Source organism: Apodemus sylvaticus, chromosome 22, assembly GCF_947179515.1.
Source record: "Apodemus sylvaticus chromosome 22, mApoSyl1.1, whole genome shotgun sequence".
NCBI classification, from domain to species: Eukaryota; Metazoa; Chordata; class Mammalia; order Rodentia; family Muridae; genus Apodemus; species Apodemus sylvaticus.
Window position 1 is genome coordinate 3,566,646 of NC_067493.1, and position 144,179 is coordinate 3,710,824.

General features: G+C 38.1%; 1 protein-coding gene and 2 pseudogenes across 1 annotated transcript; all 3 read left to right on the forward strand.

The window, feature by feature from the left end:
- The first annotated feature begins 25,891 nt into the window (after positions 1-25,891).
- On the forward strand, positions 25,892-36,447 carry LOC127672648 (vomeronasal type-2 receptor 116-like; annotated as a pseudogene).
- A 3,573-nt stretch (positions 36,448-40,020) lies between these two features.
- LOC127673214 (zinc finger protein 431-like) lies at positions 40,021-91,978 on the forward strand (annotated as a pseudogene).
- A 46,128-nt stretch (positions 91,979-138,106) lies between these two features.
- LOC127672671 (zinc finger protein 431-like) lies at positions 138,107-140,241 on the forward strand (the record flags this gene model as incomplete). Its single annotated transcript, XM_052167970.1, has 3 exons — positions 138,107-138,221; positions 138,430-138,490; positions 139,878-140,241. Coding segments are annotated over 3 exons (540 nt in total), but the record flags the coding sequence as incomplete, so codon positions are not given.
- Between the last annotated feature and the right edge of the window lie 3,938 nt (positions 140,242-144,179).

The following is a 144,179-nucleotide window of genomic DNA, read 5'->3' on the forward strand; positions in this document are numbered from 1 at the left end:
TAAACATTCTAGTAAGCAAATAGTCCATAGTAAAATTGGTTATACTCATATTCTTGTAGTAATATGATTAAGTTTTGTGAGAGGGCATTTTATGAGAACCAAGAATGTTGTTGTGGAGAAACATTAATCTATATTGCACATGTTATGAGGAATACAAAATCAAACAGTGTAAATGCAATGTGTAAACTTTTCATTTGTCATTTTTTTTTCAATTAGGTATATTATGTGTCCTGATGGATAGAAATCTTGTGAGCATAGGGATATTATAAGAAGCAAAATATTTTTTCTAAAATAAGGAGAAGATATGTAGTATTCTGTTTTTGATAGATATCAGGAATATGATAGATATTTGCAATTAATTGTTTTTCTAGCTTTTTTGGGAACATCCCCAAACTCATAGTGTAGAAAAAGTCAATGGGTACTAGGAATTTGGAAATTCTGTGTGTCCTGGTTCACAGCCAAATGTGTTGTATTTCAGAGTACAGTTAAAATTATGAATACAGTCAGCGTTTTAAAGATCAGAGTTGTTCAAAGTTTATTCAGATAGCTGAAATACATCATATAAAAATCCCTTATATAAAGATGATGTTATAAATATGAGCCATGTAATAATGATCACAAGTGTCTTGAGCAACTCATGATGAGGGAGAACACCATAAACATGCAAAGGGCTAAAACCTTAAGATCTGATGCTTTCTTACCATTAGACCAAATTGTAAACATAATTTATATGGATTATATGATTTATCAGAGTAATGAATGTACTAAAGATTTCACATTTGCTAATTATTGTTGCAGTGTTGTAAGAAGTCATAGTGGAGAGAAACCCTATGAGTGTAATCAATATGGGAAAGCCTTTGCACAGTGCAATACTTTGCAATATCAGAAAAGAACACGTACTGGAGAGAAACCTTATAAATGTAATCAATGTGGTAAAGTCTTTTCATATCACAGTAATCTCCAAAGACATAAAAGAACACATACTGGAGAGAAACCTTCTGAATGTATTCAGTGTGGTAAAGCCTTTGCAAGATCGAGTGATCTCCAAAGACATAAACTGACACATACTGGAGAGAAACCTTATGAATGTAACCAATGTGGTAAAGCCTTTTCATGTCACAGTAATCTGCAAAGACATAAAAGAAAACATACTGGAGAGAAACCTTCTGAATGTTTTCAATGTGGTAAAGCCTTTGCAAGATCGAGTGATCTCCAAAGACATAAACTGACACATACTGGAGAGAAACCTTATGAATGTAACCAATGTGGTAAAGCCTTTTCATGTCACAGTAATCTGCAAAGACATAAAAGAACACATACTGGAGAGAAACCTTCTGAATGTTTTCAATGTGGTAAAGCCTTTGCAAGATTGAGTGATCTCCAAAGACATAAACTGACACATACTGGAGAGAAACCTTATGAATGTAATCAGTGTGGTAAAGCCTTTGCAAGACCCTGTCATCTCCAATATCATAAAAGAATACATACTGGAGAGAAACCTTATGAATGTAATCAATGTGGTAAAGCCTTTGCAGGTCACAGTGATCTCCAAAATCATAAAAGAACACATACTGGAGAGAAACCTTATGAATGTAACCAATGTGAAAAAGCCTTTGCAAAACACAGTAATCTCCAAAATCACAAAAGAACACATACTGGAGAGAAACCTTATAAATGTAATCAATGTGATAAAGCCTTTTCACATCACAGTAATCTCCAAAGACATAAGAAAACACACACTCGAGAGAAACCTTACCAATATAATCAATGCAGTAAAACCATTGCAACACCCATTCATCTCCACTATGACCAAAGAACACATACCAGACAGAAATCTTATTAATTTAATCAATGTGGTAAAATATATTCAGAAGAGAGATATCTGCAAATTCTCTGTGCGGGAAAGAAACCTACTGAATATAATAATGAATTAAGTGGGAGTTGGGGGGGTATATATTAGGAATATGATAGACATTGGTGCTTGGGATTATTTCCACTCTGGAGATGTTCCTTTTGATGCCTTGGCAAAGAAGATTGCTGCCTTTTACCCTTGTCTGAAGAGTTTCCTTAAGGTTATGTGAAAATATTGCTTTGACAAAGTAAGTCTTGAAAATCACCACATAGAATTTGGCTTTACAGTTTTTAACGAGTATAGAAAACTAAGAAATGAAAAATACAAAATGTAAGGTTCAAAATGCAAGGCATCATGAGGACAGTGAAGGAAGCCAAATCCTGTGATTAATGATATTCAGTGCTGTTAAAGGAATGGTTCCATTAGGGCAAGATTCCATCCAGCTAAACATATGGATTTGCAGTTGTATGAAAGTGAACTGAATCATGTTAGGAATTATTATTACCTGGTTATTGTTTTCATGTGTAGATATGACAATACAAGTATGTGTCAACCTTAGACGGGAACTTGATTGCTATTCTGGGTTTTCATTTTAATATCTGAAAGGAAAAGCTTAGGTCCAGGCATGGTGTTGCATGATTTTTATACCAGAGTTTAGGAGACAGAGCCCTGTAGATCTCAGATTTCAAGGTTATTCTACTGAGCAAGTTCCAGGACAACCAAGCTTAGGCAATGAAGTCTTTTGAAAAATAGAAAGTGGGTGATAATGTAATGGAAGTGTCCATGTTTCAGCCACATCAAGTGGCAGAAATCAGCAGCTTTGTCTATGTGGCTCTGGATTTAGTGGCAAGAATAGAAGGGACTAATGAGACAATTAATGCTGGATAGCTGTAATTCAAGAATTAGAGATGATGGGGAAGAAAACAGCATCACTGTGTGAAAATCTTCTGGGTAGTGTTTTCAGAGTGAAAAAGAGAATGTGTTCTAGCGATAGTCAATGTTGGACTTGTTCATGTATAAGAATCACCCAAGAGGTACTGGTTTTGAATGCATCAAGTTGTCATGCAGAGCAACTGAGGCTTGGCATCATTGAGCAATCATAGGGAGGCTATAGGTTAAGCATTTTTGCAGCAGGAGAACACAGCATCTTGAAGATGTAAGTACCGTGGGATGAGCAACAAGAGCAGCAGGAGCAGGAGAGTGTAGTCATCCAGACCTTAGAGTGATAGAGAGGGCAGAGCTGGAAAAGTGACCCAGTCTCTTTAGAGGACTAGAGATGATCATGTTGGATCCCAAAAATTGAAACAAGAAGATGTGATGTTGAAATTATATTGGAGAAACCAAAATTTTGAGACGTTAGAACTGTGTGTTACCTGCTCAGGAAAACTGCTTTAAGGAAATAAAACCACTTGAAGTGAAACAACTGTGCTTCAGTAAACAATGAAGAAAGGAGTTATAATTCAGAAGAATGCTTTGAAATCAGACCTGGACTTGCAGAGTTTAGAGATTGCTCAGCTGGCTTTTGGTCTTTTTTATGTACACGATTTCCTCACAATGACCTTTAGGAAAGGTGAAGTGTATCCTGTTTATAAGAAGACATATGATATGGTTTTTGTTTTTGAAAATATATGTGAATACTATGACATGATAGGATTAATCTCAGAGATTCTTTGAACTTTGGACTCTTACCATTTTTGAGACTGCTATAGAGGATGGGGACCTTCGAAGTAGGAGCTCATGTATTCTGCATGTTTAAGTATGATCCCTATATATTCATGTGTTTGGACAATCATATGAGGGCCAGGCAGTGGATTGTGGTAATTTAAATATGATAAGCTATGTGAGTGGCATTATGAGGGGGTGTGGCCTTGTTTCAGGAAGTGCATCAATGTGGAGGTGGGCTTTGAAATTCCTACCAGTGCTGCAGAGACCCTCCTATTAGGTCCCTGGAAGACAGTCTCTTCCTAGCTGCCACTGGATAAAGATGCAGAACTCTTAGCTTCGTCTTCAGCATCATGACTGTCATTCTTCCTACTATGAAGAAAATGGAATAAACCTCTGAAACTATAAGCCTGCCCCAATTACATGGTTGCTTATATAGGAGTTGCCTTGTTCATTATGACTTTTCATAGGAATGGACATGACTAGACAGAAACACTGTGAGTTCTTTTAATGTGGCCAAGACTTTGCACAATTCTGTAGTCTTCATTTTCATGAAAGAATATGTGTTAGAGAGAAACGTCATGAATGTGTTTAGTATAATGAAGCCCTTGCACACCTCTATAGTGTTCATCATTATGAAATTATTCATACTGGAGAGAAATTCTGTGAATGCTAGCAATGTGGTAAATCCTTCATGTTATGAGATTCACTGAGTTCCAACACAATTCAAACACCAGGACAACGCAAATGATTAGAATATTTTGTGGTCAAATCTTTAGTGATTAATGCATCCTTGAAAAATATATTAAGTGGCTTATCTGAATCACCCCATTCTGTCACCACCCTGAGTCAGAGATTTCAAATCTGAAAACCACAAATGTCCATGCTAAGATATAGCTACATTTCCCACCAATGAGGATTTTCTTCTGCTGTTACTTTACGTGAAATGACACAGAATGTAGGTTTTATTGTTTAGTCTATCACACTCACTGGTTCTTTTGTAGTTAGGAACAGGAATTTTATTTTGAGGAATAAACCATGAATAACAGAAATCAGGATTAGGAACAGTCATTATGTTTCAGGGAACAAAACAAATCATGAAGCTTGCCAGATATTGTTAGGCATGCAGTTCCCCTATGTCCTGGGAGTTGACCTTAGTTTCAACTTGTGATTAAATGTACATTATCAACAAAAAGGTAGTCCTTAGAACAAGATTCTTTTGCTTGTTCACAAATTTTGTATATAATAGTCATCTTTAAATATATAACAGGACATATACTGAAGAGAAATCTTATAATTATAATCATGTGATACAATATTTTCACAAAAGTTATCTATGAATGCATAAAAAAAATACATCCCGGACAGAATGCTATGAATATTCCATTTGGTAAAGATGGTCTTTGCATGCTGCAGTAGTCTTAGAAACCATGAGAAAATGTCGTAAAGCAGGGAAACCTCATAAACATAGTCAATGTGGTGAAGTTTTGTTCTTTCTAGTATCTTTATACAAGAGTAAACTCTTTAGAATGTAATTAATCTATTAAAGCCTTTGAATATCATAGTATTTTTTGAGAACCTTCAAGAATACCCAAAGTAAACTGTGCCTAAAAGGATTTTGGTAAGTTATTAGCCAACACACCTTTATTTAGTTACTCTGGGTTATTTATTATGTAGAAAAAATGAAATGTGACAAGTGTCAACAATCAATTCAAATTTTATGTTATCTCTCTATTTTATTTGCTCTTGCAAACTCATTTTTACATACAAAGGCCACTAATTTTATTTTCATTTTTAGTTAATCATGAATCCAACAACTTCGTTGAGAGTACTCATCTGCTCTAGGAACTGCCTTTGTAAAGTTTTCCTCACTTATATAAACTATCATATCTTCTTCAAAGAAAAAGAATTTTAGTTCCGCTTTTGTAATTTGTATTACCTTCTACCTTCCTTATTGCTCTAGCTAAACTTTTACATAATATATTGGATAGATAGATATAGAGAGAATGGACCACCTTGTCTAGTTTTGGAATTAGTGGAATTAATTTGAATTTCTCTCCAGTTAATTTAATGTTGGCTATAGGCTTGGTGTAAAGAGACATTTTTGTGTTTAGGCATGTCCCTTGTATCTTTCATCACACTAAGAATTTTATCATAAGGTATTTATGTAAGAATATAATAATCTTTTGATGTGTTTTATATTTTATTGTATTTATTTTGTCTACTAAGTAATTTTGCATCTGTGGTTTTAGGGATAATTGGTCTGTAATTCGCTTTTATTGCTTAGTCTTACCTGACTGGATATATGAGTAATCATGGGTTCAGAAAATAAATTGGCTAATATTTCTTTTGTTTCTATATTGGTGAATACACTGAATTCTTGTTAAATCCTCGCTGAATGTCTGGTAGGATTCTACCCTAAAACTCGTGGACATGGACTCATATTGGTGGCATATTTGTAATGAATTCAGTTTTCCTAGGATTTTATGTCTGTTTAAGTTGGTTTCCTTAGTTTATTTTAATTTTGGTAAGTGGAATCTATTGAGGAAATTATCCATTTCTTTTATAATTTCCCATTTGGTGGAGTTCACCCTTTTTAAAATTGTGTCGTTACCACTCTCTATATTTGTTCATTGCATGTTATTTCCTCCCCATTTCATTTTAGGTTTCATTAATTTGGATATCTTTTTATTTTAATAAAGGTTCATGAAACTTGTGTAATAAAAGGCTCAAAAGACCAACTCCATGTTTCATTGATTCTTCTTCTTCTATTTCTATTTTATTGGTTTCAGCTCCAAAGTGATAATTTCTTGATTTCTCTTCCCTGTTTTCATTGCTTCCTCACTTCTTTCTGTTGTAACCTTTAAATCATTCTGTTAATTTACCAGCATGAAAGCTTGTTTTGCTTTTCATGTAGGAATTTTGTGCTGTGAACTTTCTTCTTAGCTCCACTTTCATGTTCTTTATTTTCCATGAGATTGTGCATGTTGCGTATTCATTTGCATTGAACTCTAGAAAGTCTCTAATTTCTTCCTTCATTTCTGTGTATAATCATTTTATCTCATACAATTAGTTAGTAGTCAGTTAGCTGTCCTCCCTCATCTCTTACAACACTGAGACAGCAACAGGTTTTTGTCCCAGATCACGTTTTGTCTGATCAGAGTGTGGGGTCTCCTGGGCCTGTTGCAATCAAGGACATGAAAAGCCCAGTTTATTGGGGCCACCCACTGAGCTTTCTTGTTGCTCTGGGATGGAGTTTAGTCCTTTCTCATCAGAAGGGTCCTCTCCTTATAAATGGACCCATTGATATGAGAGGTAGCAATGGCACACCAGCCCTCTGTGTCTTGTTTTTTCTCAGTTCTAGTGATGTTTTCATAGCTTCTTGTTCAACTTTCTGGGCTGACAATCCTGACAGGTGTGATTCTGCCCATGTGTTCTCGGTATTTGACACCACCACTGCCCCAGCGGGTGCAAACCACTTGTACAGGTGCTAACATTGACTCTGTTGTCTTATTGTGAGTCCTATTCTAACCGGACTGACTTGTCTAAACTCAGTGGAAAAGGGTGTGCATAGTCATGTAGTTGATTGAAGTCCCAGGGTGAGTGGGTACACTGGAGGGTTCCTCCATCTTCTCAAAGGTGAAGGGGAGTCATTCAGCTTAGAGACCATGTGAGGGGGAGGAGACGAGGGGACTGTTGTCAGGATGAAAAAGTCAACACATGAATTTAAAAAATGGGAAAATTATGATAAACGTGTCTTGTTTTAGAACATTATTCTGGTTTGGACCAACATCACTTTTGATTAATCGGGGTCTAGTATTATTTCTCCTTGTAAAATAAAAGTCTGTGACCTGTGAATGTCATTTCTCTGGCTTGAAAAAACACACACAGAGTAGGAACAGAAAAAAAAAAAGACACATCAGAGAACATTCTACTTAACCAAGCTTCAGTTCTAAAGAAGAACTCAAGTTTACCATCCCATGATACTGGAATTCATCAAGCCAGGGAGTAGAATATCCAACCCTCAAAATGACAACAGCAAGTGTGGTGAGAGGACAGACAGACTGTTAAGGAAAGTAGCAATATCCACCCTGATCTCCATGCCCAGAGTGCTGCTGTGTCGGTGTGATATATGAACAGAGAGACTGGCAATGACAACTGTAAGGAACTCCGCCTACATAGCAAAGACTCATTCCATGTTGACTCCCCACGGGTTAACCCATGGATCTCAGTAGGAAAAGTCTCTCAGAGATATTATTTTTTTTTTCAGGTGTAATTGTGAAAAAAGAGACTGCGGTATTAGCAGGTCACTGTCTCCAGTCATGCCAGGATTTCATTGTTCAGTGTGTAGAGCAGCGCTGTGTTTTCTTTTGCAGTGGTCAGATTATTTAGAATGTGGTTGAATAAAAGAAAGTATGAGCCCCTACTGTGCTCTGTGTGTTTGTGTGTGTGAGTGTGTGTGTGTGTGTGTGTGTGTATGTGTCTGTGTTAATGTGTGTTTTCAAGTACATGTGCATGTGTGTGTTTGTGTGTACTTGAGTGTGTGTGTGTGTGTGTGTGTGTGTGTGTGTGTGTGCGCTATGCTAGGACCTGAGGTCCTAGGGAATATTGTACAGGGACTCCTCCTTCGGTTTACTTGCAGATCCTCTCAGTGTGTTTTACAGTGGTTAGATTAAACAGAATGTGGATGAAGAAAAGAAATTATGTGCTTCTACTGTGCTCCCTGTGTGTGTATGTGTATGTATGTGTGTGTGTGTGTTTTTAAGCTCATGTGCATGTGTGTGTTTGTGTGCATTTGTGTTTGTGTGTTTTGTGTGTATGTATGTGCATGTGTGACTGTGTCTTTGTGTGTGTGTGTACTTGTGTGTGTGTGTGTGTGTGTGTGTGTGTGTGTGTGTGTGCTATGCTAGGACCTGAGGTCCTAGGGAGTATTGTACAGGGACTCCTCCTTTGGTTTACTTGCAGATCCTCTCCCAAAGCCCATCATCTGAACCGCACCAGGTTCTGTGTAGGCCTCCCCCTCTCCTGGATGCTGTGAGGCTCGGGAATATTGGCCACATGGAAAGGGAAATTTAGACCCTTGGGCCGGAGAGTGGCCTCTTGAAATCGGCCACACGACCACATTCTATATCCAACACATGAGGGCTACTTGTGCAGTGATATATATATATATATATATATATATATATATATATATATATATATATGTGGCTTTTCAGATCAGATTTAAACGCGGGTGATGGTGACTACATGTGAGAGGATGCAAAAGGATTCCCTCAGGAACGACGTTCTAGGGTCTGCACCAGGAAGCGTGTCTATTCCCCCAGTTGCACTTCTCTCACAACACACCCCTGGATGATAATGTGAGCAGCTAAAGTTCATTCAGACACCTCCCCTGTATTCATGGAGACTATGATAACCCCAGCCTATCATTCTGTGTCTGTCATGATGAAACCTCAGCAGAGTGAGGTTGTGTAACCAAGCAGTGTAACTTAGGATGGGATTGTGCAGCTCCCTTCCAATCCAGGAAGGAAAGCACAAACTCACATGGACCCTGTACTCCCATAAATATGCAGATCTTTGAGATCAAGGTAGATCTCTAAGCAAGTTCCAGGAAAGCCAAGATTAGGCAGTGATATATTTGAAATATTGAAAGCTGCTGATAATGGAATAGAAGAAGCCATGTTCCAGCTCCAGTAAGCAGCAGAACTCCGAGAATTTTATCATGAAGTGGTGTTGAATATTGTCAGAGAATTTTACATTACCTCATGAGATGATCAATTCTTGGTTTTTCTTACACTTTAATCCCATTTTGTTGAACCATCACTGTTTCTAGAATGAAGCCTTCCTCACTGTTAATGGTGGACGATCTTTTGATGTGTTTCATAATTTATTTTATTTGTTTTATATTTTAAGTATTTTTGAATCTGTGGTTTTGAGGATAATTGGTCTGTAATTCTCTTTAATTGCTCAATCATTCCTGATTGGATATATGTGTAATCAGGGGTTCAGAAAATAAATTGACTAATATTTCCTCTGTTTCAATATTGTTGAATACACTGAATTCTTATTAAATCCTCTTTGAAAGTCTGGTAGTTCTCTACCCTAAAACTCATAGACGTGGGCTCATATTGGGGACATATTTTTAATGAATTCTGTTTTCTTTCATGTTTATGTCAGTTTAAGTTGTTTTTCCCTAGTTTAATTTTGGGATGTGGAATATATTGAGGAAGTTAACTATTTCTTTCAGAATTTCCAATTTGGTGGAATGCACCCTTTTTAAACTATGTCTTTACTACTCTCTGGATTTCATTTCCTGTTATGCAATCCCCCATTTCATTTTTGATTTCATTATTTTGTAAATTCTTTATCTTTTAATAGGGGTTTGTTTATCTTGTCTAATAAAATGCTCAAAAGGCCAACTCCATGTTTCATTAATTCTTTGAATTGTTCTCTTCCTATTTTATCAATTTCATCCCCCACTTGAAAATTTCTTGATGTTTCTTCCTCATTTTCTTTGATCCCTCACTTCTTTTTGTTGGAGCTTTTAAAACGTGTTGTTAAATTGCCAGCATGGGAGTTCTCCAATTTTTTCACGTAGGCATTTTGTGCTGTGAACTTTCTTTTAGCTCCACTTTCATTTTCTTTGTGTTCCATGAGATTGTGCATGTTGCATATTCATTTCCAATGAACTCTAGAAAGTCTCTGATTTCTTCCTTTATTTCTGTGTAGACCCATTTTCTATCAAACATTAGTCTGTAGTCAGTTAGCTGTCCTCCCTCATCTCTTACAACACTGAGACATCAACAGGTTTTTGGCCCAGATCAAATATTTTGTCTCATCAGAGAGTGTGTGGTCTCCTGGGTCTGGTGCAATCAAGGACATGAGGAACCCAATTTCTGGGGGCCACCCACTGGGCTTTCTTGTTGTTCTCTGGGATGGAGTTTAATCATTTCCCATCAGAAGGCTCCTCTCCTTACAAATGGCCCCATGGATATGAGAGGTAACAATAGCACAACAGCCATGTGTGTCTTGTCTTTTCTCAGCTATAATGACATTTCAGAGCTGCCAATTCAGCTTCCTGGGCTGACATTCCTGCCAGGTGTGGTCCTCCACATGTGTTCTCGGTATTTGACACCACCGCTGCCCCAGAATACCTCTGTCCATCCTGAATGAGGCAGTTGCCATTGGTGAACCCCGTTACCACTACATTTATCTGAGCAGTCATACAGAGGCCCATCCACTGAGGTCAGGGTCCAGCAGCAGGGCAGCTGAGTAGATACTATGGGGGGATTCAAGAAGGGTGGCTGGCAATGAGTCCTTCTGGTATCATTTTTACCCAGAAGCCATTGTGACTGAGGATTAAATAGAGTGGTTGTTAGCTTGTGTCAATTGGTTACACATTGGACATTGGCTAATGCCAGGACCCCTGGTCTGAGTATGCAGTCCACAGGTCTACAAAGGTCACCTGAAGTTGGCAGAGTAAGGATTTTTTTAGCTTTGTCTTAGTCTAAATTTTTTAAAGCATCTATGAAGTCTTCCATGCTTGTTTTGTTTCTGTAGCCACTGCGAAGTCATTTGAAAATATGATGAAGAGAGTCTGTCTGTAGGTTTTAGCAAAACAGAATGTTGAATGTTATCAACAAAAGCTGGTGGATTTCCATTTTCCTTTTAGGGTAACCCTGGTCTTGTGGTGGGGGCACTTTTGATTCTCAGGGCCCCCTTATCTCCTTTTTAGGCATCACTCATATTCTTCTGATTTGGCCTTGGCTGACAACAGGATCTTTCCCAAGTCTCCAGTCTGTTGCTTCTGTCCTCCCATCTGCGTCTCCTCTGCAGTCTGTCCTCCATTAAATACTCTCTTTGCCACTGTCCTTAAATCTCTTAGACAACTCTGTCCTAACTACTCCACCCTCTGGGGCTTTGTCTTCATAGCTGGTGTTCCCTGATTGACAAAAGCTCAAGATACTGCTGCCTTTGCTTCTGGTGAATCAGGATCCATGAGGGTGTATTGTCAAAAATGTCTCCATGACACAATCTAAAAAAGCTGTAGGGCTTTTCTTTTCTCTCTTTTATTTTTTTCATACACTCTGGCCCAATTTGTGAGCCATCTTGTGGCTACCTCGAGCCCTGCCAGCATAGCCGGACTGTGGACAAAGGGCCTCCTCTTACCTTCAGTGTTGTTGCAATAACAGTTTGGGTGAGTTAAGGTAATGCAAGCATATTGGGGCCAGTAACCAGCACATATACCAAACCCAGACATTATTGTGGATGCCAAAAAGTGTTTGCTGACAGGAGCCTGATATAGTTGTCACCTGAGGGTCACTGCCAGTGCCTGACAAACATGGAGGTTTGGCATTCAGTCAACAATTGAACTGAGCACAGGGTCATAAATTGAGGAGCTAGAGAAAGGACCCAAGGACCTGAAGGGGTTTGCAGCGCCACAGGAGGAGCAATAATATGAACCAAGCAGTACCCCCAGAGCTCCCAGGGACTAAACCACCAACCAAAGAGTGCACATGGAGGGACCCATGGCTCCAGCCACATGGGTAGCAGAGGATGGCCTGGTCGGACATCCATGAGAGGAGAGGCCCTTGGACCCATGAAGGCTCATTGGCCCAGGGTAGGGGAATACCAGATCAGGGAAGCAGGAGTGGGTGTGTTAGTGAGCATGGGGAGGGGGGAGGAGATAGAGGGTTTTCAGAGGGAAAATGGGGAAAGGGGACAACATTTGAAATGTAAATAAAATATAAATATAAACATATGAATATATAATATAAAATATATAAAAATATATAAATAAATATAAAAATAAAAAATGTTAAAAAAAAAAGCACTTGGGAGGCAGAGGCAGGTGGATTTCTGAGTTTGAGGCCAGCCTGATCTACAGAGTGAGTTCCAGTACAGCCAGGACTATACAGAGAAACCCTGTCTCAAAAAACAAAAGCATAAAAATAAATGTAAATAAGAAAATATCTAATTAAAAAATTCTTTAAACAAAACACATTACTTCTCATTGTGACCACCTTGAATGGATAAAGGTCAATTCACAAGTATCTTAATCACTGCTGCTGCTTTGATAAAATACTCTGTCAGGAGAACAGGTTTATTCCAGCTCACGGTTCACAGTAAAGTCCCTGATGGTGGGGATGCCACTCTGAAGTGTGAAGCAGCTGCTCACTCACATCAGGTATGAAAATAATCAGGACACCAAGAGCAATGAACGCCTGCTGCTGCTCAGCCCCTTTCCACACACTGCCCAGGATCCTAGCCAGGGAATGGTGCCGCCCACACAGGGTGGGTCTTCCCATACCAGTTAAGATAACCAAGGCCATCCCTTACAGCCACGCCCTGAGGCACCTCCCCCTTGTTAGGATTCTGTCTAAGCTCTACCTGGCATCATCCATCTGGCAACAGCCAGATATGACCCTCCCCACTGTTACCTGGCAACAGCCAGGTAGGTCTGGCGCACTATAAAAGGGGCTGCTTGCTCCTCCCACTCTCTTATTCTCTCACTCTCAGCTTCTCTCTTGCCCCTTCTTGGGGTCCCCTCCCTTCCTCTCCCCTCCCCCCTCTCTCCACATGGTCATAGCCACCTCTGCTTCTTTACTCTCTCCCCCTCTCTACCTTTCTCTGCCTCTACTTCCCTCTTAACTCCCCTCTCCATGCCCTGAATAAACTCTATTCTGTACTATACCGTCTTGTGTCTGGTAACCTCAGGAGGAAGGGATGCCTCCCCCTAGCTGCCTGGAAGTCATTCCTTCATTACCAGCCTTCAGGTGAAGATGGAGAACTCTCAGGTCCTCCTACTCCATGCCTGCCTGGAGGCTGCCATGCTCCCACCTTGATGATAATCTACTGACCAGTGAGCTGCCCTGATTAAATGTTGTCCTTATAAGGGTTGCCTAGTTCACAATGTCTGTGCACAGCAGTAAAACCCCAACTAAGAAAAATAGCATTCTTTTTCTTTTGAGAAAATAAATTTATTAAGAACAAAAATGCTTTTAATAAAAAAAATGGGCACGATGGACACTCAGATTGTGAATCAACTTTTCTTTTAAATTTAATTTTATTTTATGTGCATTGGTGTTTTGCCTTCATGTATATGTGAGGGTGTTAGAAGTGTCAGAAGTAACTAGTAATGTCATACACACACACACACACACACACACACACACACATATATATATATATATATATATATATATATATATGTATTTTTATATACATGAAATTACTACTCATATAGTGATATGAATAAATATACATAATTGTATATATATATATATATGTGTGTGTATATATAAATACTATATATAATTTATATATAATATATATGCATATGTATCATATATATACAACAGTACATATATAATATAATTATAAATAATATATAGTATAATATATGATAATATATATTATATGAAACTATATATACATACATCATATATATGAAATGTGTGTGTGTGTATATATATATATATATATATATATATATATGATTTGTTTTCATTTTTCAGTACATAGTATAGCCTTGGAACTTATTCAGCAGTCCAGGCTGACATCACACTTAGGAGACACACTTGCTTCTGCTCCCTAAATGCGTGGGTCAAAGGCATGTACCTCCACCACCTCGCATATTTACATTTTATTCTTAAAATAAAATACATTAAGATAGAAACCATCCCATGCAAGTTAGGCAGTGTGACCCCATAGAAGGAAAAGAACCCGAGAGCACAAGAATGAGAGGCCTTTTTTTCCACATAATTATACCCACAATAACTGCCAGGCCCCCTGAACCCTACTCACATCCTGTGTCAGTGATGCCCACAAAGATTCCCAGTCATGCTGAGCCCCACCCACCTCCCCTGTCAGTGATGCCCACAATGATCACCCATTACAAAGCTCACATGTGCTTTTCCCCGCTAGGATACAGGTCCGGCCATTGTTTCAGACACTGCAGATGATTTGTGGTTTTTAAATGAGACCCTGTCAGAGCCATGAGGGGGTTGGAATAAAAGTTGAAGCTGTGGTTGCCGAGCAGGCGAGTGACATAGGGAACACAGTGATGGGAATGTGTGTCCCACCATTCTCCCTCCATATCCGTGTTCTAGAATCACCTTCAGGGGTTGAGGTTTAAATTGTTAGATAAGGCTGCCTCAGAAATGAGCTGGGGTTTTTAAATTAGGTATATATTTTCACTTACATTTCAAATGTTGTCCACTTTCCTGGTTCACCCCTACCCCAAAAATCCCATGAGCCATCTCTCCTTCCCCAATCAACTCTCCCCCGCTTCCCTGTCCTTTCATTTCTCTACACTAAGGCATCAAGTCTTTCCAGGACCAGGGGCCTCTCCCCCATTTGGTGTCTAACAAGTTCGTCCTCTGTTGCTGATGTGTCTGGGGCCATGGGTAACTAACTCCCTGTGTACTCTTTGGTTGATGGTTTTGTCCCTGGGAGCTCTGGGGGTACTGGGTGAGTCATATTGTTGTTCCTCCTGTGGCACTGCAAACCCCTTCAGCTCCTTGGGTCCTTTCTCTAGCTCCCCATTGGGGACCCTGTGCTCAGTGCAATGGCCGGCTGAGAGTGTCCCCCTCTGTGTTTGTCATGCACTAGCAGAGCCTCCCAGGTGACATCTGTATCCGGCTCCTGTCACCCACCACTTGTGGGCATCCACAATAGTGTCTGGGTTGTGTAACTGTATAGGAGGCATCCCTGGGCGGGGCAGTCTCTGGATGGTCTTTCCCTGAGACACTGCTCAGACTTTTGTCCCTGTATCTCATTCTGTGGGTATTTTTTTCCCTTTCAACAAAGGACCCAAGGATCGGTACTTTGTTCTTCCTATGTCTTGGGCATCATTTGTTATGTGAATTGTGTCTTGGGTATTCCACGCGTCTAGGCTTTTCTATCAAAATCTTCAATTTGATCAATTTTTTTCTATGTCCTTAGACAAATTGTATAGGGTTATTTTCTATGTTTACCCTTTTACCATTATGATTTTCCAAATAATTCTTCAATTTTAACTCTTATAATTTTATGTACACAATTTCATCTGAATTGTTTTCCATGAAAATTTTCAACTTAGCAATTCTTCTCTATATATCTTCAAAATTTATCAGAAATATTTTCCATGAGAATCATCACTTTTATCAGAAATCTTTTGTATGTGCTTGATCATTTAGTAAAACACATTTTCTGTTTATCTTTTTACCATTATTATTTTCCAATAAATTCTTCAATTTTAACACTTTATTTTTCAATTTATTCCTAAAATTTGCCTGTGCACTAATTTTAGATATATTTTCTTTGTCATTCTTTTAATGTGTTTTAATTTCAATGCCAAATCTCAATTTGAAATATTTTTTCTATATATTTCTTCGATTTTATCAGAAATATTTTCCATGAAAGCTATCAGTTTGATTAGAAATTTTTTAATATGATTTGTCAGTTTTGATATGTTATCTATGTGTACAATTTCATGTGTATTACTTTTCATCAAATTCTTCAATTTTAGCACATATATTTATATATTTCTCCAATTTAATTGAAAAGGCTTTCTATGAAAGGTTTTTTTCAGAAAATTTTCTACTTACTCTTTCAATTTGTAAAGGTTTTCAATGCTTACTATTTGACAAGTGTCAATTTCGATCAAAATATTTAATTTTAACTTTTCTTTCTAAATATTTCTTCAATTTTATCACATATTTTCAATGATATCTCCCATTTTATCTCAAAATTGTTCTAAAAGCTTTGTCAGTTTGCATTAATACAGACTATTATGGGAAATTATTTCCCATTCAATATTTTAATTTCAAAATTTTTTCTATATATTTCTTCCATTTTTTCAAAAATGTTTTTCCATGTAAATTTTCTATGTATTCAAAATTTTCAGTGTGAGTATTCATTTAGTTTAGGAATGTTTTCTACTTCCATGTCTTTTAATTTGGATTCCAAGTTTCCATATTAACCCATTTTTCTATATATTTGTTCAATTTTATCAAAACAATTTTCCATGAAAATCTTCAATTTCATCTGAATATTTTACTACATGTAGTGTCAATTAGTTTTGATATACTAACTATGTATACACCTTAATTTACATTATTTTTATCGAATTCTTCACTGTAAAACTTTTTCTTATATATTTCTTAAATTGTATCAGATATTTTTCCATGAAATCTTTGATTCAATCAGAAAAGTTGTCTACATTGCTTGTCAGTTAGTATAGATACATTTTCTCTTAGCACTATTTTATCTATATTATTTTCTATCCTATTCTTCAGTTTGACATGTCTTTCTTTATATTTCTTCCATTCTTTTGAAATGACTCCCACAAACATCTGGAATTCTATCAGAAAATTTCTCTACATCTTTTGTCAGTTAGTATTCATATATTTACTACTACTAGCATTTTGACTATATCATTTCCCTTTCAATTCTTTTATTTTAACCCTTTTTCTATATATTTCTTCAATTTTAACCGAAAGTATTATATTTATAATTCCTTTTAATTATTTTAAAAATGTTTTTCATGTCAACTATTTAACTGTAATATTTTCCATCCACAGCTGCTGCTGACCATGGTTGGGTAATTAGACAAAAAACTGTCAGTTTTCTATAGTAAAAATGGAGTGGGTGAGTGGGTAGGTGGAGGAGTACCCATGGGAAGGTAGGAGGGAGTGAAATGGGTGCTTCCTGATGGGTACCCTAGAAGGGGAATAATATGTGAAATGTAAACAAACAGAATAATCAATAAAAAAGAAAGAATAAATGAAACAGACCTTTGTAAATTTAATGATAGTGTTACTGCTACTTATTGAAACTACTCAAGAGTTCTATGTCCCTCCTGTCAGATGAGGATGTAGCTGAGTACATATTATTTCTAAATAATATACGGGCGCACCATTTCCTGTTACCAACTACTGAGAAGCCATGTTCAAGTGTGCCTACTCCAGGAAATTTCACTTCACTGTTCCATGACACACAGTGCCTTTCCCAGGACCACATCTTTCTTGCTGGTTTACAGTGAGATGGAAAAAACAGCTTCCTTTGGCCTATCTCTCATTTCTCTAAGCTCCCCATTCTCACTCTCAAGTAGACTCCTCCTCCATCTTGCACACATAAATATGGGTGAACTCTCTAGGGACTAATTGAAATCCCTGAGAGCAGTGGGTGTTGTGACATCACTGGTGACATCACATGGGATGCCCAGAGCTCTCCAGGATTCACTAGAATGTTCAGACAAGGGATTGTTTATGTCATGGGGAACAGGCTTTTTCTTCCTGTTAATGCTCTTCCTCTACTGAACAGAAGCTGAGGAGCCCATCCCAGGAGACTCTCCTGGGACACAAATGTTGATCACCTCCCTTTCAAAAGCCAGAGGTCTCAGCCACTGAGATTTGTCAGTGTCAGAACAATGGGAAAGTGCTGTGCTTTATTTCCAAATGTGTTAACTGTGGAGACCTGGGTCACGATGGAGAGAAGAGCCAGCCCATCACGTTGGCAGCAGAAGACTTGAGATGTCAACTTTCTTCCTAGGCTTTGACTGCATGAACTTGTTAGAAGGCAGTTCCAGGGTCACCTTCAGCATGTGGAGATTCAGGACGGGAGGGACGTTCTCAGGACGGTCTTGCTTGGAGATGATGGCTGCGGACAGCGATCAGGAAAACAAGATGACTCAGATCTGACAGTGTGACTGAGAGATGAAAACAAAGGGTATAGTGCATTCTCTGTATTCCCTGCTCTGTCAGTCATGCTGTGAGATAGACACCCCCCACAGTATGTTCGTCCACATCTGTCTACGAATATCAAATTCTACATGTCCCAAACAGCTCTTGTCTGTCTCTTAGCCTTAGAAATATGTATAAATATCTTTTAAAATTGAATATTTTCATGGAAAATAATAAAGAGAAAATGGTAGATATATTAAACATTTCTAAACAAATTGAAGTGTTAAGTAGAAATATTTTCTGATAAGATTGTAGATTTTCATCAAAAATATTTCTGATAAAATTGAAGAAAATATAGAAAAAAAGCTCCAGCAAAGAAGGAGAACTACACGCCAATATCCCTTATGATGCCAAAATACTCAATAAAATTGCCAATCGAATCCAAGAACACATCAAGATTATCATTCACTATGCTCAAGTAGGCTTCATCCCAGGGATGCAGGAATGGTTCAATATATGGAAGTCTATCTATTCAATCCACTATAAAATACCTCAAAGAAATAAATTCTCATGGTCATTTCATTGGATGCTGAAAAATCATTTAACAAAACTCAGCATCCTTTCATGCTAACAGTCTTGGAAAAAAACAGGAATTTAAGGCCCATACCTTAACATAATAAAAGCAATATTCAGCAAACCGATAGCCAACATCAAACTAAATGGAGAGAAACTTGAAGTAATCCCACTATAATCAGGGACTAGGAAAGGCTGCCCCCTCTTTCTATATCTTTTCAATATAGTTCTTGGGGTACTAGCTAGAGTAATTAGACAATATAAGGAGGTCAAGGAGATCAAAGGGATACAAATTTGAAAGGAAGAAGTTACACTATCACTATTTGCAGATGGTATGATAGTATACTTAAATACCCCCCCCCCCAAAAAAAAAAAAAACTCCACCAGGGAACTCCGACAGCTGATAACTTCAGCAAAGTGGCTGGTTATAAAATCAACTCAAGCAAATCAGTAGCCTTCCTATAACCAAAGTATAAGCAGGCTGAGAAAGAAGTTAGGGAAATGACACCCTTCACAATAGCCAAAAAACAATATAAATATCTTGGTGTGACTCTAAGCAAAGAAGTGAAAAATTTGTGTAACAAGAACTTCAGGTCTCTGAGGAAGGCTGTTGAAGAAGACCTCAGAAAATGGAAAACTTGTTCATGCCTGTGGATGGGCAGGGTTAATATAGTTAATATAGCCATCTTGCCAAAAGCAATATACAGATTCAACACAATCCCCATCAAAATCCCAACTCAGTTCTTCAAAGAGATAGAAAGATTAATTCTCAAATTCATCCGGAATAATAAAAAATCCAGAATAGCTAAAACTATTCTCCACAGTAAAAGTACTTCTGGGTTAATCAGTATCCTGGATTTCAATCAATACTACAGAGCAATAGTGTTAATAATTGCATGGTATTGGTACAGTGACAGGCAGGTGGATCAATGGAATAGGATTGCAGACCCAGAAATGAACCCACACACCTATGGTCACTTGATCTTCGACAAAGGGGCTGAAAACATCCAGTGGAAAAAAGATAGCCTTTTCTAGAAATGGTGCTGGTTCAACTGGAGGTCAGCATGCAGAAGAATGCGAATTGATCCATTCTTATCTCCATGTACCAATCTTCACTCCAAGTAGATCAAGGACCTCCACATAAAACCAGACACACTGAAACTAATAGAAAAGAAACTGGGGAAGACCCTAGAGGACATGGACACAGGGGAAAAGTTCCTTAACAAATCACCAATAGCATATGCTCTAAGATCAAGAATTGACAAATGGGACCTCATAAAATTACAAAGTTTCTGTAAGGCAAAGGACACTATCAGAAGGACAAATCGGCAACCAACAAATTGGGAAAAGATCTTCACCAACCCTACATCAGATAGAGGGCTAATATCCAATATATACAAAGAACTCAAGAAGTTAGACCCCAGAGAACCAAATAACCCCATTTAAAAGTAGAGTAAAGAGCAAAACAAAGAATTTTCACCTGAAGAACTTCGGATGGCTGAGAAGCACCTTAAGAAATGTTCAACTTCATTAGTCATTAGGGAAATGCAAATCAAAACAACCCTGAGATTTCACCTCGCACTAGTCAGAATGTCTAAGATTAAAAAGTCAGGATATCAGTCTGGCAGTTCCTCAGAAAACTGGGCACTACATTTCCGGAGTACCTTGCTATACCTCTCCTAGGCATATACCCAGAGGGTTCCCTCACATGCAATAAGGACACATGCTCCACTATGTTCATAGCAGCCTTATTTATAAAAGCCAGAAGCTGGAAAGAACCCAGTTGTCCCTCAATGGAGGAATGGATACAGAAAATGTGGTATATTTACACAATGAATTACTCAGCAACAAAAGACAATGAATTCATTAAATTCTTAGGGAAATCGATGGAACTGGAAAATATCATACTAAGTGAGGTAACTCATTCACAAAAAAAACACATGCGGAATGCAGTCACTTATAAGAGCCCAGATGCTCAGAATACCCAAAACACAACCCACATATCAAATTATTCCCAAGAAGAAGGAAGGAGAGGACCCGGGTCCTGGAAAGGCTTGATGAAGCATTGTAGGGGAACACCAGGACAGAGGAGTGGGAGGGGATTGATTGGAGAACTGGTATAGGGAAGAGGACTTATGCGACTTAGGCGGGGGGGGGGGAGGACTGGGAAAAGGAAAATCATTTAGAATGTAAACAAATAATATAGAAAATAAATAAGTAAGTAAGTAAATAAATAAATAAATAAATAAATAAAAGAAAAAAGAAAAGAATACTCCCAAAGAATGAGGTGCACTATATTCCAAGTCTGGAATCAGAATAGACCTAATCTCAGAAGTTCACATAAAAACACACTCAAAATACACACATACAGATACTGAAATTACATAAATTTTATTTCACTTTACAAAGAGACATTTGGGAAAATTGGTTTCATTTTGTCCCAATCTTTTCTTCTTACATTGTAAGAATGTTTGTTTATTTATTTATTTATTTATTTATTTATTTATTTATCTATTTATCTATTTGTTTGTTTGTTTGTTTAAGTTGACCTTCAATTAATTTAGAAATATTTTATGCCTGCTATTTTATATGTAAAATTATCTGTGACAATCTACAATTTTAACTTGTTTATCTATATAATTCTTCAATTTTTTCATAAATATTTCCATGCAACTTTTTCATTTTTTCATAAAAAATACATTCACCTTCTTTGTCAGTTAATTTAGCCATGTATATATGTCTTCTATTTTATCTGAATAATATACCATGAAAATCGCCAATTTTAACATGTTTTCCTGTATATTTCTTCAATTTTATCAGTTTGATTTTCTACTTAAATCATCAATTTTATCAGAAAATGTGTATAAATCCTCCTTCAATTAATTTAGAAATGTTCTTCAAGTCAAACAATTTATACATATTATTTTCCATTATAATATTCAATTTATCAGTAAATGTTTATAATTCCACTTTGAATTAATTTTGAAATGTTTTTATGTCAAATTATTTATGTTATTATAGATGAAAATCATGAAATGTAATATTTTTTATATATTTCTTCAATTATACCAAACTTTCCATGTAAACCTTCTTTTTAATCCACGAAATATTTCTACTTCATTTCTGAATTAATTTAAAAATGTTTTTATGCCTACCATTTTATCTGTATGATTTTCATAGAAAATTTTCAATTTAATGTGAATTTCCATATATTTCTTCAGTACTTTAGAAATATTATCCATGTATCTTCAATTTTATCAGAAAATATTTTACTTCCTTTTTCAATTACTTTAGCAATATTTTATGTCTACCATTTTGTTTGTATAATTTTCCATGAAAATTGTTAATTTTAATGTATCTTTCTATTTATGTCTTAAATTTTGTGAGAAATATTTTCTGTGTCAGTAAATATATGTCATTTAACTTTAAATCAATTTTAAAATATTTGTAATATTTTTATCTGTGTACTTTCCTTTATAATCTTCAATTTTAACATGTGTTTCTCTTACATGTGTAGATGTATTTCATCAATTTTATCAGAAATATTTTTTAATGTACCTTCAATTTTATCAGAAAATGTTTATACTTTCTTCTTCAATTAATTTAGATATATTTTAAGTCAACAAATTTATCCATATTATTTTCTATTATAATCTTCAATTTTGATATTTTTATATATTTCTTCAGTTTATATGAAATATTTCCCTTTAAATCTTTGATTTTATCAGAACGTGTTTACCATCTACTATCACTTAAATTAGAATAGTTTTTTTTTTTCCCGAGATAGGGTTTCACTGTGTAGCCCTTGTTGTCCTGGAACTCACTCTGTAGACCAGGCTGGCCCTCGAACTCAGAAATCCACCTGCCTCTGCCTCCCATAGTGCTGGGATTACAGGCGTGCGCCACCACCGCCTGGCAGAATAGTTTTTATTTCAAATAATTGATATATTATTATCCATGAAACTTGTCAATATTTTTTAAAGTTGTCAATTTTATTACTATTTTCTACATAATTCTTCAATTTCATCAAAAATACTTGCCATGTAAATCTTCAATATTTCATAAAATAGTTCTACTTCATTTTTCAGATTATTTAACTATTTTGATGTGTTTTCTGTATATTTCTACAAATTTATCTGAAATAATTTCCATGTAATATTTTCCATTTCAATTTTACCAGAAAATGTTTATACTTCCTTCTTCAATTAAATTAGAAATGTTTTTCAAGTCAGTCAATTTATCTGTATGATTCCATGAAAATCGTCAATTTTTACATTTTTGTATATATTTCTTCAATTTTTTCAGAAATGCTTATAATTCACTTTTAATTATTTTGTGATTTCTTTATTGCTTCTGATTTTAAGACTTAGTCTCTTTTGTTCCATTCCACAACCTTTTAAATTGTATTTTCTTCCATTTCTTCAAGTGATTTATTTTTCCCTCTCTAAGGGCTTCTACCTGTTTGTCTGTGGGTTGCTGTATTTCATTAAAGGGTTCATTTTTATCCTCATTAAATACATTTGTCATCCTCATGAGGTGACATTTTAGGTTAGACTATTGTTCTCATTGTGTGTTTGGGTAGCCAGGGTAGAAGAACTGGGTTCTGATACTGACAAATTACATTGGCTTCTGATGGTTATGTTCTGGCCTTTTTCTTTCACCTCCTGCACATTTCTCTTGTTAACTTCCCTGGGCCCCTCTGACCAGAGCAGGTGACTTTGGAGACAGGCAGTGCTGTCTCTGGTTAGGTCAGACCTTCCGTGTCCATGCTTAGTGCAGCCTTCGTGTGTCCCCATGTCTCTGATTAAGGAAGACATCCTGAAAGCCAGGGTGGCTTTGCTGTCTGGGGCAGACATATTGATCTGCCCTAGTTTCAGGTGGAAATGCAGACTGAAAGGACAATGTGGCTCAGGAAGAGCCTGCTAGATACCACATCTGCTAGTCTCTGTCGGGGTTCAAAATGGGTGTGGGGGTAAAAAAAGGTCTGACCTCTATTTCTAGATATGGAAGGCCACCTGTTTGACAGGTAGACTGTTAGGAGTTAGAGGCACACCCTGTTTTTCATAAGTTCAGACAGTGTAAATTCTTCAGGTATAAACGCTTTATACAATACTGTGTATGAACTGAAAACAGATAGAAGCTATCTCATGTTCCACACAGCACAACATGGAATCAGATATATGGTTTCAACAAGAAATAAAACGACAACAAACTGAAAAGAAGCTATGAAATATTATTTGTGAGACGTAGAAGAACATTTTCTTTTATATAGTCATAAAGTACTGTAGGGAATATCTTAAGACTGCAATGCAAATGTATAACTTAAAGGAAAATGAAAACAAAACAGCAACAACAATAAAAGACTCCCTGGATAATCAGGAAGGATACAGTGGTGTGTGGTGTGCCTTCTTTCCACCATGTCAAGTCAATAACATGAGCTTAAAGCAGAAAGAAAAGCAATTACAAGAAATATTATTTGTGTTCCAAGGACATGGAGAATTTCTCTGTAGAAAGCCACATGGAGTCTCACCTCTCAATCTTGGCAAAATCAAATTCAAATTTATTGGAAGACCTTTATGTTTGACCTCTAGTCTGACTATGAGTATAGCATGGATCCAAGTCCAATGCTCATGTGCATCAATGACTTCCAAAAGAATGCCACAGCCCAGGATGGCATTTCCATAGTAGACACATTAGAGTGAGAGTCAGCTTCCATGCAAATTTCCAATTCATTTGTCATGGTATTAGTACCCAATATACAAGAAGTATGGAATAAAACAATATCAAGGCACACAATTTTCCCAATCTACAGGTCTGCAAAAGTACAAAAAATATTCAAATTGACAAAGTTATAATGTAACTGAAGTATGAAACACATTTTTATTCGTAGTAGATAAGCTGGTACAATAAACTACATAGCAAGATTTTCTTAGAAGCCAATGACATAGCAACCATTCCACTAATTGAGTTAAAGATTCCATTTTATTCAGTGTGTACATTATGGGTTAAATATAATGTAGTTGAAACTATCATTAATCAAATTCAATGCTCCATCTGTGACCCTCTTTGTAACCAAGTGACATGAACTGGCATAACAGACATACATCTGTGTTGTTGCAATGTAATCCAAACAGGACTGTTTCTAAACACCAACTAGACATGGATGAAAAATATAAGGTATATACTAACGTTAGCAATACAATTCTCTCTCAGAAATGGCATGTGGATTCTTGCATTTCTTTGAGAAAATCTGTGAAATTGTTCTCAAACTTCTTAATGAGGTGCAAACAAACATCAACAAAGAAATGTTTCATGAAATGGCACTGACTGCCAGGGACTGATTATCAGCCAAGAGATCAGCATAACAACTCAGTGAATGTGTGCACAGCACTGATATTGGACAGGACGGGGGTTGGATTTTTATAATACAGGCATTTTGGATTTTGCATACTGACAGGCTCTCCAGATGACACGAGTCACAGGAAGTTTCGAGATATTTTGTAAACATGACTAGTGTACAATAGCATATGAACAACAGAGAGAATGTTCAACTCCTGGCTCAGTGTTTCATGTGAGACTGTGCTTCCCTACACTAGACAATGGAAGACATAATGTCCCATGATTCTTCTCTCAGTGTGAATGATAAGAAACTTTTATGCTCTTTTAAACTTTTGTCTATGGAATTTCTGTTGAAATCCATTGTGTTTTCCATATGGCTGTTGAAACATATTCTGGGCCAAGCTGCCCAGGAGAAGATTGTCCTTGGGAATTATGCCATGCATACAAATGAAATCATGGCACCTGAGGATGGAGAACATGATTTTCAAAACATGTTTTCAGAAATATGAATGACATCATGGCACCTGAGGATGGAGAACGTGATCTCCAAACCATGTTTTCACAAATGTTTTGATCAAAAGTTTTCAGACCTCAGATGTAAAGCTTGAGGCCAGATTTTTCTCAAAGTATCCAGGGAGCATGACATAGTTTGAATGGAAAGGAATTGCAAATATTATTATGTGAATCTCCGGATAGCAATAGTCTTAAAACAGACACTTAGTTGTAAATGTCTGTGTTATGTTTGTCTGCATAAGAAACGGATTTCACAACTGCTACATCGGAGGGCCTAGAAGACATGAAGAAGCTGTGTGCTTTCTCTATTTCATTTTTGCTCCTGAAGTTTTTTCCATTCTTGTGCTGTTTGACAGAACCCATTTGCTTTTGGAGGATGAAAAATAATGAAGACAATGATGGAGATTTGAGAAGTGACTGTGGTTTTTTACTTTGGCCAGAGGAGGGACCTATTGAAGACTATTTAAATAATAAAATGATTGATTTTAGGTAAGTCATTAACTTTATTTTCTGCATCAGTGTCATGAATTAGAAATATGTTACCCCCTGTAACTTTAGAAACCACTGAAAATTAATTATTACACCAATCACTATTTTAATAGCTATAAATGTATCACAGTTTAGTATAGCTTTAATACATTGGGCTCCATCTCACAATGATGGAAAATGACTCTTGATTCTCCCTCTTGAGTATTTGTTGATATTATGTATTATTGAAAGATGTCTTTGTATCTGCCTTGAATGCACAATTCCCAGCTTTATTAACAATTCAATATGAAAAAACAGCATCACTGACTATATTCAATTGCCTGCCAATGATTCCTGTATGAGCATACATCTAAATGCCTTCATAAAATGGTTATCTAATTTTGGTCTACAACAGTTGGGCATACATTCATTCATTAAAATATTTCGGTATGTTTTGGTTTACTCTACCTGATTACAAGTATAACATTACATATATACTTGTGAATATACATATACTTTGCTTTATAAAATAGTCATTAAATGAGAACCTCTTGAAATTCTAGATTTAACTCTGAATGTGGGAAAAGGCTGCCAGGCTTCATATTCTGTTATGAGAATTAACTTTTGGTTCAATTACACAAATACACAGACACAGATTATACTTATTGTCAGGATCAGAATAATGGTCAATATTTCTACTAACTATTGAATAAATCTAGGGGAATAAATATACTCCTTTTTGAGAAGAAGATGTCCTCAATATCTAAGATCCTAAGCATGAGATGTTGCCATATGTGCATGGAGATAATGGGGTAAGGTGTGTTGAAATAACTCACCTTTTAGCTAATCAATGCACTTTGGATTTCTTACTTTCATGAAGCAAGATTTTTGGTGCTTTTCTGTCTCTGATGCTCATCACATCTCTTATTCAATTTTCATGTCTTTGGGATTTAAATAACATGTTTTTCCATTTGTAGCCACAATACACTGTACACTTTGATAATGATGGTTGCTTCACATGATCATTTTTCTCTGTTGGGTTAGTATGAATTTCTCTTCTGGTGTTTTCTGTATTTTTCCACACTTCATTGGAAAATAGTGGAAATTATCCTTGGTGACACTTTGATAAGCCATTATATGATTTATATCCAAACATATATGAACTGTGTCAATGCACTTATCAGGTTTTAGAAAGAAAAACTTATCTCCAAGCATTCAATTGAAAGTCCAAATTTCATTAAAAGAGCGTGTTTGGTATGTTTTCTCCAGATGAGAAGTAATAGGTAATAATAACAGATGAACTGCTAACTGTGTTGGTGTAGATCAACAAATTTCTTAGGCAGGGAAGATCTCTGTGCGAAGACACCATTTAAAAGATTGCAAAGATTGAGGAAGAGTGAAGTGATAAGAGAAATCCGATAGGTTTTTAATAAATTGACATACTAACAACATACTAAAAGTTAATATTAAATTAGTGCATAAAACAGCTCAAATGATAAAAATCTGGATATGTGGGATATTATATCATTGTGTGTAATTTGAAATGGATGAAAAATTTAAATGAAATATATTTTTAAATAATAATTCTGTTTGATGAATATTAACATTTGAAAATAACAAAAACATGTTCTACAAACATCATGGATATATTATTGATAGCTTTTCTCATTGTGCAAGAACTTAGCATTTTCATATTTAACTTCACAATGTTTATTCTGTTTGGAAATTTGTAACATATTCTTATTGATAAAATAATGTCTTTCTTTGTAAAGCAGATAACCATTTTCAAGTATAATGATTGTTAGACAATATACACACATACAAAACACATTTTAAAAACACTCACACAATGCCAGGTATTATCACATAAGAGCTTTTGAATATATATTTTTTTGTTTTCCTTTATTGGATATTTCCTTTATTTGCATTTCAAAGGTTTTCCCTTTTCCTCTTTCCCCTCCAGAAACTCCTTACCTATCTCATCCCTCCTCCCCTTGTCTTATGTGGGTGTTCCTGCCCACAACCACCCACAGTAACCTCACCACCCTGACACTACACTGGGGTACCAAGCCTTCACAGGACCAAGGACATAGCCTCCCATCGAAGCCCTGAAAGGCCGTCCTGTGCTTCATATTCAATGGCAGCCATAGTTCTCTACATGTGTACTCTTTTGTTTGGTTGTTTAGTCCGTGGGAGTTCTGGGGTTTCCAGTTGGTCAATGTTGTTGTTCTTCCTATGGGTTGCAAACCCCTTCAGCTCCTTCTGTCCTTTCTCTAACTCCTCCATTAGGGAAATGATGCTCAATACAGTGGTTGTCTAGAGCATTCATGCCTGTGTTTTTCAGGCTCTGGCAGAGTTTGTCGGGAGGCTGTTCTATCAGGCTACTCTCAAAAAGCATTTTTCGGCATCCACAATCGCGACTGGGTTTGATGACTGTATATGCGATGGTTTCTTGACAGTCTCTGCATGGCTCAATGTCTGTTCCACACTTTATCTCTTATGAGTATTTTGTTACCCCTTCTAGAAACGACTGCAGAATCCACAATTTGGTCTTCTCTTGGAGTATCATTTGGTCTGTGAGTTGTGTCTTTGGTGTTCCAAATGTCTAGGCTAATATCCACTCAGCAGTGACTGCATACAACGTGGGTGCTTTTGTGACTGGCTTACCTGACCAGTTTGGTTGAGTATAGATATTTGTAGTAAGATCAATTTTTTTAATTTCCTCAGTTTCTGTTGTTATGTCCCCCTTTACATTTCTGATTGTGTTAATTTGGATACTGTCTGCGTACCCTGTGGTTAGTCTGTCTTAAGGTTTATCTATCTTGTTGATTTTCTCAAATAACCAGATCCTAGTTGTGTTGAATATTTCTATAGTTCTTTTGTTACTACTTGGTTGATTTCATCCCTGAGCTTGATTATTTCCTGCTGTCTACTCCTCTTCGATAAATTTACTTCATTTTGATTTAGAGCATTCAGATGAGCTGCTAAGCTGATAGCATATGATCTCTCTACTTTCTTTATGGAGGCACTCAGAGCTATGAGATTTTATTTTAGCACTGCTTTCATTGTGTTCCATAATTTGGATAGGCCCGACTTTATTTTCATTAAATTCTAAAAAATCTTTAATTCCTTTCTTTATTTTCTCTCTGACCAATGTGTTATTGAGTAAATTATATATTGAGTAGTAGTTATATATTGAGTAGTTGTTCAGCTTCCACGTGTATGTGGGATTTCTGTTTTTATTGTTATTGAATATCAGTCTTAGTCTGCGGTAATCCCATAGAATACCATGGATTAGTTCAATATCCTTGTACCTACTGAAGTTTGTCCTACTGAAGTTTGTCCAAGTATATGGTCAATTTTTGAGAAGGTAGCAATATATTTCTTAATGGTTCAGTTATAACATTTTATGTTCTTTTCCTATGTCTAATCCCCAAATAATACCATGTAGATTTTGAAAAAAATTAATTCTCAATATTAGATAAAGGACCCTCAGCTGCAGATATGGTTAAGTATGCATTAATGATAATTTCAGGCTATGAAAATATACAAATATAAGAGTTGAACAAAAATTTTGATGTATTATTTGCTTCTCAAAAGACACAATATTATTAAGATGTTTGATGTATAAAATCGTTTTAAATAATTAAAAAGTAAGGAGAATATGTTGTATGTTTTGTATGAGTATCTTTTACAAATATATCAGTTGAATTACATCTCTAAGATTATTTTATAGTGTCTTATTCAATAGGACTGTATTCTACTTCAAGGATGGCATTGAGACATAGAACAAACTCCTTAACATTTTACACAAATACAAAATGTATCATATCATACCATAGTGCCTTATACCTATGCATTCTTAATTTTGTATTCAACACTAAAGATGACTCATTCATGAAACTTATTTCAAGATATTTATTTAGAAATTTACAATGTATCATAGTACAAACTATTGCAATTGAAATTTTATGTTTCACACATCTCCCTAATCATCACTATGCCTTGTTTTAGAATACCAGCAAGAAGATACAAGTTTTTTCTGGTTATGTTTTTTGCTACTGAGGAGATTAATGAAAATCCTTATCTTTTACCCAATATGTCTTTGAAGATTGCCACCATGCTTGGTCTGTGCCGAGATACATTGGGAGTTCTGGATATAATACATTCACAACAAAAGTAGAGTGAGAATTTTATTAATTATATCTGTGGAATACATGAAATTTGTTATGTAGACCTTACAGGCCCATCATGGAAAACATCCTTAAAACTGTCAATTCATTTCCGGACACCAAAGGTAAGAATGCATGACATTGGATGAGTCAACAACATTAAATTCCATTTAAATGTGCCAACAAGAAAACTTTGGCAGCATGCATTTATGAGTGTTCTGCTACACATTCAGACAGACACAGACACACATAGGCTACGAGTGTGTGTGTGTGTATGTGTGTGTGTATGTAAATCTATATATATCTATACACACACACACACACACACACATATATATATATACAAATCTATCTATCTATATATATATATCACTGTATATGCATATCACAATATAAATATACATATATATAGAGAGAGAGAAAGAGAGAGACAGACAGACATACAGACAGAGAGACAGAGATAAAGTGTGAGAGAGATAAATATGTAAATTAAGGAATTAAATAATCAGATCACAAATGTACCGGAAAAACAGGCACACTGTGTTCTAGAAATTCCAACTTGTAAGAAATAGTCTAGAATCTAAAAGGAATAATACATGATATTTAGAATATATTCGTACTATCCTTGATAGGAGTTCAGAAAGGTGAGATATATTATTTGAATATAATTCCAAATATTCTAATAATCATATTCCTGGTGTGGATGTTTCATCCTCTCTTCTACATTCTTTAGGTTTTCTTTGGACCATTTAATCCTAACCTAAATGACCATGACCAGTTTCGCTATGTGCATCAGGTAGCCACCGAGGACACACATTTGTCCCATGGAATGGTCTCCTTGATGCTTCATTTTAGATGGACTTGGATAGGCGTGGTCATCTCAGATAATGACCAGGGAATTCAGTTTCTCTCAGATTTAAGAGAAGAAATGCAAAGTCATGGGATCTGTTTAGCTTTTGTGAATGTAATACCAGAAACCATGCAGATATACACAACAGAGGCTATGATGTATGATAAACAAATTATGACATCTTCAGCAAAGGTTGCTATCATTTATGGTGAAATGAACTCCACTTTAGAAGTCAGCTTTAGAAGATGGGAATATTTAGGTGCTCAGAGAATCTGGATTACAACTTTGCAATGGGATGTTATCACAAATAAAAAGGACTTTAGCCTTAATTTTTTCCATGAGACTGTCACTTTTGCACACCACAGCAGAGAGATGCCTAAATTTAGGAATTTTATGCAAACTATAGACACTGACAAATACCCAGTAAACATTTCTGAGTCTATCCTGGGGTGGAATTATTTTAATTGTTCAATCTCAAAGAACAGAAATAAAATGGAACATTTTAAATTTAACAACACATTTGAATGGATAGCACTGCAAAAATATGACATGGCCCTGAGTGAAGAAGGTTACAATTTGTATAATGCTGTGTATGCGGTGGCCCACACCTACCATGAACTCATTCTTCAACAACTAGAGTCTCAGATACCAGCAGACTACAAAGGAATGTTTACTGACTGTCAGCAGGTTAATCAATGTGACCTTTTATATGGACCCAGAGAAAAACATGCATATTGGTTAGAGATTATTCTCTCAGTTGAAAGATTTCTGACCTGCAAAATTCACTAATTTATTTTTCACTTGGATGAATATCATGCACAAGGAAAACATTTCATAGGAAACAGTAATTTTTTTTTATGATATCAGTGAGTTTTGTGAAAACATGTCTCAACATTTCATCAAATGAGTTCAAAAATTAAAATAGAAGCCAAGGGTTTTATAATAAAAGCCCTAAGTGATGACTAAATTAGAATATTTTTCTAAAGAGTGATTTTTCAAGAATCAGTACTTATGGTGTAACTAATGCTTACTCATTTAAATTAACAATGATTTACAAAACCACAAATACTTAACGCTGTACATTTTATTAAGTTTCTGTTTACCTCACATATGTTCACTGTCTTTACATGAGAGACCAGCAGCCATTCTTTATTTTCACACACATTTAGAATTCCCCTTCATTTGTGCATACATGGCTACATTTGTAAAAATGTATTTTGGAAAACATGAGCACACATATACTCATACACATTCACATAGAAAATGCTACTTGTTATATGCTAATCAGTTTTTGCACAATTTACCATCGAACATTGATATAATGTATATAAATTTTCAGTTATCAATGAGGTATATATATTTCTTATTACATGGGATTATTTCAATGCTGCTGTCTTTTGTGAAAATCATTAGGAAATTAGGGGAAATTCTCAATTTTGCTTTCCCGTTATTGATATGCACATGTAAGCATCTAATGATGGATCTCATTTAGGTGTTTTCCTTGCTGAAGCCCAGGGTATTTATGAACCCTGTTGGAGAACTGGTGAACATGAGACATAGGGAAAATCAGTGTGCAGATGATGATATTTTCATCATTTGGAATTTTCCAAAAGGATTTGGAATAAAAGTGAAAATCGGAAGCTATTTTCCTTACTTTCCACAGATGCAACAACTTCACATAATTGAAGACGTGGACTGGGCCACAGGAGGAACTTCTGTAAGTATACCACAGATTTTAGTTGTTTTCAAGATATCTACATTTTAAAACATGAGGTACTGAAATAATATCTCTGCAGTTAATTCCAATTGATACTTTTGCAAAAGACCATGCTCAGTTACAAGCACCAATATCTGTTACCTCTCAACTCCCTGTAAATCTTATCATAGAGATAAATAGCCTCTGTATTCCAAATACCTATTCTCCACACACTACAGAAATTTATATTTATAAATTAATATATATAAAATGAAAAATTTGAAACTATATGTATACCATGGATTTTTTTAATTCTGTAACAACATATATATATATATATATATATATATATATATATATATATATATATATATATAGCCTAATTAAATATAGAATGTATTCTTTAACAGAAACCTTTTTCCAGATTCAAGGTTTACTTTTTTATTTATGTATATGTTATTGGTTATTTTATTTACTTACATTTCACATGTTTTTCTACTTCCCGGTCTCCCCTCTTCTGTAGGGGATTGCCTTATCTGGCATCAGTGGGAAGGGAGCTCCTTGCTCCTGTGTAGGCTCAATGCCCCAGGATAGGGGTATGCTAGAGTGATGAGACAGGTGTCTCGTAAAGGCAGGGAAAGGGGGAGGGGAAAGAAATTCAAGGTATTGTTTTAAACTTCATTAATTTTAGGGCAGTCTTATAAAACATATTTTGTTCATATCAATCAAATAAACTTTTTTGATTTACCCTACATTGTCTCTCCACAAACCTCAGTATTCTGATTCTTTTATTTATAAATCACGAGGAAAAAAAAAAACCTGATGTCACATAAGCATTCTTTTTGGATATATCAGTTTAGGAAGTAAAGTGTGAAATTGCCACAACCTGAAAGTTACATATATAATATTGCATGCTGTAGAAAATATTGTATGGCATTTGGTGTACTGTAGGGAAATACAAAATAATAATGTGTCTGAAATTGTGAAGAAATACTGGTTCACAGAGGAATATTTGCAGCCATATCTGTTAATGTCCCATATACATACATATATATATATATATATATATATATATATATATATATATATATATATGTGTGTGTGTGTGTGTGTGTGTGTGTGTGTATATATATATTATATATATATATATATATAGTTCTTTATATATATGATGTATACATGAACTACACACACACACACACGTACACACACACGTACATATATACACATTCACTCTTATGCAAATACTATATAATATTTATATTTTGTCTCAGGTTCCATCCTCCTTTTGTAGTGTACCATGTACTCCTGGATTTAGGAAAATTCATCAGAAAGAAACAGCAGACTTCTGCTTTGATTGTGTTCAGTGCCCAGAAAATGAGGTTTCCAATGAAACAGGTACATGCTTGCATGGAGAAAAGAAATGCTGAATTTGAGTCCTTCTCCTTCCAAACTAGAAAAGTTATATGGCCTAAATGGAAACTGAAATCCTAAAATCTTCCCATTTCAGAACTTACTCAGTTAAATAATTTCAGCTTCTTTTGAACCCAGCAACTAACCTGCAGACTCATCTACAAACAATACATTTCTCGCACAGTATGCTTGTTTATGATTTTATATTATGCAGACAACATTTAGGAGTACAAGCATATGTACCAATTGTTAAGTACGGATTTTTCAGCATAATCTAGGAACATATTTATTTTTCTTTGATTTTTTTTGTACAAAAAAACTTGATTAGTTGATCACTCGATAATCTTTCCCTCAATCACCCATCTTACTTCCTGACAAAGACTAGATGCTCAGGGTAAGAGTTGTTGTTTTATGAAATATATTTTAAGATGTAAGATGAATGCCAGGCAGTGGTGCCACATGCCTTTAATCCCAGGACATTGAACGCAGAGACAGGTGGATTTTCTGGATTACAAGGCCAGCCTGGTCTACAGAGTGAGATCCAGGAAAGCCAGGACAGTACTGAGAAACCCTGTCTCAAAAAAGCAAAACAATTCATAACAATAAAAGGTAGATGGCTTAAGGGATTGAGCATTTCCTGTCAAACACTAAGAACAAGAGTGAAGATTTCAAGAGTGAAGATTTCAAGAAAGAAGAGATGGCATAGTGCTTATCATCAGTCACCACCTACCTAAGTCAAGAGAGATGAATATGAACATCGATTACCTTCACGCCACCTTGGAATGAATAGTGGGGAAAAAAGAAATTGTACCAAAATGAGAGGAATATGCAAATGTTTATGAGACAGAGAGCATCAAGAATGAAAATATTCGTTTAGGCAAACACTGTTTGCATGAGGAATTGTATGTTCTGATTTCTATAGGAGATACTGTCAATTGGCACCACCCAAAAAGCAAACAAAGTACATAATGCATTTCATCAACAGACATCAGTAACTACCCATGCACACTAACCTTGTCTATGAATAGTGATATTATGGTTTGACAAATTTAAAAATATCTGAGATCATCCATATTACTATTTATCATATTTTCTTTCTTTTTTGTTTAATACATAAATTTTTTCCCTTCCATGTCTTATCATGGTGCTTTGTTTCACTACAAAACGTAGGTAAATAGAGAGCAATCTTAAGTCAGTTGTCCCTACAACAACAAGGAATGGATTAGATGCTCAATGCCTAAATATTTAGCTATATATTCTCTGAATAATACAAATACATAATTATTAACTACATAATAATAATATCTTATATGGTTTTATTGTTTTTGCCAGCAGATATGGAACAGTGTGTGAGGTGTCCAGATGGTAAGTATGCCAACTTCGAGCAAACCCACTGCCTTCAAAGAGCTTTGTCATTTCTGGGTTATGAAGATCCACTGGGGATGGCTCTAGGATTCATGTCTCTCTCCTTCTCAGTCATCAAAATTCTAGTATTCATCACTTTTGTGAAATACAAGGATACTCCTATTGTTAAGGCCAATAACCACATTCTCAGCTACATCCTGCTCATCTCTCTAGTCTTCTGTTTTCTCTGCTCATTGCTCTTCATTGGACTTCCCAACCAGGCCACCTGCATCCTGCAGCAGACCACATTTGGAGTATTTTTCACTGTGGCTGTTTCTACAGTGCTGGCCAAAACATTAACTGTGGCCATGGCTTTCAAGCTCACTACTCCAGGGAGAAGGATGAGAGGGATGCTGACATCGGGGGCACCTATCTTGGTCATTCCCATTTGTACCCTGATCCAACTTGTTCTCTGTGTCATCTGGTTGGTAACATCTCCTCCCTTTATTGACAGAGATATACAATCTGAACATGGGAAGATTGTCATAATTTGCAACAAAGGCTCAGTTATTGCCTTCCATGTTGTCCTGGGATATTTGGGTTCCTTGGCTCTGGGGAGCTTCACTGTGGCTTTCCTGGCTAGGAACCTTCCTGATAGATTCAATGAAGCCAAGTTCTTAACTTTCAGCATGCTGGTGTTCTGCAGTGTCTGGATCACCTTCCTCCCTGTCTACCATAGCACCAGGGGGAAGATTATGGTGGTTGTGGAGGTCTTCTCCATCTTGGCGTCTAGTGCAGTGTTGCTAGGGTGTATCTTTGTCCCAAAATGTTATGTTATTTTAGTTAGACCAGATTCAAATTTTGTACCGAAGTGCAAAGACAAATTGCTACATTGAAACTTTAATAGTAGGGAAATGTTAGATGATAGTCAACATATTTTTCTTTGTCTTGATAAATGTAATACTTGATCACACACACACACAGAGAGACTATTGTATGGAGGGCTAGCCTTATCCAGCATGTCTTTCCATAAGGTCCTCATGTATGTAGACTGAGATAGCTCTTCTTCATGTTTTTTCAAGTCCTACTGATTATTTATTTCTGTAAACAGAAATGTTGCCTGTAGCCAAGGCTTCCTCTTTTTATATAATTGAGAATTGCTTTAAGCAGCCCATCATTTCTCTGTTGCTCAGTGCTGGAAAGTGTGTCCTGCAACTCTTCCAGATGTTTTATTGACTGTGAAAAAGCAATAATAAAACACCAAGTGGGTTTCTTCCAACCTCTCTGGCTTTTCTTGGGGCTTAAAATGAAGAGGTGACTGTGCAAGAATTAATTTCTAATACCAGCTGTGAAGCAGGGTTAGTCACAGTACAAAAAGGGTTGCAAAAATGGGAAAAGCTTCCCTGCTTTGACTGAAATTGGTATTAGCAAGGAGTTGAGAGGAAATCAATTTTAGCTGATCAATAAATGTCCTGACTGGACATTTCTTTGATCCACACATTAGGAAATCAAGAATCTGGATAAAAATAAAAGCAACACCAAAAAAATGAACTTAATGTTAAACCAAATTACTATAGTTACACTAGTACAAACAAAATAGGAAATCCGGTTATCATGATGGGGCCCTATCTAAAAGAAGTATTATTTTCTAGATTTAAATTTTGCAGTCTGAGAGAAAAATTACAAGCAAAATTTATGTGCCCTAATACAAGATCGTAGACTCTGGACAAATTGTCATGAAGCCTAGTATACTTTACAGTGATACTGGGAATATAGTTACATCATTTCTTTCCTGCCTTCCATGATTACTTAATAAAGATGCCTAAAGCCTAATGCTGGGGAGAAGAAAGGTAGGTGGTGCTTCAGTTCCCATGCTTGGAGTCTGTGGTTGAGAATATGAAGGAAAGAGAAGAGGAAGAAGTATGGACCATGGGGTAGGTGGATTGGCCAGGAGGACTGGCCTGGGTGTATGAGCAGCCTAGGTAGAACATGGCAAGTCATATCTCACTGTTATTAACAGGAACTATACAACATAGTCTGTCCAACTGTAGAGCTTTAAGTCTTATTATAAATACCGAGTCTTTTGTGTCTTTTCTTTTCACCGTTATGACTCAAGTGTAGTAAAAATAAAGAAGGTGCGGCTTTGCCGGACTAGCTGTGTCAGTGTGGGTGTGGGTTAAGACCCTCCCCCTAGCTGCCTGGAAGTCAGTCCTCCATCATGAGCATTCAGATGAAGATGTAGAACTCTCACCTCCTCTTGCTCCATGCCTGCGTGGAGGCCGCCAAGCTCCAGCATTGAATATAATGGACTGATCTCTGACCTGTGAGCCGCCCTGATTAAATGCTGTCCTGATAGGAGTTGCCTCGGTCACGGCGTCTGTGAACAACAGTGAAACACAACTAAGACACCTGTCATTCTTTTTCTTTGAGAAAATGCTTTTATTAATAAGAAAAATGTTTTTACTAATAAAATAAACAAGATGGCCCTCTGAATGTGAATAAACATTTTTTAAAAATTATTTTTATTTTATGTGCATTGATGTTCTGCCTGCATGTGTATGTGAGGGAATCAAAATTGTCAGAAATGACTAGTAATTTCAAATATGTACATATATGAATTACTATATGTATATATAAATATATATATATATACACATATATGTACACATATCATATATACATATGTCACACATATATCATTACATATATAATATTATTACACATATATACATATATGATATATATTGCCTATAATTCATTATATATAATATATTCTATATTATATTTATGTAAGCATTTATATTATTATATACATGATATATAATATATAATATATAAGTATTTATAATATGATATACATTATATATAATAATATATAATTATGTATGCATATATAATAATTATATGTAGCTTATATATATATATATATATATATATATATATATATATATATATAGAGAGAGAGAGAGAGAGAGAGAGAGAGAGAGAGAGAGAGTTTGTTTATTTTGTTTTCGTTTTTTAATACATAGTATAGCCCTGGAACTTATTCTATACACCAGGCTGACATAATACTTAGGAGACACAATCGCTTCCGATCTCCAAGTGTGCGTGTCAATAACATGCGCCTCCCCTCCCTTGCTTATTTATAAGTTTTTAGCAAAAACAAACACAATGAGATGGAAACCACCCCACGGAAGTCAGGCAGGGCGACCCCACAGAAGGAAAGGAGCCAGGGAACATGAGCGTGAGCAGCCTTTCTGTGCACACACTCTGGATTCCCATGAACACTACACTACACAACTGTCACATGTGCATAGCAGACCTGCTGTGGAAGTGTGCGAGGCCCACGCTCACATGCACTGCGCGTATGTCTCTGAGACACAAGAACATCACTCAGTGGGTGTGGAGGGCGCGCATGTCACTCTCAGCGGCCCTTGGTCCCCACCCTGTCTCGTGTCTCCCACTAGTCGCCCCCCTCCCCTCACTCAGCCGTCTGCCATATTTGCTCTCATGTCACGTGTGCTCCGTGACCAACTCTATGTTCCCGTGGTGGTGTCACGAGAGTCCCGCCCTGCCCCGCCCCATTCATGATGTGTCTTTATTAGCCTGGCTTATGTCATGTAACATAATGCCACACAATGTCCTCCGTGTCTTATGGCTGAGTGAGGCTCTGTTGTCTCTGTGCTACTCCCTCTTTACCCATCCATCTGCTGGTGAACTTCTAGCATGGGACCATTTTTTTTTTAGCTTTTGGGAGAAGTTTTTCAGAGGTCACAGCCTGATGCAGGTAGTGAGGAGCAGCACAAGGGACCTCACAGGTGGCCATATCTGGCTACATCTGACTGATGCTTCCCATCCAGCACCAGGAATGAACCGTCACTCCAGCTCCACTGCTCATCCACGTTCTCCTCATCATGGGCAGAGACCCTGTGCTCAACATGTCTCAAAAACATAACTTACTGAGGTCGTCACACAGCACCCAAGAGCAGCACAGAAAGCAGGACACAGAGAACCATTCAAGCCTGTTAAGCCAAAACAAACTTCAACAAGGCAGCAGGAAGAACCCTCCTCTTAGTCTGACTGGCATGTTTGCCTGGGGTCCTTGATTGGGCAGTGAGTCTTACCCCTCCTCAAGGTTAGAGTGTGCTTCCAGTCCTGGGCCAGATCTTTCACATCTCAGGTCAGGTTTGCACTCACATAGCATTTGTGCCTGTCCTCTAAAAACCTCATCCATCTGCACTCCCACCCAGCACTGGAGGAGGACACACCATTGCAACTGAGGCTGTGAGGGGTGGTTCAGATGCTTTCTCCTCCCTTTGGGGGCAGTGATCCTGCACTCATCATGACCTGACTACAAAGCTTGCTTGGGAATTCTTCACAGCACTTCCCCTTCTTCTTCCTGAAATCAAGGAGGATAATCTGTTACTTGACTTGCATGGGTGATATAAAGCTGGCCCATCAGTGGAACGATGGTCAAGCTTTTAACATTAAAGAGGGATTTTAGGAAACATGATTTTTGCTTTGCAGCTTCATACAATTCCCTTCCACCAGATGATATGTATGAAACAACCCTGGGAGAAAACAAGGAAACAGATGACAAACACTATGGAGCACTGTTGTTAGTCAGCAAACCTTTTTCAATGGTAAGGTGGGGAAACACCTACAGTTGTGTTAGCACATGCTTTCTATATCAATATATTTCAAATAGAGAGTGAATTTTTCTGTGTATGTAGAAAGAAGATTTATTATAATGTCTCAGAGACAGTTGTACTCTTCACCCAATAATGGCTGTCTGCCAAGGGAATCTTCAAATTCAAGGACTTATCTTCTGTTGAAAAGGAGCTGTAATTTCTCTGAACCTAGCATGAAGTCTGAAAACAAAACTCCTGTTTCCAAAATTCTCTCATTATCTCGTTACAAAAAGTTCTCCGCCCCTCAAAAACACCTTCCTACTCTGTCCTTTTTAGTTTCAAGTTGTAAACATGTAATCCCCACTTCTGATCATCACCAGATGTAAAGTGGCATGAAGTGAAACAGTAGTCCCTAAATCATGTGTCTATATCTGAGATGTTTGCAGAAGTAAAGTTGCAGCAGATTCAAACCGATTTTGGTGTGTGGTGTCTGTCTGTCACTCACCAACTCCTTACCTACCTGAGTACCTGGACCCTGCTTCTCCCACAGGAGTCCCAAGTCTGTCTGTCTGTGGCAAGAGAATGGTCTGTCCAATCCTGGAAAATTAAAGGGACAGTTAAAGAGAATCGTTTGCCATGGAAGTTCTGAGAGTATATCGCTGAAAACTTACTACTTACAAGGAGGGCTATAGGGGTTTGACTGGCAGCTCTTGTTACAGAAAAAAATGACATGGTTTCTGCCGATGGGATAGAACCAGCAGACATGGGACTCCAGGAGTGTTGATAGCTGTGTGATTATAAATCTTCTTTATATAATAATGCACGTATTGTATATTCTTCCTTTGAGAAATATCCTTCTTGTTAATGTTAAGGACTCCCTGATAATTAGAGCTAGCAGGAATCCAGAAGCAAGAGGTGGCAGATTGCTCAGCAAATGGTATAGCCGGGGACTTTCTAGACAGCCATTTAGGGTATGGAAAATTCTTTAAAATATGACTTGGAATACTGCTAGTTTCTCAACTACCTGAACGATGCAATATGAATTGTTTAAGGGGCTTCACAAAACTAAAGTAGCAAATGCAGTTGAACTGCGTGCCAACATCTCTGAATCATAGTAATAAAAGAAATAAAGAGATCTCGTTTTTCTTATTTTTATCTTAAGGCAGTCAGACTACTGAGTTCAATGTCAGCCAGGCATAGAGCAAGGTTAGTCCCAGGTGCTGTAGAAGTTGTAATTTCTAGAAAAGGTACCCACAGCATGCTTATCATTTGTGCTTTACAGTGGCAAGCAGATCTCTAAATTATTTTGCTAAGTTTAAGGGAAATATGTGATTGTTGTCTCCTAAGTAGCAAGGGGCTACTTTCACAGGATTCTGATTTGTAGGATAATCAAAGAGAGCAGAAGATATTTCCTGCATTTGTATGTAAAATAGGTCACTGGGCCTATGAGCTGCAATAAAAAATAAAAAACCCTATCAAGGTAAAGTTGTCAGAATAGCAAGAGAGAACTGTTGGAGAACTGTCACAGGCAGCACATAGAGAGGAAGAGAGCTGCTTAGAGATCTTCAGGGAAAGCTGATCAGAAATAAACGTAATTGAACAAAGAGAAAGCAGGTTGCAAAGCTTCCTTGAGCAGAACATAGGCCACCATCTTGCACCACAATTCTAGTCATTTGTTTTTCTATTGTCAGACAACTCTTCCTAAGAATCTCTTTCCAAGCTAAGTCTGTTCCTTGACAATTACTTTATGATATATGGACTCTCACCGACTTATTGAGACTGGATGTAAGCCAGAGAGTAAAATGTGGAGGAAGTGATCTAATGGACCCCCAGACAATTCCTAACACACCAAGTCTTTTCAAAGATCAATATCCAGAGAATCTTTGAGGCAGATTTTGTAAATCTCTGTGTTAAGTCACCTTGTATTTTGAATTGACCCTGACAAAGAAAGGACACACTAGAAACTTTGTGAGACTAAGTTTAAACCACACTACTAAGGAACTAGTATACTGAGTAGGTTTCGATGCCTATAATGACACCTGGAAGGAGCTTGGGCCTGACTATAACTTTTGCATAAATCCTCAGCATAATGTGTGGCTGCTTTGGATAATGCTCCTAGATGAATAGATTAACCTGGCCGCTTCTACTGGTGCACGTGCAGATATAGAATAGTTCGGTATTAGACTTTCCCAGACTGAAATGTCTGTATTGCACACTGTGGAGTCTATCAGGTACCTAAATATTGCCAATCTTGAGAGCATTCTTTCAACCATTCTCTATGTTAGCCAGTATATGGATGGACAAATTCCAAGGTAAGTGCAGCTATTCAATCTACCCTGTAATTTTGTAGATGATGATTGGGATTCTAGACCTGAAATTCACTGGTAGGGTATTTGGATAGCATGTACAATGCCTTAGAATCAATCCTACACACACATACACATACAAATACACATATATGCAAACCTTGCCTGAAACCAGAATTGCCATACTATATATGTATATGTGTGTGTGTGTGTGTGTGTGTGTGTGTGTGTGTGCGCACGTAGGTATATGTATATAATTTTACAAAAAAAATGTAAATATAGATGAAGAGCTTGGATGAACTGATCTTTCTGTTGTAACAACACATCCAGGCCACAGGAATGCATGAAGACCTAAAAAAGGGCAAAGTAAGCCATGAGAACTCTTATTCCAAGACCATAAACAATAGGCATACACATCCCTACAAATTAAAGAGGACTGTGCAGCTGGTCCTGATTGTCAAAGGTAATGGCAAAACAACAAATATTGTTTAGGGCATAAATATTCCCAAGATAGACCAGGAGACTCCTCGGGAGGATATTCTAAATACCTGTTCCTTAACAATCAGCTCTGTATAACCTGTCTGTATCCAGAGCTGACATACATTTTGTTTTTATTCTCAAGGTTCATGAGGGTGACAAGACCATGCTGGGAGGGATAACAGTCTCTTTCACTACACTTGATACAAATGCCACAAGGTTATCTGATGGGCAAGAGGCAGAAGGGATAAAATAAGGGCTAGAGAATCTGTAGTCCAAAAACATTAAAGGCAGAAATGACCATTCCACAACTGCTGGAATCCCTGAGAGGTACTTAGCAGTAGAAGCTTTTCTTCTTCTTCTTGAGCTTCCTGTGGTTCTCATTGTTCACATTCTATAATCTCTGAAGGTGAGAAATTCCCTGCTCATGGACTAACTTCAGCTTTACATAGAAAGAATATGCTCTGTGGTAGGACATGTCCCTAGTAGTGTAGACTTCCATGGACACTGGCCTAAAACATCAGATCAACAAAGGGTGGTCCTCAAAGAACACAAACCATGGATGGTGATACCCTGGATCCTGGGTACTGTCAAATAATGGAGATGAAAAAACATTTTATATTGACACTAGGCAGAGAAAGTCTATGTATCCAACTAGAGGATTCCCCGGTTGCATGAGGTCACTCAGTAGGATTGGGGATGCAGTCTATCCCACTATATTCTCAGGAGCAAAGTAAGTCAGAAATTGTAAGTTGATGTGGGGAATAGAACCAAGAACAATACAACTTTATAAACTCCTAAGGGTTTCCAAGCTGTACCAAGGTACACTCTTCCTTGGAGAACCACTTATGGATATATGATTGGGCATAGTTACATCCTGGAGGTGCAGCCACTTGAAGCTTGGAAAATATAAGATGAGCAGGGCACTGCAGACCCAAAAAAGACACCATGAGTTTGAAACAATGAATAGCTATAGTCCAATAATCCATAAGTGATAAATGCAAGGCAATCTTACAGGTCTTTTCCTTTACTAGGCATCTGGTTTATGATCAGATTCTCCATTTACTTTTCCTGCTTCTTGAGAACAATAGTTGGAGGGAGGAGGTTTGGTGACTACCCAAGCCTCTGTAGCTAGAGGAACACAAGTGCACTTGCACTATTTGTGACATATGCTTCACAAACTGCAGAGAGTTGATGTGCCCGGGTCAGGGGTCTTCCATTTTATCAATGGAGAAGGAGGTGAGTAAGGGGAAGGATTGTGTGAGCGAGTTCAGGGAAGGGGATACCATTCACCCCGGAGTTGGACTCCCATGCCATCCTGAAACAAATGGCACTAGCATCCTACTTCATTGGATAGAGCAAGGAGTGTATGTCTGGCTTCAGGTTAAAGAGTATTAAATGTCACCCTCCCATCTTAAATGGAGGCTAATTGCATTCCTCCAGGGAGCACGAGTGCCTGGGGCACTGAGGTAGAATCTGCAGTGTCAGGTATGAAACTTTGTCCAGAAGAGAACTGTTGAAAAAGCAGAAGTGGTGAGTTTTAGATGCAGAGTTTTAAGGGGGTGGGGCTGACTCATCTAGAAATGAGGAAGTCAGAAAACAAAATAACAAGCAGTGAATGATCCATGCTGGGAGAGGCCCAACTTTCTTCATGGGGTCAACTAGGATTTTTGGACAATTCCCCACCCCACCTCCTTATCCTGGGACCTTCTGTCTTGTAATGATCCTGTTCAATTTCTAGTCAATCCAGGAAAATTATGGCTCTCTGTATATCTTATTTCCCGACTCTTACTTACGACATTAACTTTTAAAACTATAGTCCTAAGGGGTTCTCATTGCTGTCCCATGGCAGCCGTGCTACATGGAAAATAGGTTTTTCAAACTCTTAACTACATACCGGTTTCTCAGTGTGCCCCAGATTTCCAGTGTTTGTGAGCTGTCACGTATTCTGAGATTGAATATGGTCAGTCAATTCTCATTAGTAGATTTTTGTTACAGTAAGCAATGGCTATTCCCCATTTCTCTAAATGATGCCACAAAACTCCATGCTTCACCTATTTGATCATTGTCACCTATTTGATCTTCCTCTGTCATCAGCTCCATATGTAGAATTAATAGATTATAGTCCACAGCTACCCAGTGCTAAAATCTGAATTTCTTGCATGACTGTGAAGTAAGGGAGGGGAATTTAAAGTCACCCCAAAAGCAAGGATATTATATGTATATGAGTATCACCTTAAGTTACTAATGCAGCTGCCCGAGATGCTGATGCATTCTGACTGGAGTATGTTGATACCAAAATCATTGATCATCATGAAGTGAAGCTTTCCCTTTCTGTACATTTCAGCTACTCTAACATTCTGTGACAATTCACCAGTGCATGAGCATGTTGCTTGTGGCTAGACTTATCTATTCCAAAATAGCTAAATTAATCAAACTAATGTACTAGAATCCTCACCTTTCAGGAATTATAATCAGGAAAGTTCATTAAATTCACTGTGTCAGCATTTCCTGTTACCAACTACTGGGAAGCCAGGCTCAACTGTGCCTACTCCAGGAGTTTTCACATCACTGTTCCATGACTCACTGAGCCTTTCCTAGGACCACATCTTCCTCACTGGTTTACAGTGAGATGGGAATCCAGCTTCCTTTGGCCTCTCTCTCATTTCTCTAAGCTCCCCATTCTCACTCTCAAGTAGACTCCTCCTCCATCTTGAAGACATAAATATGAGTGAACACTCTAGTGACTAATTGAAAGCCCCGAGAGCAGTGGGTGTTGTGACATCACTGGTGACATCACAGGGGATGCCCAGAGCTCTCCAGGATACACTAGAATGTTCAGACAATGGATTGTTTATGTCATGGGGAACAGGCTTTGCCTTCCTGTTAATGCTCTTCCTCTACTGAACAGAAGCTGAGGTGCCCATACCGGGAGATTCTCCTGGGACACAAATGTTGATTACCTCCATTTCAAAAGCCAGAGGTCGCAGCCACTGAGATTTGTCAGCGTCAGAACAATGGGAAAGTGCTGTGCTTTATTTCCAAATGTGTTAGCTGTGGAGACCTGGGTCAGGATGGAGAGAAGAGCCAGCCCATCACGTTGGCAGCAGAAGACTTGAGATGTCCACTTTCTTCCTAGGCTTTGGCCACATGAACTTGTTAGAAGGCAGTTCCAGGGTCACCTTCAGCATGTGGAGATTCAGGATGGGAGGGACGTTCTCAGGACGGTCTTGCTTGGAGATGATGGCTGCGCACAGCAATCAGGAAAACAAGATGACTCAGATCTCACACTGTGACTGGGAGATGAAATCAAAGGGTATAGTGCATTCTCTGTATTCCCTGCTCTGTCACTCAGGCTGTGAGAGACTCATCTCACCAGACACTCCCCAACAGTTGTGTGTCCAAATTTGTCAACAAATGTCAAATTACACATGTTCTGAACAGCTCTTATCTGTCCCTTAGCCTTAGAAATATGTATAAATATGTTTTAAAATTGAAGATTTTCATGGAATACAATACAGATAAAATGGTAGACATATTAATCATTTCTAAACTAATTGAAGTTTTAAGTAGAAATATTTTCTGATAAGGTTGTAGATTTTCATAGAAATTATTTCGGATAAAATTGAATAAATATATAGAAAAATGTGTTAAAATTGAAGATTTTCCTGGAAAATTATACAGTAATATGGAGAACATAGGAAACAATTCTAAACTAAATAAAGAGGTAAGTAGAAACATTTTCTGATAAAATTGAATATTTATATGGAATATATTTTAGCAAATATTGAAGAAATATATATAAAAAATGTGTTAAAATAGAATTTGTTGGTAAATAATAATGGAAAAAATAGAAAACATAGAAAATATATCTTCATTAATTGACCAAGGACATAGAAGCACATTGAATCATATTTTAATGAAATTGAAGATTTTGAAGGAAAATATATCTCATAAAATTGAAGAAATATACAAAAAATGTTAAAATTAAAGATTTCATGGAATATAATATGGAAAATAATGGTAGACAAAATTATATATTTCTAAAATTACTGAAGTGGCAAGAAGAAACAATTTCTGATAAAATTTAAGGCTTACATGGATACTATTTTTGATAAAATTGAGGAAATATATAGAAAAAATACTAAAATTAAAGAATTTGTTGGAAAATAATAAAAGTAAAATAGTATACATAGCAAATATATCTTTACTAATTTACCAGGCAGATAAAAAAACTTCCTGATAAAATTGTAGATATTGAAGGAATATATTTCTGTTAAAATTGAAGAAATATAAAGTATAATATTTAGAATATTTTCATTGAAAATATTATTGGTAAAATGGTTGACTAAAAACATTTGTAAAATAATTAAAAAGGAAGTAGAAACATTTTCTGATAAAATTAAAAATTTACAAAGAATTTTTTTTTGACAAAATTGAAGAAATATACTGAAATTTTACGAGAAATATATTGAAAATTTAGAAGGAAAATTTTATTTTTGACAAAATTGAAGAAGTATAATGAAAGTGTTGAAATAGAAGAATTTGTTAGAAAATAATACAGTTAAAAAGCAAACACTGGAGAATTACTTTTAATAAATGACCAAGCATAGAAAAGTTTCTATTAACTCTGAAGGTTTTGATGGAAAATATGTCTGATAAAATTAAAGAACTCTAGAAAAAAGGTGTTAAAATAGATTTTCATAGGAAATAATATAGCTAAAATGGTAGAAATAGAAAAATACATTCGGGCTGGAGATATGGCTCAGCAGGTAAGAGCACCGACTTCTCTTCCAAAGGTCGTGAGTTCAAATCCCAACAACCACTTGATGGCTCACAACCATCTGTAACAAGACCTGATGCCCTCTTCAGTAGTATCTGAAGACAGCTACAGTGTAGTTACATAAAATAATAAATAAATCTTTTAGAAAAAGAAAAAAATCTAAATTAATTAAAGAGTTAAGTAGAATAATTTAGATGGGAAATATTTCCAATGTATTTGAAGAAAATATATACAAAAATGATAGGATTGAATATTTTGAAGGAAAATTTTGCAGATAGTATGTATTATATGTAGTACCACACCATATAGATATGTTAGACATATTAACCATTTCTAAGCTAATTAAAGTGGTAAATAAAATCATTTTCTGATAAAATTGAAGATTTTCATGGAAAATATTGATAAAATTAGAGAAATGTATGGCAACAAGCATTAAAATTGTAGAATTTGTTGGAAATCAATGATTGTAAAATAGTAAAAATAAAAAATATCGTTGCTAATTAGCCAGGCATATAGAAAAAATCTAAAAATTAGATTTTGATGGAAAGTATTACTTTTTTAAAATTATTTTAGCAGGTATGTTCCTTATTTCCGTTTTAAATGATTTGACAAAGCAAGTAGAAAAAAAAATCTAAAAATATTGAAGGTTGTAATGGAAAATATTTCTGTTACAATTGAAGAACTACAAAAAATGTATTAAAATTGAAGATTTTCATGGAAAATAATATAGATAAAATGGTAGACAGAAAATGTTTCTAAACTATTTAAATAAATAGAAACTTTTTTCATAAAATGGAAGATTTACATAGAATATATTTCTGATACAATTAAAAATACATACAAAAATATCTTAAAGAGAAGATTTTCAAGGATAATAATACAGATAAAATGGTAGATATATTATGCTTTTCTAAAATAAGTGAAGTGGTCAGTAGAAACTTTGTTTGATAAAATTGAAGACATACATAGGAGAAAGTGCTAAAATTGAAGAATTTCTTGAAAAATAATAACGATGAAATAATGAACGTACAAAATATGTCCTTACTAATTGGCCAAGTGCAAAGAAATATTTTCTAATAAAATAGAGGATATTGATGAAAAAATTTAAGAAGTAAAGAAAAAAGTGTTAAAATGAAAGATTGTCATGTAAAATAATATAGATAAAATGGTAGACATATTACACATTTCTAAACTTAATGATGTGGTATGTAGAAACATTTTCTGATAAGATTGAAGATTTTCAAATAAAATATTTCTGATGAATTTGAAGTGATATGTAGTCAAATGTAATAAAGTTGAATAATTTAGTAGAAAATAACCATGGCACAATGGTAAACATAGAAAATATGTCTTTACTAATTGACCAAATGCATAGAAAAAATTTTTGGTAAAATTGAAGATTTTGATGGAATATACTAATAAAATCGAAGAAATATATAGAAAAATGTGTTAAAATAATAGCATTTGTTGAACAATATTAATGGAAAAACTAAATATATCAAATTTATCTCTGCTAAATGACCAAGCACATAGAATAATTTTCTGATTAAATTGAATGTTTTGAAGGAAAATATTTCTGATAAAATTGAAAAATTATAGAAAATTTGTTGAAATGAAGATTTTCATGAAAAATACAGGTAAAATGATAAATATAGAAAATATTTCTGACCTAATGAAAGAGTTAAGTAGAATTTCCTGATAAAATTGAATATGCCCTTCAAATATATTGCTGAAAAATTGTAAAGTATACAAAAATGTTTTAATATCGAATGTTTTAGTGGAAATATTACTTAAAAAATAGAAGAAACTTATAGGAAATACAGTTAAAATTGAACTTAGTAGAAAATAATAATGGTAAAATAGTAAACATATAAAATACATATTTACTAATTGACCAAGCACATAAAATATATTCTAATAAAATGAAAGGTTTTGATGGAAACTATTTCTGATAAAATTGAAGAATATAGAAAAAAGTGTTAAAATTGAAGACTTACAGAGGTAAAATTATAGACATATTAATATGTCTAAATTAATTGAATTGGTAAATAGAAATAGCTTATGATAAATTTGAAGATTTACATGGTATTTCTGAACTGGAGAAATATATAGAAATATATATTAAATTTGAAGAATTTGATGGAAGATAATATTTGCAAAACTGTAAACAAAGAAAATATTTCTGTAGTAATTGACCAATTACATAGAAAATGTTTCTGTTATAATTGGAGATTTTGATGGAAAATATTTCTGATAAAATAGAACACATACATAGAAAGTGTTCAAATTGAAGATTTCCATGAAAAATGATACAGATAACATGATAGACATTGAAAGGAATTCTACTCTACTTAAAGAGTGAATTAGAAATATATTCTGAAAAAATTGAAAATTTTCAAGGAAAATATTTTTCGTAAGATTGAGGAAATATATAGAAATATTGTTAAAATTGAATACGATTTCTGAAAACAATAATGGCAAAATATGAGACATGTAAAATATATCTTTACTAATTGAGGTAGTACATAGAAATAACTTGGAAGGATTTGATGAAAAATATTTATTACAAAATTGAACAAATATAAAAAATTGTTAAAATTTTTCATGTAAAACATTTCTAAACAAATTGAAGTAGGAAATAGAAATATTTTCTGACAAAGTTGAAGCTTTACATAGAATATATTTCTGAAAAACTGAAGAAAGATACAGAAAAATAATGTAAATCTGAACAATTTGATGGAAAATAATAATGATAAAATGGTTACATTGAAAATATTTGTATAATAATTGACCAAGCACATGGAAAATTTTATGAAAAAATTGGAGATTTTGATGGAAAATATTTGTGATAAAACTGAATACATTGTTAAAATTGAAGCTTTTCATCTAAAATAATACAAATAAAATTGTAGACATAAAAATTATTTCTAAAATAATGAAAGAGGAAATAGGAACTATTTCTGAGAAAACTGAATTTTTACATGCAAAATATTTTTCAGAATCTTGAACAAATATATAGAAAAATGTTAAAATTGAAGAATTTGTTGGAAAATAATAATGGTATAATAGTAAAAATACAAAATAAATTTATTTATTTATTTTATAAATATGTCCTGTCTACCATTTTATCTTTATTATTTTTCCAAGATAATCTTCAACTTTGACACTTTTTCTATTTAAAGAACACTATCATCTTTACAAGGTTGAATTGTAGTCATTTTCCTATATTTCTTGCTATCCCGGGCTTGCTCTATAGGTGTAGGCCTTCTTTGGAGGTATTATGTATTATGTATCCATGTCTTTTGCTGACTGTGTTGTTTCAAGGGTTTCCTGAAAATGTTGGTCCATAAAAATTCTTACTGTAGTGGGTATTGGGAGGGCATGCACCTTGTTGATCCTGGTGTGGCCGTCATCTGATGGGAATCCTTAGTATGTCTTTTTCCAGACCTCCAGTTCTTTATGTTTCAGATGAAGGTATGCGGAGAGGTGGCAGGAGAAGGCAGGTCTTCCTGGGATATCAGGCTGCTGAGTGAAACTTGGCTTGGTGCAGAGGGCTCAGAGATCAGGCATCTGTTTTCCAAGGACATGGATGATTTCTCTGTGGAAAACAACATGGACTCTCAGCTCTCAATCTTGGCAAAATCAAATTCAAGCTCATTGAAGGACGTTTATATTTGACCTGTAGTCTGCCTATAATGAGTATGGTATGGATCCAAGTCCAATGCTCATGTGCACCAAATTCCTTCCAAAATACTGTCACAGACCAAGAAAGAATTTCCATAGGGGTCACAATGGAGTGCAGAGTCAGCCTCCATGCACATTCCCAATGCATTTGACATGATATTACCACACAATATACAACAAGGATAGAATATCACAGTATCAAGGCACTCAATCTTCCCAATATACAGGTCTGCAGAAGTACTGAAAAATATTCAAATTGTCAAAGCATAATTCAACAAAAGTATGAAGCCAATTTTTTTCATATTATCTAAGATAGTGCAATAAACTCCACAGCCAGATTTTATTTTAAGCCAGTGACTTAGCAACCATTCCAAAAAATGGAGTTAAATATTCCATTTAAATCAGTGTGAATATTATGGGCCAAACGTAATGTAGTTCAAACAAATATAAATCAAATGTAATGCTCCATCGGTGGCACTGATTGGAATCTAACCAAGTCACATAAATTGGCATCATAGACATACATTTGTGTTGTTGCAATGTAATGAAACACAGAACTGTTTCAAAACAAATACCAACTAGACATGAATGAAAAATATATGGTACATAATCACATTAGCAATACAATTCTCTCTCAGAAATGCCATGTGGAATCTCTCATGTCCTTTAGAAAAAAAAATGTATGAAATTGTTCTCAAACTTCTTAATGAGGTGTGAACAAACATCAACAGAGAAATGTTGCATCAAATGGCACTGACTGCCAGGGACTGATTATCAGACAAGACATCAGCATGATAACTCAGTGAATGTCTGCACAGGTTCTGATATTGGACAGGACGGGGGTTGGATCTTTATAATCCAGGCATTTTGGATTTAGCATAATGACGTGTTCCCCAGATGACAGGAGTCACAGGAAGTTTGGAGATATTTTGTAACCATGACTAGCACACAATAGCATATGAACAACAGAGAGAATGTTCAACTCCTGGCTCAGTGTGTCCTGGGAGACTGCGTTTCCCTACACTACACAGTGGAAGACACAATGCCCCATGATTCTTCTCACAGTGTGAATGAGACAGAACTTTTATAACCTTCTAAACTCTGGTCTATGGACGCTGGGGGCGGGGCACGGGCTGAGAGCTACAGGTGGGGGCGTGGCTCCCAGAGCTGCTATGGGGCGGGGCGGGGTGAGAGTGACAGGAAGGTTCAGGTGTGGCCTGAGTCAGCCTGTGACCCTGTGCAGATGCCCTGAGCCTGCTCCATCTCTGACACTGCAGTCCCCCTCCTTTCCCCTCACCCCGTGACCCCACGACCTTTCCCTCCTACCAGGACATCAATACCCTGCCCCACAAGTTCACGCCCACAGGGAGGAGCCCCAGCTGATGGCCACGCCCCGACCCTAGCATCCCTACATCTATTTCCCCTGGGAGCTCAGCTCTGCTGAGGTGGGCGGGGCCCAAGGCCAGAGGGCCGGGCGTCGCAGGGTGAGGGCAGGCCAAGGCATGAATAGTGAACAAGCTCACTGCCCTGTTTGTCTGTCTGTCACCGGCCCCGCCCCCTCACGCGGCCCCGCCCCCAGCCCTCTGTAGAGGGAGAGTCTCTACCCTGCGCCCACAGCAGGAGACAGGCAGGTGACAGGCAGGCAGGAGAGTGGTCCCACAGTGATGACGTCACAGCCCCGCCCCCAAGGCCCTGATTCACCAGGAAGTTCCCGCAGCTGCTGAGCAGCACAGGGAGAAGCCGCTCATGCAGGAGGACTTCCTGCCCTTCCTGTGGGTGGGGAAATTCATCCTTGCTGTGCAGCTTGAATGATTCTCCGTGTCCTGCTCTGAGCTCTGCTGTTGTGTGCTGTGAGGGGACCTCAGGGAAGCTGTGACATCGTGACATGGTGAGCACAGGATCACTGCCCACAATGGGTAGGGACAGGCGGCTGAGCAGTGGGTGTTGGGGTGGGGGGTCCTCTCTGTGGCTGGATGGGAAACATCAGCCAGATGTGCACATCTGTGAAGTCCCTTGTGCTGCTCCTCACTTGTCACATCAGCCAGTGGTCTCTGAGTGACCTCACTGTCATGGCTGATTCTGAATCTGCCCCAAACATTCAGACCCGTGGCTTTCTTGTAGGAACACGTGTGGTTTCTGTGACTCTGCAGCACGTGTGCAAACCCTTTTGTGTTTTATAACATTCATTAAAAAGACAGGTATAAATCGAACAGCTCTGCTTGCACATGTGACTTGTTTTTGTTCTCTAGTTTTGTTATTTTTTTCTATTGTAGTTTGTTTATGGTTTTACTTTAGAACTTCAGTGTTTTTATTATTATGTGGCAAAGGGACTTTTTCCCAAAGTATTTTGTAGTTTGGATGCTTCTTTTAAATTAACAGGCACCTTCTTTAGTTTGGGAATGTTTTCATTTAGTGTTAATTGGAAATATTTTCTTGTCCTTTTTACTGATTGATCGCCATCACCCCCACCCTCACCCTCACCCTTGCCCTTGCCCTTGCCCTCTTTTTCTTCTTGTTTTCTTCTTGTTGTTGTTGCTGCAGCTGTTGTTGTTGTTGTTATTGTTGTTGTTGTTGTTGTTGTTGTTCTTCTTCTTCTTCTTCTTCTTCTTCTTCTTCTTCTTCTTCTTCTTCTTCTTCTTCTTCTTCTTCTTCTTCTTCTCCTTCTTCTCCTTCTTCTCCTTCTTCTCCTTCTCCTTCTTCTCCTTCTTCTCCTTCTTCTCCTTCTTCTCCTTCTTCTCCTTCTTCTTCTTCTTCTTCTTCTTCTTCTTCTTCTTCTTCTTCTTCTTCTTCTTCTTCTTCTTCTTCTTCTTCTTCTTCTTCTTCTTCCTCTTCCTCCTCCTCCTCCTCCTCCTCCTCCTCTACCTCTTTCTCATCCTCCTCTTACTTCCTCCTCACCCTTCGTCTCCTTCTTCTCCTTTTTATTTTTTTCTCTTCCTCCAATCATTTGTGGTTTTGCCTTATCAAATGTTGCAGAACTCTTGGCTATTTAGTGCCTGGAAAGTTTTAGAATTCAATTTTTGTTTTTAACCAATTTATCGCTTTTTTTTATTCATATTTTGGTTGTTGTTGTTGTTGTTGTTGTTGTTGTTGTTGTTGTTGTTTTGGATTTGTTGGCTTTTTTACTTTCAAGATAGGGTTTCTCTCTATAGCCCTGGCTGTCCTGGAACTCACTCTGTAGACCAGGCTGGACTCTAACTCAGCAATCTGCTTGCCTCTGCCTCCCAGAGTGCTGGGATTACAGATGTGCACCACCACTGCCTGCTTGCTGTTCATTTTTAATTCTTGTGATTCTCTCTTCCATGTGTTGTTCTTTGGATGATCCTTGCCTCAATATTTGTCAGTGGCTAGGCAATTTCAATGTCCTGCTCTTAGTGACTTAGGAAATGCTTAGGCCATTAGCTACCTCAATCAACTGCTGCTGTTTCCCGTTTGTGCGTTATATACCTGTACAACCTTCTATATTTGTACTCTGTCTCTATTTTCTGCACATGCACTCTCTCTATTCTCTTTCTCTTCCTTCATTGCTCGTTCCCTGCTCCCTATCTGTCTGCCTGACTTCAGGTTTTCTTGTGCACCTCTATCCCATTCTCAGGTTCTCATTCCTCTCCCTTCCCCCATAGAACCTCTTTTGCATTCGATCTCTTGCATGTTTTAGTTTCTCAGGACCTGCTGTGAAATCATAGCTTGGCTTTCTTGGTGAAATATTTTCCTGGCTGTTATTCATTATATTCATATGTTCGTGTCTAGCCATCTGGGTTTGTAGTGATAACGGGTCTAGGAATTAGTTTCTGGGTTTGTCTTTTTTGGGTGTGAGCTTTATTCCTGTTTTAGAGTTTGCCCTCTGGATTGTCATAGGATGTTGTTTAAATGTTGTCTCTTTACTGATCTGTTTGGAGGGTGTGCTCAAGAGGGAATGCAGGCTAATTTTGAGAGCTAGGAGAGGAGGTGGGCAGGAAGAGATCATCTTAGCAATCCACAAGGACACATAGGAGAGAATTGAAGCTGCCAACATTTCAACATTTCAGAGCTACAGTTTTCTGGAGATGCCTCAATGGAGGGTGTGCCCTCATCAGAATTTTTGGTTGCTATGTCTGTGTGAGATAGTGTGGATGATTGATGTGGGAAGGCTCTTCCACTGAGGGTGACAATATTCATAAACAAGTGGGCCTGGGTTGGATGATAGGGCTACCTGAGCATGGGACACTGACCAACAGGACAGCAAGCCAGGAGGCAATGTTTGTCCATGCTTTTATCTTAGGTTTGTAGCTTCAGTTTCTACTCTAAGCTCCCAAAGTGATGAATTGTGCTCTGACAAAACCTCTCACAACAACAGTTCATTAAGAGAGATGCTTCTGCTCAAAAGATTCCATCATGGCAGCAGAGTAGCAAGCTAGAACAACAACAATAACAAAAACAAATGGTATCAATAGTTGATTTTGCGGCCGGACAGAATTTATTCTTTTTGGCAGGAATGTGGAATATATCAGGAACTGAGATGATGAAAGTCATAGAAAGCTGTCCATGGAGCTTAATAAGTTGTTCTCATAGGACTTGCAAGATTGGAGTGTTGACAGGATGCAGCCAGAGGAAACTGAGATCATAGCATTTTAGAAGAAAACAGAAACTGTGAATTTTACTGAGAGGTCATTTGTGTGATATTTTGGCCAAAAATCTTTTCTCCTTGTCTTACACCTGAAATATAGAGTTGGGTGTATTTTTAAAATAATGGGCTGATTTCTAAATTTTCATTCTATTTATATGTATTTGTTTATTTTCCCCACTTATTTATTCATTATTTATTTATTTAATTTACATTCTACTTTTTCCCAACTCTCCATCCTCCTTGTACAGTCCATCATCCCTGACTCATTTTATCTCTCAAAGAAGCACAGGTACCACTGTAGTATCAAAAAAATCATGGCATTTCAAATCTCTGCATGGCTAAGCATATCTCTTTTACTGAATTTAGACAAGGCAGCCAAGTAAGAAGAACCTTGTTCTGGCTGTTTTCTTTGTGTCACCTTGACACAGGCTGGAGTTATCACAGAGAAAGGAGCTCTACATTTGGGGAACTGCCTCCATGAAAAACAGCTTTGGATATTTTCTAAATTAGTGATCAAGGGGAGAGGGCCCATTTTGGGTGGTGCCATCCCTGGACTGGTACTCTTGGGTTATATAAGAGAGCAGGCTGAGCAAGCCAGGGGAAGCAAGCCAGTAAGAAACATCTCTCCATGGCTTCTGCATCAGCTCCTGCTTCCTGACCTGCTTGAGTTCCAGTCCTGACTTCCTTTAGTGATGAACAACAGCATGGAAGTGTAAGCTGAATAAACACTTTCCTCCCCAACTTGCTTTTTGTTCAAGATGTTTGTGCAGGAATAGAACCTTGACTAAGACATGGGGTAATGAAAATGAGTAGCAGTTGAGTTTTGCCAGTATAAGAGGCCAGGAAAGGTCAGTGGAGAGGTGAAGATACTGGGGCAGTTGAAGAATCAGGACTGACCAGACTTTGAAATGAAACTGGGTCTTGCAAAGTTTGGTGTGTGTGTGTGTGTGTGTGTGTGTGTGTGTGTGTGTGTGTGTGTGTGTGAGTGTGTGTGTGTGTGTGTGTGTGTGTGTGTGTGTGTGTGTGTGTGTGTGTTTTGCAGGGACATGCTAATCCTAATCTGGTTACCCATTTTTTTCTATTACCTCATCGTGGAGTTTCACAATTCTTTTATTCTGAGTGTATTCTTCCTTTCCATCCACTAATTGCTTTTGGAGAAACTTGGAAACACAGGTTTGCCATTGGGAAGGCAGTGGTGAAACTTACCGGATCTTTGAAGGGCTTCGTTTCTTTTTTTAAAAAAATAGAAAACAAAACAAAACAAAACTAGAATTGCCCATCTGTTGAGTCTGGAATTCAAAACAGTGAAAAAAAAAGTCTATCAGGACTTTATCACCATTACTATTATTATCTTGAATTTTCAAGACCTTTTTCTTTCTTTATTTTTCTGTTTAGACCTGGCTATTCTGGAACTTGGTCTTTAGGCCAGGCTGGCCTCGAACTCACAAGAGATCTGCCTGTCTCTGCCCCACAAGTGCTGGAAATAAAGGTGTGCACCAGCACTGCTTGGCTGTCCAGGTTCTTTTGAAATATGGGAGGACATAGACTAACAGTGAGAGCCACCTGAGACCTGAGACCACATGGCAACTGCTAAGTGCAAAACCTGTTCATGCTGTCCTACTGTGTAGTTGAAGAAATAGGTATACCAGACTGGATTAGAAGCATGGTAACTCCAGCAGCCAAGCCATTAGCTCAGTCGTGAAACATTTGGCCCATATTTTTTGACTCTGTTTTGAAGTTATCACTGTAAATCTGTAAGGCTGGCCAGTGTTATTTAATATTCCTTCTGAGAAAGGAATCCAACGCCTGAGTCCAGAGATTGCTGCGTTGAAGTAACTTGGTGTAATTTCTAATTGTTGCCTGCAAATTTGTTCCTAAACTGAAGTTCTTTGAGTAGCACACATGTAGTGTGGATGCTTGTTAACTTGAGTGTTTTGAGACAGGATCCTGCTGTGTAGTCTAGGGCTGCCCTAGAACTCACTGTGTCTTCTAGGTTGGCTGGAGCTCACTGCCGTCTCCTGGTTTACAAATGCTCAGTGATGTGTGTGTGGTGTTGGCAGTGTATGCGTGCCTCACCTGTCTAGGCTGATGCTTTTAAAGAAGCTCTTCAGAGCCTTGGGAGGGATGAGGTGTGTCCTGACCTCAGAGTAGGTAATAAATTGATCAACAAGTACTAACTAATAACAAGGTAATTTTACTGCCATTCTTTAATAAACTTAAGAATATCTTTAGGTGCAGTTTGTTGGTGAGCTTGGGAAAAATGATGTTTCAAGTCACATTTACTCTTCTGTTGTATGTCAACTGGGCCCCATAATAATGTAAAGAATGTTCTCATCTAGGAATTCTGGGTTCATGGATAATTCACTTTGCACTTTCATTGGGGGCAAGAAAGAAGATTTTGCTATTATGAAAATGAGGACTAGGAAGGCAGGTGAGAGAAAATATAGAAGCTGTTTTCACAAAGCACAACAAACATATTCTTTGACTTAATCCTGAGACTGACCCTAACCCTGACATTTCTTCTTTGTCTAATAGAGATACTATTGATTCAGTGGGAGTGGGACCATCAAGAATAATGGTGGCCAACTTTACCCTAAACCTGAGACTAAGCCTGAGACTTTAAATCTCTAATCCTATCTTAACCTCTTAATTTCTTAAACATCGTAACCCTAACAACCCTTGTACCTTAACCCTAACCTTAACTCTCTAATCCACAACCATAACTAACCCTGGATACTATGGGGGGTGTTTCTTAATTATATCTTTTAAATTGAGAAACCCTTTCTTGCTGTTGATCTTCAGAGATGTTCAGATCCACCTTTGATCGAGGATATAGATGCTTTTTCAACCTATATATGGAAAGGTCATTTTTGTTTTTTGTATTTGTACTACTTTATTTTGCAAAACAAAGGTGATTAGTTTGACTTCTTTAATTTTAAAACTCTCATAGGAAGTAATTATTTCTTAAGTATTCTCTCTAAGATCCTGCAATATGAAATTAACCAGTCCTTGATTTATTTATGCTGGTGTCTGGGCAGCTGCTTTTGTGGTGATTATTGGTCTAGGTAATGTTTCTCAGTTTTTCTTGTTTATGTGGATGATTATTCCTGTTTTACATTTTTCTGTCTAGATTTTCATAGTGTTGGCAGAGTGTGGCCTCTTTTATTGACCTTTTTGTTATGTTCAAGAGAGATTGCTGGTTAATGTTGAAAGCTAGGAGAGCAGGTGGGCAGGAAGAGATAATCTTGTCAATCCACAAGGACACATAGTCAGGAGAGAGGTGACGCTGCCAACATTTCAACATTACAGAGGTACAGTCATCTGAAGGAGCCTCAGTTGAGGGTGTGCTCTCATCAGAATGGCTGGTTGTTATGTCTGTGTGAGACAGTGTACATGATTGATGTGGGAAGTGTCTTCCACTGAGGCTGACAATATTCATAAGCCAGTGGGCCTGGGCAGGATGAGAAAGCTGAGCCATCTATTCAGCCCCTTAGGCTTCCTTCTTGTTTAGGTTCCTCAGATCCAAGAAATATCATGCATACATCCTATACTTTTTGGTTATTATCCATTTGTAAGTGAGTACATACATGCATGTCCTTTTGGGTCTGGCATAGTTCACTTAGGATGATAATATCTAGTTGTATCCATCTGCCTGCAAGATTCATATTGTTCTTGTTTTTACTAGCTGAATAGTATTCCATTTTGTATATCAACCACCTATTCTGTATCCAAATTTTGGTTGGCGGCCTTATTGATTTTTTTCAGTTTCCAGCTGTTATAAGTAAAACACATATGAACTTAGTGGAACACATGCTCCAGTGGATAGATGTCCTAAGAACATATCCTAAGTGTAACATATCCTCTTGCTAAATCTTAAATTCATGGAAGGAGTAGGCAATGTGTTTCCTAGTCCCAAGAAGGAACTTTAAATAAAACCTGCTGCAAATATGGACCAAGTGAGGCAGAGTCCATCACCTTAGAAGCCAAACTTAAGAGGATCTTTTATATGGTGTGGCTTCGGAGAACTGATAGATGATAAATTCGAGCTCCTGGATTCTTCCTGTATGGTTTCAATTTGGAACGATTCCAGCCATCTTTTGGCAGAGTCAGAGCCATAGGGAAGACTCCATGAGAGTTAATTGCACTGAAATTTTGAGGATGATTCTTGAGTTGCATTTTGCGACCACAGCTTGTTGAGATAACTAAGGCATTGGTAAATCTTCCATGGAGAGATGTATACAAGGAGAGGATGTACCCAAGCTGTTACAAGAGGTGACCTTCAGGATTTGCCTTGTGTGTCAGAAGAGACTTTAGAAGTTTGAACAGTGTAGGACTTCCTGCAGACTGTTAGGATCACTGAAGAAAGACTGAATGCATTTTCATCACAGGATGAATATTTGCCCATAGTGTCAAGGGTCAGGATGCAGTTGATTGAAACACAAAGCTTCTAGATAGGATGATGTCTTTGGCTGCTTGTCTGTCCTGTCTGGCTTTCTTTGTGAAGCTTGTGGAAGTTCTTCTTGTAGGAGCCATTCCAGATACCTTCCAGGATAGTGTTTATAGAATGAAAATTTTATTTTTTCTCTCTTTTATTGCTTTTCCAATAATTTATATATTCATTGCCACCCTTATCACTATCCCCATTATATGACCCTTGCTATGGCAGAGTCCCTCCTCCAGTCTCCTCTTGTTTTTCTTTGAGAGGTTGTGGGGCCCCCAGGTATCCCGAAAATTGGTGCATCAATTCTATTGTGAGTTAAGTACATCCTCTCTCACTGAGGCCAGACATGGCAGCCCAGTTAAAGAAACAGATTGGAAAGATATGCCCCCCACAGCTATAGGGAAAGCCCTTGGTACATTTGTTAGATGACCTTCTGAGCCTCTTCGCTGCACATCTGCTTTATATGTGCCAGGGGCCTTAGTCCGTCCTGTGTATGCTATTTGGTTTGTGGCTTAGTCTCTGAGTGTCCCCAAGGGTGCTTGTTACTTGAGTCTCTTTGTCTTCCTCTGGAGTTCCTATCCTCCTCAGGGGTTTCAGTCTTCCTGCCAACTCTTCCATAAGATTCCCCAAGGTCCATGCAAGGTTTGACTCTGGATCTGTGCAGCTTTTTCAGTCAGCCTGTGGGTGGATCCTCTCAATAGACAATTAATCAAGGCTTCAGTGTGGGAGCATAACAGAGTGTCATTAATAATGTCATGGATTGGTGCTTGTCCATAGAATGGCACGCAAGTGGGGCAAATTTTCATTGGTCATGCCCTCAGTCTCTGCTCCACATTTTATCCCGCATTTCTTTTAGAGGGGAAACATTGTGTCCTTGGTGTGTTCTGTGTTGTGGTTGAAACTGACCCTTCAGCTTTCTTGTCATGCTCCCATATATTCACTATAATCTCTTTCCTTAAATCATATAAAATACAATAGATACATTTGCTAATCAGTGATAATCTATTTTACAAGTCTAGTTGTTTTATATTTTTATATTTATTTTATTTTTTGCTTTTCTTTTCTAAACCAAATTTTGCTGTGTAGCTTTGTCTGTCCTTAAAGTAGTAGAGAAACCACAAAAAACACATGTCTTATATTTGTAATATAAGCATATTTTTGTGTGGTTTTTCATCCATGTCTTCAGTATTGAAATTTGACCAAATGTTATAGATTAAACTTCATATTTCTGCCAGGTGAATACAGATGTTCTGTGAATTTATAATTCTTTATAGGAACTTTCATAAAGAACTTTGAGTTCAGTATCATTTTTTCCCATGGTTGTTTTTTGTAGGGATTGAGGGTCTTAAAATATACATTTTAGTCTCCTAGAACACATTACAAACGCCATGCCAGTGTCTAGGTAAATGATATACACCTGGCTGTGCCTCTGTGATTAAAGACATGAGAAAATACACCCAGCTTGCCCATCATGTTTGTAGTTAGTAATTGTTCATACAATTTTTCAGATGTGTGCTCGGTATTGTGGATCTGTTTCCTCTGCATCCCCCTTTCAATTTGCATTTCTTTGGCAAGGCTGTATCCTATTCAAAGTGTTCAAAAGTGACAGAGGTGTAACTTATAATTCAAGGTCCTTCCAAAATGAAACATTGATTATAACTTCTGAGTCAGAGAACAAGTGAAGCAAGTGCCAAAATTATATGAATATGTTTTTAAGGAAGCATATATTTCCTTAACAGTGATGATAGTTTCATGTTTTGTGTTGTACATATGTATGGAATATTTAGGATACAGTGACATTTGATGATGTGTATGTGAACTTCAGTGAGGAAGAGTGGAATTTGCTGGATCCTTCCCAGAAGAGTCTCTACAAAAATGTGATGTCGGAAACATACCTGAACCTCAAAGCTATAGGTAAGACTGTTATTTTTCTTTCTGAAGGAAACGAATGTTTCTTGGTTATTTATGATCTTCTATTATTTTAATTGTATGAAAATTGAGCTGAATAATTCAGTTTCACTGAATTTTCACTGTAACTATCACAGTGCAGTTAAAATTCACAGTAACTTTAATTTTGCCTATTTTCCAATACTATATCATTCATTTACTGGTACTGTGTTTTAGGCTATAATTGGGAAGAGCATCATCTTGAAGAACATTGTCAAGATAATAGAAGTCATGAAAGGTAATTTTCATGTGCAAGCTGATATAAAATTGTCTCTGAGGAAATTTTAATATCTTATGGAATCTCCAGCAAAATGCTAGAGTGTAAAAAAGCAGTCATTTAAGTATAGATATGATTATAATATTCTTTCAAAACCACGGACCTCAAGATCCGATATGTGATTTGTGTATCCATTTGATAAGTAGCTCCATTAGACCTGTGCTGTGGATCTGCCAATCTGTATAGTCTCATACTATTTAGAAATTGCACATTAAATAGTGATAAAATTATATCCAAAACATTCTAATAAGCAAATAGTCCTTAGAAAATTTGGTGATACTAATATTCTTGTAGTAATATGGTTCAGTTTGGTGAGAGGGCATTTTATGAGAATCAAGAATATTGTTGTGGAGAAACATTAGTCCATATTGCACATGTTATGAGAAACAAAAATTCAAACAGTGTGTATGCAATGCGTAAACCTTTCACTTATCATTCTTTTTATTAGGTATATCATGTGTCACAATAGATAATAATCATGTGAGCATTGGGATATGGAAAGAATAAACATAAAATTTTTGTTCTAAAACAAGAAGATATGTAGTATTCTGCCTTTGGAAGAAATTAGGAATATGAAAGACATTTGTAATTAGTTGGGTTTTTAGCTTTACAGGGAATATCCCAAAACTCATAGTGTAAAAAAATTTTTATGGGTACTAGGAATTTGGAAATTCTTCTGTATGTCCTGGTTCCCAGTCACATGTGTTGTAATTCACACTAGAGGAAAAATATGAATACAATCAGTGTTATACAGATCAGAGTTTTTCTAACTTTATTCAGACAGCTAAAATACATCATATAAAAAGAGGGTATTATAAATATGAGCCATGTAATAATCATCACAGGTGTCTTGAACAACTCATGATGAGGGAGAAAAACATGAACATATAAAGTGCTAAAACCTTAAGATCTGATGCTTCTTTACTATTAGACAAATTGTAAACATAATTCATATTAATTACATGATTGATCAGAGTAATGAATGTGATAAAATTTCATATGTGCTAATTATCATTGCAGGCATGTAAGAAGATATACTGGAGTGAAACCCTATGAGTGTAATATATGTGGTAAAGCTTTTACAAGATGCAGAAATCTCCAGTATCATAAAACAACACATACTGGAGAGAAACCTCATGAATGTAATCAATGTGGTAAAGCCTTTTCAAGACCCAGTCATCTCCAAACACATAAAATGACACATACAGGAGAGAAACCTTATGAATGCAATCAATGTGGTAAAGCCTTTGCACAGCGCAGTCATCTCCAATATCATAAAAGAACACATACTGGAGAGAAACCTTATGTATGTAATCAATGTGGGAAAGCCTTTGCATGTCACAGTACTTTCCAATATCATGAAAGAACACATACTGGAGAGAATCGTTATGTATGCAATCAATGTGGTAAAGCCTTTGCATATCACAGTTATCTCCAAAGACATAAAAGAACACACACGGGAGAGAAACCTTATGAGTGCAATCAATGTGGTAAATCCTTTGCACGGCACAGTACTCTCCAAATTCATAAAAGAACACATAATGGAGAGAAACCTTATGAATGTAATCAATGTGGTAAAGCCTTTGCAGCACCCAATAATCTCCAAAGACATAAAATGACACATACTGGAGATAAACCTCATGAATGTAATCAATGTGGTAAAGCCTTTGCATGTCGCAGTGATCTCCAAAGACATAAAATGACACATACAGGAGAGAAACCTTATGAATGCGATCAATGTGGTAAAGCCTTTGCACAGCGCAGTAATTTCCAATATCATAAAAGAACACATACTGGAGAGAAACCTTATGTATGCAATCAATGTGGGAAAGCCTTTGCATGTCACAGTACTCTCCAATATCATAAAGTAACACATACTGGAGAGAAACCTTATGAATGTAATCAATGTGGTAAAGCCTTTGCAACACCCATTTATCTCCAAAGACATAAAAGAACACATACTGGAGAGAAACCTTATGAATGTAATCAATGTGGTAAAGCCTTTACAAGACCCAGTCATCTCCAGTATCATAAAAGAGCACACACCGGACAGAAAACTTATTAATGTAATCAATGTGGTAAAATGTTTTCACTAGGGATAAGCCTCCAAATTCTGTGTGCTGGAGAGAAACATAATGAATATGATCATGAATTAAGTGGGAATTAGGAGGGTATCATAGTAGGATATGATAGACATGGGTGCTTGGGATTATTTCCAATCTGGAGATTTTTTTTTTTTTGATGCTTTTGCAAAGAAGTTTCCTGCCCTTGTATGAAGAGTTTCCTTGAGGTTAAGGTAAAGAGGTTTACATTAATTGTATTGACCAAGTAAGTCACGAAAATCACCCCATAGAATTTGGCCTGAAAGTTTTTTAACAAGCATAGAAACTAAGAAAGGAAAAATAAAAAAAAGAAAGGTTCAAAATACAAGGCATCATCAGGAAGTTGAATGACGTTTAATCTTGTGATCAAGGATATTCAATGGCATTAAAGGAATGGTTACATTAGGACAAGATTACATTCAGCTAAACATATGGGTTTGCAGTTGTATGAAAGAGAACTGTATCATGTTAGGAATTATTATTACCTGGATACTGTTTTGATGTAGACACATGAAGATACAATTATGTGTCAAATTGCCAAGAGATAGATTTGGATTCTGGGTTCTAAATTTAAAATATAAGCAGAAAGGCTTAGTTCCAGGCATGGTGTTACATGGTTTTTAACCCACCATTCACGAGACAGAGTCATGCAGATCTTTGAGATCAAGGTAGATCTCTAAGCAAGTTCCAGGAAAGCCAAGATTAGGCAGTGATGTATTTGAAATATTGAAAGCTGCTGATAATGGAATAGAAGCAGCCACGTTCCAGCCCCAGTAAGCACCAGAACTCCGAGAATTTTATCATGAAGTGGTGTTGAATATTGTCAGAGAATTTTACATTACCTCATGAGATGATCAATTCTTGGTTTTTCTTACACTTTAATCCCATTTTGTTGAACCATCACTGTTTCTAGAATGAAGCCTTCCTCATTGTTAATGGTGGACGATCTTTTGTTGTGTTTCATATTTTATTTTATTTGTTTTATCTTTTAAATATTTTTGAATCTGTGGTTTTAGGGATAATTGGTCTGTAATTCTCTTTAATTGCTCAGTCTTTCCTGACTGGATATATGAGTAATCAGGGGTTCAGAAAATAAATTGACTAATATTTGTTTTGTTTCTATATTGTTGAATACACTGAATTCTTGTTAAATCCTCTTTGAAAGTCTGGTAGGACTCTACCCTAAAACTCATAGGCGTGGGCTCATATTGGGGACATATTTTTAATGAATTCTGTTTTCCTTCATGTTTATGTCAATTTAAGTTGTTTTTCTCTAGTTTAATTTTGGGATGTGGAATCTATTGAGGAAGTTAGCTATTTGTTTTAAAATTTCCAAGTTGGTGGAATGCACCCTTTTTAAACTATGTCTTTACCACTCTCTGTATTTCTTCATTACCTGTTATTTAATTCCCCATTTCATTTTAGATTTCATTAATTTGTATATTCTTTATCTTTAAATAGCAGTTTGTTTATCTTGTCTAATAAAAGGATCAAAAGACCAACTCCATGTTTCATTAATTATTTGAATTGTTCTTTCTATTTTATCAATTTCATCCCCCAACTTGAAAATTTCTTGATGTCTCCTCCTCGTTTTCTTTGCTCCCTCACTTCTTTCTGTTGGAGCCTTTAGAACATGCTGTTAAATTGCCAGCATGCGAGTTCTCCAATTTTTTCATGTAGGCATTTTGTGCTGTGAACTTTCCTTTAGCTCCACTTTCATTTTCTTTGTGTTCCATGAGATTGTGCATGCTACATATTCATTTACATTGAACTCTAGAAAGTCTCTGATTTCTTCCTTTTTTCTGTGTAGTCCCATTTTCTCTCAAACATTAGTTTGTAGTCAGTTAGCTGTCCTCCCTCATCTCTTACAACACTGAAACAACAACAGGTTTTTGGCCCAGATCATATATTTTGTCTCATCAGTGAGTGTGGCTTCTCCTGGGTCTGGTGCAATCAAGGACATGAGGAACCCAGTTTCTAGGGACCACCCACTGGGCTTTCTTGTTGCTCTCTGGGATGGAGTTTTGTCCTTGCTCATCGGAAGGCTCCTCTCCTTACAAATGGCCCCATGGATATGAGAGGTAGCAATAGCACAGCAGCCATGTGTGTCTTGTCTTTTCTCAGCTCTAATGATATTTCAGAGCTGCCAGTTCAACTTCCTGGGCTGACATTCCTGCCAGGTGTGGTGTTCCACATGTGTTCTCGGTATTTGACACCACCGCTGCCCCAGCACACCTCTGTCCATCCTGAAAGAGGCAGTTGCCATTGGTGAACCCTGTTACCCCTACTTCTATTTGAGCAGTCATACAGAGGCCCATCCAGCAAGGTCAGGGTCCAACAGCAGGGCAGCTGAGTAGATACTCTGGGGAGATTCAAGAAGGGTCGGTGGTAATGAGTCCTTCTGGCATCATTTTTACCCAGAAGCCATTGTGACTGAGGTGTAAATAGAGTGGTTGTTAGCTTGTGCCAATTGGTGACACATTGGCCATTGGCTAATGCCAGGACCCCTGGTCTGAGTATGCCGTCCACAGGTCTACAAAGGTCACCTGAAGTTGGCAGAGTAAGGCTTTTTTTCTTTGCAGAGGCTTAAATAGCCTCAATTTTAAGGCATCTAAGAGGTCCTCCATTTTTATTTTCTTCAGGGTCCTCCATGGATCAAACTCACCAGAAGCCTGGAAGCAGTTGGCATGCAGTGCAGTTTTCTGGGTCTGTTACATGGGGCAGATGGCAAAAAGGAAAGAAACTGGAGCAGGTGTGGGTACCTGGGACAGTGAATTCAAGATCTAAAGATCCATGTTAAACTGCACACTGGGCAACAACTCAGATTGTGTGGGGACCAAAGCTCACACAGTGTTTTAGAATCTGCCTTAAACAACAACACAGGCCAGGAGTGGTGGCTCACGCTTTTAACTCAGCTGTTCGGAGTCTGAGGCAGGTGGATCTCTGTGAGTTTCAGGCCAGCCTGGTCTACATAGTGAGTTCTAGGACAGCCAGAGTTCCAGAGTGAGACCGAGTCTTAAAAAACAAAACAAGCCAACAGAAAATCAAATTGGTTAAACCATAGCAATAACAAGAACACCACCGGACCCGAGTCCTTTCCCAGGGCGTCCAAAGCTGCAGATCCAAAGTGCGGCTTGAAGCCCGCGCTTCCAGTCTCTAGGAAGGAGATGGTGACAGAAAGCAAACTGATGTTACACAACAGCAGCTTAAATCCTGCAGTGGGTTAAGTAAACACCAAGACATGCTTTGGATATTTGAAATGAGTCTCTTTGTCTACCCGTTTAATAAATCAAGCAAAAGTGAGTACTGGATATTTTCATTTCAGTTCTTTTTACTTCATTTCATTTCATTTCATTTCATTTCATTTTATTTTGTTTTTTGAGACAGGGTTTCTCTGTATGGCCCTGGCTGCCCTGCCCTGGAACTCACTCTGTAAACCAGGCTGGTCTCAAACTCAGAAATCTGCCTGCCTCTGCCTCCCAAGTGCTGGAATTAAAGGCATTCACTACAACTGCCCAGAGTCACAGTAGCTGGTAAAACTGCAACCATGCTGCAAACCACACTTCCCAGAAGCCCTCGGGCTCAGAGGAACATGCCTGCATCTCTCCCCTCCCCACTACCCGCCCAGCCATTAGGGGTTCAAAGACTACAATTTCTAGCATGGATCAATATAAGGACCACAACACCCATCATGCCCACCACAGTGACAGGTAAGTAAGGCCTTCCTCTTGTCCCGCCTCTCCCCGCCACTCACAGCCAATGGGAAGGCTCTGTACTACGGGGTGAGGCACTGTGGGCAAGTCGAGAGTCTAGGGAAGCAGATAGCCTTATGTGCAGTGTCTGCTTAGGCTGATAGATCTGCTGCAGTGCACAAGGTTTTTTTTAGGCTGTGCCCAGTGCAGATAGCCTTATGTAAAACTGTGCCACAGTCTTTGAGGGGTGTGTGTGTGTGTGTTTTGCGACAGGTTTTCTCTGTATACCCCTGGCTTTCCTGGAACTCACTTTGTAGACCAGGCTGGCCTATAACTCAGTTTATCACTCTCTATGCCACCCAAGTGCTAGGATTACAGGCATGCACCACCGCTGCTTGGCTAAAACTCTTTTTAGTAAAAATACATCCTTAATGTTAATAGCCTGCGTCATCCACTGGATCATCTATTCCTGCGTCACACTGATACCTCCAATGCACCTTGAGCATTGTAAACTGTTCACCGTGATTATGGGAAGAAGACAAGTTCTATGAGGAAAGCTCAGGCAAGGTCTGAAGTAAGGCCCTGGTAAGTGCAGTGTCCTGGCTCACAGAGAGGAGGAACAGGCAGCTGACCAGCCTGTCTTGGAATGTTGAGTCCTCCCCCAGGACTGGGTGAGGTGATATTCTTCTTGGAATCTTATTTCAAATGCTAATGGAGTGAAAACCACTCCTGAGATTTTGGAAAGGTCTGGCCCTAGACCTGAAGCACACTTTATCCTGAGGATGGCTAAGACTCACTGGCCAATTCAGGGTGCCAGGCAGACCTGCCAGCCAGACAAAGAGATGAGATCTCCCAGATATGTTTCTGTGTGTTCACTGTAGCATTGCAGCTTGAATTGTTCTCTGTGTCCTGCTCTGAGCTCTGCTGTTGTGTGCTGTGAGTAGACCTCAAGGATATTCTGAAATCAAGACATGGTGAGCACAGGATATCTGCCCACAGTGGGGTGGAACTTGTGACCGAGCTGTATGCAGTGGGGTGGTGGGTCCTCTATGGGCTTGAAGGGGAAGCATCAGCCAGATGTGACTTCCTGTGAGGTTTCTAGTCTTGCTTCTTGCTAGTTTAGGCCATGATCTTCAGAATCATGGCTGATTGTAGTTCTGTCCAAAACATCTGGACTTGTTGCTTTCTTGTAGAAGCAAGGGTGCTTTCTGTGACTATGCAGCACCTGTGTCAAAACCTTTTTGTCTTTTTTAATATACATTGAGAAGGCAGGAATAGGCCTGGAGAGATGTCTCAGAGGTTAAGAGCTCTAGCTGTTCCTACACAGGTCATGAGTTCAATTCTTACCAACCATATGGCAGCTCATAACTGTATGTAATGTGGTCTGGTGCCCTCTTCTGGCCGCAGGAATATATGCAGGGAGAACTTTGTTTAAGTAATGAATTAAATCCTTAAAAAAGAAAATGGATATGAATCTAATAGTTCTGGTTTCATACATTTCTAGTTTTTGTTTTGTTTAGTTTGTTATTTTTTTCTTCTGTAGTTTTTTATATGTCGTTAAATTATATTTTTAGTCTTTCGATTTTTATGTGGCAAAGGGACTCTTTCCCAATCTGTTTGATATTTTTGATGGTTCTTGCATATTAACTGGCAGCATTTTTAGTTGAGGAAAGTTTTCATTTATGAGTTCAGTGGAAATATTTTCTATACAATTATGTTGATTGATATTCTTCTACTTCTCCTTCTCCTTTTCCTTCTCTTCCTCCTCCTCATCCTCCTCCTCCTCCTCCTCCTCCTCCTCCTCCTCCTCTGCACCTGCTCTTCCTCCTCCTCCTCTGCTCCTGCTCTTCCTCCTCATCATCATCCTTTTTCTCCTTCTTATTCTCCTACTTCTCCTTCCCTAATATGTCTTGAGAAACTAAAATAAAATATGTGATGCAAAAGAGGTTGTATGGGGCAAGGAAGTGTACTAAGAATGTGAGGATTATGACTTATTTTCCAAGCTAATATTCCTTTTATTTCTATGCTGATTACTTAGGCATCTGCATTTGTGGTGATTATTCGTCTAAGTAAAGTTTCTCAGTTTGTTTAGTATAGGTGGGAGGTTATTCATGGGTTATGGTTTGCTATCTAGAATTTCAGAGAGTGTTGGCTGGGTGTTGCCCATTTTAATGCTCTGTTTGTTGGGTATGTTCAAGATGGAATGCTGGCTAATGTTGAAAGCTAGGAGAGGATGTGGGCAGGAAGACATAATCTTAGCAATGCACATGAAGACGTAGTCAGGAGAGAGGTGAAGCTGCCAACATTTCAATATTCCAGAGCTACAGTCATCTGAAGGAACCTCAGTTGAGGGTGTGCTTTTGTTATAATGGCTGGTTGCTCTATCTGTGTGAGATAGTGTTGATGATTAATGTGGGAAGGCTCTTCCACTGAGGGTGACAATATTCATAAACAAGTGGGTCGGGGTTGCATGAGAGAGCTACCTGAGCATGGGACACTGATCAAGCCAGAGAGCAAGCCAAGAGACAATGATTGTCCATGGTTTTACCTTCAGTTTGTAGCTTCAGTTTCTACTCTAAGCTCCAAAATTGATGAACTGCTGTCTGACAGAACCATTCACAACAACCGTTTATTTCCTGAGATTCTTTTCTTCAGAGGATTCCAATAAAGCAGCAGAGTCACAAGTTAGAACAACAAAAACAACCACAAAGTCATTATTAACATGAGATCTTGCTGCTGGACAGAATCTAGGATCAATTTTGAAAGATTGTGGAAATTATCAGAAATTGAGGAAGCAAAGGTCATAGAAAGGTGTTCTTGGTTCTTACTCTGTTGTTCTCATATGACTTGGGAGATTGGAGTATTGACAGTATGCAGCCAGAGGAAATTGAGATCATGGCATTTCAGATGAGAATAGACACAGAAACCTTTATTGAGAGGTCATTGTGTGATATTTTGGCCAAAAATCTTTTCTCCTTGGCTTACACCCTGAATAATTGAGTGGGGTTAATTTTAAAAATAAAGGGCTGACTTCTATATTTTCATTCTGATAATATGTATTTGTTCATTTTCCCCACTTAATTATCATTTATTTATTTAATTTAAATTCCATTTTCTACAATCTCTTTATTCACCTTAAACAGTTATTCATCCCTCACTCCTGCAAGGAGGGTTCGGTCCACTTAAGCGTTCACCAAACATAGTTTTTCAAGTCTCTGCATGGTTAAGCACATCCTCTCCTACTGAGTTCAGAGAAGGTAGCCAAGTTAAGGGAACAGTTTGGACAGACAGACAACAGCATAAGGGGCATCTCCCTCTTTAGTTTTTATGTAACCCATGTGAAGACGGAATAGCACATGTATTGCATATGTGGTGGGATTCTCAGTCCATCTTGTGTGTTCTCTTTGGTTGGTGGCTCAGTCTTCTAATGTCGAGGTTAGATGATTCTGAGAGTCTTTGTATGGACTTCCTGTTCCTTCAGTTGCCTTCAACCCTCTCCACAAAGGCACCCTGCGCCCTGTCCAATGTTATAGGCTGTGGGTCTCTGCATCTGTTATAGTCTGGTTCTGGATTCAGACTCTCAGAGGACAATGATGCTAAGGTAATGCCTGCAAGTATAACACAGTATCCTCAGTAAAGTCAGGGTTTGTTGTTTGCCCATGGGTTGGGCAGGGTATCGATCGTTAGGGCATTCCTTCAGTCTCTGCTCCATCATTTTGATTAAATTTCTTGTAGACAGGACAGATTTGGGGTGGAAATGGTTTGGGTTCAGGTGGTATTCTTAACTCTCCATGGTGGGCCCTCCTTGGTGACAGGATGTGGCCTCTTCAGGGTTCATATCTCATTTCCATGCATTTCAGCTAAGATTACCCACATAGACTCCTTGGTACCCTCCAATTTGTCATCTCTCGCACATGTTAAATCTACCCCACCCTTTGGCCACCGCCTACTGCAGATTTCAGTTTATTTTCCTGGCCCTCTATTCCTCTCCTGTCTCTCACCTCACGTGTTCCTGTTCTCTCCACCTTCTCCTTTCTTATCTGCTCTCTTAGGCTGTTCTTTCTCTTCCATCTGCCTCTTATGACTGCTTTATTCCCCCTTCTGGGATTGAACTATTTTCATTTGGGTCTTACTTTTTGTTTTGCTTCTTTTGGTCTATGGAGAGCAGTGTGGATATCCTATACTTTATATTTAATATTCACTTGTCTGTACATACCTGCTTTTCCTTTTGTGTCTGGGTTAACTGAGACAGAATGATAGTTTCTAGTTGTATCCTTTTGCCTGTAAAATTGTGATGTCCTTGTTTTTAATAGTTGAATTGTATTCAAGTTTGAAAATGAAACATATTTTCTGTATCCACATTTCAGTTGAGGGACATCTCGACAATTTCAAGTTTCTAGCTGTTATAAATAAAACAAAATGAATGTAATGTATCAAATGCTCTGTTGGGTATATGCCTGAGCAGGAACTCTAAGTGAAATTATACCTCCTGCTAAGTCATAAATTATTGGAAGGAGTGGGGAGATTATTTCCTAGGGCCAGCAAGGTGACTTAGTGCCATCCTTACTTCAGAAGATGAACACATCTCTTGGTACATGGTGTGCAGTTACTGATCTAGTAAATACCTTTTTGCCACAATGTCTCCATTAACATCACCAGAAACAATTTGCTTTATTTGGAATTGACAGTTGTATACCTTTACAGTTTTGCCTTGAGGATATATTATGTTTGAAGTCCTGTGTCATAACGAAGGTAGAGGAGATGTTGATCATCTATGTCTTCCAATAAATTTGATATTAGTGAACTGAAGTGTACATTATGCAGAATTTACCTAGAGAGCATGAAGTATCACTTAATGTGAACTCATTGTTAACCCATATGGGCATTAGAGGACTGAAGATAAATCCAACTAAAATTTAGTAGTCTTCTAATTTAGTGAAATGCTTAGAAATCTAGTGGCATAGGGTGTTCAGAGACATTAATTCCGAAGTGAAAAATAAGTCATTGCACTTGGGCACTTCCACTACAAAGAAAGAAGCACAACAGTTAGTGTGCATATCAGAACTCTGGAGACACCACGCTCCTTCCTTGGATTTGTTACCGCAGCCAGTTTCTCAAGTAGCCCAGAAAGTTGCAAGCTTTCTGTTGGGGGCTAAAAACAGATGAACGTCTGTAAAAGGACCAGGATGCTGTGCAGGCTGCTCTGCCAGGTTCATGGTCAGAAAGGAAATTGTTTGGAGCCTTTGGCAGTGCCTTATCGTGAACCATAGGTCTTGAATATTGGTAGACCAGCACTCTGCCATCATCGCCTCAATCAAACTATATTTTCCCTTTTTAACACAGGTCTTGGCCTGATATTCCATGTTAGTGGAAATTGTGCACGTTGAGCCAGGGCAAGGTTAGTGATCCCCAAAGAAAGCACAAACAGGAACTGATCAGATGCAACTCAAAACAGGATATTTGTTCTATTAGATATAGCTTGGGTCCCCTCCCCCAATGCACCACCATCATACATGATGGCTTTGATGGTGGGGGAGCCCCTAATGTCTATAGGTTGCAAGGCTTTATGGTAAGCATCAAGAAGGGAGTATGTGTGCAATCATCTAATTGGAAAGCTACTGTGGCCTTTAACATAATTGGCTGGTAGTGGGAGTTATATTATAAACTTATTCTTCTGCATCCATCTGTATTGATGGTCAGTACACAAGGGATGGACTTGTAACCTGAGGATGCAGGATTGTTGGAGGGGGGAAGTACTCTGAGACACTGGTCTTGCTGAGGGTGTAACCTGGAAACTCTGGTGTTCTTGGAGGTTAACTTAAAGACTGGATTTAGACTCAGGCTTTGTTGGGGGGCAATTTGCTAGGTGTCGGCCTGTGAGTTTACCTGAGTTCAAAGTTATGTGTGGTTCTCTAAAATGGAGTCTGACATGAAAAGTTATGGCATCTCAGTGAGGAAAGGTAAAGCAGATGTTTTAGCCTCTGTAGGCCAAGCCCTGACTCACATGAAATCAGGTGACAGTAGATTCCTGTTATCCATGATTTTACAGCACTATGCTGGAGACACATAACTTCTCTCATCTCACACATTGATGCTGATTCACTGTAAGTCTCAGGAATCAGATTCTTTCTAAGGATCTTCACTAGAAGAGATCACTGAATGAAACACTTTAAAAGATAAATATATTTTTAAATTAACATGCTTTTGTCTGTATAATAATAGCAATATGTATATGTCATAATTTAAAGAACAGATAAGTTTTTCTTCTATGAGTGAGGACTATGTCCATTATGAATAACATCTCCTGGTCTAGGAGTTAGAAACCCTTTTAAATTAACTTAGAACCTTAAGGGATACAGACTGTGTTATGTACTAGAATTTGGATAGGGATAAGTGAGATACCATTTGGACCAGAATTGTATGTTTATATATATATATCTCATGTCCTTAAAAGTAGACATTAACATTTAAAAATATATTCTTATGTTATGTATTCTAAAGAAAGATTCAAACCCATATTATTATTTGATATTTATTTTACCAGTTTGGATTTATTGAATAAATATATTTTCATCACTACATTCGAATGGTTTACTGGATCACCTGGAAGGAAAGCTGGGGATGGGAAAAGGGTGACTGGAGAAACATGGAACCAAGAAAAGATTTCCTGCTCGAGGCTCACAGTTTAATGAAGGTCTCCAAATACACATAGGAGTGGCTAGACCCCTCCCCCAAAAGCTGGAAACAGGCCTGCAGAACTGGTTCTCCTTTCAGGAGGCTGGCATCAGGTGGAGGCCAGTGTCCGTGGAGAACAATGGGCTTCACCTAGGACTCCATCCTATGTGGGAAGCAGTGGCTAGCAGAGTTTTGAAACTTCTGCTCAAAAAGGCTGGGGGCAGGACACATGCATATAATTTTTTGGGGGGGGGATTTTGGGGTTTGGTTTTTTCGAGGCAGGGTTTCTCTGTATACCCCTGGCTGTCCTGGAACTCACTCTGTAGACCAGGCTGGCCTTGAACTCAGTAATCTGCCTGCCCCTGCCTCCCAGAGTGCTGGGATAACAGGCATGCGCCACCACCGCCCAGCTCACATTCATATACATTTTTAACTTTAATGTCATAACAAACAGTCCCGAGGCTAGAAGTCTCAGCTGGTCTTCAGTAGAAGACGGAATCACAGACAAGCAAGGTCTAATGCCAGGGAAGTAATAAGACTTGCTAGCCAGGAAAGAAAAAAGTGGAATCTTTCTTCCTCTGTGTTCTTATGTAGGCCTCAGAGTGAAGGTGTGGCCCAAATTAAAGGTGTGTGTTCCAGATTCAATCTCTGGATTAAAGCCTGGATAAAAGTCTCTGGAAGTGTGTCTTCTGCTGGGTGTGGTGACTCATGACTTTAATCTAAGTACTTTGGGACTGAATCATGCAGGTGAATCTCTGGGTGTAGCCTGGTCTACAAAGTGAGTTTCAATACAGCCAATGGTATTACTGACAAACCCTGGCTCATAGGAATAACAAAAATCATAATGACAGTTATGTGACTTTCTTGCTCCATATCCAGATTAAAGGACTAGGTCTTTCAAGCACAAAGGGATCTGAATTTAATTGGCATGTTCCTATTTCAAAGACGCTGATTACTTTTTATCAATTAAACAATAAATCCCTTGAAGGTGTGCCCTTAAGTTTTGGATTTTGCATAATTTAAGATGTAATCAAGTTGACAACACAGAATAGAGATCACAGAGACTACTTCTTTGAGCGTCCCCTCTGCTCTTTGATTTTTCTATTAAGAAATGCATGCTGATGTTGTAGTTGGTAAAGGCAAACTTTGAACCGGGCAGGAGGACCAAAGCATCTGCCCCACCCCACCACCCAATACTGGAGGTCTACAAACTTGGTATTTGCTTGAATCTCAGTTGAAGTTGCACTTCCTTTGGTGGACCTTAGGTAAAGGACCTTTTCTGTCCTACAAGTTTGCTAAGACTTGGGACCCCACCCTCTTCTCCAGGAACGTGACAAACTCAGTGCAAACACAAATCTCATTGCAACTGCTTTCAGTTCTGTTCGCCTAAGGTTTCCGGGGTGGCACGGATTAGGGGTCTATTACTCTTACCTCTCATCTGGTCTTTTCCATTTCACTGTACTTTACCCTGTTGCCTTGGAGACAAGACCCAACAATACCCTTGACTGACAGGAAAACAGAAGATGACCCCTTATGACTCACTTGCATACCCCGAGTTTTAGGCAAACCCTGCAATCCTGGGCAAGTCCATAGTTAGCACCCCTGTCTGCGTGTCCAGACTTGTAGAGGCCACAGTTGGAGCAGGGACCAAGGAAGGAGCCAGAAGCTCCAAAGCTCCCTAGATCCACATCTCTGACTCTGAGCTCCATGCACTGCCACTTCTTCACAGCAGGGGTCGCTGTGGGGCTGCTCTTCCTCTACAAAGGAATGACTGTGGTGAGCGCCCACCCTTTGCATTCTCAGGGTGCAAATAACTATGACTTTCCCACAGAGCCAAGTTCTTCTTGGCTGTCAGCAGGCCCTGGCTGAAAGTCTGAAGGTCATTTCCAACCTCGTGGGGGATTTTGTTTTGGTGCTTTTGTCTTGTTAACCAGATCGGATTGTTCCTGGCAGGATGAGGTTGGATTGGATTCGAACCCAGGGCACATTACTAAATGCTGGCAGAAAAGCTTGGCGCTCAGCTATGAGTATGCAGTAGATGTGATGCAGACCCCGTGTTTTCTGATTGTTTCTGTCTGCTCAGTTCCTTGTCATTTCTAAACCCTGAAAATCCGTCCAGTTTCTTTCCATTTACTAGAAGAATGATGAAGCTGTCGTTGGTAAAGGCAGGCTTTTGGCCCTACAAGGGTATCGAGGCATCTGCATCTCCCCACCTCTGAAGGTCTATAAAATTGGTATCTGCCAGAATCTCAATTGAAGCAGCATTCCTTTGTTGTGAAGGGTTTTTTTGTTTGTTTGTTTGTTTTTGTTATTGTTTTTGTTTGGTCTGGTTTTGGTTTTGGTTTTATATGTATTGTTGTTTTTTGTTTGTTTGTTTTTGTGTTTTTTTTTTTCCAGACAGGGTTTCTCTGTGTAGCCCTGGCTGTCCTGGAACTCACTCTGTAGACTAGGCTGGCCTCGAACTCAGAAATCTGCCTGCCTCTGCCTCCCAAGTGCTGGGATTAAAGGCGTGTGCCACCACTGCCTGGCTTTTTTGTTTGTTTGTTTGTTTGTTTTTGTAAAGATTCATTTTCCTCCTGTTGGTTGATTGAATCAGTCTTTCCAATTCAATTGAATCATAGTTTCTGATTCAATCCTCCAAAGAGGATCTTCTTGTGTGAAATCAAATATACAGAATTAAAACGTCCAGATTCCACTGTCTGCTTGATTGGCACATGTTGTGTTAGTTCATATATACACTTGTTTATTTATGGATATAATTAGTGTGTGTGGTTTTAATGTCTGTGTTTGTGCATTTATTTCTGTGTGTTCATTACTGTGAACATGTACTTGAGTGTGTTGGGAGTTCTAGGTTAGCCAAAGGTTAAATACCGAGGTTTTCTCTCCAAACAACAAGACCACAACAATTAAAAGTCAAATACAAAACAAAGAAAGAAAGAAACAAAACCCATATGCTCATGTTGATGATGTGAAAGTGTTGCAGTTGGTTTCATGAACCCGCAAGCCTTGCTATGGAGAAGTTTAGTTGGGATGATGCTTGGTCAAGTTTAGAACCGTTATGATCAAGATGGGGACTTAGTTATAAGTGTGGAAACAAAGATCACAGCATTCTGAGATGGAAGTCAAAGAAACAATAAGGCTCTGACAACACAGCTGTGCAATCCCTGCACGTGGTGCACACCACTGAACTCCAGCAGTAAAGGCAGGAGCATGTCTGTGAGTTTCAGGGCAGCCTAATCCACACAGTGAGAACAAATTTCTTTAGCCATGCATAGAGGTTCACCCCTTTAATCATAGCACTCAGAAGGCAAAGGGAGGTTGATCTCTTTGAGTTCATAGCCAGGCTTGTCTAGAGAGAGAATTCGAGGACCCCCCCCCCCAGAGCTGTACAAGGTGATACTATTTTAGGGATGACAGGGGCCCGGGGGCTGGCAGGCAAAGCTTTAATAAGCACCCATGCATTCTCAGTATTTGGTGCCTACCTTTGATTGTAGTAGTCCAAAAGCAAAGACAGGAGGATCTCTGTGGGTGGAGCTCACTGCAGTCTCCTGGTTGACAAGTGCCCAGTGATGTGTGTGTGGTGGTGGCAGTGTATGCGTGCCTCACCTGGCTAGGCTTGTGCTTTTAAAGACGCTCTTCAGAGCTTGGGAGGGATGAGGGGTGTCCTGACCTCAGAGTGGGTAATAAATTGATCAGCAACTACTAATTAACATCAAGGACATTTACTGCCATTCTTTAAAAATACATAATAATTAGCCGGGCATGGTGGCGCACGCCTGTAATCCCAGCACTTGGGAGGCAGAGGCAGGTGGATTTCTGAGTTTGTGGCCAGCCTGGTCTACAGAGTGAGTTCCAGGACAGCCAGGGCTACACAGAGAAACCCTGTCTCAGAAAACAAAAAAACAAACAAAAAAACAACAACAACAACAACAAAAAACAACAAAAAAACATAATAATTTTTTTAGGTGCAGTGTGTCTGTGAGCTTGGGGAAGCTGATGTTGGGAGTCATACGTACTCTTCTGTTGTATGTGAACTGGGCCCCATGATGACGTAATGTTATTTCCCATCTGGGAATTCTGCCTATGGGGATAACTCACTTTCTACATTCATTGGGGGCTGGAAGGAAGATTTTGATATTATGAAAAATAGGACTAGGAAGGCAGATGAGTGAAAAGATAGAACCTGGTTTCGCATAGCACAACAAACAATTCCTTTGACACGATCCTGAGACTGACCCTAACTCTGACATTTCTTCTTTGTAAAATAGGGAAACTTTTGATGCAGTGAAACCATGAAGAATAATGGTGGCCATCTTGAACTAACCCTGAGCCTATCCCTGTGACTTATTCTAAATTTCTAATCTTATCTTAACCCCTTAATTTCCTAAGCATCTTAACCATAACAACCCTTGTTCTGATCATAACCATAACCCTCTAATCTCCTAGGGGTGTTTCTAAATTACACATTTTAAATTGAGAAACTGTTTCTTACTCTTGATCTTTAGAGATGTTCTGACCCACCTTTGATCTAGACTAGAGATGCTTTTTCAACCTATATATGGAAAGGCCATTTTTGTTTTTTGTATTTGTACTACTTTATTTTACAAAACAAAAGAGATTTGTTTAACTTTGCTTTTTTCAAAACTCGCATCAGAAGTAATTATTTCCTAAGTATTCCCTGTAAGATCCTGCAACGTGAAATTAACCAGTTCTTGATATATTTAACTTCCCTTGGCTGACAGCCTTTATCAGGACATTGTATTAATTTCCCTTTCTATATACAGAGAAAGATTCATTTTTTCTATGATTTGAGATAGGCTTATCTAGAAAATCTATACTAATCTAACTGGGTGTTTTTTCTCTAATTCGCCACTGATGAAAATTGTCTGGATAATAATAGTGTTCAACAACGATTGCCTTACATATCTCGCTTTTCATCTGAGGTTGTCTATTACTTATCATCTGTTTAAGGGAGCTTCAGTTTCCATGATTCAAGCATTTAGCCATAAACAAACCTCTTGGTTTGTTTGTTTGTTTGTTTGTTTTGCGACAGATTTTTCTCTATAGCCCTGGCTATCCTCGAACTCACTTTGTAGACCAGGCTGTTATTCCTGTGTTACAGTTTTCTGTCTAGATTTATAGAGTGTTGGCTGAGTGTGGCCTCTTTCACTGACCTCTTTGATATGTTCAGGAGAGATTGCTGGTTATTGTTGACTTCTAGGAGAGCAGGTGGGCAGCAACAGATCATGTTTTCAATCAACAAGGGGACAAAATCAGGATAGAGGTAAATCCGCCAGCATTTCTCCATGTCAGAGCTACAGTCATCTGAAGGAGCCTCAGTTGAGGGTGTGCTCTCATCAGAATGGCCGTTGTTATGTCTTTGTGAGGTAGTGTACATGATTCTGAATGTGACAATATTCAAAATCAAGTGGGCCTGAGCTGGATAAGAGAGTGACCTGAGCATGGGACAACGCCCAAGCAGGAGAGCAAGCCAGGAGACCAAGCTTATCCATGTTTTCACCTTCAGTTTGTAGCTCCAGTTTCATAAAACAGGCCTAAACAGACACAAAAAGTTTGAAGATAATTCCAGGCATCCTATCACATCAACAAAGACTTCAGCTGGGTTTGAAATAATAAGAGAAGTCCCACATCAACATGGATGCCGAACAATACCCTACTCCATAATAACTCGGAGAAGGAAGAATTAAAGAAAAAACGATTAGAATTTAGTGAAAATGAAGGCAAAAAAAATCCAAACCTTTGACACACAACGGACATAGTGCTAATAAGAAAACTCGTAGCTCTGATTATTTGTAATTCACACAAAAAAAAAACAAGGATTAGGTGAATAGTCTCCCGCTGACTACAGACAATGCCGTCCTCGGATGCATATGTGACTGGGGTCCTGCACAAGCCCAAGTGTGCTCTTTGCTGGATGGCTTAGACGCTGTGAGCTCCCAGGGTTCTGGGTTACTGATACTGTTGGTCTTCTTAAGTTATTGGAATTCCCTACAGCTCCTTCCATCCTTCTTCTAACTCTTCCATAGGGATCCATGACCTGACTGCAATGATTGGCTGTGAGTTTCTGCATCTGTCTCAGTTGTTGTTAGAGCCTCTCAGAGGACAGAAATGCTAGGCTCCTGTCTGCAAGAACATAGGGTTTCTTCCCTTCTCACATGGCTGTCTCCCAATATAGATTATTGTATTGAAAAAAGGAATTAAAAACAGTTTATGATAAAATTGAAGATTTCCGTGGAAAATACTTCTGATAATATAGAAGAGATATATACAAAACAGTTTAAAGTTGAAAATTTTCGTGGAAAGTTAAAGAGTAAAATGATATACATAAAACATTGCTATATTAATTCAAAAATAAAATAGAACTTTTTATGGTTGAATTAAAGTTGTACATGGAAAATATTTCTGATAAAATAGAAAAGTTTAGAAGAAATATGTTAAAATTGAAGATTATCATGGAAAATTTTATATAGATAAAATAATGGTAGGCATCCACCTTCAATTAACTTAGAAAGGTTTTTTATATCTGCCACTTTATCTATAAAATTGCTATGGAAATATTAAATTTTAACGTGTTTGTCTATATATTCTTGAATTTTATTAGAAATATTTTTACGTAAATCTTCAATTTTACCTGAAAATGTTTGTTATTCCACTTTCAGTCAGCTTAGAATTATTTTATACCTATCATTTTATCTGAATAATCTCCAGTATAGTGTTCAATTTTAACATGTTTTTCTATATATTTATTCAAACGTATCAGAAATATTTTCCATGTTAATCATCGAGTTTATCAGAAAATGTTTACAATTCCAATGTAATATTCACAATGAGACAGACCTATGCTTTTCACAATCAGAAAAAGGGGGCTTCAGGCCCACCAGACCTTGATGTTGGTGGTGACTCAATACTGACACTTTGAGAAGCCTGTACAAACCTTCTTTTTTGTTATGAGCATGTACCAAGTAGGTGGTTGTACATCACAGTTGTCTACTTTGTTATAGTTTGGAGACAGGTTTCTAAACAAACCTGATGAAGGAACATGGGAATCCTAACATCCTAGTCTCTAACTACCCTGCTTATCATCCTATCTGTGGGGTGTGTTTAAGGCCGTCCTCCTTCAGCTAAATGCTACTTACTGTCACTATTCCTAAGCTTGGTAAGACCTTTCCTTCACCAAATCCAACTTTCTACACCTCAGTTTAATATTGCAGTGCTCTCCAACATATGAGAGGCCTTTTAAATATTCCGCAACATTAACAGCAGGTGGATCTTACACCTTGGTGTTAACTGCTAAGGGCAGAGCTTGTAGAAGATTCCAGAGAATCCAGCGCTGTCAAAGTTTGGCATCCTGCCCATGACATTTCTTCAAGCAAGCCCCTGGTCCAAGTATTTAGAGCAGATTCAGCCCTGATAGTGAAGTCATTTCAGAGGTCACGGCCTGATCTAGCAAGGGAGGAGCACCACAAGGGACCTCACAGGTGCAAACATCTGGCTACACCTGGCCGACGCTTCCCATGCAGCTCTAGAGAGGACCAACCACCACTGCTCCCACTGCTCATATGTCTGCTCCTCCTTACTATGGGCAGTGACACTGTGGTCAACATACCTCAAAAATGGAGCTTACTTTAGGTTCCCTTACAGTACCTCAATTTTATTAGGATTGTTTTCCATGTAAATCTCCAATTTTATCAAAATTTTCTAATTCTCTATTTATTTAATTTAGAAATATTTTTATTTTTATCATTTTAGAAGCATTCCTTTCCTTGTAAATCTTCAACTTTCACACTTCTTTCTATGTATTTCTTCAATTTTATCAGGAATATATTCCATGAAAATCTTCCCTTTCATCCCAAATTTTTCTATGTCCTTGGTCATTCAGTAAAAATAAAATTATCTACATTTTTTAACATTATTTTCCAACAAATTCTTCAATTTTAACACATTTTTCAATATATTACTCAGAGACTGCTTGCCCTGCGCCTGACATCACGCCAACCCCGCCCCTCGCCCATCTATCTCAGCCCAGGGCAGGAGCCATGTTGGATTCCCTGAATGTCACCCAGCAACCACTGGCCGCGCCCCCTGAAGTCACCCGCGCCCCGCCCCCTGCCAGACCTTGCATCTCAGCCCCTGGTGGGCGCCATGTTGGCGTCCCTGTCTGTCACCCGGCAACCGCTGGCACCACCCCTGACGTCACCGCAGCGCCCGCCAGGCATCCAGCCTCCTGGAATGTCGTCATTTCCTGTCTTTAATTTTTATGAATGAAAGTGGGCTGGGAGTTTGAAAGTGCATGTTGGTCTGAAGTCTGGCAGAGGCTGGAAGAGGTGAGCGCTCGCATTTAGCTGCGATTGCTGAGCTTCCCGGGCTCTGAGCAGCCGGACCTGGAATTGTGGAATGGGACCGCATTCGCGTGCGCATCCAGATGAAGATAGTGCTCCATGCTGTGGGTGTGTGTGAGCTCTCAAGTCACACCTTGCTATCCTCCTGTTGTCTCCACAGAAGCAGTCTGTAAGTTTGGAGAGGCCTGGCAAGACGCGGGCTTCCTGCTTTGTAAAGTTTACAGTGGGGCGGAGTCCAAACCCTCTCTGTGCTCTGTGCTGGGACAGTGGACCAGCAATATGCGGGCTTCCCGCTCTGGAAAGTTTGCAGCGGGGCCGAATGCAAACTCTCTGTGCTCCTCCAGGCAGGGACAATGGCTGGGCAAGGCATGGCCTTCCCGCTCTGGAATGTTTGCAGTGGAGCAGAGTGCAAACCCGCTCTGTGCTCCTCCAGGCAGGGACAGTGGCCTCCTGGCACTACCCTCCTGTGGGAACAGAAGCCGAGCCTGGCCTCCATGGATCGCTGGGCTGTGTGCCCGGCCCTGGCTTCTGGCTGTGAGCTGGTGAGACAGGAAGGGAATTCACAGGCCAATAAACTGCATCCTGTTCCTTAATGACACAGGCTGGGCTGAGAAAAGACAAAGACCCGGTAGAGTTTACAGAGGTCTGGGCTGGCGCTTTCCCAAGGAACATTAATAATCAGGTTGCAGCTGGCTGGGGTCAAGGGCTATAGGATTGGCAGGGCTAGGTCCCAGGTTAACTTTTTTTTTTTTTTTAGTTTTGTTAATTATTTCTGTAGTAGTTTTTTTTTTTTAATTGCTTTATTTCAGTTGCTTAGTGTTTCAATTATTGTGCAGTAAAGGGACTTTTCCCCAATCTCTTTGGTATTTTGCATGCTTTTACATTAACTCTGGCTATATATTTACAATAACTCTGGCTATTCTTACACAGGCACCTTCTTTAGGTCAGGAAATTTTCATTTAGGATTTTATTGGAAATGTTTTCTAGACATTTATGCTGATTGATCTTCACTCTCGCCCTCATCTTCTCCTTCTGAGGTGTTCCCTGTGGGTGTGCAGGTTGAATAGTTCTCTGCGTCCTGCTCTGAGCTCTGCTGTTGTGTGCTGTGAGGGGACCTCAGGGAAACGCTGAAATCAAGACATGGTGAGTACACAATATCTGCCCACAATGGGAAGGAACATGCAGCTGAGCTGTATGCACTGGGGTGGTGGGTCCTCTATGGGGTTGGATCAGAAACATCAGCCAGATGTGACTTTCTGTGAGGTTTCTAGGGGTGCTACTTACTTCATAGTTCAGGCCATGATCTCTGAATAATTTCAGTATCATGGCTGACTAATTCTGTCCAAAACATTGGGACCAGTTGCTTTTTTGTAGAAGCATGGGTGGTTTCTATGACTATGCATCACCTGGGTCCAAACCTTTTTGTCTTTTATAATATACATTAAGAAGGCAAGGTTAGGGCTGGAGCGATGGCTCAAAGGTTAATAGCTCTGTTTGTTCTTACACAGGCCATTAGTTTAATTCTTAGTAACCACATGGTGGCTCATAACTATATGGAATGGGGTCTTGTGCCCTCCTCTGGCCTGCAGGAATACATGTACTGAGAACTTTGTAGAAATAATGAATTCAATCCTTAAAAAAAGAAGATGGATATGAATCAAATAGTTCTAATTTAATATATTAATAATTTTTGTTTTGTTTAGTTTGTTATTTTTTCTCCTGTAGTTTTTTTTATATATATTTCTTTAAATTATATGTTTAGTGGTTTTGATTGTTATGTGTCAAAGAGACACTTCCACAATCTGTTTGGTATTTTTGATGCTTCTTGTACATTAACAGTCATCTTCTTTAGTTTAACAATACATATCCTCAGTAATATCAGGAATTGGTGTTGCCCAAGGGATAGGTATCAAGTTTGGCAGGGTGTAGTCTGGCCATTCTCTCATTCTATGCTCCATATTTTTGTCTGCATTTCTAGTAGACATGACAAATTTTGGGTGGAAAGTTTTTTGGTTTGGTTGGTGTAATTATCTCTCCACTGTGGGTCCTGCCTGGCTGCAGGATGTGGCCTCTTTAGTGTCCAATTTTCACTGCTATGCCTTTCAATTATGATCACCCCCATAGACTCCCACATGCTAAAGTTGTCTGCACCATTCAACTCCTGACAGCTGCAGATTTAATTCATTATCCTGACCATATGGCCCTTTCATTTCTCTCACCACACCTTTTCATTACCTCCGGTCCCCTTTCTTAACTATTGGTGTTTCCAGTTTGCTCTTTCATCTGCCTCAAATGACTGTTTTATTTCCACTTCTGAGTGAGATTCACCCATGCTCATTTTAGTGTTCATTCATCTTTTTAAGGATTTATTTTTTTTATTATATGTAAGCACACTGCACACTGTAGCTGTCTTCAGACACACCAGAAGAGGGTGTCGGATCTCATTATGGGTGGTTGTGAGCCACCAAGTGTGTGCTGGGACTTGAAAATCTGGACTTTTAAAAGAGCAGTCTGTGCTGTTACCAGCTGAGACATCTTTTCAGACCCTTAGCCTTCCTTCTTGTTTATCTTCTTCAGGGCCAAGAAATGCAGTGTGGATATCCTGCACTTTATGGTTATCATTCATTTGTAAATGAGTGCCTACATGCATGTCCTTTCAGGTCTAATATATCTCATTTAGGATGATAGTATCTAGTTGTAGCCACTTGCCTGCAATTTTTGTAAAATAAACATAGGATTTTATGCTGTTTTAGGTCCACATCTTTAGTTTTGAAATTTTTCCAAATATATAGGTTATATTCTATTTCTCAGGATGGTGTATGTTCATGACATCAATATTATCTAAGGTTCCAGCGTCATTGAGTGCTATATATATGGCATTCTACCTCGGTCTTGTGCTTGTTCTGAAATGTTTGAATAAACAGGAATATTTTGCCTGTGTGAACGAATATGAATATCATGTGTGTGTCATCTTTCCTGCTGTCAGAAGATGGCCATAGAACTCCTGATCTTGAAATAATGTGCAGTTGTTGGCCCCCATGTGTTTGCAAGAAATTGACCAACATTATGTGAAAGAACATCAATAGCTTTCTACTGCTGAGCTCTGCTACCCTACATTGCTTATTTATGATTAACATTTATATTATTACTATTTTCATCTGTCCATTAGTAACTATTTAACCATGCATTTTAAACCATATATTTTAAACTATATATATATATTTTTTTTTAAACTATATAACCATGCAAATTAGAATCTGTATAACCTTTGTCAAGAGGTCATTCGTGTGACATTTTGGCCAAACATCTTTCCAACTTAGCTTATTACCTGAAATGTTGAGTGAGATAAAATTTTAAAATAATGGGCTGATTTCCATATTTTCATTCTATTAATATGTATTTGTTCATTTTTTTGAATTATTTGTTTAACGTTCATTTATTTATTTAATTTAAATTCCAGTTGCCACCATCTCTCCATTATACCTTATACAGACCTTCACACATAACTGCTATTATCTCTTCAAGGAGGGTGGGGCCCACTTGAATATTCACCAACCATGACAATTCAAGTCTCTGCATGGTTCGGCACATCCTCTCTTACTGAAGTCAGACAAAGCAACTAAGTTAGGGGAACCATTTGGGCAGACAGGCAACAGCATAAGGGACATCTCCCACTCCATTTGTTGGGAAACAACATAAAGACTGAGTACCTAGCATACTACATATATGATGGGGTACTCAGTCCATCCTTTGCATGCTCTGAACTTGGTGACTCAGTTTCTGGGAGTCTCCTAGTGTCCAGGTTATTTGACCCTGAGGGTCGTCTTATAGACTTCCTGTTCCTTTGGGGGTCCTCAATCCTTTCCACAAGTCTTCCAAAAGATCCCCTAGGCTCTGTCCAATTTTAGGCTGTGGGTTTCTGCATCTGTTTCAGTCAGGTCCTGGATGAATACTGTCAGAGGACAATTATGCTAAGCTACTCTCTGGAAGTATAACAAAGTATACCCTCAGTAATGTCAGGGATTGGATCTTGCCCGTGGGGTGGGTCTCAAGTTGGGCAGAGTACAATTTGTCCAATCCCTCATTCTCTGCTACATCTATGTGCCTACATTTTTTTTGTAGAAAGGACAAATTTGGGGTGGAAAGGTTTTTGGTTTGGTTTGTGTAATAAACTCTCCACTGGTGGTCCTGCCTGGCTTTAGGATGTGTCCCTCTTCAGGGTCCAATTCTCACTGCTATGCATCTCAGCTATGATCACGCCCACTGACTCCTGTTGCCCTCCCTTTTCTGGTCTGTGGTACATCATAAAATTGCCTGCACCCTTCCACCACTGACAGCTGCAGACTTCAATTTATATTCCTCACCCTATGGCCCTTCCATTTCTCTTACCACACCTGTTCCTTACCTCTCTTCCCCTTTCTTATCTACTGGTCCTTCCAGTTCTCTCTCTTTCATCTGCCTCAAATGACTGTTTTATTTCTACTTCTGAATGAGATTCAACCAGGTTTATTTTAGTCTTCCTTCTTCTTTTTAAAGATTTATTTATTTATTATATATAAGCACACTGTAGCTGTCTTCAGACACACCAGACTAGGATGTCAGATCTCATTATGGGTAGTTCTTAACCATCATGTGGGTGCTGGGATTTGAACTCTGGACTTTCATAAGAGCAGTCAGTGATCTTATCAGCTGAGCCATAGATTCAGCCCCTTAGCCTTCCTTCTTGTTTATCTTCTTCAGGGTCAAGACATGTAGTATGGCTATCCTGTACTTTATGGTTATTATTCATTTGTAAATGATTACATACATGTATGTCTATTTAGGTCTCAGATACCTCACTCAGGATGATAATATCCAGTTGTATCCATTTGTCTGGATTTTTTAAATAAGCATGTTTTACATCCACATCTGTAGTTTTGAATTTTGGACAACTATATAGATTATATTCTATTTCTCAGGATAGCATATGTTCATGATATCAATATTATCTGAGGTTTTAGTGTCATTGTGTGCCAGGTATATTAAATTCTGCCTCAGTCTTGTGTTTGTTATGAAATGATTGAATAACTAGGAATAATTTGCCTGTGTGCATGAGTAAGAATAGCATGTGTGTCTCATCTTTACTGTTGTCAGAAGATGGCCTCAGAACTCCTGATCTTGAAGTAATGAGTAGTTGTTGGTCCCCATGTGTGTGCAAGAAATTGACCACAATTATGCGGAAGACTAGCAAGAGTTTTCCATTGCTCAGCTCTCTCTCCTGCCCTATGTTTCTTATAATAATAAACATTTATATTGATATTATTTTCATCTGTCCATTTATAACAATTTAAGCATATATTCTGTTAGTAAAGTTTTATTAATGTTATAGTTTAAATTGTTACACTTCATGTTTCTGCCAAATGAATACAGATGTGCAGTGAATTTATAATTCTTTGTAGAAACTTTAGTAATGAACTGTGAGTTCTCTATCATTTTTGTTTCCTTGGTTTACTTTTGTATGGATTGAGGGTCTTAAAAGATAACTATTGGTCTCCTAGAACAAATTACAAAGGCCATGCCAGTGTTAAACTGTTGGACATACATTCGCCTGTGACTATGTGATTAAAGACGAGCAAATACACCCAGCTTGCCCATCATATTTGTAGCTAGTAATTGTTCATACAATTTTTCAGGTGTGTTCTCAGTACTGTGGATCTGTTTCCCCTGCATGTCCCTCTCAATTGGCATTTCTCTAGCAAGGCTGTGTCCTATTCAAGTGTTCAAAAATGACAGAGGTGTAACTTATAATTAACGATCCTTCTAAACTGATCCAGTGATTATAAATTTTGAGTCAGAAAATAAGCAGAGCAAGCACGAGAATTACGTGAATATATATTTGAGAAAACATATATTTATTTTCCGGTGATGTTAGTATCATGCTTTGTGTTGTACATGTATGGGATATTTAGGATGCAGTGACTTTTGATGATGTGCATGAGAAATTCACGGAGGGAGATTGGAATTTGCTGGATCCTTCCCAGAAGAGTCTCTACAAAAATGTGATGTTTGAAACCTACCTGAACCTCAAAGCTGTAGGTAAGACTGTTATTTTTTTTCAGAAGGAAAAAATGTTTCTTGGTTATTGATGACCTTCTGTTATTTTAACTATATGAAAATTGAGCTGAATAATTCAGTTTCACTGAATTTTCACTGTAACTTTCACAGTGCAGTTAAAATTCACAGTATCTTTAATTTTGCCTATTTTCCAACAGTATATCATTCATGTTCTTGTACTGTGTTTTAGGCTATAATTGGGAAGACCATCATCTTGAAGAACATTGTAAAAGTAGTAGAAAACATGAAAGGTAATTTTCATGTGCAAGCTTATACAAAATTGTCTCTGATGAAATTTTAATATCTTATGGAATTTCCAGTTAAAAGCAAGACTATAAAATAACAGTCCTTAAGTGTAGCTATGATTATAATATTCTCACAAAACCATGTACCTCAAGATCCAACATCTGGTTTGTGTATCCATTTGATAAATGGCTCCATTAGAGCTATGTTGTGGACCTGACATTTTGTATAGCCTCAAAATATTTAGAAATTGCATAATGATTAATGATAAATCTATATCCAAAACATTCTAATAAGCAGTTAGTCCATATAAAGTTTGGTGATACTCATATTCTTGTAGTTACATGGTTAAGTTTTGTGAGAGAGCATTTTATGAGTATCAAGGATGTTGTTGTGGAGAAACATTAGACTATATTGCACATGGTATGAGAAACAAAAATTCAAACAGTGTGAATGCAATGTGTAAAACTTTCATTTATCATTCCTTTTTATTAGGTATATCGTGTGTCACAATGGATAAAAATGATGTGAGCATAGGGATATTGAAAGAGGAAACATAATTTTTTTTGTTCTAAAACAAGAAGATACATAGTATTCTGACTTTGATAGAAATTAGGAATGTGAAAGATATTTGCAATTAGTTGGTTTTCTAGTTTTACAGGGAACATCCCAAAACTCATAGTATAGAAAATCTTTATGGGTATTAAGAATTTGCAAATTCTTCTGTGTGTCCTTGTTAATAGTCAAGAGTGTTGTAATTCACAAGGGAGGAGAAAATATGAATACAATCAGTGTTATACAGATCAGAGTTGTTCTTTCTTGAGATAGCTAAAATGCATCATATTAAAAGAGGGTGTTATAAATATGAGCCATGTAATAACTATCACAGGGGTCTTGAACTACTCATGATGAGGGAGAACACCATGATCATATGAATTGCTAAAACCTTAAGATCTGCTGCTTCTTTACCATTAGACAAATTGTAAACATAATTCATATTGATTACATGATTGATCAGAGTTATGAATGTGGTAAAGATTTCACATTTGCTAATTATAGTTGCAGGCATGTAAGAAGATATACTGGAGTGAAACTCTATGAGTGTAATATATGTGGTAAAGCCTTTACAAGATCCAGTCATCTCAAATATCATAAAAGAACACATACTAGAGAGAAACCTTATGAATGCAATCAATTTGGTAAAGCCTTTGCACAGCGCGATCATCTCCAATATCATAAAACAACACACACTGGAGAGAAACCTTATGAATGTAATCAATGTGGTAAAGCTTTTGCACGTCACAGTAATCTCCGATACCATAAAAGAACACATACTGGAGAGAAACCTTATGAATGCAATCAATGTGGTAAAGTCTTTGCAGCTCACAGTAATCTACAAAAACATAAAAGATCACATACAGGAGAGAAACCTTATAAATGTAATCAATGCGGTAAAACTTTTAAACATCACAGTACTTTCCAATATCATAAAAGAACACATACTGGAGAGAAACCTTATGAATGTAATCAATGTGGTAAAGCCTTTGCACAGCGCAGTAATCTCCAATATCATAAAAGAATACATACTGGAGAGAAACCTTATGAATGTAATCAATGTGGTAAAGCCTTTGCACAGCGCAGTAATCTCAAATATCATAAAAGAACACATACTGGAGAGGAACCTTATGAATGTAATGTATGTGGTAAAGCTTTTGCCTATCACAATGATCTCCGATATCATAAAAGAACACATACTGGAGAGAAACCATATGAATGTAATCAATGTGGTAAAGCCTTTGCAGGATCCAGTCATCTCCAAAGACATAAAAGAACACATACTGGAGAGAAACCTCATGAATGTAATCAATGTGGTAAAGCCTTTGCAAGACCCAGTGATCTCAAAAGACATAAAAGGACACATACTGGAGAAAAACCTTATGAGTGCCATCAATGTGGTAAAGCCTTTGCACAGCACAGTTCTCTTCAATATCATAAAAGAACACATACTGGAGAGAAACCTTATGATTGTAAACAATGTGGTAAAGCCTTTGCAAGACCCAGTTATCTCCAGTATCATAAAAGAACACACAGTGGACAGAAAACTTATTAATGTAATCAGTGTGGTAAAGTGTTTTCACTAGGGATAAGTCTCCAAATTCTGTGTGCTGGAGAGAAACATAATGAAAATGATCATAAATTAAGTCAGAATTATGAGGGTATCATAGTAGAATATGATACACATGGATGCTTGGGATTATTTCCACTCTGGAGATTTTTTTTTTTTTTTTTTGCTTTTGCAAAGAAGTTTGCTGCCCTCATTTGAAGAGTTTCCTTGAGGTTAAGGTAAACCTGTTTACAATAATTGTATTGACAAAGTAAGTCACGAAAATCACCGCATAGAATTTGGCATGAAAATTTTTAACAAACATAGAAACTAAGAAAGGAAAAATAAAAAAAGAAAGGTTCAAAATACAAGGCATCATCAGGAAGTTGAATGAAGTTTAATCTTGTGATCAAGGATATTCAATGGCATTAAAGGAATGGTAATATTAGGACAAGATTACATTCAGCTAAACATATGGATTTGCAGTTGTATGAAAGAGAACTGTATCATGTTAGGAATTATTATTACCTGGATACTGTTTTGATGTAGACACATAAAGATACAAGTATGTGTCAAATTGCCAAGAGATAGATTTGGATTCTGGGTTCTGAATTTAAAATATAAGCAGAAAGGCTTAGTTCCAGGCATGGTGTTAAATGCTTTTTAACCCACCATTCTCGAGACAGAGTCATGCAGATCTTTGAGATCAAGGTAGATCTCTAAGCAAGTTCGAGGAAAGCCAAGATTAGGCCGTGATATATTTGAAATATTGAAAGCTGCTGATAATGGAATAGAAGGAGCTGTTTTCCAGCCCCAGTAAGCAGCAGAACTCCAAGAATTTATCATGAAGTGGTGTTGAATATTGTCAGAGAATTTTACATTACCTCATGAGATGATCAATTCTTGGTTTTTCTTACACTTTAATCCTATTTTGTTGAACCATCACTGTTTCTAGAATGAAGCCTTCTTCATTGTTGAGGGTGGACGATCTTTTGCTGTGTTTTATATTTTATTTTATTTGTTTTATCTTTTAAGTATTTTTGAATCTGTGGTATTAGGGTAATTGGTCTGTAATTCTTTTTTTATCACACAGTCTTTCTTGATTGGATATATGAGTAATCAGGGGTTCAGAAAATAAATTGACTAATATTTATTTTGTTTCTATATTGTTGAATACCCTGAATTCTTGTTAAATCCTCTTCGAAAGTCTGGTAGGATGCTACCCTAAAACTCATAGACGTGGGCTCATATTGGAGACATAGTTTTAATGAATTCTGTTTTCCTTCATGTTTATGTCAATTTAAGTTGTTTTTCTCTAGTTTAATTTTGGGATGTGGAATCTATTGAGAAAGTTAGCTATTTGTATTAGAAGTTCCTAGTTGGTGGAATGCACCCTTTTTAAACTTTGTCTTTACAACTCTCTGGATTTCTTCACTACCTGCTATTTAATGCCCCATTTTATTTTAGAATTCATTAATTTGTATATTCTTTATCTTTTAATAGGGGTTTGTTTATCTTGTCTAATAAAAGGATCAAAAGACCAACCCCATGTTTCATTAATTCTCTGAATTGTTCTCTTTCTACTTTATCAATTTCATCCCCCAACTTGAAAATTTCTTGATGTCTCCTTCCTTTGCTTCTGCTGATTCAGGGTCCATGGGTGTGTATTGTCAAAAATGCCTCCATGACCCTGTCTAAAAAGTCTGTAAGGCTTTTATTTTCTCTCTGCCTAATATACACTCTGGTCAAATTTTCAAGCCATCTTGTGGCCACCTTGAGACCAGGCAGCAGAGTTGGACTGTGGACAAAGGGCCTCCTCTTATTTTCGATGGTGTTTCAATCCCTGTCTGGGTGAGTTAGGGTAAAGCAAGCATATTGGGGCCAGTAACCAGCTCATGTACCAAACCTAGACACTATTGTGGATGCCAACAAGTGTTTGCTGACAGGAGCTGGATACAACTGTGTCTCCTGAGGGTCACTGCCAGTGCCTGACAAACAGAGGGGGACGCTCTCAGCCAGCCATTGAACTGAGCACAGGGTCAACAATGGAGGAGCTAGAGAAAGGACTGAAGGAATTTAAGAGGTTTGCAGCCCCATAGAAGGAACATCAATATGAACCAACCAAGGAACTGAAGGTGTTTGTAGCCCCTTAGGAGAATCAATAATATAAACCGATTAGTAACTCCAGAGCTCCCAGGGACTAAACCACCAACCAAAGTGTGCACATGTAGGGACCCATGGCTCCAGCCACATGGGTAGCAGAGGATGGCCTGGTCGGACATCCATGAGAGGAGAGGCCCTTGGATTCGTGAAGGCTCATTGCCCCAGGGTAGGGGAATACCAGGTCAGGGAAGCAGGAGTGGGTGGGTTAGTGAGCATGGGGAGGGGGGATGGGATAGAGGGTTTTCAGAGGGAAAATGAGGAAAGGGGACAACATTTGAAATGTAAATAAAATATAAATATAAACATGTGAATATATAATATAAAACATATAAAAATATAAATAAATATAAAAATAAAAAATGTAAGAAAAAAAAAAAGCACTTGGGAAGCAGAGGCAGGTGGATTTCTGAGTTTGAGGCCAGTCTGATCTACGGAGTGAGTTCCAGGACAGCCAGGACTACACAGAGAAACCCTGTCTCAAAAAAACAAAAGCAAAAAAATAAATGTAAATAAGAAAATATCTAATTAAAAAATTCTTTAAACAAAACACAACATTACCTCTCATTGTGACCTTGAGTGGATAAAGGTCAATTCACAAGTATCTAAATCACTGCTGTTGTTTTGATAAAACACTCTGTCAGGAGCACAGGTTTATTCCAGCTCACGGTTCACAGTAAAGTCCCTCATGGTGGGCAATGCCACTCTGAAGTGTGAAGCAGCTGCTCACTCACATCGGGTGTGTAAATAATCATGACGCCAAGAGCAATGAACGCCTGCTGCTGCTCAGCCCCTTCCCACACACTGCCCGGGACCCTAGCCAGGGAATGGTGCCGCCCACAGTGGGTGGGGCTTCCCACACCAGTTAAGACAACCAAGGCTGTCCCTTACAGCCATGCCCCGAGGAACCTCCCCCTTGTTAGGATTCAGTCTAAGCTCCACCCCACAGTTACCTGGCAACAGCCAGCTATGCCCCTCCCCACCGTTACCTGGCAACAGCCAGATAGGTCTGGCCGACTATAAAAGGGGCTGCTTGCCCCTCCCCCTCTCTAATCCTCTCACTCTCAGCTTCTCTCTTGCCCCCTCTTGTGCTCCCCTCCCTTCCTCTCCCCTCCCCCTGCCTCTCCACATGGTCATGGCTGCCTCTGCTTCTCTATTCTCTCCCTCTCTCTGCCTTTCTCTGCCTCTACTACCCTCTTAACTCCCCTCTCTATGCCCTGAATAAACTCTATTCTGTACTATACCATCTTGTGTCTGGTAACCTCAGGAGGAAGGGATGCCTCCCCCTAGCTGCCTGGAAGTCATTCCTCCATTACCAGCCTTCAGGTGAAGATGGAGAACTCTCAGGTCCTCCTACTCCATGCCTGACTGGAGTCTGCCATGCTCCCACCTTGATGATAATGGACTGACCTGTGAGCTGCCCTGATTAAATGTTGTCCTTATAAGGGTTGCCTAGTTCACAATGTCTGTGCACAGCAGTAAAACCCCAATTAAGAAAAATAGCATTCTTTTTCTTTCGAGAAAATAAATTTATTAAGAACAAAAATGTTTTTAATAAAAAAAATGGGCACGATGGACACTCAGATTGTGAATCAACTTTTCTTTTAAATTTAATTTTATGTGCATTGGTGTTTTGTCTTCATGTATATGTGAGGGTGTTAGAAGTGTCAGAATTAACTAGTAATGTCATACACACACACACACACACACACATATATATTTTCTGTTTATCTTTTTAACATTATAATTTTCCAATAAATTCTTCAATTTTAACACTTTATTTTTCAATTTATTCCTAAAGTTTGCCTGTGCACTAATTTTAGATATATTTTCTTTGTCATTCTTTTAATGTGTTTTAATTTCAATGCCAAATCTCAATTTGAAATATTTTTTCTATATATTTCTTCAATTTTATCAGAAATATTTTCCATGAAATCTATCAATTTGATTAGAAATTTTCAATATGGTTTGTCAGTTTTGATGTGTTATCTCTGTGTACAATTTCATGTGTATTACTTTTCATCAAATTCTTCAATTTTAACACATATATTTATATATTTCTCCAATTTCATTGAAAAGGCTTTCTATGAAAGGTTTTTTTCAGAAAATTTTCTACTTACTCTTTCAATTTGTAAAGGTTTTCAATGCTTACCATTTGACAAGTGTCAATTTCCATCAAAATATTCATTTTTAACTTTTCTTTCTATATATTTCTTCAATTTTATCACATATTTTCAATGATATCTCCCATTTTATCTCAAAATTGTTCTACAAGCTTTGTCAGTTTGCATTAATACAGACTATTATGGGAAATTATTTCCCATCCAATATTTTAATTTCAAACTTTTTTCTATATATTTCTTCCATTTTTTCAAAAATGTTTTTCCATGTAAATTTTCTATTTATTCAAAATTTTCAGTGTGAGTATTCATTTAGTTTAGGAATGTTTTCTACTTCCATCTCTTTTAATTTGGATTCCAAGTTTCAATATTAACCCATTTTTCTATATTTGTGCATTTTATCAAAACAATTTTCCATGAAAATCTTCAATTTCATCTGAATATTTTACTACATGTAGTGTCAATTAGTTTTGATATACTATGTATATACCTTAATTTACATTATTTTTATCGAATTCTTCACTGTAAAACTTTTTCTTATATATTTCTTAAATTGTATCAGATATTTTTCCATGAAATCTTTGATTCAATCAGAAAAGTTGTCTACATTGCTTGTCAGTTAGTATAGATACATTTTCTCTTAGTACTATTTTATCTATATTATTTTCTATCCTATTCTTCAGTTTGACATGTCTTTCTTTATATTTCTTCCATTCTTTTGAAATGACTCCCACAAACATCTGGAATTCTATCAGAGAAGTTCTCTATATCTTTTGTCAGTTAGTATTCATACATTTACTACTACTAGCATTTTGACTATATCATTTCCCTTTGAATTCTTCTATTTTAACCCTTTTTCTATATATTTCTTCAATTTTATCAGAAAGTATTACATTTATAATTCATTTTAATTATTTTAAAATGTTTCTCATGTCAACTATTTAACTGTAATATTTTCCATCCACAGCAGCTGCTGACCATGGTTGGGGAATTAGACAACAAATTCTCAGTTTTCTATAACAAAAATGGAGAGGCTGTATGGGTAGGTGGTGGAGTACCCATGGGAAGGTAGGAGGGAGTGAAATGGATGCTTCCTGATGGGTAACCTAGAAGGGGAATAATATGTGAAATGTAAACCAACAGAATAATCAATAAAAAAGAAAGAATAAATGAAACAGACCTTTGTAAATTTAATGATAGGGTTACTGCTACTTATTGAAACTACTCAAGAGTTCTATGTCCCTCCTGTCAGATGAGGATGTAGCTGAGTACATATTATTTCTAAATAATATACGGGCGCACCATTTCCTGTTACCAACTACTGGGAAGCCATGTTCAAGTGTGCCTACTGCAGGAAATTTCACTTCACTCTTCCATGACTCACTGAGCCTTTCCCAGGACCACATCTTCGTCGCTGGTTTACAGTGAGATGGAAAAACAGCTTCCTTTGGCCTCTCTCTCACTTCTCTAAGCTCCCCATTCTCACTCTCAAGTAGACTCCTCCTCCATCTGGCAGACATAAATATGGGTGAACCCTCTAGGGACTAATTGAAAGCCCTGAGAGCAGTGGGTGTTGTGACATCATTGGTGACATCACAGGGGATGCCTAGAGCTCTCCCGGATTAACTAGAATGTTCAGACAGGGGATTGTTTATGTCATGGGGAACAGGCTTTGCCTTCCTGTTAATGCTCTCCCTCTACTGAACAGAAGCTGAGGAGCCCATCCCGGGAAACTCTCCTGGGACACAAATGTTGATCACCTCCCTTTCAAAAGCCAGAGGTCTCAGCCACTGAGATTTGTCAGTGACAGAACAGTGGGAAAGTGCTGTGCTTTATTTCCAAATGTGTTAGCTGTGGAGACCTGGGTCAGGATGGAGAGAAGAGCCAGACCATCACGTTGGCAGCAGAAGACTTGAGATGTCCACTTTCTTCCTCGGCTTTGGCCGCATGAACTTGTTAGAAGGCAGTTCCAGGGTCACCTTAAGCATGTCGAGATTCAGGACAGGAGGGACGTTCTCAGGACGGTCTTGCTTGGAGATGATGGCTGCGGACAGGGATCAGGAAAACAAGATGACTCAGATCTGACACTGTGACCGAGAGATGAAAAAAAGGGGTAGAGTACATTCTCTGTTTTCTATGCTCTATCAGTCAGGCTGTGAGAGACCCATCTCACCAGACAGTCCCCAACAGTTGTGTGTCCAAATTTGTCAACCAATGTCCAAATTCTCCATTTCCTAAACAGCTCTCTTCTGCCCCTTAGCCACTTCTAACCTATTCTATAACTGAATTAACCACAGTGTACCCCACGTGGCTGCTTCTAAGTATGGTCTAAATGTCTCAAATCTAACAACACCCCATTACTCCATGCAGATCCTATTTTCCAGGAGATGAGTGTTTTCTGAAGAGAGATAATGACCACCAAGCCTGAACATGGACAGTGATGTCTAGCCTGGTCTCTAGAGTCCTTCTTTCCATGGGAAGAAAATAGACCTATGTGGCCATATAGTTATAAATTTCATATTCTCATGGAAAAGGCATTTTTTTGCCCTTGATGGTTAAAATCCTCATCACAATCTCAAAATTATTCATTTTATTATCAAGAATGAATTCTTCTGTATATCCAGTCATAAAATTAATTTTATTGAGCAAACTTGACTATAAAGGAACCATGTCCACACAAGCACCATGATACACTTATATAAGATGGCCGTATGATATGATGGCATTCTGTTTTCAGTGGGTGTGTATGTCTTCTCTAGACCTGGCCAAATGTTTTGGAATTGTGAATGAAAGGCACACACACACATGTTCTCTTAATTTTAATATGAATTTTTAAACCTTTTGCATTTAACATATTCACTGTTATGATTGAAGAGTTACATTGAATGCATTTCTAATAAAATTGAAGAAATATTTATAAAATGTGTTAAAATTGAAGATTTACATGGAAACTATTTCTGAAACTATTTAAGAAATATAGAGAAAAAAGTGTTAAAAGATTAGAATGCATTGTTAAATAATAATGGTAAAATAGACAGCATAGAAAATATGTCTTTACTAATTGACTAGGACAGAGAAAAATTTTCTGAATAATTAAAGATATTAATGGAAAATATTTCTGATAAAATTGAAGAAGCATAGAAAAGAGTGTTAACATTGAAGATTTTCATGGAAAATAATAAACATAGAATTGTAGACACAGAAAATATTCCTAAACTAATTCAAGAATTGAGTCAAAATATAGTCTGATAACATTAAAGGTTTACATCGAATATATTTCTGAAAAAAATGAAGAAATATATAAATATGTGTTCAAATTGAAGGTTTTCATGTATAATAATACAGAATAAAGGGTAGACATACTAAACAGTTCTAAAATAATTGAAGAAGGAAGCACAAACATTTTCCGATAAAATTCATTTACATAGAATATATTATTGATAAAGTTGAAGAACTGTACAAAAATTAAATAAATGCCAAGAAAAAGTGTTAAAATTGAAAAATTTGATGAACAGTAATAATGGTAAAATTGTTAACATAGAAATATATATACTAAGTGAACAAGAACATAGAAAATGTTCTGATTAAAATTTAAGATGGTGATGGAAAATATTTCTGATAAAAATAGAACTATATTAAAAAGTTAAAATAGAATTCAAGGAAATAATACAATTAAACGGTAGAAATAGAAAACATCTAAACTAGTTAAAGAGTTAAGTAGATACATTTTCTGATTAAAAAAATGAAGATTTTGATGGAAAATTTTGTCATGTTTTTGAAGAAATATATATAGAATGTGGTAAAATTGAATATTTTCATGGAAAATAATTCAGATAAAGTTGTAGACATAAAAAACATCTAAAATATTGTAAAAGGTAGTAGAAACGTTTTCTGATAGAATTGAAAATGTTCTTAGACAATATTTCTAATAAAATTAAAGAAATACATTGAAAGTGTTAAAATCGAAGAGTTTGTTAGAAAATAATAATGGTAAAAATGTAAACATAGGACACTTACTTTTACTAAATGTCCAAGGACACAGAAAATATGGTGATAAAACTGAAAGTTTTGATGTAAATAATTTCTGATAAAAATAAAGAAGTATAGAAAAGTGTTAAAATTAAACATTAACATGGAAATATTATTGATAAAATTGAAGAAAGTTATATAGAAAATATGTCAAAATTGAAGAATATGCTGAAAAATAATAATGGTTAAATATACCTATACTAATATACTAATACTAATATAATAAATTATTTTATTAATTTACTACAAAAAATAAAATATACCTGTATTAATTGTTGAAGAACATGGAATACTTTTCTGGTAAAATTTAAAATTTTTAAATTTTTTATTTGGCATATTTTTATTTACATTTCAAATGTTGTCCTCTTTCCTTATTCAGACCTCCCCCAAAAATCCCATGAGCCATCTCTCCTTCTCCAATCAACCCTCCCCAGCTTCCCTGGGCTTTCATTCCTCCACACTAAGGCATCAAGTGTTTCCAGGACCAGGGGCCTCTACCCCATTTGGTGTCTAACAAGTTCATCCTCTGTTGCCGATGTGTCTGGGGCCATGGATAACTAACTCCCTGTGTACTCTTTGGTTGATGGTTTAGTCCCTGGGAGCTCTGGGGGTACTGGGTGACACATATTGTTGTTCCTCCTGTGGCACTGGAAACCCCTTCAGCTCCTTGGGTCCTTTCTCTAGCTCCTTCATTGTTGACCCTGTGCTCAGTGCAATGGCCGGGTGAGAGTGTCCCCCTCTGTGTTTGTCATGCACTAGCAGAGCCTCCCAGGTGACAGCTGTATCCGGTTCCTGTCACCCAGCACTTGTGGGCATCCACAATAGTGTCTGGGTTGTATAACTGTACATGGGATGCATCCCTGGGCGGGGCAGTCTCTGGCTGGTCTTTCCCTCAGACTCTGCTCAAACTTTTGTCCCTGTATCTCATTCTGTGGGTATTTATTTCCCTTTCAACAAAGGACCCAAGGATCCGTACTTTGTTCTTCCTATGTCGTGGGCATCATTTGTTAAGTGAATTGTGTCTTGGGTATTCCACGCGTCTAGGCTTTTCTATCAAAATCTTCAATTTCATTAAATTTTTCTATGTTTTTAGACAAATACTATAGGGTTATTTTCTATGTTTACTCTTTTACCATTATGATTTTCCAACTAATTCTTCAATTTTAACACTTTTATATTTTTATGTACACAATTTCATCTGAATTGTTTTCCATGAAAATTTTCAACTTAGCAATTCTTCTCTATATATCTTCAAAATTTATCAGAAATATTTTCCATGAGAATCATCACTTTTATCAGAAATCTTTTGTATGTGCTTGATCATTTAGTAAAATATATTTTCTGTTTATCATTTTACCATTATTGTTTTCCAATAAATTCTTCAATTTTAACACTTTATTTTTCAATTAATCCTAAAATTTACCTGTGCACTAATTTTAGATATGTTTTCTTTGTAATTTTTTAATGTATTTTAATTTCAATGCCAAATCTCAATTTGAAATATTTTTCTATATATTTCTTCGATTTTATCAGAAATATTTTCCATGAAAGCTATCAATTTGATTAGAAATTTTTTAATATGGTTTGCCAGTTTTGATGTGTTATCTATGTGTATAATTTCATGTGTATTATTTTTCATCAAATTCTTCAATTTTAACATACATATTTATATAAATCTCCAATTTCATCCGAAAGCTATTCTATGAAACTCTTTTTTTTCAGAAAATTTTCTTCCTACTCTTTCAATTTGTAAATGTTTTCACTGATTACTATTTTGCAAATATCAATTTCCAATAAAATCTTCAATTTTAACATTTTTCTATATATTTTTTTAATTTTATCAGATATTTTCTATGATATCTCCTATTTTATCTCAAAATTGTTCTACAAACTTTGTCAGTTTGCATTAATACATATTCTATTATGACCATTTTATGTGGAAGTTATTTTCCAAGCAATATTTCAATGTCAACCCGTTTTTCTATATATTTCTTCAATTTCTTCAGAAATGTTTTTCCATGTAAATTTTCAATTAATTCAAAAATTTCAGTGTGAGTATTCAATTAGTTTAGGAATGTTTTCTTCTTCAATTTTATTTGTTTTATTTTGGAATCCAAATTTCAATATTAACATATTTTTCTATATATTTTTTCAATATTATCAAAACAATTTTCCATGAAAATCTTCAATTTCATCTGCATATTTTACTAAATATAATGTCAATTAGTTTTGATATACTACCTATATATACACCTTAATTTACATTATTTTTATCAAATTCTTCACTGTAGAACTTTTTCCCTATATATTTCTTAAATTTTATCAGATATTTTCCATGAAATCTTCAATTTTATCAGAAAAGTTTTCTACATTGCTTGTTAGTTAGTATAGATATATTTTCTATTAGTACTATTTTATCTATATAATTTTCTATCCAATTCTTCAATTTGACATGTCTTTCTTTATATTTCTTCCATTCTTTCCGAAATGCTTTCCAGAAAAATCTGGAATTTTATCAGAAATATTTTCTACATGATTTGGCATTTAGTATTGATACGTTTTCTACTACTAGCATTTTGACTATATCATTTTCCTTTGAATTCTTCTATTTTAAGATTTTTTTCTATATATTTCTTCAATGATATCAGAAAGTATTATATTTAAAATTCCTTTCAATTATTTTGAAATGTTTTTCATGTCAACCAATTAACTGTAATATTTTCCCATCCACAACTGCTCCTGACCATGGTTGTTGAGCTGAACGGTTGGTGAGCTGGACGACAGACTGTAAGTCATCCAGACATTCCCTGAGTAAATAGAGAGTGTCCAAAGTAAAAAATAATAATAATAAACAAAATAAATAAATAATACAGAATACAGAATACACAATACACAATACATAATACATAATGCATATAACATAATACATAATATGTAATAATAACCAATAAACAATAATAAATAGTAAATAATAAATGAATATAATAATAAATAATAAATGATAAATAGCTTATGATAATAAATAATAAATTATAAATATAATTAATAATTAATAATAATTATAATAAGTGCATAAATAAATCATAAATAAATAAATTTCCCTGAGTAAATACTGACTCAGGAAAACCCTATCAAATACAAGCACTGTGATGGGACAGAGGCGCACTATGAACAGACAGTGGGGCAGTGTGATGGACAGTGGGGCACTGTGATGGACAGTGGGACACTGTGATGGACAGTGGGGCACTGTGATGGGACAGTGGGGCAGTGTGATGGGACAGTGGGGCACTGTGATGGACAGTGGGGCAGTGTGATGGACAGTGGGGCAGTGTGGTGGACAGTGGGGCACTGTGATGGACAGTGGGGCACTGTGATGGGACAGTGGGGCACTGTGATGGGACAATGAGACATTGTGATGGGACAGTGGGGCACTGTGATGGACAGTGGGGCATTGTCATGGACAGTGGGGCATTGTGATGGACAATGGGGCACTGTGATGGGACAGTGGGGCACTGTGATGGGACAGTGGGGCAGTGTGATGGACAGTGGGGCAGTGTGATGGGACAGTGGGGCACTGTGATGGGACAGTGGGGCACTGTGATGGACAGTGGGGCAGTGTGATGGACAGTGGGGCACTGTGATGGGACAGTGGGGCACTGTGATGGACAATGGGGCACTGTGATGGACATTGGGGCACTGTGATGGGACAGTGGGGCACTGTGATGGGACAGAGGGGCACTGTGATGGGACAGTGGGACACTGTGATGGACAGTGGGGCACTGTGATAGACACTGGGGCACTGTGATGGGACAGTGGGGCACTGTGATGGGACAGTGGGGCACTGTGATGGGACAGTGGGGCACTGTGATGGACAGTGGGGCACTGTGATGGACAGTGGGGCATTGTGATGGACAGTGGGGCACTGTGATGGGACAGTGGGGCACTGTGATGGACAATGGGGCACTATGATGGACAGTGGGGCACTGTGATGGACAGTGGGGCAGTGTGATGGACAGTGGGGCAGTGTGATGGACAGTGGGGTACTGTGATGGACAGTGGGGCAGTGTGATGGACAGTGGGACATTGTGATGGACAGTGGGGCACTGTGATGGACAGTGGGGCAGTGTGATGGACAGTGGGGTACTGGGATGGACAGTGGGGCACTGTGATGGACAGTAGGGCACTGTGATGGACAGTGAGGCACTGTGATGGACAGTGGGGCAGTGTGATGGACAGTGGGGCAGTGTGGTGGACAGTGGGGCACTGTGATGGACAGTGGGGCACTGTGATGGGACAGTGGGGCACTGTGATGGGACAATGAGACATTGTGATGGGACAGTGGGGCACTGTGATGGACAGTGGGGCATTGTCATGGACAGTGGGGCATTGTGATGGACAATGGGGCACTTTGATGGGACAGTGGGGCACTGTGATGGGACAGTGGGGCAGTGTGATGGACAGTGGGGCAGTGTGATGGGACAGTGGGGCACTGTGATGGGACAGTGGGGCACTGTGATGGGACAATGAGACATTGTGATGGGACAGTGGGGCACTGTGATGGACAGTGGGGCATTGTCATGGACAGTGGGGCATTGTGATTGACAATGGGGCACTTTGATGGGACAGTGGGGCACTGTGATGGGACAGTGGGGCAGTGTGATGGACAGTGGGGCAGTGTGATGGGACAGTGGGGCACTGTGATGGGACAGTGGGGCAGTGTGATGGACAGTGGGGCACTGTGATGGGACAGTGGGGCACTGTGATGGACAATGGGGCACTGTGATGGACATTGGGGCACTGTGATGGGACAGTGGGGTACTGTGATGGGACAGTGGGGCACTGTGATGGACAGTGGGGCATTGTGATGGACAGTGGGGCATTGTGATGGACAATGGGGCACTGTGATGGGAAAGTGGGACACTGTGATGGACAGTGGGGCACTGTGATGGACAGTGGGGCAGTGTGATGGACAGTGGAGCACTGTGATGGACAGTGGGGCACTGTGATGGACAGTGGGGCAGTGTGATGGACAGTGGGGCACTGTGATAGACACTGGGGCACTGTGATGGGACAGTGGGGCACTGTAATGTGACAGTGGGGCACTGTGATGGGACAGTGGGGCACTGTGATGGACAGTGGGGCACTGTGATGGACAGTGGGGCATTGTGATGGACAGTGGGGCACTGTGATGGGACAGTGGGGCACTGTGATGGACAATGGGGCACTATGATGGACAGTGGGGCACTGTGATGGACAGTGGGGCAGTGTGATGGACAGTGGGGCAGTGTGATGGACAGTGGGGCACTGTGATGGACAGTGGGGCACTGTGATGGACAGTGGGGCATTGTGATGGACAGTGGGGCACTGTGATGGGACAGTGGGGCACTGTGATGGACAATGGGGCACTATGATGGACAGTGGGGCACTGTGATGGACAGTGGGGCAGTGTGATGGACAGTGGGGCAGTGTGATGGACAGTGGGGTACTGTGATGGACAGTGGGGCAGTGTGATGGACAGTGGGACATTGTGATGGACAGTGGGGCACTCTGATGTACAGTGGGGCAGTGTGATGGACAGTGGGGTACTGGGATGGACAGTGGGGCACTGTGATGGACAGTAGGGCACTGTGATGGACAGTGAGGCACTGTGATGGACAGAGGGGCAGTGTGATGGACAGTGGGGCACTGTGATGGACAGTGGGGCACTGTGATAGGACAGTGGGGCACTGTGATGAAGCCATCAGTCACAGGGTGGGGTCGGGTGCTGCCACAAGCATTCTGCCAGTGTGGACTGCGACTGTGCTCAACATGTCTCAAAAATGGAGTTTACTTGATGTTCCCTCACAGCACCTCAAATTTATTAGTCTTATTTCCATGTAAATCTTTAATTTTATCAAAATTTTCTAATTCTCTCTTTGTTTAATTGAGAAATATTTTTATTTCTATCATTTTAGAAGCATCCCTTTCCTTGTAAATCTTCAACTTTCACACTTTTTTCTATGTATTTCTTCAATTTTATCAGGAATATATTCCATGAAAATCTTGCCTTTCATCCCCAAATTTTTCTATATCCTTGGTCATTTAATAAAGAGAAAATTGCCTCATTTTAATAACATTATTTTCCAATAAATTTTTCAATTTTAACACATTTTTCTTTATAGTTCTTCAATTTTATCAAAAGTGTTTTACATGTAAACTCTCAATTTTATCAGAAAATGTTTCTACTTTATTTTTGAATCATTTTAGGAATTTTTATGTCTACCATTTATCTGTATTACTTTTCAATTAAAACCTTCAATATTTTATGTTCCACTTCATTTTTTTCACAAATATTTTCATTGAATGTTTCTACTATCCTTTTCAATTAGATTAGATATCTGTTATATGTCTAACATTTTATCTGTATTATTTTTCTAATATCTTGAATTTTAATACATTTTCTACATATTACTTCAATTGTATTAGAAATATTTTCGACCAAAATCTTCAATTTTATCAAATTTTTTCTAGGTGCTTGGACAATGCTCTAGGTATATTTTCTATGTTTACTATTTTACTATTATTATTTTCCAATTAATTCTTCAATTTGAACACACATATCTTCAATATCACTACAGATATTAGTTAAGATAAACTTTAATTTTATCAGAAAATATTTCTATATAATTTTTCAATTATTTAGAGATGTTTTTATGTATACAAAATTATCTGAACAATTTCCAGTGAAAACCTTCAATTTAACACTATTTTCTATATATTGTTTCAGTTATATCAGAAACACATTCCTTGAAAATCATGAATTTTATGAGAAAATGTTTCTAGGTGCTTGATTTAGTGAAGATAATTTATCTTTTACCATTATTATTTTCTAACAGATTTTTCAATTTTAACACATTATTTTTCAATTTTTTCCTAAAATTGAGTTTGCCTACACATTTAGTTTTCTTTGTCAACTTTTTATGTATTTATTTTCAATGCCAAATCTTAATTTTAAATAAATTTTCTGTATATTTCTTCAATTTTATAAGAAGTATTTTCCATGAAAGCCATCAATTTGATTAGAATTTTTTTACATGGTTTGTCAGTCAGTTTTGATGTATTATCTATGTGTACACTTTCATGTGTATTATTTTACATCAAATTCTTCAATTTTAACACACATATTAATATATTTCTTCAAATTCAGTGAAAATGTCACATTGGCATCACTGTCAGTCACTCAGAGACTACTGGTCCTGCCCCTGACATCACGCCAACCCTGCCCCTCGCCCATGTATCTCAGCACTGGGCGGGAGCCACGTTGAACATCCTGTCACCCAGCAACCACTGGCCGCGCCCCTGACGACCCCCGAGCCTCGCCCCCCCCATGACCATGCACCTCAGCCCCTGGCGGTTGCCATGTTGGCGTCCCTGTCTGTCACAGGGCAACGGCTGGCACCACCCCTGACATCACTGTGGCGCCCGCTTTGCATCCAGCCTCCTGGAATGATGTCATTTCCTGTCTTTAGTTTTTTTGAATGAAAGTGGGCTGGGAGTTTGAATGTGCGCGCTGGTCAGAGGTCTGGCAGAGGCTGGAAGGAGGTGAGTGTGCACATTTAGCAACTGCTGCGATTGCTGAGCTTCCCGGGCTCTGAGCAGCCTGCCTGGAATTGTGGAACGGGACCACATTTGCGTGCGCATTCAGTTGAAGATAGTGCTCCATGCTGCGGGTGTGTGTGAGCGCTGGAGTAACTCTGGGCTATCCTCCTGTCATCTCCGCAGATGCGGTCTGTGAGTTTGGAGAGGCCTGGCAAGATGCGGGCTTCCTGCCTTGGAAAGTTTGCAGGGGGACGGAGTGGAAACCCTCTCTGTGCTCCAGGCAGGGACAGTGGACGGGCAAGGCGTGGGCTTCCCGCTCTGCTCTGGAAAGTTTGCAGCGGGGCAGAGTGCAAACTCTCTCTGTGCTCTGGGCGGGGACAGTGGCTGGGAAAGGCGCAGGCTTCCCGCTCTGGAAAGTTTACAGTGGGACCGAGTGCAAACCCTCTCTGTGCTCCTCCAGGCAGGGACAGTTGCCAGGCAAGGTGCAGGCTTCCCTCTCTGGAAAGTTTGCAGTGGGGCCGAGTGCAAACCCTCTCTGTGCTCCTCTGGGCAGGGACAATGGCCGGGCAAGGCGCGGGCTTCCAGCTCGGCTCTGGAAAGTTTGCAGCAGGGCAGAGTGCAAACCCTCTCTGTGCTCCAGACGGGGACAGTGGCTGGGCAAGGCGCAGGCTTTCCACTTTGCTCTGGAAAGTTTGCAGGGGGACTGAGTGCAAACCCTCTCTGTGCTCCAGGCAGGGACAGTGGACGGGCAAGGCGCAGGCTTCCCGCTCTGCTCTGGAAAGTTTGCAGCGGGGCAGAGTGCAAACTCTCTCTGTGCTCTGGGCGGGGACAGTGGCTGGGAAAGGCGCAGGCTTCCCGCTCTGGAAAGTTTACAGTGGGACCGAGTGCAAACCCTCTCTGTGCTCCTCTGGACAGGGACAGTGGCTGGGTAAGGCGCGGACTTCCTGCTCTGCTCTGGAAAGTTTGCCGCGGGGCAGAGTGCAAACTCTCTCTGTGCTCTGGGCAGGGACAGTGGATGGGCAAGGCGCAGGCTTCCCGCTCTGGAAAGTTTACAGTGGGGCGGAGTCCAAACCCTCTCTGTGCTCCTCCAGGCAGGGACAGTGGCCGGGCAAGGTGCGGGCTTCCCTCTCTGGAAAGTTTGCAGTGGGGCCAAGTGCAAACCCTCTCTCTGCTCCTCTGGGCAGGGACAATGGCCGGGCAAGGCGTGGGCTTCTGGCTCGGTTCTGGAAAGCTAGCAGCAGGGCAGAGTGCAAACCCTCTCTGTGCTCCTCCAGGCGGGCACAGTGGCCTCCTAGCACGACCCTCCTGTGGGAATGGAAGCCGAGCCTGGTCGCCCTGGATCGTTGGGCTGTGCCAGTCCCTGGCTTCTGCCTGTGAGCTGGTGAGACAGGTAGGGAATTCACAGGCCAATAAACTGAATCCTGCTCCTTAATGACACAGGCCGGGCTTTGAAATGACCAAGACCTGGTAGAGTTTACAGAGGTCTGGGCTTGCGCTATCCCAAGGAACATAAATAATCAGGTTGGAGCTGGCTGGGGTCAAGGGCTGTAGGTTGGGCGGGACTAGGTCCCAGGGTAACTTGTGTTTTTTTTTTTTTTTTCCAGTTTTGTTAATTATTTCTGTAGTATTTTTTTCTTACTTTACTTTAGTTGTTTAGTGTTTTGATTATTGTGCAGTAAAGGGACTTTTCCCCAATCTCTTTGGTATTTTGCATGCTTTTACATTAACTCTGGCTATATATTCATAATAACTCTGGCTATTCTTACACAGGCACCTTCTTTAGTTTAGGACATTTTCATTTATGATTTTATTGGAAATGTTTTCTAGACATTTATGCTGATTGATCTTCTTCACTCTCTCCCTCACCTTCTCCTTCTGAGGTGTTCCCTGTGGGTGTGCAGCTTGAATGCTTCTCTGTGTCCTGCTCTGAGCTCTGCTGTTGTGTGCTGTGAGGGGACCTCAGGGAAGCTGTGAAATCAAGACATGGTGAGTACACAATATCTGCCCACAATGGGGAGGAACATGAGGCTGAGCAGTGGGACCTGGGGTGGTGGGTCCTCTATGGGGTTGGATCAGAAGCATCAGCCAGATGTGACTTCCTGTGAGGTTTCTAGTGGTGCTTCTTACTTGCAATTTCAGGCCATGACCTCTGAATAACTTCAGTATCATGGCTGATTGTAATTCTGTCCAGAACATCTGGACCAGTTGCTTTCTAGTAGAAGCATGGGTGGTTTCTGTGACTATGCAGCACCAGGGTCAAAAACTTTTTGTATTTTATAATATACACTAATAAGGCAGGAATAGGACTGGAGAGATGGCTCAGAGGTTAAGAGCTCTGGCTATACTTACACAGGTCATGAGTTCAATTCTTAGCAACCACATAGTGGCTCATAACTATATGTAATGGGACCTGGTGCCCTCTCCTGGCCTGAAGTAATACATTCACGGAGAACATTGTAGAAGTAAGGAATTAATTCCTTAAAAAAATGAAGCTAGATATGAATCTAATAGTTCTGATTTCATACATAACGAGTTTTTATTTTGTTTAGTTTCTTACTTTTTTCTGCTGTAGTTTTTTTTATATTTCTTTAATTTGTATGTTTAGTGTTTTGATTGTTATGCGGCAAATGAAGGACCTCTTTCCCATTTTTTTTTCTATTTTTTTGCTTCCAATTCATTAACAGGCATCTTCTTTAGTTTAAGAGAGTTTTTATTCATGATTTCATTTGAAATATTAAATATTTTCTAGACCTTTATGTTGATTGATTCTTCTTCTTCTTCTTCTTCTTCTTCTTCTTCTTCTTCTTCTTCTTCTTCTTCTTCTTCTTCTTCTTCTTCTTCTTTTTCTTCTTCTTCTTTCTTGTTATTCACCTTCTCATTCTTCTTTTCATCTGCTCCTCCTCCTTCTCCTTTTCCTTCTCTGACATGTACTGAGAAAATAAACTAAATAAAACATGGAAGAGATCTGCTGCAAAAGAGGATGTATGGGGCAAGGGAAGAGAGTGAGAACCTGAGGTTGGTGATTTATTTTCCTGGCCAGTATTAATTATTATCCTATGCTGGTGTTTGGGCAGCTGCAGCGGCCATGATTTCTACATTTCAGAGCTACAGTAATCTGAAGGAGCCTCAGTTGTGGATGTGTCCTCATCAAAATGGCAGTTGCTATGTCTGTGAGTGATAGTGTTGATGATTATGAGTGTGACAATATTCATAAGCAAGTGGGTCTAGGATGGATGAGATGACTTCCTGAGCATGCCACATAGACCGAACTGAAGAACAAGCCAAGAGATGATGTTTGTCCGTGCTTTTGCCTACTGTTTGTAGCTTCTGTTCTATTCTAAGCTCCCAAAGTGGTGAACTGATATCTGACAGAACCATTAACAGCAACGATGTATTATGAGATTTATTAATTTTTTATGAGATGTTTTTTGCTTCAGGATTCTACCACAGCAAGATAGTTGCAAGTTAGAACACCACCACCACCAACAACAACAACAAAAATGGTATCAATAGATGATTTTGCTGCTGGACAGCGTCTAGGTTCTGTTTTGAGGGATATGGAAATTATTAGAAATTGAGATAGCAAAAGTCATAGAAAGCTGTTCATGGAGTTTAATCAGTTGTTCTTATAGGATTGTGAGTTTGGAGTGTTGACAATATGCAACCAGAGGAAATCGAGATCATAATATTTGAGTGGAAAATAGATAGACACTCCCCACAGTATGTTCGTCCACACCTGTCTATGAATATCAAATTCTACATGTCCCAAACAGCTCTTGTCTGTCTCTTAGCCTTAGAAATATGTATAAATATGTTTTAAAATTGAAGATTTTCATGGAATACAATACAGATAAAATGATAGACATATTAATCATTTCTAAACTAATTGAAGTTTTAAGTAGAAATATTTTCTGATAAGATTGTAGCTTTTCATCGAAATTATTTCTGATAAAATTGAATAAGTATATAGAAAAATATGTTAAAATTGGAGATGTTCCTGGAAAATTATACAGATAATATGGAGAACATAGGAAACATTTCTAAACTAAATAAAGAGGTAAGTAGAAACATTTTCTGATAAAATTGAATATTTATATGGAATATATTTTAGCAAATATTGAAGAAATATATATAAAAATGTGTTAAAATAGAATTTGTTGGTAAATAATAATGAAAAAATAGAAAACATAGAAAATATATCTTAATTAATTGACCAAGCACATAGAAGCACATTGAATCATATTTTAATGAAATTGAAGATTTTGATGGAAAATATATCTCATTAAATTGAAGAAATATACAGAAAAATGTTAAAATTAAAGATTTCATGTAATATAATATGGAAAATAATGGTAGACAAAATTATATATTTCTAAAATTACTGAAGTGGCAAGAAGAAACAATTTCTGATAAAATTTAAGGCTTACATGGATACTATTTTTGATAAAATTGAGGAAATATATAGAAAAAATACTAAAATTAAAGAATTTGTTAGAAAATAATAAAAGTAAAATAGTATACATAGGAAATATATCTTTACTAATTGACCAGGCAGATAGAAAAACTTCCTGATAAAATTGTAGATATTGAAGGAATATATTTCTGTTAAAATTGAAGAAATATAAAGTAAAATATTTAGAAAATCTTACTGATAAAATGGTTGACTAAAAAAATTTGTAAAATAATTAAAAAGGAAGTAGAAACATTTTCTGATAAAATTGAAAATTTACAAATTGAAGAAATATACTGAAATTTTACAAGAAATATATTGAAAATTTAGAAGGAAAATTTTATTTTTGACAAAACTGAAGAAGTATAATGAAAGTGTTGAAATAGAAGAATTTGTTAGAAAATAATACAGTTGAAAAGCAAACATTGGAGAATTACTTTTAATAAATGACCAAGCATAGAAAATTTTTCTATTAACTCTGAAGGTTTTGATGAAAAATATGTCTGATATAATTAACGAACTCTAGAAAAAAGGTGTTAAAATAGATGTGCATAGGAAATAATATAGCTAAAATGGTAGAAATAGAAAAATACATTCGGGCTGGAGATATGGCTCAGCTGCTAAGAGCACCGAATTCTCTTCCAAAGGTTGTGAGTTCAAATCCCAACAACCACTTGATGGCTCACAAACATCTGTAACAATACCTGATGCCCTCTTCTGTAGTATCTAAAGACAGCTACAGTGTAGTTACATAAAATAATAAATAAATCTTTTAGTAAAGAAAAAAATCTAAATTTATTAAAGAGTTACGTAGAATCATTTAGATGGGAAATATTTCCAATGTATTTGAAGAAAATATATACAAAAATTATAGGATTGAATATTTTGAAGGAAAATTTTACAGATAGTATGTATTATAGATCGTACCACACCATATAGATATGGTAGACATATTAACCATTTCTAAGCTAATTAAAATGTTAAATACAATCATTTTCTGATAAAATTGAAGATTTTCATGGAAAATATTGATAAAATTAGAGAAATGTATGGCAACAAGCATTAAAATTGTAGAATTTGTTGGAAAACAATAATTGTAAAATATTAAAAATAAAAAATATCTTTGCTAATAAGCCAAGCATATAGAAAAAAATCTAATAATTAGATTTTGATGGAAAGTATTTCTTTTTTAAAATTATTTTAGTAGGTATGTTCTTTATTTACATTTTAAATGATTTGACAAAGCAAGTAGAAAAAAATCTAAAAATATTGAAGTTTGTAATGGAAAATATTTCCGTTACAATTGAAGAACTACAGAAAATGTATTAAAATTGAAGGTTTCCATGGAAAAAATATAGATAAAATGGTAGACAGAAAATGTTTCTAAACTATTTAAATAGAAACTTTTTTCATAAAATGGAAGATTTACATAGAATATATTTCTGATAAAATTAAAAAATACATACAAAAATATCTTAAAGAGAAGATTTTCAAGGATAATAATACAGATAAAATGGTAGATATATTAAGCATTTCTAAAATAAGTGAAGTGGTCAGTAGAAACTTTGATATAATTGAAGACATACATAGGAGAAAGTGCTAAAATTGAAGAATTTCTTGAAAAATAATAATGGTAAAATAATGAATGTACAAAATATATCCTTACTAATTGGCTAATCGCAAAGAAATATTTTCTAATAAAATAGAGGATATTGATGGAAAACCTTTTTGAAAAAATTGAAGAAGTAAAGAAAAAAGTGTTAAAATGAAAGATTGTCATGTAAAATAATATAGATAAAATGGTAAACATATTACACATTTCTAAACTTAATGATGTGGTATGTAGAAACATTTTCTGATTAGATTGAAGATTTTCAAATAAAGTATTTCTGATGAAATTGAAGTGATATGTAGACAAATGTAATAAAGTTGAATAATTTAGTAGAAAATAACCATGGCACAATGGTAAACATAGAAAATATGTCCTTACTAATTGACCAAATGCATAGAAAAAAATTTTGGTAAAATTGGAGATTTTGATGGAATATTCTAATAAAATTGAAGAAATATATAGAAAAATTTGTGAAAATAATAGCATTTGTTGAACAATATTAATGGAAAAACTAAACGTCAAATTTATCTCTGCTAAATGACCAAGCACATACAATAATTTTCTGATTAAATTGAATGTTTTGAAGGAAAATATTTGTGATAAAATTGAAAAATTATATAAAATGTATTGAAATAAAGATTTTCATGAAAAATACAGGTAAAATGATAAATATAGAAAATATTTCTGACCTAATGAAAGAGTTAAGTAGAATTTCCTGATAAAATTGAATATGCCCTTCAAATATATTGCTGAAAAAATTGTGAAGTATACAAAAATGTTTTAATATTGAATGTTTTAGTGGAAATATTACTTAAAAAATAGAAGAAACTTATAGGAAATACAGTTAAAATTGAACTTAGTAGAAAATAATAATGGTAAAATAGTAAACATATAAAATACATATTTACTAATTGACCAAGCACATAAAATATATTCTAATAAAATGAAAGGTTTTGATGGAAAATAATTCTGATAAAATTGAAGAATATAGAAAAAAGTGTTAAAATTGAAGACTTATAGAGATAAAATTATAGACATATTAATATGTCTAAACTAATTGAATTGGTAAGTAGAAATAGCTTATGATAAATTTGAAGATTTACATGGTATTTCTGAACTGGAGAAATATAAAGAAATATATATTAAATTTGAAGAACTTGATGAAAGATAATATTTGAAAAACTGTAAACAAAGAAAATATTTCTGTAGTAATTGACCAATTACATAGAAAATATTCCTGTTATAATTGGAGATTTTGATGGAAAATATTTCTGATAAAATAGAACACATACATAGAAAGTGTTCAAATTGAAGATTTCCATTATAAATGATACAGATAACAGGGTAGACATAGAAAGGAATTCTACTCTACTTAAAGAGTTAATTAGAAATATATTCTGCAAAAATTGAAAAATTTCAAGGAAAATATTATTCGTAAGATTGAGGACATATATAGAAATATTGTTAAAATTGAATACGATTTTTGAAAACAATAATGGCAAAATATGAGACATGGAAAATATATCTTTACTAATTGAGGAAGGACATAGAAATAACTTGGAAGGATTTGAAGAAAAATATTTCTTACAAAATTGAAGAAATATAAAAAATGTTAAAATTTTTCAAGGGCAACATTTCTAAACAAATTGAAGTGGGAAATAGAAATATTTTCTGACAAAGTTGAAGCTTTACATAGAATATATTTCTGAAAAACTGAAGAAAGATAAAGAAAAATAATGTAAATCTGAAGAATTTGATGGAAAATAATAATGATAAAATGGTTAACATAGAAAATAGTTGTTTAATAATTGACCAAGCACATGGAAAATATTATGAAAAAATTTGAGATTTTGATGGAAAATATTTGTGATAAAACCGAATACATAGATACATTGTTAAAATTGAAGTTTTTCATGTAAAATAATACAAATAAAATTGTAGACATAAAAATTATTTCTAAAATAATGAAAGAGGAAATAGGAACTATTTCTGAGAAAACTGAATTTTTACATGCAAATTATTTTTCAGAAACTTGAACAAATATATAGAAAAATGTTAAAATTGAAGAATTTATTGGAAAATAATAATGATAAAATAGTAAATATACAAAATTTATTTATTTATTTATTTATTTAATTTTTTTATTCGATATAATTTATTTAAATTTCAAATCATTTCACCTTTTCTAGCCCCCCACTCCCCGAAAGTCCCGTAAGCCCCCTTCTCTTCCCCTGTCCTCCCACCCACCCTTTCCCACTTCCCCGTTCTGGTTTTGTCGAATACTGCTTCACTGAGTCTTTCCAGAACCAGGGGCCACTCCTCCTTTCTTCTTGTATCTCATTTGATGTGTGGATTATGTTTTGGGTATTCCAGTTTTCTAGGTTAATATCCACTTATTAGTGAGTGCATATCATGATTCACCTTTTGAGTCTGGGTTACCTCACTTAGTATGATGTTCTCTAGCTCCATCCATTTGCCTAAGAATTTCAAGAATTCATTGTTTCTAATGGCTGAATGGTATAGCAGGATCTTCTGGAAGTGAGGTGCCCAGTTTACGGAGGAACCGCCAGACTGATTTCCACAGTGGTTGTACCAATTTGCAACCCCACCAGCAGTGGAGGAGTGTTCCTCTTTCTCCACACCCTCTCCAACACCTGCTGTCTCCTGAATTTTTAATCTTAGCCATTCTGACTGGTGTAAGATGAAATCTCAGGGTTGTTTTGATTTGCATTTCCCTAATGACTAATGAAGTTGAGCATTTTTTAAGATGCTTCTCCGCCATCCGAAGTTCTTCAGGTGAGAATTCTTTGTTTAACTCTGTACCCCATTTTTTAATAGGGTTGTTTGGTTTTCTGGAGTCTAACTTCTTGAGTTCTTTATATATATTGGATATTAGCCCTCTATCTGATGTAGGATTGGTGAAGATCTTTTTCCAATGTGTTGGTTGCCGATTTGTCCTCTTGATGGCGTTCTTTGCCTTACAGAAACTTTGTAATTTTATGAGGTCCCATTTGTCAATTCTTGCTCTTAGAGCATACGCTATTGGTGTTCTGTTCAGAAACTTTCTCCCTGTACCGATGTCCTCAAGGGTCTTCCCCAGTTTCTTTTCTATTAGCTTCAGAGTGTCTGGCTCTATGTGGAGGTCCTTGATCCATTTGGATTTGAGCTTAGTACAAGGAGACAAGAATGGATCAATTCGCATTCTTCTGCATGCTGCCCTCCAGTTGAACCTGCACCATTTGTTGAAAAGGCTATCTTTTTTCCATTGGATGTTTTCAGCCTCTTTGTCGAGGATCAAGTCTCCATAGGTGTGTGGGTTCATTTCTGGATCTTCAATCCTGTTCCATTGATCCTCCTGCCTGTCACTGTACCAATACCATGCAGTTTTTAACACTATTGTTCTGTAGTATTGCTTGAGGTCAGGGATACTGATTCCCCCAGATTTTCTTTTGTTGCTGAGGATAGTTTTAGCTATCCTGGATTTTTTGTTGTTCCAGATGAATTTGATAATTGCTCTTTCTAACTCTGTGAAGAATTCAGTTGGGATTTTGATGGGTATTGCATTGAATCTGTATATTGCTTTTGGCAAAATGGCCATTTTAACTCTATTGATTCTACCAATCCATGAGCATGGGAGGTTTTCCCATTTTTTGAGGTCTTCTTCCATTTCCTTCTTCAGAGTCTTGAAGTTCTTTTCATACAGATCTTTCACATGTTTGGTAAGAGTCACCCCAAGATACTTTATACTGTTTGTGGCTATTGTGAAGGGGGTCATTTCCCTAATTTCCTTCTCAGCCTGCTTATCCTTTGAGTATAGGAAGGCCACTGATTTGCTTGTGTTGATTTTATAACCTGCCACTTTGCTGAAGTTGTTTATCAGCTGTAGGAGCTCTCTAGTGGAGTTTTTTGGGTCACTTAGGTAGACTATCATGTCGTCTGCAAATAATGATAGTTTGACTACTTCCTTTCCAATTTGTATCCCTTTGACCTCCTTATGTTGTCGAATTGCCCGAGCTAGTACCTCAAGTACAATATTGAAAAGATAAGGAGAAAGGGGGCAGCCTTGTCTGGTACCTGATTTCAGGGGGATTGCTTCAAGTTTCTCTCCATTTAGTTTGATGCTGGCTACCGGTTTGCTGTATATTGCTTTTACTATGTTTAGGTATGGGCCTTGAATTCCTGTTCTCTCCAAGACTTTAAGCATGAAAGGATGCTGAATTTTGTCAAATGCTTTTTCAGCATCCAATGAAATGACTATGTGGTTTTGTTCTTTGAGTTTGTTTATGTAGTGGATTGTATTGATGGATTACCGTATATTGAACCAACCCTGCATTCCCGGGATAAAGCCTACTTGATCATGGTGGATGATCATTTTGATGTGTTCTTGGATTCGGTTGGCAAGAATTTTATTGAGTATTTTTGCATCGATGTTCATGAGGGAAATTGGTCTGAAGTTCTCTTTCTTTGTTGGATCTTTGTGTGGCTTTGGTGTCAGCGTAATTGTGACTTCGTAGAAGGAATTGGGTAGTGTTCCTTCTGTTTCTATTTTGTGGAATAGTTTGAAGAGTATTGGTGTTAACTCTTCTTTGAAGGTCTGATAGAATTCTGCACTGAAACCATCTGGTCCTGTGCTTTTTTTGGTTGGAAGACTTTCTATGACTCCTTCTATTTCTTTAGGCATTATGGGACTGTTTAGATGGTCTAGTTGGTCCTTATTAAATTTTGGTACTTGGTATCTGTCAAGGAAATTGTCCATTTCCTCCAGATTCTCCAGTTGTGTTGAGTACAGGCTCTTGTAGTAGGATCTGATGATTTTTTGGATTTCCTCAGTTTCCGTTGTTATATCTCCCTTTTCATTTCTAAGTTTGTTAATTTGGATACTTTCTCTGTGCCCTTTGGTCAGTCTGGCTAAGGGTTTATCTATCTTGTTGATTTTCTCAAAGAACCAGCTCCTGGTTTTGTTGATTTTTTGTATAGTTCTCTTTGTTTCTACTTGATTGATTTCGGCCCTAAGTTTGATGATTTCCTGCCTTCTACTCCTCCTGGGTGAAATAGCTTCTTTTTGTTCCAGGGCTTTCAGGTGTGTCATTAAGCTGGTAATGTATGCTCTCTCCATTTTCTTTTTGGAGGCACTCAGGGCTATGAGTTTTCCTCTTAGCACTGCTTTCATTGTGTCCCATAGGTTTGGGTATGTTGTGTTTTCATTTTCATTGTGTTCTAAAAAGTCTTTAATTCCTTTCTTTATTTCTTCCTTGACCAAGGTATCATTGAGTAGAATATTGTTCAGTTTCCACGTGTATGTGGGTTTTCTGTTGTTTTTGTTGCTATTGAAGATCACTTTTACTCCATAGTGATCTGATAGGAGGAATGGGATTAGTTCGATCTTCTTATATTTGTTGAGGTCTGCCTTGTGTCCAATTATATGGTCGATTTTGGAGAAGGTACCATGAGGTGCTGAGAAAAAGGTATATTTTTGCTTTAGGGTGAAATGTTCTATAAATATCAGTCAAATCCAATTGGTCCAAAGCTTCAATTAGTTTTACTGTGTCCTGTTTACTTTCTGTTTTCCCGATCGGTCCTTTGAAGAAAGAGGAGTGTTGAAGTCCCCCACAATTATTGTGTTAGGTGCAATGTGTGCTTTGAGCTTTAGTAAAGTTTCTTTTACGAATGAGGGTGCCCTTGCATTTGGCGCATAGATGTTCAGAATTGAAAGTTCTTCTTGGTGGATTTTTCCTTTGACCAGCAGGAAATGTCCTTCTGTGTCTCTTTTGATGACTTTAGGTTGAAAGTCAATTTTATCTGATATTGGAATGGCTACTCCTGCTCGTTTCCTGTGACCATTGGCTTGTAAGATTGTCTTCCAGCCTTTTACTCTAAGGTAGTTTTTATCTTTGACACTGAGGTGTGTCTCCTGTATACAGCAAATTGTAGGGTCCTGTTTCCTTATCCAGTCTGTTAGTCTATGTCTTTTTATTGGGGAATTGAGACCATTGATGTTAAGAGATATTAGGGAATAGTGATTATTACTTCCTGTCATTTTTGATGTTCTTTTTATATTTGAGTGGTTATCTTCTTTTGCGTTTGATGAAGGAAGGTAACTATCTTGCTTTTTCCAGGGTGTAGTTTCCCTCCTTGTATTGGAGTTTTCCTCTTATTATTCTTTGCAGAGCTGGGTTTGTGGAAAGATATTGTGTAAATTTGGTTTTGTCATGGAATATCTTGGTTTCTCCATCTATGGTGAATGAGAGTTTTGCTGGGTATAGTAGTCTTGGCTGACATTTGTGTTCTCTTAGAGTCTGCATGAGATCTGCCCAGGATCTTCTAGCTTTCATGGTCTCTGGTGAGAAGTCTGGTGTGATTCTGATAGGTCTTCCTTTATATGTTACTTGGCCTTTCTCTCTTACTGCCTTTAATATTCTTTCTTTGTTTAGTGCATTTGGGGTTTTGATTATTATGTGATGAGAGGTATTTCTGCCCAGGTCCTGTCTGTTTGGAGTTCTGTAGGCTTCTTGTATATTCATAGGCATCTCTCTCTTGAAGTTAGGAAAGTTTTCTTCCATAATTTTGTTGAAGATATTTGCTGGCCCCTTCTGTTGTAAATCTTCACTCTCATCTATACCTATAATCCTTAGGTTTGGTCTTCTCATTGTATCCTGGATTTCCTGGATGTTCTGGGATACAAGCTTTTTGCATTTTGCATTTTCTTTGACAGTTGAGTCAATGGTTTCTATGGTATCTTCGGCATCTGAGATTCTTTCTTCCATCTCTTGTATTCTGTTGTTTATATTTGCATCTATGGCCCCTGATTTCTTCTCAAGGTTTTCTATCTCCAAAGTTGTCTCCCTTTGTGATTTCTTAGTTGTTTCTACTTCTGTTTTTAGGTCCAGGATGGTTTTGCTCAGTTCCATCATTTGTTTGTCTGTGTTTTCCTGTATTTCTTTAAGAGATTTTTGTGTTTCCTCTTTCATGACTTCTGCCTGTTGACTCAAGTTCTCCTGCATTTCTTTAAGTTTTTTTTGCCTTTCTTCTTTATTGGCTTCTATCTCTTGGGCCTAATTCTCCTGCATTTCTTTAAGTGTTTTTTGTGTTTCCATTAAACGGGTTTCTAGCTTATTCATGTTCCCCTGTATTGCTTTAAGAGATTCATTCATGTCCTTTTTGTGTTCTTCTAGCAGCATCATGAACAGTGATTTTAAATCCAAATCTTGTTTCTCTGGTGTGTTGGCATAACCAGGACTTGCTGATGTTGGAGAGTTTGGTTCAAATGCTGCCATATTGCCTAGATTTCTGTTAGTAGCGTTCCTGCGTTTGCCCTTTGCCATCTTGTTCTCTGGAGCTAATTGGTCTTGTCTCCGGCTGGTGTTTCAGCCTCCTGAGAAGCTCTAGGGCTATTTCTGCAACACTGGAGGGCAGGGTTTCCCCTGTTGCAGATTGCTGATGTGCTTTCCTCCTCTTGGGTGCCCTTGCAGCCCTAGTGTTCTTTGCCCCAGATTGTGTCTGTGAGCCAGAAGGTGCCCGTTTGCTCCTTCAGGGAGTGCTGAGGCTGTATGCTGCAGGGACCTTTTCTGCGTGCTGATCTCTCTGCTGGGCAGCAGAACTCCCAACCGGGTTGTTGCACACAAGGCTAGCCTAGCTGCTCAGGCCCTGAGTCTAGGCAAAAGCCTGGCAGGCCAATGTCTGAGCAAAGTTCCCCTCAGCTGTGAGTGTTAATTGGGTCTGTCAGGTGGCTAGGATGGTGGCATGCACGCGCTCCCTGAGAGTGCTGGGAGAGTCTGCTGGGCTAACAACCTCCTGGCTGGGTCAGCACACAGATGGCCCAACGAGCAGCCCAGGGCCTGGGGGCAGTCCAGGGCCTGACCCTCTGAGACCTCTGCTATGTCCGCCTCGGGCTATGCCTGTTAGCTGGTTTGGTTTTGCCTGCTAGGTCTCTCTGGCTTCCTGTAGGCAAAATGGCGGCGGTGTGCGCAGGCCCGGGCAAACAAGCTCCTGGCTGGGTCGGCACACAGATGGCCCACCGAGCAGCCCAGGACCTGGGGGCAGTCCAGGGCCTGACCGTCTGAGACCCCTGCTATGTCCGCCTCGGGCTATGCCTGTTAGCTGGTTTGGTTTTGCCTGCTAGGTCTCTCTGGCTTCCCTTAGGCAAAATGGTGGTGGTGCGCGCGCTGGCGGGGGGGGGGACCTCCTGGCTGGGTTTGCACCCCGGTGGCCCCCCGATCAGCCCAGGGCCTGGGTGCAGGCCAACACCCCTCGGGCTTAGACCACCGCGATGTTGGTCTCGGGTTATATTTGCGTACCTCAGTCTGATTTCTCTGGCGACCGAGAACCAATATGGAGCCCTCGTAACTGACTGGCGGGAGGCAGAGTTCTGATGTGGCTTCTGTGTGGTGAAAGGCACCGTAAATCTGCCGCTGCTTGCAGCCTGGCTGGCCAGTGATGGCCAGTGGTCGTGGGCGCCGGGTCTGCCTGGACCCTGTCCGCTTGGTTCTACTGCTGATGGCCCTTCCTCTGGACCAGCCGCTGCTGCTGCTGCCGCTGCTGCCGCTGCCCCGTCAACAATCATTTTATTTATTTATTTCATAAATATGTCCTGTCTACCAGTTTATCTTTATTATTTTTCCAAGATAATCTTCAATTTTGTCACTTTTTCTATATAAAGGCCACTATCATCTTTACAAGGTTGAATTGTAGTCATTTTCCTATATTTCTTGCAATCCCGGGCTTGCTGTATCAGTGTAGGCCTTCTTTGGAGGTATTATGTATTAGGTATCCATGTCTTTTGCTGATTGTGTTGTTTCAAGGGTTTCCTGAAAATGTTGGTCCATAAAAATTCTTATTGTAGTGGGCATTGGGAGGGCATGCACCTTGTTGATCCTGGTGTGGCCATCATCTGATGGGAATCCTTAGTATGTCTTTTTCCAGACCTCCAGTTCTTTATGTTTCAGATGAAGGTATGCGGAGAGGTGGCAGGAGAAGGGAGGTCTTCCTGGGATACCAGGCTGCTGAGTGAAACTTGGCTCGGTGCAGAGGGCTCAGAGATCAGGCATCTGTTTTCCAAGGACATGAATGTTTTCTCTGTGGAAAACAACATGGACTCTCAGCTCTCAATCTTGGCAATCTCAAATTCAAGCTCATTGAAGGGCGTTTATATTTGAACTGCATTCTGCCTATAATGAGTATGGTATGGATCCAAGTCCAATGCTCATGTGCACCAAATTACTTCCAAAAGACTGCCACAGACCAAGAAAGAATTTCCATAGGGGTCACAATGGAGTGAAGAGTCAGCCTCCATGCACATTCCTGATTCATTTGACATGATATTACCACACAATATACAACAAGGATAGAATATCACAGTATCAAGGCACTCAATCTTCCCAATATACAGGTCTGCAGAAGTACTGAAAAATATTCAAATCGTCAAAGCATAATTCAACAAAAGTATGAAGCCAATTTTTTTCATATTATTTAAGATACTGCAATAAACTCCACAGCCAGATTTTATTTTAAGCCAGTGACTTAGCAACCGTTCGAAAAATGGAGTTAAAGATTCGATTTAAATCAGTGTGAATATTATGGGCCAAAAATAATGTAGTTCAAACAAATATAAATCAAATGTAATTCTCCATCGGTGGCACTGATTGGAATCTAACCCAGTCACATAAATTGGCATCATAGACATACATTTGTGTTGTTGCAATGTAATGAAACACAGAACTGTTTCAAAACAAATACCAACTAGACATGGATGAAAAATATATGTTACATAATAACATTAGCGATACAATTCTCTCTCAGAAATGCCATGTGGAATCTTTCATGTCCTTTAGAAAAAATGTATGAAATTGTTCTCAAATTCTCAATGAGGTGTGAACAAACATCAACAGAGAAATGTTTCATCACATGGCACTGACTGCCAGGGACTGATTATCAGACAAGACATCAGCATGATAACTCAGTGAATGTCTGCACAGGTACTGATATTGGACAGTACGGGGGTTGGATCTTAATAATCCAGGCATTTTGGATTTAGCATAATGACGTGTTCCCCAGATGACAGGAGTCACAGGAAGTTTGGAGATATTTTGTAACCATGACTAGCATACAGTAGCATATGAACAACAGAGAGAATGTTCAACTCCTGGCTCAGTGTGTCCTGGGAGACTGCGCTTCCCTACACTACACAATGTCCCATGATTCTTCTCAGAGTGTGAATGATACAGAACTTTTATAACCTTCTAAACTCTGGTCTATGGAAGCTGGGGGCGGAGCACGGGCTGAGAGTGACAGGTGGGGGCGTGGCTCCCAGAGCTGCTATGGGGCGGTGCGGGGTGAGAGTGACAGGAAGGTTCAAGTGTGGCCTGAGTCAGCCTGTGACCCTGTGCAGATGCCCTGAGCCTGCTCCATCTCTGACACTGCAGTCCCCAGTCTTTCCCCTCAGCCCGTGACCCCACTACCTTTCCCTCCTACCAGGACATCAGTACCCTGCCCCCACAGGTTCACGCCCACAGGGAGGAGCCCCAACTGATGGCCACGCCCCCAACCACAGCATCCCTGCATCTATTTCCCCTGGGAGCTCAGCTCTGCTGAGGTGGGCGGGGCCCAGGGCCAGAGGGCGGGGCGTCGCCAGGTGAGGGCAGGCCAAGGCATGAATACTGAACAAGCTCACTGCCCTGTTTGTCTGTCTGTCACCGGCCCCACCCCCTCGCGCGGCCCCGCCCCCAGCCCTCTGTAGAGGAAGACCCTGGGTCTCTACCCTGTGCCCACAGCAGGAGACAGGCAGGCGAAGGGCAGGCAGGAGAGCAGGCAGGAGAGCGGTCCCCCAGTGATGACATCACAGCCCCGCCCCCAGGGCCCTGATTCACCAGGACGTTCCCGCAGCTGCTGAGCAGCACAGGGAGAAGCCGCTCGTGCAGGAGGACTTCCTGCCCTTCCTGCTGGTGGGGAAATTCATCCTTGCTGTGCAGCTTGAATGATTCTCCATGTCCTGCTCTGAGCTCTGCTGTTGTGTGCTGTGAGGGGACCTCAGGGAAGCTGTGACATCACGACATGGTGAGCACAGGATCACTGCCCACCATGGGTAAGGACAGGCGGCTGAGCAGTGGGTGTTGGGGTGGGAGGTCCTCTCTGTGGCTGGATGGGAAACATCAGCCAGATGTGCACATCTGTGAGGTCCCTTGTGCTGCTCCTCACTTGTCACATCAGCCAGTGGTCTCTGAGTGACCTCACTGTCATGGCTGATTCTGAATCTGCCCAAAACATTCAGACCCGTGGCTTTCCTGTAGGAACATGTGTCGTTTCTGTGACTCTGCAGCACGTGTGCAAACCCTTTTGTGTTTTATAACATTCATTAAAAAGACAGGTATAAATCGAACAGCTCTGCTTGCACATGTGACTTGTTTTTGTTCTCTAGTTTTGTTATTTTTTTTCTATTGTAGTTTGTTTATTGTTTTACTTTACAAGTTCAGTGTTTTTATTATTATGTGGAAAAGGGACTTTTTCCCAAAGTATTTTGTATTTTGGATGCTTCTTTTAAATTAACAGGCACCTTCTTTAGTTTGGGAATATTTTCATTTAGTGTTAATTGGAAATATTTTCTTGTCCTTTTTACTGATTGATCGCCATCACCCCCACCCTCACCCTCGCCCTTGCCCTTGCCCTCTTTTTCTTCTTGTTTTCTTGTTGTTGTTGTTGTTGCTGCTGCTGCTGCTGCTGCTGCTGCTGCTGCTGCTGTTGTTGTTGTTGTTGTTGTTGTTGTTGTTCTTCTTCTTCTTCTTCTTCTTCTTCTACTACTACTACTACCTCCTCCTCCTCTACCTCTTCCTCCTCCTCCTCTTACTTCCTCCTCTCCCTTCTTCTCCTTCTTCTCCTTTTTATTTTTTCTCTTTCTCCAATCATTTGTGGTTTTGCCTTGTCATATGTTGCAGAACTCTTGGCTATTTAGTGCCTGGAAAGTTTTAGAATTCATTTTTTGTTTTTCTTTTACCAATTTATCAATTTTTTTGTGATTCATATTTTGGTTGTTGTTGTTATTGTTGTTGTTGTTGTTGTTGTTGTTGTTGTTTTGGATTTGTTGGCTTTTTTTCTTTCAAGATAGGGTTTCTCTGTGTAGCCCTGGCTGTCCTGGAACTCACTCTGTAGAGCAGGCTGGACTCTAACTCAGCAATCTGCTTGCCTCTGCCTCCCAGAGTGCTGGGATTACAGATGTGCACCACCACTGCCTGCTTGCTATTCATTTTTAATTCTTGTGATTCTCTCTTCCATTTGTTGTTCTTTGGATGATCCTTGCCTCAATATTTGTCAGTGGACAGGCAATTTCAATGTCCTGCTCTTAGTGACTTAGGAAATGCTTAGGCCATTAGCTACCTCAATCAACTGCTGCTGTTTCCCGTTTGTGCGTTATATACCTGTAAAACCTTCTATATTTGTACTCTGTCTCTATTTTCTACACACGCACACTCTCTATTCTCTTTCTCTTCCTGCCTTGCTCGTTCCCTGCTCCCCATCTGTCTGCCTGACTTCAGGTTTTCTTGTGCACCGCTATCCCATCCTCAGGTTCGCATTCCTCTCCCTTCCCCCATAGAACCTCTCTTGCATTCGATCTCTTACATGTTTTAGTTTCTCAGGACCTGCTGTGAAATCATAGCTTGGCTTTCTTGGTGACATATTTTCCTGGCTGTTATTCTTTATATTCCTATGTTCGTGTCTAGCCATCTGGGTTTGTGGTGATAACGGGTCTAGGAATTAGTTTCTGGGTTTGTCTTTTTTGGGTGTGAGCTTTATTCCTGGTTTAGAGTTTGCCCTCTGGATTTTCATAGGATGTTGTTTAAATGTTGTCTCTTGACTGACCTGTTTGGAGGGTGTACTCAAGAGGGAATGCAGGCTAATTTTGAGAGCTAGGAGAGGAGGTGGCAGGAAGAGATCATCTTAGCAATCCACAAGGACACATATGAGAGAAGTGAAGCTGCCAACATTTCAACATTTCAGAGCTACAGTTATCTGGAGATGCCTCAGTTGAGGGTGTGCTCTCATCAGAATGGCTGGTTGCTATGTGTGTGAAATAGTGTTGATGATTGATGTGGGAAGGGTCTTCCACTGAGGGTGACAATATTCATAATCAAGTGGGCCTGGGCTGGATGAGAAAGCTAACTGAGCATGGGACACTGACCAAGCAGGACAGCAAGCCAGGAGACAATGCGTGTCCATGCTTTTACCTTAAGTTTGTAGCTTCAGTTTCTACTCTAAGCTTCCAAAGTGATGAATTGTGCTCTGACAAAACCTTTCACAACAACAGTTCATTAAAAGAGATGCTTCTGCTCAAAAGATTCCATCATGGCCACAGAGTAGCAAGCTAGAACAACAACAATAACAAAAACAAATGGTATCAATAGTTGATTTTGCGGCTGGACAGAATTTATTCTTTTTGGCAGGAATGTGGAATATATCAGGAATTGAGATGATGGAAGTCATAGAAAGCTGTCCATGGAGCTTAATCAGTTGTTCTCATAGGACTTGCAAGATTGGAGTTTTCACAGTATGCAGCCAGAGGAAACTGAGATCATAGCATTTTAGAAGAAAAAAGAAACTGTGTGAATTTTACTGAGAGGTCATTTGTGTGATATTTTGGCCAAAAATCTATTCTCCTTGTCTTACACCTGAAATATAGAGTTGGGTATATTTTAAAAATAATGGGCTGATTTCTAAATTTTCATTCTATTTTTATGTATTTGTTTACTTTCCCCCACTTATTTATTTATTATTTATTTATTTAATTTACATTCTACTTTCTCCCAACTCTCCATCCCCCTTGTACAGTCCATCATCCCTGACTCCTTTTATATCTCAAAGAAGCACAGGGACCACTGTAGTATCAAAAAACCATGGCATTTCAAGTCTCTGTATGGCTAAGCATATCTCTTTTACTGAATTTAGACAAGGTAGACAAGTAAGAAGAACCTTGTTCTGGCTGTTTTTTTCGTATCAGCTTGACACAGTCCTTGGATTCCAGGTGTATGATGTACTTCTTCACACTTGTGATTGTTCTGCAATGTTTGAATAAATAATATTTTTTATTTTAAGCCAGTGACTTAGCAACCGTTCGAAAAATGGAGTTAAAGATTCGATTTAAATCAGTGTGAATATTATGGGCCAAAAATAATGTAGTTCAAACAAATATAAATCAAATGTAATTCTCCATCGGTGGCACTGATTGGAATCTAACCCAGTCACATAAATTGGCATCATAGACATACATTTGTGTTGTTGCAATGTAATGAAACACAGAACTGTTTCAAAACAAATACCAACTAGACATGGATGAAAAATATATGTTACATAATAACATTAGCGATACAATTCTCTCTCAGAAATGCCATGTGGAATCTTTCATGTCCTTTAGAAAAAATGTATGAAATTGTTCTCAAATTCTCAATGAGGTGTGAACAAACATCAACAGAGAAATGTTTCATCACATGGCACTGACTGCCAGGGACTGATTATCAGACAAGACATCAGCATGATAACTCAGTGAATGTCTGCACAGGTACTGATATTGGACAGTACGGGGGTTGGATCTTAATAATCCAGGCATTTTGGATTTAGCATAATGACGTGTTCCCCAGATGACAGGAGTCACAGGAAGTTTGGAGATATTTTGTAACCATGACTAGCATACAGTAGCATATGAACAACAGAGAGAATGTTCAACTCCTGGCTCAGTGTGTCCTGGGAGACTGCGCTTCCCTACACTACACAATGTCCCATGATTCTTCTCAGAGTGTGAATGATACAGAACTTTTATAACCTTCTAAACTCTGGTCTATGGAAGCTGGGGGCGGAGCACGGGCTGAGAGTGACAGGTGGGGGCGTGGCTCCCAGAGCTGCTATGGGGCGGTGCGGGGTGAGAGTGACAGGAAGGTTCAAGTGTGGCCTGAGTCAGCCTGTGACCCTGTGCAGATGCCCTGAGCCTGCTCCATCTCTGACACTGCAGTCCCCAGTCTTTCCCCTCAGCCCGTGACCCCACTACCTTTCCCTCCTACCAGGACATCAGTACCCTGCCCCCACAGGTTCACGCCCACAGGGAGGAGCCCCAACTGATGGCCACGCCCCCGACCACAGCATCCCTGCATCTATTTCCCCTGGGAGCTCAGCTCTGCTGAGGTGGGCGGGGCCCAGGGCCAGAGGGCGGGGCGTCGCCAGGTGAGGGCAGGCCAAGGCATGAATACTGAACAAGCTCACTGCCCTGTTTGTCTGTCTGTCACCGGCCCCACCCCCTCGCGCGGCCCCGCCTCCAGCCCTCTGTACAGAAAGACCCTGGGTCTCTACCCTGCACCCACAGCAGGAGACAGGCAGGCAACGAGCAGGCAGGAGAGCAGTCCCACAGTGATGACGTCACAGCCCCGCCCTCCTGGCCCTGATTCAACAGGAAGTTCCCGCAGCTGCTGAGCAGCACAGGGAGAAGCCGCTCTTGCAGGAGGACTTCCTGCCCTTCCTGCGGTTGGGGAAATTCATCCTTGCTGTGCAGCTTGAATGATTCTCTGTGTCCTGCTCTGAGCTCTGCTGTTGTGTGCTGTGAGGGGACCTCAGGGAAGCTGTGACATCGCGACATGGTGAGCACAGGATCACTGCCCACCATGGGTAGGGACAGGCGGCTGAGCAGTGGGTGTTGGGGTGGGGGGTCCTCTCTGTGGCTGGATGGGAAACATCAGCCAGAGGTGCACATCTGTGAGGTCCCTTGTGCTGCTCCTCACTTGACACATCAGCCAGTGGTCTCTGAGTGACCTCACTGTCATGGCTGATTCTGAATCTGCCCAAAACATTCAGACCCGTGGCTTTCTTGTAGGAACATGTGTGGTTTCTGTGACTCTGCAGCACGTGTGCAAACTCTTTTGTGTTTTATAACATTCATTAAAAAGACAGGTATAAATCGAACAGCTCTGCTTGCACATGTGACTTGATTTTTTCTCTAGTTTTGTTATTTTTTTACTATTGTAGTTTGTTTATTGTTTTACTTTAGAAGTTCAGTGTTTTTATTATTATGTGGCAAAGGGACTTTTTCCCAAAGTATTTTGTATATTGGATGCTTCTTTTAAATTAACAGGCACCTTCTTTAGTTTGCGAATGTTTTCATTTAGTGTTAATTGGAAATATTTTCTTGTCCTTTTTACTGATTGATCGCCATCACCTGCACCCTCACCCTCACCCTTGCCCTCTTTTTCTTCTTGTTTTCTTGCCGTCGTCGTTGTTGTTGTTGTTGTTGTTGTTGTCATTGTTCTTCTTCTTCTTCTTCTTCTTCTTCTTCTTCTTCTTCTTCTTCTTCTTCTTCTTCTTCTTCTTCTTCTTCCTCCTCCTCCTCCTCCTCCTCCTCCTCCTCCTCCTCGTCCTCCTCCTCCTCCTCTACCTCTTCCTCCTCCTCCTCTTACTTCCTCCTCTCCCTTCTCCTTCTTCTCCTTTTTATGTTTTTCTATTCCTCCAATCATTTGTGGTTTTGCCTTATCATATGTTGCATAACTTTTGGCTATTTAGTGCCTGGAAAGTTTTAGAATTCAGTTGTTTGTTTTTACCAATTTATCCCTTTTTTTGTGATTCATATTTTGGTTGTTGTTGTTGTTGTTTTGGATTTGTTGGCTTTTTTTCTTTCAAGATAGGGTTTCTCTGTATAGCCCTGGCTGTCCTGGAGCTCACTCTGTAGACCAGGCTGGACTCTAACTCAGCAATCTGCTTGCCTCTGCCTCCCAGAGTGCTGGGATTACAGATGTGCACCACCACTGCCTGCTTGCTATTCATTTTTAATTCTTGTGATTCTCTCTTCCATTTGTTGTTCTTTGGATGATCCTTGCCTCAATATTTGTCAGTGGACAGGCAATTTCAATGTCCTGCTCTTAGTGACTTAGATAATGCTTAAGCCATTAGCTACCTCAATCAACTGCTGCTGTTTCCCGTTTGTGCGTTATACACCTGTAAAACCGTCTATATTTATACTCTGTCTCTATTTTCTGCACATGCACTCTCTCTCTTCACTTTCTCTTCCTTCATTGCTCGTTCCCTGCTCCCCGTCTGTCTGCCTGACTTCAGGTTTTCTCGTGCACCTCTGTCCCATCCTCAGGTTCTCATTCCTCTCCCTTCCCCCATAGAACCTCTTTTGCATCAGATCTCTTGCATGTTTTAGTTTCTCAGGATCTGCTGTGAAATCATAGCTTGTCTTTCTTGGTGAAATATATTCCTGGCTGTTATTCATTATATTCCTATGTTCGTTTCTAGCCATCTGGGTTTGTGGTGATAACGGGTCTAGGAATTAGTTTCTGGGTTTGTCTTTTTTGGGTGTGAGCTTTATTCCTGGTTTAGAGTTTGCCCTCTGGATTGTCATAGGATGTTGTTTAAATGTTGTCTCTTAACTGACCTGTTTGGAGGGTGTGCTCAAGAGGGAATGCAGGCTGATTTTGAGAGCGAGGAGAGGAGGTTGGCAGGAAGAGATCATCTTAGCGATCCACAAGGACACATAGGAGAGAAATGAAGCTGCCAACATTTCAACATTTCAGAGCTACTGTTATCTGGAGATGCCTCAGTTGAGGGTGTGCCCTCATCAGAATTTCTGGTTGCTATGTGTGTGAGATAGTGTGGATGATTGATGTGGGAAGGCTCTTCCCCTGAGGGTGACAATATTCATAAGCAAGTGTGCCTGGGCTGGATGAGAGAGCTACCTGAGCATGGGACACTGACCAAGCAGGACAGCAAGCCAGGAGACAATGCGTGTCCATGCTTTTACCTTCAGTTTGTAGCTTCAGTTTCTACTCTAAGCTCCCAAAGTGATGAATTGTGCTCTGACAAAACCTTTCACAACAACAGTTCATTAAAAGAGATGCTTCTGCTCAAAAGATTCCATCACGGCAGCAGAGTAGCAAGCTAGAACAACAACAATAACAAAAACAAATGGTATCAATAGTTGATTTTGCGGCCGGACAGAATTTATTCTTTTTTGGCAGGAATGTGGAATATATCAGGAATTGAGATGATGAAAGTCATAGAAAGCTGTCCATGGAGCTTAATCAGTTGTTCTCATAGGACTTGCAAGATTGGAGTGTTGACAGTATGCAGCCAGAGGAAACTGAGATCATAGCATTTTAGAAGAAAAAAGAAACTGTGTGAATTTTACTGAGAGGTCATTTGTGTGATATTTTGGCCAAAAATCTTTTCTCCTTGTCTTACACCTGAAATATAGAGTTGGGTATATTTTAAAAATAATGGGCTGATTTCTAAATTTTCATTCTATTTCTATGTATTTGTTTACTTTCCCCACTTATTTATTTATTATTTATTTATTTAATTTACATTCTACTTTCTCCCACCTCTCCATCCCCCTTTTACAGTCCATCATCCCTGACTCCTTTTATCTCTCAAAGAAGCACAGGGACCACTGTAGTATCAAAAAAACATGGCATTTCATGTGTCTGCATGGCTGAGCATATCTCTTTTATTGAACTTAGACAAGGCAGCCAAGTAAGAAGAACCTTGTTCTGGCTGGGGTTTTTTTGTGTCACCTTGACACAGGCTGGAGTCATCACAGAGAAAGGAGCTCTACAGTTGGGGAAGTGCTTCCATGAGAAACAGCTTTGGATATTTTCTAAATTAGTGATCAATGGGAGAGGGCCCCTGTGGGTGGTGCCATCCCTGGGCTGGTGTTCTTAGTTTATATAAGAGAGCAGTCTGAGCAAGCCAGGGGAAGCAATCCAGTAAGAAACATCCCTCCATAGCCTCTGAATCAGCTCCTGCTTCCTGACCTGCTTGAGTTCCAGTCCTGACTTCCATTAGTAATGAACAACAGCATGGAAGTGTAAGCTCAATAAACCCTTGCCTCCCCAACTTGCTTCTTGGTCATGATGTTTGTGCAGGAATAGAACCTTGACTAAGACATGGGATAATGAAAATGAGTAGCAGTTGTGTTTTGCAAGTATGAGAGGCCAGGAAAGGTTAGTGTAGAGGTGAATACACAGAGGGAGTTGAAGAGTCATGACTGACCAGACTTTGAAATGAAACTGGGTCTTGCAAAGTTTGGTGTGTGCGTGTGTGTGTGTGTGTGTGTGTGTGTTTGTGTGTGTGTGTGTGTGTGTGTGTGTGTGTGTTTTGCGGGGACATGCTAATCCTGATCTGGTTACCCATTTTTTTCTATTACCTCATCGTGGAGTTTCACAGTTCTTTTCTTCTGAGTGTATTCTTCCTTTCCATCCCCTGATTGCTTTTGGAGAAACTTGGAAACAGTTTTGCCATTGGGAAGGCAGTGGTGAAACTTACCGGATCTTTGAAGAGCTTCGTTTCTTTTTTTAAAAAAATAGAAAACAAAACAAAACTAGAATTGCCCATCTGTTGAGTCTGGAATTCAAAACAGTGAAAAAAAGTCTATCAGGACTTTTTCACCATTACTATTATTATCTTGAATTTTCAAGACCTTTTTCTTTCTTTCTTTCTTTTTCTATGTAGACCTGGCTGTTCTGGAACTTGTTCTTTAGGCCAGGCTGGCCTCGAACTCACAAGAGATCTGCCTGTCTCTGCCGCACAAGTGCTGGGAATAAAGGTGTGTCCCACCACTGCTTGGCTGTCTGGGTTCTTTTGAAATATGGGAGGACATAGACTAACAGTGAGAGCCACCTGAGACCTGAGACCACGTGGCAACTGCTAAGTGCAAAACCTGTTCATGCTGTCCTACTGTTTAGTTGAAGAAGTAGGTATACCAGACTGGATTAGAAGCGTGGTAGCTTCAGCAGCCAAGCCATTAGCTCAGTTGTGAAACATTTGGCCCATATTTTTTTGACTCTGTTTTGAAGTTATCACTGTAAAGCTGTAAGGCTGGCCAGTGTTATTTAATATTCCTTTTGAGAAAGGAATCCAACATCTGCGTCCAGAGGTTGCTGCGTTGAAGTAACTTGGTGTAATTTCTAATTGTTGCCTGCAAATTTGTTCCTAAACTGAAGTTCCTTGAGTAGCACACATGTAGTGTGGATGCTTATTAACTTGAGTGTTTTGAGACAGGATACTGCTGTGTAGTCTAGGGCTGCCCTAGAACTCACTATGTCTTCTAGGTTGGCTGGACCTCACTGCAGTCTCCTGGTTGACAAATGCCCAGTGATGTGTGTATGGTGGTGGCAGTGTATGCGTGCCTCACCTGTCTAGGCTGATGCTTTTAAAGATGCTCTTCAGGGCCTGGGCAGGTATGAGGTGTGTCCTGACCTCAGAGTAGGTGATAAATTGACCAACAAGTACTAACTAATATCAAGGTCATTTTATTGCCATTCTTTACTAAACTTAAGAATATCTTTAGGTGCAGTTTGTTGGTGCGCTTGGGAAAAATGGTGTTCCGAGTCATATTTACTCTTCTGTTGTATGTGAACGGGGCCCCATAATAACGTAAAGAATGTTCTTATCTGGAAACTCTAGGTTCATGGATAATTCACTTTCCACTTTCATTGGGGGCAAGAAAGAAGATTTTGCTATTATGAAAAACAAGGACTAGGAATGCAAATGAGAGAAAATGTAGAAGTTGTTTTCACAAAGCACAACAAACAAATACTTTGACTTAATCCTGAGACTGACCCTAACCCTGACATTTCTTCTTTGTCTAATAGAGATACTATTGATTCAGTGGGAGTGGGACCATCAAGAATAATGGTGGCCAACTTTACCCTAAATCTGAGACTAAGCCTGAGACTTATCCTAAATCTCTAATACTATCTTAACCTCTTAATTTCTTAAACATCCTAACCCTAACAACCCTTGTACCTTAACCCTAACCTTAACCCTCTAATGCACAACCATAACTAACCCTGGTTACTCTGGGGGTGTTTCTTAATTATATCTTTTAAATTGAGAAACCCTTTCTTGTTCTTGATCTTCAGAGATGTTCAGATCCACCTTTGATCGAGGATATAGATGGTTTTTCAACCTATATATGGAAAGGTCATTTTTGTTTTTTGTATTTGTACTACTTTATTTTGCAAAACAAAGGTGATTAGTTTTACTTTTTTTATTTTAAAACTCTCATAGGAAGTAATTATTTCTTAAGTATTCTCTCTAAGATCCTGCAATATGAAATTAACCAGTCCTTGATTTATTTATGCTGGTGTCTGGGCAGCTGCTTTTGTGGTGATTATTGGTCTAGGTAAGGTTTCTCAGTTTTTCTTGTTTGTGTGGATGCTTATTCCTGTTTTACATTTTTCTGTCTAGATTTTCATAGTGTTGGCAGAGTGTGGCCTCTTTTATTGACCTTTTTGTTATGATCAAGAGAGATTGCTGGTTAATGTTGAAAGCTAGGAGAGGAGGTGGGCAGGAAGAGATAATCTTGTCAATCCACAAGGAGACATAGTCAGGAGAGAGGTGAAGCTGCCAACAGTTCAACATTTCAGAGCTACAGTCATCTGAAGGAACCTCAGTTGAGGGTGTGCCCTCATCAGAATGGCTGGTTGCTGTGTGTTTGTGAGATAATGTACATGATTGATGTGGGAAGTGTCTTCCACTGAGGGTGACAATATTCATAAGCTAGTGGGCCTGGGCTGGATGAGAAAGCTGAGCCATATATTCATCCCCTTAGGCTTCCTTCTTGTTTAGGTTCCTCAGGTCCAAGAAATATCATGCATACATCCTGAACTTTATGGTTATTATCCATTTGTAAGGGAGTACATTCATGCATGTCCTTTTGGGTCTGGCATAGTTCACTTAGGATGATAATATCTAGTTGTATCCATCTGCCTGCAAGATTCATATTGTTCTTGTTTTTACTAGCTGAATAGTATTCCATTTTGTATTCAGCTAGTAAAAACAAGAACAATATGAAATTTTGAACAGTGTAGGACTTCCTGCAGAATGTTAGGATCCCTGAAGAAAGACTGAATACATTTTCATCACAGGATGAATATTTGCCCATAGTGTCAAGGGTCAGGATGCAGTTGATTGAAACAAAAAGCTTCTAGATAGGATGATGTCTTTGGCTGCTTGTCTGTCCTGTCTGGCTTTCTTTGTGAAGCTTGTGGAAGATCTTCTGGTAGGAGACATTCCAGATACCTTCCAGGATAGTGTTTATAGAATGAAAATTTTATTTTTTCTCTCTTTTTTTTTTGCTTTTCGAATAATTTATATATTCATTGTCACCCTTATCACTATCCCCATTATATATCTCTTGCTATGGCAGAGTCCCTCCCCCAGTCTACTCCTTTTTTCTTTGAGAGGTTGTGGGGCCCCCAGGTATCCCGAAAATTGGTGTATCAATTCTCTTGTGAGTTAAGTACATCCTCTCTCACTGAGGCCAGACATGGAAGCCCAGTTAAGGAAACAGATTCAAAAGATATCCCACCCCCACAGCTATAGGGAAAGCCCCTGCTAGAGTTGTTATTAGACGACCTTCTGAGCCTCTGCTCTGCACATCTGTTATACATGTGCCAGGGGCCTTAGTCCGTCTTGTGTATGCTATTTGGTTGGTGGCTTAGTCTCTGAGTGTCCCCAAGGGTGCTTCTTACTTGAGTCTCTTGGTCTTTGTGTGGAGTTCCTATCCTCCTCAGGGATTTCAATCATTCCAACAAATCTTCCATAATAGTCCCCAAGGTCCATACAATGTTTGATTCCGGATCTCTGCAGCTTTTTCAGTCAGCTGATTGGTGGATCCTCTCAATGGACAATTGCTCAAGGATTCAGTATGGGAGCATAACGGAGTGTCGTTAATAATGTCATGGATTGGTGCTTGTCCATAGAATGGCAGTCAAGTAGGGAAAATTTTCATTGGCAATTTCTTCAGTCTCTGCTCCAGATTTAACCCACCATTTCTATTAGATGGAAACATTGTGTTCTTGGTGTCTACTGTGTTGTGGTTGAAACTGACCCTTCAGCTTTCTTCTCATGCTCCCATATATTCACTATAATCTCTTTTGCTAAATTATATAAAATACAATAGATACATTTGCTATTCAATAATAATCTATTTATTAGTCTGGTTGTTTGATATTTTTAAATTTATTTTATTTTTTGCTTTTATTTTCCAAAACATATTTCTGTGTGAACCTCGTCTGTCCTTAACATAGGAAGAGAAGCCACAAAAGAGACATGTCTTGTGCTTGTAATATAAGCATATTTTTGTGCGGGTTTTCATCCACATCGTTAGTATTGAAATTTGGCCAAATATATAGACTATATTTTATTTCTCAGAATGGCATATATTCATGACATCAATATTATCTGAGCATTCAGGTTCATTAGGTTTCACATGAATGCTGTTCTTTCTCAGTCTTGTGTTTGTTCTCAAATGTTTGAATAAATGGAAATATTTTGCCTGTGTGCATGAATATGAATACCATCTTTGTCTCATCTTTAGTGTTGTCAGAGGATAGCCGCAGAACTCCTGATCTTGAAGTAATGAGTAGCTGTTGGTCCCCCATGTGTTTACGAGGAATTTTCCACCATTATGTGGAAGACCAGCAGGTGTTTTCCAATGCTGAGCTCTCTCTCCTACCCTAAGTTGCTTATTTATGATCAGCATTTATATTACTATTTTTTTTCATCTGTCGATTTGTAACAACTTAAGCATGTATTCTCCTTTAATAAAATTTTATTAATGTTATAGTTTAAACTGTTACACGTCCTGTTTCTACCAGATGAATTCAGATGTGCAGTGAATGTATAATTCTTTGTAGGAACTTTAGTAAAGAACTGTTATTTCTATATCACTTTTATTTCCTTGGATGATTTTTGTATGGATTGAGCGTTTTAAAATATAACTTTTAGTCTCCTAGAACACATTACAAAGGTCGTGCCAGTGTCAAGTTATTAGACATACACCTGCCTGTGCCTCTCAGATTAAAGACATGAGCAAATACACCCAGCTTGCCCATCATGTTTGTAGTTAGTAATTGTTCATACAATTTTTCAGATGTGTGCTCAGTATTGTGGATCTTTTTCCCCTCCATCTCCCCCTCAATTGTCATTTCTCTGGCAAGGCTGTGTCCTATTCAAAGTGTTCAAAAGTGACAGAGGTGTATCTTATAATTAAAGATCCTTCTAAAATGACACAGTGATTATAAATTCTGAGTGAGAAAATAAGCAGAGCAAGCAGGAGAATTATGTGAATATGTATTTGAGAAAGCATATATTTATTTTCTGGTGATGTTAGTATCATGCTTTGTGTTGTACATGTATGGGATATTTAGGATGCCGTGACTTTTGATGATGTGCATGTGAATTTCACTGAGGAGGAGTGGAATTTGCTGAATCCTTCCCAGAAGAGTCTCTACAAAAATGTGATGTTGGAAACCTACCTGAACCTCAAAGCTATAGGTAAGACTGTCATTTTTTTCTGAAGGAAACAGATGTTTCTTGGTTATTGATGAACTTCTTTTATTTTAATTGTATGAAAATTGAGCTGAATATTTCAGTTTCACTGAATTTTCACTGTAACTTTCACGGTGCAGTTAAAATTCACAGTACCTTTAATTTTGCCTATTTGCCAATGGTATTTCATTCATTTTCTGGTACTGTGTTTTAGGCTATAATTGGGAAGAGCATCATCTTGAAGAACATTGTCAAAATAATAGAAGTCATGAAAGGTAATTTTCATGTGCAAGCTGATACCAATTTGTCTCTGAGGAAATTTTAATATCTTATGGAATCTCCAGCAAAAAGCTAGAGTGTAAAATAACAGTCCTTTAAGTGTAGATATGATTATAATATTCTAACATAACCATGTACCTCAAGATCTGGTATCTGATTTGGGTATCCATTTGATAGGTAGCTCCATTAGACCTGTGTTGTGGATCTGCCAATCTGTATAGTCTCAGAGTATTTAGAAATTGCACATTGAATAGTGATAAATTTATATCCAAAACATTCTAATAAGCAAATAGTCCATAGAAAATTGGGTGATACTAATATTCTTGTAGTAATATGGTTCAGTTTGGTGAGAGGACATTTTATGAGAATCAAGAATATTGTTGTAGAGAAACATTAGTCCATATTGCAAATGTTATGAGAAACAAAAATTCAAACAGTGTGAATGCAATGCATAAACCTTTCATTTATCATTCTTTTTATTAGGTATATCATGTGTCAAAATGGTTAATAATCTTGTGATCATTGGGATATGTAAAGAAGAAGTATAAAATTTTTGTTCTAAATTTTGTAGTTTCTGCCTTCGAAAGAAATTAGGAATATGAAAGACATTTGCAATTAGTTGGTTTTTTAGCTTTACAGGGATTGTCCCAAAACTCATAGTGTAATAAAATCTTTAAGGGTACTAGGAATTTGGAAATTCTTCCGTGTGTCCTGGTTCCCAGTCACATGTGTTGTAATTCACACTAGAGGAAAAATATGAATACAATCAGTGTTATACAGATCAGAGTTTTTCTAACTTTATTCAGATAGATAAAATACATCATATAAAAAGAGGGTATTATAAATATGAGCCATGTAATAACCATCACAGGTTTCTTGAACAACTCATGATGAGGAAGAACACCATGAACATATAAAGTGCTAAAACCTTAAGATCTGATGCTTCTTTACCATTAGACAAATTGTAAACATAATTCATATTAATTACATGATTGATCAGAGTAATGAATATGGTAAAGATTTCACATGTGCTAATTATCATTGCAGGCATGTAAGAAGATATACCGGAGTGAAACCCTATGAGTGTAATATATGTGGTAAAGTCTTTACAAGATGCAGAGATCCCCAATGTCATAAATCAATACATACTGGAGAGAAAAGTTATGAATGTAAACAATGTGGTAAAGCCTTTGCAAGACCCAGTCATCTCCAAAGACATAAAATGACACATACAGGAGAGAAACCTTATGAATGCGATCAATGTGGTAAAGCCTTTGCACAGCGCAGTCATCTCCAATATCATAAAGCAACACATACTGGAGAGAAACCTTATGAATGTAATCAATGTGGTAAAGCCTTTGCAACACCCATTTATCTCCAAAGACATAAAATGACACATACTGGAGAGAAACCTTATGAATGTAATCAATGTGGTAAAGCCTTTGCACAGCTCGGTACTCTCCAATATCATAAAAGAACACATACTGGAGAGAAACCTTATGAATGTAATCAATGTGGTAAAACCTTTGCACAGCATATTGCTCTCCAAATACATAAAAGAACACATACTGGAGAGAAACCTTATGAATGTAATCAATGTGGTAAAGCCTTTGCATATCACAGTGTTCTCCAAAGACATAAAAGAACACATACTGGAGAGAAACCTTATGAGTGCCATCAATGTGGTAAAGCCTTTACACATTGCAGTTCTCTCCAATATCATAAAAGAACGCATACTGGAGAAAAACCTTATGAATGTAATCAATGTGGTAAAGCCTTTGCAAGACCCAGTCATCTCCAGTATCATAAAAGAACACACACTGGACAGAAAAATTATTAATGTAATCAATGTGGTAAAGTGTTTTCACCAGGGACAAGTCTCCAAATTCTGTGCTGGAGAGAAACATAATGAATATGATCATGAATTAAGTGGGAATTAGGAGGGTATCATAGTAGGATATGATAGACATGGGTACTTGGGACTATTTCTACTCTGGAGATTTTTTTTTTTTTTTTTGCTTTTGCAAAGAAGTATGCTGCCTTTGTCTGAAGCGTTTCCTTGAGTTTAAGGTAAATATTATTACATTAATTGTATTGACAAAGTAAGTCATGAAAATCACCTCATAGAATTTGGCCTGAAAGTTTTTAACAAGCATAGAAACTAAGAAAGGAAAAATAAAAAAAAGAAAGGTACAAAATACAAGGCATCATCAGGAAGTTGAATGAAGTTTAATCTTGTGATCAAGGATATTCAATGGCATTAAAGGAATGGTTACATTAGGACAAGATTATATTCAGCTAAACATATGGGTTTGCAGTTGTATGAAAGTGAACTGTATCATGTTAGGAATTATTATTACCTGGTTGTTGTTTTGATGTAGACATATGAACATACAAGTATGTGTCAAATTGCCAAGGGATATATTTGGATTCTGGGTTCTGATTTTAAAATATAAACAGAAAATCTTAGTTCAAGGCATGGTGTTACATGATATTTAACCCACCATTCACGAGACAGTCATGCAGATCTTTGAGATCAAGGTAAATCTCTAAGCAAGTTCCAGGAAATCCAAGCTTAGGCAATGATATATTTGAAATATTGAAAGCTGCTGATAATGGAATAGAAGGAGCCGTGTTCCAGCCCCAGTAATCAGCAGAACTCAGCAGCTCGGTCTTAAATGGTAATAATACTGAGACAATTGATGCTGGCTAGCTAGTAATTAGAGGTGATGAAGAAGAAATCAAAATCACTGTGGTGAAAACTGACTGGTATTTTCTGAGTGACAAAAAAGGTGTTTTCTAGAGCTCACCAAGGTTGGACCTAATGGTACAGCTCGGCTAGGTTATGTGTAAGAATAACCCAGGTGGTACTGTCTTTGAGTTCATGAAGTTGTCATGCAGAACAGCTGAGGCTTGGCACCATTAAGCAAGCATACGGGAGGCTACGGGGCAAGACTAGTTCTAGCAAAAGAACCCTGCATCTTGAAGATGGAAGTTCCATGGGATGAACAGCAGGAACAACAGGAGCAGGAGATTGGTGTCAACCAGAGCTTAAAGTGATACAGAGGGCAGAGCTGGAAAAGTGACCCAATCACTTCGGAGGAGCAGAGAAGATCATGTGTGGATCCAGGACATTGAAACAAGAACCTGTGAAATTGACATTATCTTAGAGACCCCAAGTTTTTGAGATGTTAGAAGCATATGATACCTGCTCAGGGATTGAATAAAAGCAGTCAAAGAGAACGAATTATGCTTCAGTGAACAAAGCAGAAAGGAGTTGGAGACCTGAAGAACACTTTGACATCAGACAAGGAGAAGCAGAGTTTGGAGATTGTTCTGCTGGCTTTGGTCTTCTTTAGGTCCAGTACTTCCTCATGATTACCTTTATCTGTTTCTTAGGATGTTTTGGTAAAGAATGTTGCTGCCTATTACCCTTGTATGAACAGTCTTCTTGACGTTATGGTAAAGAGGTTTACATTGATTGCATTGAAAAAGGAAGTCTCAAAAATCCCCGCATAGAATTTGGCCTGACTATTTTGATCAAGCATAGCAATCTCCCAATGCAGTAATACAAAATTTAAGGTTCAAAAATCAAAGCATCACCAGGAAGTTGAATGATGGTAAATCTTGTAATCAAGGATATTCAAAGATACTAAAGGAATGGTTATATTAGGGCCTGATTCCATCCATCTAATCTTACAGATTTGCAGTTGTATGAAAGAGAAATGTGTCATGTTAGGAATTATTATTATCTGGTTATCGTTTTCATGTCGACATATGTTGATACAAATTTGTGTCAAAGTGAAAAGGGATGGGTTTGATTGCTATTCTGTGTTTTCAATTTAAGTTCTTAAAGGAAAAGCTTAAGTTCTACAAGGAAAAGCGTAGGTTCAGGCATTTTTTTACATGCTTTTTATTCCAGCATTCATGAGACAGAGCCATACAGATCTCTGAGATCAAGTTAGATTTCTGAGCAAGTTTCAAGACACCCAAGCTTAGGCAGTGAAGTTTTGGGGGAAAAAAGCTGATGATAATGTAATAGAAGGGGCCATCCATATTCCAGCCTCAGGAAGTAGCAGAACTCAGAAGCTTTGTCCATGTGGCTTTGTCTTAGTTGTAAGAATAGAAGGAACTAGTGGAACAATACATACAAGTTAGCTACAGCTAAGTAATTAGAGGTGATGATGAAGAAATCAGCATTTCTGAGGTTAAATTTTCTGGATAGTGTTTTCTTAGTGGCAAAGAACATGTGTTCCAGAAATTGCCCATATTTGACCTAGGTAATGTGTAAAGATTGCTTTTTTATTTGTTTTGTTTTATTAAGTATTTTTGCATTTGTGAATTTAAAGAAAATTGCTCTGTAATTCTCTTTTGTTGCTTAGTGTTTTTTGACTGGCTACTTGAGCAACCATGGGTTCACAAAATAAACCAGTTAATGTTTGTTCTGTGTTTATATTGTTAAATACTTTAAGGAGTATTCTCATTAACTCTTCTTTGGAAGTCTGGTAGAATTCTACCCAGAAACTCATGGTCCGGGGAGCCTTTTGGTGGCAGATTTGTAGTGCCTTCTCTTTTTCTAGATGTTTACGTCTAAGTTGTTTATCTTAGGGCTGGAGAGATAGTTCAGTGGATAAGAGCACTGACTGCTCTTCCAAAGGTCTTGTGTTATATGCCCAGATAACACATGATCACTAGCAACCATCCATAATTGGATTTAATGCCCTCTTCTGGTGTGTCTGAAGTCTGTGATAGTGTACTCATATACATTAAATAAATAAATAAATAGATAGATAGATAGATAGATAGATAGATAAAGAAATATATCTTTTTGAAAATTTTTTGTCATGGTTTGATTTAATTATGGTAAGTGGATGCTATCCAGGAAATTTCTCATTTCTTTTAGAATATCCAACTCAGTGGAAGACAGGTTTTTTTTTTCAAGTCTAGGTTTTTATCATTCTCTCAATTTCTTTATTGTCTTTTATTTTTTCACCATTTTTATTTTAGATTTCAGTAATTTTGATATTCTCTATCTGTCAATAAAGGATTGCCTGTCTTTTCTAATAAAATGTTCAAAGGATCAACTCCATGTTTCATTGTTTCCTTGTTTTCCTCTCTTTCTATTTTATTGATTTCAGCCTCCCCCAGTTGGATAATTTCTTGATGTCTACTACATTTTATAATAGTTCATTCACTAATTTCTGTTCTGGACTTAAAGTTTTGCTCTTAAATTGCCAATAGGTGTGAGTTCTCCCACTTTTTTAATGTAGGCATTTGTGCAATGAACTTTCTTCTAAGCACAACTTTTATTTTTCTTTGTTTTAAATAGGACTGTGCATGTTGCATATTCATATTCATTGAATTCCTGAAAATCTCTTATTTCTTCCTCTATTTCTGCGTTAAACTATTTTTCATTCAGTTGTGTGGTGTGAAGTTCCCATGAGTTTGTAAACCTTGTGTTCTCTCATGTTTTGTTGATATGCAGCTGTAATTCTGGGTGGTTTGATGAGACACACGGTGTTGTTTCAATTTCCTTGTATGTATAAAGACTTTCAATGTGTCTGAATATGTGGTCAGTTTATGAGTAAGTTTTGTGAGGTGGTCAACAGAAGGTATATTATCTTTTATTTCAGTACAATGTTTTCAAAATATCAGCTGGATTCATGTCCTTGCTCTCAGTTAGCT